The sequence below is a fragment of the Pseudophryne corroboree genome, chromosome 8, assembly GCF_028390025.1.
Source record: "Pseudophryne corroboree isolate aPseCor3 chromosome 8, aPseCor3.hap2, whole genome shotgun sequence".
In the NCBI taxonomy this organism is placed as follows: domain Eukaryota; kingdom Metazoa; phylum Chordata; class Amphibia; order Anura; family Myobatrachidae; genus Pseudophryne; species Pseudophryne corroboree.
The window spans coordinates 333,361,081-333,505,259 of record NC_086451.1 but is presented as its reverse complement, the minus strand read 5'-3'; the positions used below and the strand labels follow the sequence as shown (position 1 = coordinate 333,505,259).

The window sequence follows — 144,179 nt, the reverse complement described above, 5'->3', positions numbered from 1 at the left end:
GCCACTGCTGTACCTACCTCTGTGTCGTCACTCGTCGTCCATAAGTATACTATCCATCCATCTACATTGTATACCTGTGGTGTCTTTTTTTTTAATACTATAAATGCAGTCTGCTGACAGTGTCCACCAGGTCCATTATACTGTATATAGCAGTACGGTAGGCCACTGCTGTACCTACCTCTGTGTCGTCACTCATCGTCCATAAAAACTATACTATCCATCCATCTACATTGTATACCTGTGGTGTCTTTTTTTTATACTATAAACGCAGTCTGCTGACAGTGTCCACCAGGTCCATTATACTGTATATAGCAGTACGGTAGGCCACTGCTGTAAACTCCTCTGTGTCGTCACTCATCGTCCATAAAGTATACTATCCATCCATCTACATTGTATACCTGTAGTGTCTTTTTTTTATACTATAAACGCAGTCTGCTGACAGTGTCCACCAGGTCCATTATACTGTATATAGCAGTACGGTAGGCCACTGCTGTACCTACCTCTGTGTCGTCACTCGTCGTCCATAAGTATACTATCCATCCATCTACATTGTATACCTGTGGTGTCTTTTTTTTTATACTATAAATGAAGTCTGCTGATAGTGTCCACCAGGTCCATTATACTGTATATAGCAGTACGGTAGGCCACTGCTGTACCTACCTCTGTGTCGTCACTCGTCGTCCATAAGTATACTATCCATCCATCTACATTGTATACCTGTGGTGTCTTTTTTTTTATACTATAAACGCAGCCTGCTGACAGTGTCCACCAGGTCCATTATACTGTATATAGCAGTACGGTAGGCCACTGCTGTACCTACCTCTGTGTCGTCACTCGTCATCCATAGAGTATACTATCCGTCCATCTACATTGTATACCTGTGGTGTCTTTTTTATACACTATAAACGCAGTCTGCTGACAGTGTTCACCAGGTCCATTATACTGTATATAGCAGTATGGTAGGCCACTGCTGTACCTACCTCTGTGTCGTCACTCGTCGTCCATAAAGTATACTATCCATCCATCTACATTGTATACCTGTGGTGTCTTTTTTTTTATACTATAAATGCAGTCTGCTGACAGTGTCCACCAGGTCCATTATACTGTATAAAGCAGTACGGTAGGCCACTGCTGTACCTACCTCTGTGTCGTCACTCGTCGTCCATAAAAACTATACTATTCATCCATCTACATTGTATTCCTGTGGTGTCTTTTTTTTTATACTATAAATGCAGTCTGCTGACAGTGTCCACCAGGTCCATTATACTGTATATAGCAGTACGGTAGGCCACTGCTGTACCTACCTCTGTGTCGTCACTCATCGTCCATAAAGTATACTATCCATCCATCTACATTGTATACCTGTGGTGTCTTTTTTTTTATACTATAAATGCAGTCTGCTGACAGTTTCCACCAGGTCCATTATACTGTATATAGCAGTACGGTAGGCCACTGCTGTACCTACCTCTGTGTCGTCACTCGTCGTCCATAAAAACTATACTATCCATCCATCTACATTGTATACCTGTGGTGTCTTTTTTTTATACTATAAACGCAGTCTGCTGACAGTGTCCACCAGGTCCATTATACTGTATATAGCAGTACGGTAGGCCACTGCTGTACCTACCTCTGTGTCGTCACTCGTCGTCCATAAGTATACTATCCATCCATCTACATTGTATACCTGTGGTGTCTTTTTTTTTTATACTATAAATGAAGTCTGCTGATAGTGTCCACCAGGTCCATTATACTGTATATAGCAGTACGGTAGGCCACTGCTGTACCTACCTCTGTGTCGTCACTCGTCGTCCATAAAAACTATACTATCCATCCATCTACATTGTATTCCTGTGGTGTCTTTTTTTTTTATACTATAAATGCAGTCTGCTGACAGTGTCCACCAGGTCCATTATACTGTATATAGCAGTACGGTAGGCCACTGCTGTACCTACCTCTGTGTCGTCACTCGTCGTCCATAAAAACTATACTATCCATCCATCTACATTGTATACCTGTGGTGTCTTTTTTTTATACTATAAACGCAGTCTGCTGACAGTGTCCACCAGGTCCATTATACTGTATATAGCAGTACGGTAGGCCACTGCTGTACCTACCTCTGTGTCGTCACTCGTCGTCCATAAGTATACTATCCATCCATCTACATTGTATACCTGTGGTGTCTTTTTTTTTTATACTATAAATGCAGTCTGCTGATAGTGTCCACCAGGTCCATTATACTGTATATAGCAGTACGGTAGGCCACTGCTGTACCTACCTCTGTGTCGTCACTCGTCGTCCATAAGTATACTATCCATCCATCTACATTGTATACCTGTGGTGTCTTTTTTTTTATACTATAAACGCAGCCTGCTGACAGTGTCCACCAGGTCCATTATACTGTATATAGCAGTACGGTAGGCCACTGCTGTACCTACCTCTGTGTCGTCACTCGTCATCCATAAAGTATACTATCCGTCCATCTACATTGTATACCTGTGGTGTCTTTTTTATACACTATAAAAGCAGTCTGCTGACAGTGTCCACCAGGTCCATTATACTGTATATAGCAGTATGGTAGGCCACTGCTGTACCTACCTCTGTGTCGTCACTCGTCGTCCATAAAGTATACTATCCATCCATCTACATTGTATACCTGTGGTGTCTTTTTTTTTATACTATAAATGCAGTCTGCTGACAGTGTCCACCAGGTCCATTATACTGTATAAAGCAGTACGGTAGGCCACTGCTGTACCTACCTCTGTGTCGTCACTCGTCGTCCATAAAAACTATACTATCCATCCATCTACATTGTATTCCTGTGGTGTCTTTTTTTTTATACTATAAATGCAGTCTGCTGACAGTGTCCATCAGGTCCATTATACTGTATATAGCAGTACGGTAGGCCACTGCTGTACCTACCTCTGTGTCGTCACTCGTCGTCCATAAAGTATACTATCCATCCATCTACAGTGTATACCTGTGGTGTCTTTTTTTTATACTATAAATGCAGTCTGCTGACAGAGTCCACCAGGTCCATTATACTGTATATAGCAGTATGGTTGGCCACTGCTGTACCTACCTCTGTGTCGTCACTCGTCGTCCATAAAAAGTATACTATCCATCCATCTACATTGTATTCCTGTGGTGTCTTTTTTTTTATACTATAAATGCAGTCTGCTGACAGTGTCCACCAGGTCCATTATACTGTATATAGCAGTACGGTAGGCCACTGCTGTACCTACCTCTGTGTCGTCACTCGTCGTCCATAAAGTATACTATCCATCCATCTACATTGTATACCTGTGGTGTCTTTTTTTTATACTATAAACGCAGCCTGCTGACAGTGTCCACCAGGTCCATTATACTGTATATAGCAGTACGGTAGGCCACTGCTGTACCTACCTCTGTGTCGTCACTCGTCGTCCATAAAGTATACTATCCGTCCATCTACATTGTATACCTGTGGTGTCTTTTTTTTTATACTGTAAACGCAGTCTGCTGACAGTGTCCACCAGGTCCATTATACTGTATATAGCAGTACGGTAGGCCACTGCTGTACCTACCTCTGTGTCATCACTCGTCGTCCATAAAAACTATACTATCCATCCATCTACATTGTATACCTGTGGTGTCTTTTTTTTATACTATAAACGCAGTCTGCTGACAGTGTCCACCAGATCCATTATACTGTATATAGCAGTACGGTAGGCCACTGCTGTACCTACCTCTGTGTCGTCACTCGTCGTCCATAAAGTATACTATCCATCCATCTACATTGTATACCTGTGGTGTCTTTTTTTTTATACTATAAACGCAGTCTGCTGACAGTGTCCACCAGGTCCATTATACTGTATATAGCAGTACGGTAGGCCACTGCTGTACCTACCTCTGTGTCGTCACTCGTCGTCCATAAAAACTATACTATCCATCCATCTACATTGTATTCCTGTGGTGTCTTTTTTTTTTATACTATAAATGCAGTCTGCTGACAGTGTCCACCAGGTCCATTATACTGTATATAGCAGTACGGTAGGCCACTGCTGTACCTACCGCTGTGTCGTCACTCGTCGTCCATAAGTATACTATCCATCCATCTACATTGTATACCTGTGGTGTCTTTTTTTTAATACTATAAACGCAGTCTGCTGACAGTGTCCACCAGGTCCATTATACTGTATATAGCAGTACGGTAGGCCACTGCTGTACCTACCTCTGTGTCGTCACTCATCGTCCATAAAAACTATACTATCCATCCATCTACATTGTATACCTGTGGTGTCTTTTTTTTATACTATAAACGCAGTCTGCTGACAGTGTCCACCAGGTCCATTATACTGTATATAGCAGTACGGTAGGCCACTGCTGTACCTACCTCTGTGTCGTCACTCGTCGTCCATAAGTATACTATCCATCCATCTACATTGTATACCTGTGGTGTCTTTTTTTTTAATACTATAAACGCAGTCTGCTGACAGTGTCCACCAGGTCCATTATACTGTATATAGCAGTACGGTAGGCCACTGCTGTACCTACCTCTGTGTCGTCACTCATCGTCCATAAAAACTATACTATCCATCCATCTACATTGTATACCTGTGGTGTCTTTTTTTTATACTATAAACGCAGTCTGCTGACAGTGTCCACCAGGTCCATTATACTGTATATAGCAGTACGGTAGGCCACTGCTGTAAACTCCTCTGTGTCGTCACTCATCGTCCATAAAGTATACTATCCATCCATCTACATTGTATACCTGTAGTGTCTTTTTTTTATACTATAAACGCAGTCTGCTGATAGTGTCCACCAGGTCCATTATACTGTATATAGCAGTACGGTAGGCCACTGCTGTACCTACCTATGTGTCGTCACTCGTCGTCCATAAGTATACTATCCATCCATCTACATTGTATACCTGTGGTGTCTTTTTTTTTATACTATAAATGAAGTCTGCTGATAGTGTCCACCAGGTCCATTATACTGTATATAGCAGTACGGTAGGCCACTGCTGTACCTACCTCTGTGTCGTCACTCGTCGTCCATAAGTATACTATCCATCCATCTACATTGTATACCTGTGGTGTCTTTTTTTTTATACTATAAACGCAGCCTGCTGACAGTGTCCACCAGGTCCATTATACTGTATATAGCAGTACGGTAGGCCACTGCTGTACCTACCTCTGTGTCGTCACTCGTCGTCCATAGAGTATACTATCCGTCCATCTACATTGTATACCTGTGGTGTCTTTTTTTATACACTATAAACGCAGTCTGCTGACAGTGTTCACCAGGTCCATTATACTGTATATAGCAGTATGGTAGGCCACTGCTGTACCTACCTCTGTGTTGTCACTCGTCGTCCATAAAGTATACTATCCATCCATCTACATTGTATACCTGTGGTGTCTTTTTTTTTATACTATAAATGCAGTCTGCTGACAGTGTCCACCAGGTCCATTATACTGTATAAAGCAGTACGGTAGGCCACTGCTGTACCTACCTCTGTGTCGTCACTCGTCGTCCATAAAAACTATACTATCCATCCATCTACATTGTATTCCTGTGGTGTCTTTTTTTTATACTATAAATGCAGTCTGCTGACAGTGTCCACCAGGTCCATTATACTGTATATAGCAGTACGGTAGGCCACTGCTGTACCTACCTCTGTGTCGTCACTCGTCGTCCATAAAGTATACTATCCATCCATCTACATTGTATACCTGTGGTGTCTTTTTTTTATACTATAAACGCAGTCTGCTGACAGTGTCCACCAGGTCCATTATACTGTATATAGCAGTACGGTTGGCCACTGCTGTACCTACCTCTGTGTCGTCACTCGTCGTCCATAAAGTATACTATCCATCCATCTACATTGTATACCTGTGGTGTCTTTTTTTTATACTATAAACGCAGTCTGCTGACAGTGTCCACCAGGTCCATTATACTGTATATAGCAGTACGGTTGGCCACTGCTGTACCTACCTCTGTGTCGTCACTCGTCGTCCATAAAGTATACTATCCATCCATCTACATTGTATTCCTGTGGTGTCTTTTTTTTATACTATAAACGCAGCCTGCTGATAGTGTCCACCAGGTCCATTATACTGTATATAGCAGTACGGTAGGCCACTGCTGTACCTACCTCTGTGTCGTCACTCATCGTCCATAAAGTATACTATCCGTCCATCTACATTGTATACCTGTGGTGTCTTTTTTTTTATACTGTAAACGCAGTCTGTTGACAGTGTCCACCAGGTCCATTATACTGTATATAGCAGTACGGTAGGCCACTGCTGTACCTACCTCTGTGTCGTCACTCGTCATCCATAAAGTATACTATCCATCCATCTACATTGTATACCTGTGGTGTCTTTTTTTTTATACTATAAATGCAGTCTGCTGACAGTTTCCACCAGGTCCATTATACTGTATATAGCAGTACGGTAGGCCACTGCTGTACCTACCTCTGTGTCGTCACTCGTCGTCCATAAAAACTATACTATCCATCCATCTACATTGTATACCTGTGGTGTCTTTTTTTTATACTATAAACGCAGTCTGCTGACAGTGTCCACCAGGTCCATTATACTGTATATAGCAGTACGGTAGGCCACTGCTGTACCTACCTCTGTGTCGTCACTCGTCGTCCATAAAGTATACTATCCATCCATCTACATTGTATACCTGTGGTGTCTTTTTTTTATACTATAAACGCAGCCTGCTGACAGTGTCCACCAGGTCCATTATACTGTATATAGCAGTACGGTAGGCCACTGCTGTACCTACCTCTGTGTCGTCACTCGTCGTCCATAAAGTATACTATCCGTCCATCTACATTGTATACCTGTGGTGTCTTTTTTTTATACTGTAAACGCAGTCTGCTGACAGTGTCCACCAGGTCCATTATACTGTATATAGCAGTACGGTAGGCCACTGCTGTACCTACCTCTGTGTCATCACTCGTCGTCCATAAAAACTATACTATCCATCCATCTACATTGTATACCTGTGGTGTCTTTTTTTTATACTATAAACGCAGTCTGCTGACAGTGTCCACCAGGTCCATTAAACTGTATATAGCAGTACGGTAGGCCACTGCTGTACCTACCTCTGTGTCGTCACTCGTCGTCCATAAAGTATACTATCCATCCATCTACATTGTATACCTGTGGTGTCTTTTTTTTTATACTATAAACGCAGTCTGCTGACAGTGTCCACCAGGTCCATTATACTGTATATAGCAGTACGGTAGGCCACTGCTGTACCTACCTCTGTGTCGTCACTCGTCGTCCATAAAAACTATACTATCCATCCATCTACATTGCATTCCTGTGGTGTCTTTTTTTTTTATACTATAAATGCAGTCTGCTGACAGTGTCCACCAGGTCCATTATACTGTATATAGCAGTACGGTAGGCCACTGCTGTACCTACCGCTGTGTCGTCACTCGTCGTCCATAAGTATACTATCCATCCATCTACATTGTATACCTGTGGTGTCTTTTTTTTAATACTATAAACGCAGTCTGCTGACAGTGTCCACCAGGTCCATTATACTGTATATAGCAGTACGGTAGGCCACTGCTGTACCTACCTCTGTGTCGTCACTCATCGTCCATAAAAACTATACTATCCATCCATCTACATTGTATACCTGTGGTGTCTTTTTTTTTATACTATAAACGCAGTCTGCTGACAGTGTCCACCAGGTCCATTATACTGTATATAGCAGTACGGTAGGCCACTGCTGTACCTACCTCTGTGTCGTCACTCGTCGTCCATAAGTATACTATCCATCCATCTACATTGTATACCTGTGGTGTCTTTTTTTTAATACTATAAACGCAGTCTGCTGACAGTGTCCACCAGGTCCATTATACTGTATATAGCAGTACGGTAGGCCACTGCTGTACCTACCTCTGTGTCGTCACTCATCGTCCATAAAAACTATACTATCCATCCATCTACATTGTATACCTGTGGTGTCTTTTTTTTATACTATAAACGCAGTCTGCTGACAGGGTCCACCAGGTCCATTATACTGTATATAGCAGTACGGTAGGCCACTGCTGTAAACTCCTCTGTGTCGTCACTCATCGTCCATAAAGTATACTATCCATCCATCTACATTGTATACCTGTAGTGTCTTTTTTTATACTATAAACGCAGTCTGCTGACAGTGTCCACCAGGTCCATTATACTGTATATAGCAGTACGGTAGGCCACTGCTGTACCTACCTCTGTGTCGTCACTCGTCGTCCATAAGTATACTATCCATCCATCTACATTGTATACCTGTGGTGTCTTTTTTTTTATACTATAAACGCAGCCTGCAGACAGTGTCCACCAGGTCCATTATACTGTATATAGCAGTACGGTAGGCCACTGCTGTACCTACCTCTGTGTCGTCACTCATCGTCCATAGAGTATACTATCCGTCCATCTACATTGTATACCTGTGGTGTCTTTTTTTATACACTATAAACGCAGTCTGCTGACAGTGTTCACCAGGTCCATTATACTGTATATAGCAGTATGGTAGGCCACTGCTGTACCTACCTCTGTGTCGTCACTCGTCGTCCATAAAGTATACTATCCATCCATCTACATTGTATACCTGTGGTGTCTTTTTTTTTATACTATAAATGCAGTCTGCTGACAGTGTCCACCAGGTCCATTATACTGTATAAAGCAGTACGGTAGGCCACTGCTGTACCTACCTCTGTGTCGTCACTCGTCGTCCATAAAAACTATACTATTCATCCATCTACATTGTATTCCTGTGGTGTCTTTTTTTTTATACTATAAATGCAGTCTGCTGACAGTGTCCACCAGGTCCATTATACTGTATATAGCAGTACGGTAGGCCACTGCTGTACCTACCTCTGTGTCGTCACTCGTCGTCCATAAAGTATACTATCCATCCATCTACATTGTATACCTGTGGTGTCTTTTTTTTATACTATAAACGCAGTCTGCTGACAGTGTCCACCAGGTCCATTATACTGTATATAGCAGTACGGTTGGCCACTGCTGTACCTACCTCTGTGTCGTCACTCGTCGTCCATAAAAAGTATACTATCCATCCATCTACATTGTATTCCTGTGGTGTCTTTTTTTTTTTTTACTATAAATGCAGTCTGCTGACAGTGTCCACCAGGTCCATTATACTGTATATAGCAGTACGGTAGGCCACTGCTGTACCTACCTCTGTGTCGTCACTCGTCGTCCATAAAGTATACTATCCATCCATCTACATTGTATTCCTGTGGTGTCTTTTTTTTATACTATAAACGCAGCCTGCTGACAGTGTCCATCAGGTCCATTATACTGTATATAGCAGTACGGTAGGCCACTGCTGTACCTACCTCTGTGTCGTCACTCATCGTCCATAAAGTATACTATCCGTCCATCTACATTGTATACCTGTGGTGTCTTTTTTTTTATACTGTAAACGCAGTCTGTTGACAGTGTCCACCAGGTCCATTATACTGTATATAGCAGTACGGTAGGCCACTGCTGTACCTACCTCTGTGTCGTCACTCGTCATCCATAAAGTATACTATCCATCCATCTACATTGTATACCTGTGGTGTCTTTTTTTTATACTATAAATGCAGTCTGCTGACAGTTTCCACCAGGTCCATTATACTGTATATAGCAGTACGGTAGGCCACTGCTGTACCTACCTCTGTGTCGTCACTCGTCGTCCATAAAAACTATACTATCCATCCATCTACATTGTATACCTGTGGTGTCTTTTTTTTATACTATAAACGCAGTCTGCTGACAGTGTCCACCAGGTCCATTATACTGTATATAGCAGTACGGTAGGCCACTGCTGTACCTACCTCTGTGTCATCACTCGTCGTCCATAAAGTATACTATCCATCCATCTACATTGTATATCTGTGGTGTCTTTTTTTTTATACTATAAACGCAGTCTGCTGACAGTGTCCACCAGGTCCATTATACTGTATATAGCAGTACGGTAGGCCACTGCTGTACCTACCTCTGTGTCGTCACTCCTCGTCCATAAAAACTATACTATCCATCCATCTACATTGTATTCCTGTGGTGACTTTTTTTTTATACTATAAATGCAGTCTGCTGACAGTGTCCACCAGGTTCATTATACTGTATATAGCAGTACGGTAGGCCACTGCTGTACCTACCTCTGTGTCGTCACTCGTCGTCCATAAAAACTATACTATCCATCCATCTACATTGTATACCTGTGGTGTCTTTTTTTTATACTATAAACGCAGTCTGCTGACAGGGTCCACCAGGTCCATTATACTGTATATAGCAGTACGGTAGGCCACTGCTGTAAACTCCTCTGTGTCGTCACTCATCGTCCATAAAGTATACTATCCATCCATCTACATTGTATACCTGTAGTGTCTTTTTTTAAACTATAAACGCAGTCTGCTGACAGTGTCCACCAGGTCCATTATACTGTATATAGCAGTACGGTAGGCCACTGCTGTACCTACCGCTGTGTCGTCACTCGTCGTCCATAAGTATACTATCCATCCATCTACATTGTATACCTGTGGTGTCTTTTTTTTAATACTATAAACGCAGTCTGCTGACAGTGTCCACCAGGTCCATTATACTGTATATAGCAGTACGGTAGGCCACTGCTGTACCTACCTCTGTGTCGTCACTCATCGTCCATAAAAACTATACTATCCATCCATCTACATTGTATACCTGTGGTGTCTTTTTTTTTATACTATAAACGCAGTCTGCTGACAGTGTCCACCAGGTCCATTATACTGTATATAGCAGTACGGTAGGCCACTGCTGTACCTACCTCTGTGTCGTCACTCGTCGTCCATAAAAACTATACTATCCATCCATCTACATTGTATTCCTGTGGTGTCTTTTTTTTTTATACTATAAATGCAGTCTGCTGACAGTGTCCACCAGGTCCATTATACTGTATATAGCAGTACGGTAGGCCACTGCTGTACCTACCTCTGTGTCGTCACTCGTCGTCCATAAAAACTATACTATCCATCCATCTACATTGTATACCTGTGGTGTCTTTTTTTTATACTATAAACGCAGTCTGCTGACAGTGTCCACCAGGTCCATTATACTGTATATAGCAGTACGGTAGGCCACTGCTGTACCTACCTCTGTGTCGTCACTCGTCGTCCATAAGTATACTATCCATCCATCTACATTGTATACCTGTGGTGTCTTTTTTTTTTATACTATAAATGAAGTCTGCTGATAGTGTCCACCAGGTCCATTATACTGTATATAGCAGTACGGTAGGCCACTGCTGTACCTACCTCTGTGTCGTCACTCGTCGTCCATAAGTATACTATCCATCCATCTACATTGTATACCTGTGGTGTCTTTTTTTTTATACTATAAACGCAGCCTGCTGACAGTGTCCACCAGGTCCATTATACTGTATATAGCAGTACGGTAGGCCACTGCTGTACCTACCTCTGTGTCGTCACTCGTCGTCCATAAAGTATACTATCCGTCCATCTACATTGTATACCTGTGGTGTCTTTTTTATACACTATAAAAGCAGTCTGCTGACAGTGTCCACCAGGTCCATTATACTGTATATAGCAGTATGGTAGGCCACTGCTGTACCTACCTCTGTGTCGTCACTCGTCGTCCATAAAGTATACTATCCATCCATCTACATTGTATACCTGTGGTGTCTTTTTTTTTATACTATAAATGCAGTCTGCTGACAGTGTCCACCAGGTCCATTATACTGTATAAAGCAGTACGGTAGGCCACTGCTGTACCTACCTCTGTGTTGTCACTCGTCGTCCATAAAAACTATACTATCCATCCATCTACATTGTATTCCTGTGGTGTCTTTTTTTTTTATACTATAAATGCAGTCTGCTGACAGTGTCCACCAGGTCCATTATACTGTATATAGCAGTACGGTAGGCCACTGCTGTACCTACCTCTGTGTCGTCACTCGTCGTCCATAAAGTATACTATCCATCCATCTACAGTGTATACCTGTGGTGTCTTTTTTTTATACTATAAACGCAGTCTGCTGACAGAGTCCACCAGGTCCATTATACTGTATATAGCAGTATGGTTGGCCACTGCTGTACCTACCTCTGTGTCGTCACTCGTCGTCCATAAAAAGTATACTATCCATCCATCTACATTGTATTCCTGTGGTGTCTTTTTTTTTATACTATAAATGCAGTCTGCTGACAGTGTCCACCAGGTCCATTATACTGTATATAGCAGTACGGTAGGCCACTGCTGTGCCTACCTCTGTGTCGTCACTCGTCGTCCATAAAGTATACTATCCATCCATCCACATTGTATACCTGTGGTGTCTTTTTTTTATACTATAAACGCAGCCTGCTGACAGTGTCCACCAGGTCCATTATACTGTATATAGCAGTACGGTAGGCCACTGCTGTACCTACCTCTGTGTCGTCACTCGTCGTCCATAAAGTATACTATCCGTCCATCTACATTGTATACCTGTGGTGTCTTTTTTTTTATACTGTAAACGCAGTCTGCTGACAGTGTCCACCAGGTCCATTATACTGTATATAGCAGTACGGTAGGCCACTGCTGTACCTACCTCTGTGTCATCACTCGTCGTCCATAAAAACTATACTATCCATCCATCTACATTGTATACCTGTGGTGTCTTTTTTTATACTATAAACGCAGTCTGCTGACAGTGTCCACCAGGTCCATTATACTGTATATAGCAGTACGGTAGGCCACTGCTGTACCTACCTCTGTGTCGTCACTCGTCGTCCATAAAGTATACTATCCATCCATCTACATTGTATACCTGTGGTGTCTTTTTTTTTATACTATAAACGCAGTCTGCTGACAGTGTCCACCAGGTCCATTATACTGTATATAGCAGTACGGTAGGCCACTGCTGTACCTACCTCTGTGTCGTCACTCGTCGTCCATAAAAACTATACTATCCATCCATCTACATTGTATTCCTGTGGTGTCTTTTTTTTTTATACTATAAATGCAGTCTGCTGACAGTGTCCACCAGGTCCATTATACTGTATATAGCAGTACGGTAGGCCACTGCTGTACCTACCGCTGTGTCGTCACTCGTCGTCCATAAGTATACTATCCATCCATCTACATTGTATACCTGTGGTGTCTTTTTTTTAATACTATAAACGCAGTCTGCTGACAGTGTCCACCAGGTCCATTATACTGTATATAGCAGTACGGTAGGCCACTGCTGTACCTACCTCTGTGTCGTCACTCATCGTCCATAAAAACTATACTATCCATCCATCTACATTGTATACCTGTGGTGTCTTTTTTTTATACTATAAACGCAGTCTGCTGACAGTGTCCACCAGGTCCATTATACTGTATATAGCAGTACGGTAGGCCACTGCTGTACCTACCTCTGTGTCGTCACTCGTCGTCCATAAGTATACTATCCATCCATCTACATTGTATACCTGTGGTGTCTTTTTTTTTAATACTATAAATGCAGTCTGCTGACAGTGTCCACCAGGTCCATTATACTGTATATAGCAGTACGGTAGGCCACTGCTGTACCTACCTCTGTGTCGTCACTCATCGTCCATAAAAACTATACTATCCATCCATCTACATTGTATACCTGTGGTGTCTTTTTTTTATACTATAAACGCAGTCTGCTGACAGTGTCCACCAGGTCCATTATACTGTATATAGCAGTACGGTAGGCCACTGCTGTAAACTCCTCTGTGTCGTCACTCATCGTCCATAAAGTATACTATCCATCCATCTACATTGTATACCTGTAGTGTCTTTTTTTTATACTATAAACGCAGTCTGCTGACAGTGTCCACCAGGTCCATTATACTGTATATAGCAGTACGGTAGGCCACTGCTGTACCTACCTCTGTGTCGTCACTCGTCGTCCATAAGTATACTATCCATCCATCTACATTGTATACCTGTGGTGTCTTTTTTTTTATACTATAAATGAAGTCTGCTGATAGTGTCCACCAGGTCCATTATACTGTATATAGCAGTACGGTAGGCCACTGCTGTACCTACCTCTGTGTCGTCACTCGTCGTCCATAAGTATACTATCCATCCATCTACATTGTATACCTGTGGTGTCTTTTTTTTTATACTATAAACGCAGCCTGCTGACAGTGTCCACCAGGTCCATTATACTGTATATAGCAGTACGGTAGGCCACTGCTGTACCTACCTCTGTGTCGTCACTCGTCATCCATAGAGTATACTATCCGTCCATCTACATTGTATACCTGTGGTGTCTTTTTTATACACTATAAACGCAGTCTGCTGACAGTGTTCACCAGGTCCATTATACTGTATATAGCAGTATGGTAGGCCACTGCTGTACCTACCTCTGTGTCGTCACTCGTCGTCCATAAAGTATACTATCCATCCATCTACATTGTATACCTGTGGTGTCTTTTTTTTTATACTATAAATGCAGTCTGCTGACAGTGTCCACCAGGTCCATTATACTGTATAAAGCAGTACGGTAGGCCACTGCTGTACCTACCTCTGTGTCGTCACTCGTCGTCCATAAAAACTATACTATTCATCCATCTACATTGTATTCCTGTGGTGTCTTTTTTTTTATACTATAAATGCAGTCTGCTGACAGTGTCCACCAGGTCCATTATACTGTATATAGCAGTACGGTAGGCCACTGCTGTACCTACCTCTGTGTCGTCACTCATCGTCCATAAAGTATACTATCCATCCATCTACATTGTATACCTGTGGTGTCTTTTTTTTTATACTATAAATGCAGTCTGCTGACAGTTTCCACCAGGTCCATTATACTGTATATAGCAGTACGGTAGGCCACTGCTGTACCTACCTCTGTGTCGTCACTCGTCGTCCATAAAAACTATACTATCCATCCATCTACATTGTATACCTGTGGTGTCTTTTTTTTATACTATAAACGCAGTCTGCTGACAGTGTCCACCAGGTCCATTATACTGTATATAGCAGTACGGTAGGCCACTGCTGTACCTACCTCTGTGTCGTCACTCGTCGTCCATAAGTATACTATCCATCCATCTACATTGTATACCTGTGGTGTCTTTTTTTTTTATACTATAAATGAAGTCTGCTGATAGTGTCCACCAGGTCCATTATACTGTATATAGCAGTACGGTAGGCCACTGCTGTACCTACCTCTGTGTCGTCACTCGTCGTCCATAAAAACTATACTATCCATCCATCTACATTGTATTCCTGTGGTGTCTTTTTTTTTTATACTATAAATGCAGTCTGCTGACAGTGTCCACCAGGTCCATTATACTGTATATAGCAGTACGGTAGGCCACTGCTGTACCTACCTCTGTGTCGTCACTCGTCGTCCATAAAAACTATACTATCCATCCATCTACATTGTATACCTGTGGTGTCTTTTTTTTATACTATAAACGCAGTCTGCTGACAGTGTCCACCAGGTCCATTATACTGTATATAGCAGTACGGTAGGCCACTGCTGTACCTACCTCTGTGTCGTCACTCGTCGTCCATAAGTATACTATCCATCCATCTACATTGTATACCTGTGGTGTCTTTTTTTTTTATACTATAAATGCAGTCTGCTGATAGTGTCCACCAGGTCCATTATACTGTATATAGCAGTACGGTAGGCCACTGCTGTACCTACCTCTGTGTCGTCACTCGTCGTCCATAAGTATACTATCCATCCATCTACATTGTATACCTGTGGTGTCTTTTTTTTTATACTATAAACGCAGCCTGCTGACAGTGTCCACCAGGTCCATTATACTGTATATAGCAGTACGGTAGGCCACTGCTGTACCTACCTCTGTGTCGTCACTCGTCATCCATAAAGTATACTATCCGTCCATCTACATTGTATACCTGTGGTGTCTTTTTTATACACTATAAAAGCAGTCTGCTGACAGTGTCCACCAGGTCCATTATACTGTATATAGCAGTATGGTAGGCCACTGCTGTACCTACCTCTGTGTCGTCACTCGTCGTCCATAAAGTATACTATCCATCCATCTACATTGTATACCTGTGGTGTCTTTTTTTTTATACTATAAATGCAGTCTGCTGACAGTGTCCACCAGGTCCATTATACTGTATAAAGCAGTACGGTAGGCCACTGCTGTACCTACCTCTGTGTCGTCACTCGTCGTCCATAAAAACTATACTATCCATCCATCTACATTGTATTCCTGTGGTGTCTTTTTTTTTATACTATAAATGCAGTCTGCTGACAGTGTCCATCAGGTCCATTATACTGTATATAGCAGTACGGTAGGCCACTGCTGTACCTACCTCTGTGTCGTCACTCGTCGTCCATAAAGTATACTATCCATCCATCTACAGTGTATACCTGTGGTGTCTTTTTTTTATACTATAAATGCAGTCTGCTGACAGAGTCCACCAGGTCCATTATACTGTATATAGCAGTATGGTTGGCCACTGCTGTACCTACCTCTGTGTCGTCACTCGTCGTCCATAAAAAGTATACTATCCATCCATCTACATTGTATTCCTGTGGTGTCTTTTTTTTTATACTATAAATGCAGTCTGCTGACAGTGTCCACCAGGTCCATTATACTGTATATAGCAGTACGGTAGGCCACTGCTGTACCTACCTCTGTGTCGTCACTCGTCGTCCATAAAGTATACTATCCATCCATCTACATTGTATACCTGTGGTGTCTTTTTTTTATACTATAAACGCAGCCTGCTGACAGTGTCCACCAGGTCCATTATACTGTATATAGCAGTACGGTAGGCCACTGCTGTACCTACCTCTGTGTCGTCACTCGTCGTCCATAAAGTATACTATCCGTCCATCTACATTGTATACCTGTGGTGTCTTTTTTTTTATACTGTAAACGCAGTCTGCTGACAGTGTCCACCAGGTCCATTATACTGTATATAGCAGTACGGTAGGCCACTGCTGTACCTACCTCTGTGTCATCACTCGTCGTCCATAAAAACTATACTATCCATCCATCTACATTGTATACCTGTGGTGTCTTTTTTTTATACTATAAACGCAGTCTGCTGACAGTGTCCACCAGATCCATTATACTGTATATAGCAGTACGGTAGGCCACTGCTGTACCTACCTCTGTGTCGTCACTCGTCGTCCATAAAGTATACTATCCATCCATCTACATTGTATACCTGTGGTGTCTTTTTTTTTATACTATAAACGCAGTCTGCTGACAGTGTCCACCAGGTCCATTATACTGTATATAGCAGTACGGTAGGCCACTGCTGTACCTACCTCTGTGTCGTCACTCGTCGTCCATAAAAACTATACTATCCATCCATCTACATTGTATTCCTGTGGTGTCTTTTTTTTTTATACTATAAATGCAGTCTGCTGACAGTGTCCACCAGGTCCATTATACTGTATATAGCAGTACGGTAGGCCACTGCTGTACCTACCGCTGTGTCGTCACTCGTCGTCCATAAGTATACTATCCATCCATCTACATTGTATACCTGTGGTGTCTTTTTTTTAATACTATAAACGCAGTCTGCTGACAGTGTCCACCAGGTCCATTATACTGTATATAGCAGTACGGTAGGCCACTGCTGTACCTACCTCTGTGTCGTCACTCATCGTCCATAAAAACTATACTATCCATCCATCTACATTGTATACCTGTGGTGTCTTTTTTTTATACTATAAACGCAGTCTGCTGACAGTGTCCACCAGGTCCATTATACTGTATATAGCAGTACGGTAGGCCACTGCTGTACCTACCTCTGTGTCGTCACTCGTCGTCCATAAGTATACTATCCATCCATCTACATTGTATACCTGTGGTGTCTTTTTTTTTAATACTATAAACGCAGTCTGCTGACAGTGTCCACCAGGTCCATTATACTGTATATAGCAGTACGGTAGGCCACTGCTGTACCTACCTCTGTGTCGTCACTCGTCGTCCATAAAAACTATACTATCCATCCATCTACATTGTATACCTGTGGTGTCTTTTTTTTATACTATAAACGCAGTCTGCTGACAGTGTCCACCAGGTCCATTATACTGTATATAGCAGTACGGTAGGCCACTGCTGTAAACTCCTCTGTGTCGTCACTCATCGTCCATAAAGTATACTATCCATCCATCTACATTGTATACCTGTAGTGTCTTTTTTTTATACTATAAACGCAGTCTGCTGATAGTGTCCACCAGGTCCATTATACTGTATATAGCAGTACGGTAGGCCACTGCTGTACCTACCTATGTGTCGTCACTCGTCGTCCATAAGTATACTATCCATCCATCTACATTGTATACCTGTGGTGTCTTTTTTTTTATACTATAAATGAAGTCTGCTGATAGTGTCCACCAGGTCCATTATACTGTATATAGCAGTACGGTAGGCCACTGCTGTACCTACCTCTGTGTCGTCACTCGTCGTCCATAAGTATACTATCCATCCATCTACATTGTATACCTGTGGTGTCTTTTTTTTTATACTATAAACGCAGCCTGCTGACAGTGTCCACCAGGTCCATTATACTGTATATAGCAGTACGGTAGGCCACTGCTGTACCTACCTCTGTGTCGTCACTCGTCGTCCATAGAGTATACTATCCGTCCATCTACATTGTATACCTGTGGTGTCTTTTTTTATACACTATAAACGCAGTCTGCTGACAGTGTTCACCAGGTCCATTATACTGTATATAGCAGTATGGTAGGCCACTGCTGTACCTACCTCTGTGTTGTCACTCGTCGTCCATAAAGTATACTATCCATCCATCTACATTGTATACCTGTGGTGTCTTTTTTTTTATACTATAAATGCAGTCTGCTGACAGTGTCCACCAGGTCCATTATACTGTATAAAGCAGTACGGTAGGCCACTGCTGTACCTACCTCTGTGTCGTCACTCGTCGTCCATAAAAACTATACTATCCATCCATCTACATTGTATTCCTGTGGTGTCTTTTTTTTATACTATAAATGCAGTCTGCTGACAGTGTCCACCAGGTCCATTATACTGTATATAGCAGTACGGTAGGCCACTGCTGTACCTACCTCTGTGTCGTCACTCGTCGTCCATAAAGTATACTATCCATCCATCTACATTGTATACCTGTGGTGTCTTTTTTTTATACTATAAACGCAGTCTGCTGACAGTGTCCACCAGGTCCATTATACTGTATATAGCAGTACGGTTGGCCACTGCTGTACCTACCTCTGTGTCGTCACTCGTCGTCCATAAAGTATACTATCCATCCATCTACATTGTATACCTGTGGTGTCTTTTTTTTATACTATAAACGCAGTCTGCTGACAGTGTCCACCAGGTCCATTATACTGTATATAGCAGTACGGTTGGCCACTGCTGTACCTACCTCTGTGTCGTCACTCGTCGTCCATAAAGTATACTATCCATCCATCTACATTGTATTCCTGTGGTGTCTTTTTTTTATACTATAAACGCAGCCTGCTGATAGTGTCCACCAGGTCCATTATACTGTATATAGCAGTACGGTAGGCCACTGCTGTACCTACCTCTGTGTCGTCACTCATCGTCCATAAAGTATACTATCCGTCCATCTACATTGTATACCTGTGGTGTCTTTTTTTTTATACTGTAAACGCAGTCTGTTGACAGTGTCCACCAGGTCCATTATACTGTATATAGCAGTACGGTAGGCCACTGCTGTACCTACCTCTGTGTCGTCACTCGTCATCCATAAAGTATACTATCCATCCATCTACATTGTATACCTGTGGTGTCTTTTTTTTTATACTATAAATGCAGTCTGCTGACAGTTTCCACCAGGTCCATTATACTGTATATAGCAGTACGGTAGGCCACTGCTGTACCTACCTCTGTGTCGTCACTCGTCGTCCATAAAAACTATACTATCCATCCATCTACATTGTATACCTGTGGTGTCTTTTTTTTATACTATAAACGCAGTCTGCTGACAGTGTCCACCAGGTCCATTATACTGTATATAGCAGTACGGTAGGCCACTGCTGTACCTACCTCTGTGTCGTCACTCGTCGTCCATAAAGTATACTATCCATCCATCTACATTGTATACCTGTGGTGTCTTTTTTTTATACTATAAACGCAGCCTGCTGACAGTGTCCACCAGGTCCATTATACTGTATATAGCAGTACGGTAGGCCACTGCTGTACCTACCTCTGTGTCGTCACTCGTCGTCCATAAAGTATACTATCCGTCCATCTACATTGTATACCTGTGGTGTCTTTTTTTTATACTGTAAACGCAGTCTGCTGACAGTGTCCACCAGGTCCATTATACTGTATATAGCAGTACGGTAGGCCACTGCTGTACCTACCTCTGTGTCATCACTCGTCGTCCATAAAAACTATACTATCCATCCATCTACATTGTATACCTGTGGTGTCTTTTTTTTATACTATAAACGCAGTCTGCTGACAGTGTCCACCAGGTCCATTAAACTGTATATAGCAGTACGGTAGGCCACTGCTGTACCTACCTCTGTGTCGTCACTCGTCGTCCATAAAGTATACTATCCATCCATCTACATTGTATACCTGTGGTGTCTTTTTTTTTATACTATAAACGCAGTCTGCTGACAGTGTCCACCAGGTCCATTATACTGTATATAGCAGTACGGTAGGCCACTGCTGTACCTACCTCTGTGTCGTCACTCGTCGTCCATAAAAACTATACTATCCATCCATCTACATTGCATTCCTGTGGTGTCTTTTTTTTTATACTATAAATGCAGTCTGCTGACAGTGTCCACCAGGTCCATTATACTGTATATAGCAGTACGGTAGGCCACTGCTGTACCTACCGCTGTGTCGTCACTCGTCGTCCATAAGTATACTATCCATCCATCTACATTGTATACCTGTGGTGTCTTTTTTTTAATACTATAAACGCAGTCTGCTGACAGTGTCCACCAGGTCCATTATACTGTATATAGCAGTACGGTAGGCCACTGCTGTACCTACCTCTGTGTCGTCACTCATCGTCCATAAAAACTATACTATCCATCCATCTACATTGTATACCTGTGGTGTCTTTTTTTTTATACTATAAACGCCGTCTGCTGACAGTGTCCACCAGGTCCATTATACTGTATATAGCAGTACGGTAGGCCACTGCTGTACCTACCTCTGTGTCGTCACTCGTCGTCCATAAGTATACTATCCATCCATCTACATTGTATACCTGTGGTGTCTTTTTTTTAATACTATAAACGCAGTCTGCTGACAGTGTCCACCAGGTCCATTATACTGTATATAGCAGTACGGTAGGCCACTGCTGTACCTACCTCTGTGTCGTCACTCATCGTCCATAAAAACTATACTATCCATCCATCTACATTGTATACCTGTGGTGTCTTTTTTTTATACTATAAACGCAGTCTGCTGACAGGGTCCACCAGGTCCATTATACTGTATATAGCAGTACGGTAGGCCACTGCTGTAAACTCCTCTGTGTCGTCACTCATCGTCCATAAAGTATACTATCCATCCATCTACATTGTATACCTGTAGTGTCTTTTTTTATACTATAAACGCAGTCTGCTGACAGTGTCCACCAGGTCCATTATACTGTATATAGCAGTACGGTAGGCCACTGCTGTACCTACCTCTGTGTCGTCACTCGTCGTCCATAAGTATACTATCCATCCATCTACATTGTATACCTGTGGTGTCTTTTTTTTTATACTATAAACGCAGCCTGCAGACAGTGTCCACCAGGTCCATTATACTGTATATAGCAGTACGGTAGGCCACTGCTGTACCTACCTCTGTGTCGTCACTCATCGTCCATAGAGTATACTATCCGTCCATCTACATTGTATACCTGTGGTGTCTTTTTTTATACACTATAAACGCAGTCTGCTGACAGTGTTCACCAGGTCCATTATACTGTATATAGCAGTATGGTAGGCCACTGCTGTACCTACCTCTGTGTCGTCACTCGTCGTCCATAAAGTATACTATCCATCCATCTACATTGTATACCTGTGGTGTCTTTTTTTTTATACTATAAATGCAGTCTGCTGACAGTGTCCACCAGGTCCATTATACTGTATAAAGCAGTACGGTAGGCCACTGCTGTACCTACCTCTGTGTCGTCACTCGTCGTCCATAAAAACTATACTATTCATCCATCTACATTGTATTCCTGTGGTGTCTTTTTTTTTATACTATAAATGCAGTCTGCTGACAGTGTCCACCAGGTCCATTATACTGTATATAGCAGTACGGTAGGCCACTGCTGTACCTACCTCTGTGTCGTCACTCGTCGTCCATAAAGTATACTATCCATCCATCTACATTGTATACCTGTGGTGTCTTTTTTTTATACTATAAACGCAGTCTGCTGACAGTGTCCACCAGGTCCATTATACTGTATATAGCAGTACGGTTGGCCACTGCTGTACCTACCTCTGTGTCGTCACTCGTCGTCCATAAAAAGTATACTATCCATCCATCTACATTGTATTCCTGTGGTGTCCTTTTTTTTTTTTACTATAAATGCAGTCTGCTGACAGTGTCCACCAGGTCCATTATACTGTATATAGCAGTACGGTAGGCCACTGCTGTACCTACCTCTGTGTCGTCACTCGTCGTCCATAAAGTATACTATCCATCCATCTACATTGTATTCCTGTGGTGTCTTTTTTTTATACTATAAACGCAGCCTGCTGACAGTGTCCATCAGGTCCATTATACTGTATATAGCAGTACGGTAGGCCACTGCTGTACCTACCTCTGTGTCGTCACTCATCGTCCATAAAGTATACTATCCGTCCATCTACATTGTATACCTGTGGTGTCTTTTTTTTTATACTGTAAACGCAGTCTGTTGACAGTGTCCACCAGGTCCATTATACTGTATATAGCAGTACGGTAGGCCACTGCTGTACCTACCTCTGTGTCGTCACTCGTCATCCATAAAGTATACTATCCATCCATCTACATTGTATACCTGTGGTGTCTTTTTTTTATACTATAAATGCAGTCTGCTGACAGTTTCCACCAGGTCCATTATACTGTATATAGCAGTACGGTAGGCCACTGCTGTACCTACCTCTGTGTCGTCACTCGTCGTCCATAAAAACTATACTATCCATCCATCTACATTGTATACCTGTGGTGTCTTTTTTTTATACTATAAACGCAGTCTGCTGACAGTGTCCACCAGGTCCATTATACTGTATATAGCAGTACGGTAGGCCACTGCTGTACCTACCTCTGTGTCATCACTCGTCGTCCATAAAGTATACTATCCATCCATCTACATTGTATATCTGTGGTGTCTTTTTTTTTATACTATAAACGCAGTCTGCTGACAGTGTCCACCAGGTCCATTATACTGTATATAGCAGTACGGTAGGCCACTGCTGTACCTACCTCTGTGTCGTCACTCCTCGTCCATAAAAACTATACTATCCATCCATCTACATTGTATTCCTGTGGTGACTTTTTTTTTATACTATAAATGCAGTCTGCTGACAGTGTCCACCAGGTTCATTATACTGTATATAGCAGTACGGTAGGCCACTGCTGTACCTACCTCTGTGTCGTCACTCGTCGTCCATAAAAACTATACTATCCATCCATCTACATTGTATACCTGTGGTGTCTTTTTTTTATACTATAAACGCAGTCTGCTGACAGGGTCCACCAGGTCCATTATACTGTATATAGCAGTACGGTAGGCCACTGCTGTAAACTCCTCTGTGTCGTCACTCATCGTCCATAAAGTATACTATCCATCCATCTACATTGTATACCTGTAGTGTCTTTTTTTAAACTATAAACGCAGTCTGCTGACAGTGTCCACCAGGTCCATTATACTGTATATAGCAGTACGGTAGGCCACTGCTGTACCTACCTCTGTGTCGTCACTCGTCGTCCATAAGTATACTATCCATCCATCTACATTGTATACCTGTGGTGTCTTTTTTTTTATACTATAAACGCAGCCTGCAGACAGTGTCCACCAGGTCCATTATACTGTATATAGCAGTACGGTAGGCCACTGCTGTACCTACCTCTGTGTCGTCACTCATCGTCCATAGAGTATACTATCCGTCCATCTACATTGTATACCTGTGGTGTCTTTTTTTATACACTATAAACGCAGTCTGCTGACAGTGTTCACCAGGTCCATTATACTGTATATAGCAGTATGGTAGGCCACTGCTGTACCTACCTCTGTGTCGTCACTCGTCGTCCATAAAGTATACTATCCATCCATCTACATTGTATACCTGTGGTGTCTTTTTTTTTATACTATAAATGCAGTCTGCTGACAGTGTCCACCAGGTCCATTATACTGTATAAAGCAGTACGGTAGGCCACTGCTGTACCTACCTCTGTGTCGTCACTCGTCGTCCATAAAAACTATACTATTCATCCATCTACATTGTATTCCTGTGGTGTCTTTTTTTTTATACTATAAATGCAGTCTGCTGACAGTGTCCACCAGGTCCATTATACTGTATATAGCAGTACGGTAGGCCACTGCTGTACCTACCTCTGTGTCGTCACTCGTCGTCCATAAAGTATACTATCCATCCATCTACATTGTATACCTGTGGTGTCTTTTTTTTATACTATAAACGCAGTCTGCTGACAGTGTCCACCAGGTCCATTATACTGTATATAGCAGTACGGTTGGCCACTGCTGTACCTACCTCTGTGTCGTCACTCGTCGTCCATAAAAAGTATACTATCCATCCATCTACATTGTATTCCTGTGGTGTCTTTTTTTTTTTTTACTATAAATGCAGTCTGCTGACAGTGTCCACCAGGTCCATTATACTGTATATAGCAGTACGGTAGGCCACTGCTGTACCTACCTCTGTGTCGTCACTCGTCGTCCATAAAGTATACTATCCATCCATCTACATTGTATTCCTGTGGTGTCTTTTTTTTTATACTATAAACGCAGCCTGCTGACAGTGTCCATCAGGTCCATTATACTGTATATAGCAGTACGGTAGGCCACTGCTGTACCTACCTCTGTGTCGTCACTCATCGTCCATAAAGTATACTATCCGTCCATCTACATTGTATACCTGTGGTGTCTTTTTTTTATACTGTAAACGCAGTCTGTTGACAGTGTCCACCAGGTCCATTATACTGTATATAGCAGTACGGTAGGCACTGCTGTACCTACCTCTGTGTCGTCACTCGTCATCCATAAAGTATACTATCCATCCATCTACATTGTATACCTGTGGTGTCTTTTTTTTTATACTATAAATGCAGTCTGCTGACAGTTTCCACCAGGTCCATTATACTGTATATAGCAGTACGGTAGGCCACTGCTGTACCTACCTCTGTGTCGTCACTCGTCGTCCATAAAAACTATACTATCCATCCATCTACATTGTATACCTGTGGTGTCTTTTTTTTATACTATAAACGCAGTCTGCTGACAGTGTCCACCAGGTCCATTATACTGTATATAGCAGTACGGTAGGCCACTGCTGTACCTACCTCTGTGTCATCACTCGTCGTCCATAAAGTATACTATCCATCCATCTACATTGTATATCTGTGGTGTCTTTTTTTTTATACTATAAACGCAGTCTGCTGACAGTGTCCACCAGGTCCATTATACTGTATATAGCAGTACGGTAGGCCACTGCTGTACCTACCTCTGTGTCGTCACTCCTCGTCCATAAAAACTATACTATCCATCCATCTACATTGTATTCCTGTGGTGACTTTTTTTTTATACTATAAATGCAGTCTGCTGACAGTGTCCACCAGGTTCATTATACTGTATATAGCAGTACGGTAGGCCACTGCTGTACCTACCTCTGTGTCGTCACTCGTCGTCCATAAAAACTATACTATCCATCCATCTACATTGTATACCTGTGGTGTCTTTTTTTTATACTATAAACGCAGTCTGCTGACAGTGTCCACCAGGTCCATTATACTGTATATAGCAGTACGGTAGGCCACTGCTGTACCTACCTCTGTGTCGTCACTCGTCGTCCATAAGTATACTATCCATCCATCTACATTGTATACCTGTGGTTTTTTTTTTTTTAATACTATAAACGCAGTCTGCTGACAGTGTCCACCAGGTTCATTATACTGTATATAGCAGTACGGTAGGCCACTGCTGTACCTACCTCTGTGTCGTCACTCATCGTCCATAAAGTATACTATCCATCCATCTACATTGTATACCTGTGGTGTCTTTTTTTTTATACTATAAATGCAGTCTGCTGACAGTGTCCACCAGGTTCATTATACTGTATATAGCAGTACGGTAGGCCACTGCTGTACCTACCTCTGTGTCGTCACTCGTCGTCCATAAGTATACTATCCATCCATCTACATTGTATACCTGTGGTGTCTTTTTTTATACTATAAACGCAGTCTGCTGACAGTGTCCACCAGGTCCATTATACTGTAAATAGCAGTACGGTAGGCCACTGCTGTACCTACATCTGTGTCGTCACTCGTCGTCCATAAAGTATACTATCCATCCATCTACATTGTATACCTGTGGTGTCTTTTTTTTAATACTATAAACGCAGTCTGCTGACAGTGTCCACCAGGTCCATTATACTGTATATAGCAGTACGGTAGGCCACTGCTGTACCTACCTCTGTGTCGTCACTCGTCGTCCATAAAGTATACTATCCATCCATCTACATTGTATACCTGTGGTGCCTTTCAGTTGTGTGCATTAAAATATGGAGAACAAAAATGTGAAGGTTAAAAAATAGGGAAAGATCAAGATCCACTTCCACCTCGTGCTGAAGCTCCTGCCACTAGTCATGGCCGAGATGATGAAATGCCATCAACGTCGTCTGCCAAGGCCGATGCCCAATGTCATAGTACAGAGCATGTAAAATCCAAAACACAAAAGATCAGTAAAATGACCCAAAAATCAAAATGAAAAGCGTCTGAGGAGAAGCGTAAACTTGCCAATATGCCATTTACAACACGGAGTGGCAAGGAACGGCTGAGGCCCTGGCCTATGTTCATGGCTAGTGGTTCAGCTTCACATGAGGATGGAAGCACTCATCCTCTCGCTAGAAAAAAGAAAAGACTTAAGCTGGCAAAGCACAGCAAAGAACTGTGCATTCTTCGAAATCACAAATCCCCAAGGAGAGTCCATTGTGTCGGTTGCGATGCCTGACCTTCCCAACACTGGACGGGAAGAGCTTGCGCCTTCCACCATTTGCACGCCCCCTGCAAGTGCTGGAAGGAGCACCCGCAGTCCAGTTCCTGATAGTCAAATTGAAGATGTCAGTGTTGAAGTACACCAGGATGAGATATGGGTGTTGCTGGCGCTGGGAGGAAATTGACAAGGAGGATTCTGATGGTGAGGTGATTTGTTTAAGTCAGGCACCCGGGGAGACACCTGTTGTCCGTGGGAGGAATATGGCCATTGACATGCCTGGTCAAAATACAAAAAAATCAGCTCTTCGGTGTGGAATTATTTCAACACAAATGCGGACAACAGGTGTCAAGCCGTGTGTTGCCTTTGTCAAGCTGTAATAAGTAGGTGTAAGGACGTTAACCACCTCGGAACATCCTCCCTTATACGTCACCTGCAGCGCATTCATCATAAGTCAGTGACAAGTTCAAAAACTTTGGGCGACAGCGGAAGCAGTCCACTGACCAGTAAATCCCTTCCTCTTGTAACCAAGCTCCCGCAAACCACACCACCAACTCCCTCAGTGTCAATTTCCTCCTAACCCAGGAAAGCCAATAGTCCTGCAGGCCATGTCACTGGCAAGTCTGACGAGTCCTCTCCTGCCTGAGATTCCTCCGATGCATCCTTGAGTGTAACGCCTACTGCTGCTGGCGCTGCTGTTGTTGCTGCTGGGAGTCGATCGTCATCCCAGAGGGGAAGTCGGAAGACCACTTGTACTACTTCCAGTAAGCAATTGACTGTCCAACAGTCCTTTGCGAGGAAGATGAAATATCACAGCAGTCATCCTGCTGCAAAACGGATAACTGAGGCCTTGGCAGCCTGGGCGGTGAGAAACGTGGTTCCGGTATCCATCGTTACTTCAGAGCCAACTATAGACTTGATTGAGGTACTGTGTCCCCGGTACCAAATACCATCTACGTTCCATTTCTCTAGGCAGGCGATACCGAAAATGTACACAGACCTCAGAAAAAGACTCACCAGTGTCCTAAAAAATGCAGTTGTACCCTATGTCCACTTAACCACGGACAAGTGGAGCAGGGCAGACTCAGGACTATATGACTGTGACAGCCCACTGGGTAGATGTATTGCCTCCCGCTGCAAGAACAGCAGCGACGGCACCAGTAGCAGCATCTCGCAAACGCCAACTCGTTCCTAGGCAGGCTACGTTTTGTATCACCGCTTTCCAGAGTACGCACACAGCTGAAAACCTCTTACGGCAACTGAGGAAGATCATCGCAGAATGGCTTACCCCAATTGGACTCTCCTGGGGATTTGTGACATCGGACAACGCCAGCAATATTGTGCGTGCATTACATCTGGGCAAATTCCAGCACGTCCCATGTTTTGCACATACCTTGAATTTGGTGGTGCAGAATTATTTAAAAAACGACAGGGGCGTGCAGGAGATGCTGTCGGTGGCCCAAAGAATTGCGGGCCACTTTCGGCATTCAGGCACCGCGTACAGAAGACTGGAGCACCACCAAACACACCTGAACCTGCCCTGCCATCATCTGAAGCAAGAGGTGGTAGCGGGGTGGAATTCAACCCTCTATATGCTTCAGAGGATGGAGGAGCAGCAAAAGGCCATTCAAGCCTATACTGGCCACGATATAGGCAAAGGAGGTGGAATGCACCTGTCTCAAGCGCAGTGGAGAATGATTTCAACGTTGTGCAAGGTTCTGCAACCCTTTGAACTTGCCACACGTGAAGTCAGTTCAGACACTGCCAGCCTGAGTCAGGTCATTCCCCTCATCAGGCTTTTGCAGAAGAAGCTGGAGACATTGAAGGAGGAGCTAAAACAGAGCGATTCCGCTAGGCATGTGGGCAGAGCCGGCCTTAACCAATATGAAGCCCTATGCAAGATTTTGGCTGGTGCCCCCTAAAACCGCTGCTAGTTTTGCAGGAGATGCCTAGCATGAGTCAGCTGGCAGCTCTGCTAACATCGGGCGCCTTTTGTTTAAGAAAATGCATCTTATTTGCATTACTATGTGGCTAGGATGCACAAGCAAAATGATATGCAGCATTCCTATATTCTGTGTGCGACTGTGGCTGTATCTGCATACAAAATGCTACATTACAGTGATTTCCAGGAATACACTGCAATATATCATTGTGTATGCAGATACAGCCGCAGTCACACACACAATATAGGCATGACGCATATCATTTTAATCAGCAGAAGCTGCTGGTGCCCCTAAGCATACCAAATGCCCTAGGCATTTGCCTAGTTTGCCTATGCCTAAGGCCGGCTCTGCATGTGGGACTTGTGGATGGAGCCCTTCATTCGCTTAACCAGGATTCACGGGTGGTCAATCTGTTGAAATCAGAGCACTACATTTTGGCCACCGTGCTTGATCCTAGATTTAAAACCTACGTTGTATCTTTCTTTCCGGCAGACACAAGTCTGCAGGGGTTCAAAGACCTGCTGGTGAGAAAATTGTCAAGTCAAGCGGAACGTGACCCGTCAACAGCTCCTCCTTCACATTCTCCCGCAACTGGGGGTGCGAGGAAAAGGCTAAGAATTCCGAGCCCACCCGCTGGCGGTGATGCAGGGCAGTCTGGAGCGAGTGCTGACATCTGGTCCGGACTGAAGGACCTGCCAACGATTACTGACATGTCGTCTACTGTCACTGCATATGATTCTCTCACCATTGAAAGAATGGTGGAGGATTATATGAGTGACCGCATCCAAGTAGGCACGTCAGACAGTCCGTACGTATACTGGCAGGAAAAAGAGGCAATTTGGAGGCCCTTGCAGAAACTGGCTTTATTCTACCTAAGTTGCCCTCCCTCTAGTGTGTACTCCGAAAGAGTGTTTAGTGCCGCCGCTCACCTTGTCAGCAATCGGCGTACGAGGTTACTTCCAGAAAATGTGGAGAAGATGATGTTCATTAAAATGAATTATAATCAATTCCTCCATGGAGACATTCACCAGCAGCAATTGCCTCCAGAAAGTGCACGGGGACCTAAGATGGTGGATTTCAGTGGGGATGAATTAATAATCTGTGAGGAGGGGGATGTACACAGTGAAAGGGGTGATGAATCGGACAATGATGATGAGGTGGCCATCTTGCCTCTGTAGAGCCAGTTTGTGCAAGGAGAGATTGATTGCTTCTTTTTTGGTGGGGGCCCAAACCAACCAGTCATTTCAGTCACAGTCGTGTGGCAGACCCTGTCGCTGAAATGATGGGTTCGTTAAAGTGTGCATGTCCTGTTTATACAACATACGGGTGGGTGGGAGGGCCCAAGGACAATTCCATCTTGCACCTCTTTTTTCTTTAATTTTTCTTTGCGTCATGTGCTGTTTGGGGAGTATTTTTTTGAAGTGCCATCCTGCGTGACACTGCAGTGCCACTCCTAGATGGGCCAGGTGTTTGTGTCGGCCACTTGGGTCGCTTATCTTTGTCACACAGCTACCTCATTGCGCCTCTTTTTTTCTTTGCGTCATGTGCTGTTTGGGGAGTATTTTTTTGAAGGGCCATCCTGCGTGACACTGCAGTGCCACTCCTAGATGGGCCAGGTGTTTGTATCGGCCACTTGGGTCGCTTATCTTAGTCACACAGCTACCTCATTGCGCCTCTTTTTTTCTTTGCGTCATGTGCTGTTTGGGGAGTATTTTTTTGAAGGGCCATCCTGCGTGACACTGCAGTGCCACTCCTAGATGGGCCAGGTGTTTGTGTCGGCCACTTGGGTCGCTTATCTTAGTCACACAGCTACCTCATTGCGCCTCTTTTTTTCTTTGTGTCATGTGCTGTTTGGGGAGTATTTTTTTGAAGGGCCATCCTGCGTGACACTGCAGTGCCACTCCTAGATGGGCCAGGTGTTTGTGTCGGCCACTTGGGTCGCTTATCTTAGTCACACAGCTACCTCATTGTGCCTCTTTTTTTCTTTGCGTCATGTGCTGTTTGGGGAGTATTTTTTTGAAGGGCCATCCTGAGTGACACTGTAGTGCCACTCCTAGATGGGCCAAGTTTTTGTGTCGGCCACTTGGGTCGCTGAGCTTAGTCACACAGCTACCTCATTGCGCCTCTTTTTTTCTTTGCGTCATGTGCTGTTTGGGGAGTATTTTTTTGAAGGGCCATCCTGCGTGACACTGCAGTGCCACTCCTAGATGGGCCAGGTGTTTGTGTCGGCCACTTGGGTCGCTTATCTTAGTCACACAGCTACCTCATTGCGCCTCTTTTTTTCTTTGTGTCATGTGCTGTTTGGGGAGTATTTTTTTGAAGGGCCATCCTGCGTGACACTGCAGTGCCACTCCTAGATGGGCCAAGTTTTTGTGTCGGCCACTTGGGTCGCTTATCTTAATCACACAGCTACCTCATTGCGCCTCTTTTTTTCTTTGCGTCATGTGCTGTTTGGGGAGTGTTTTTTTGAAGGGCCATCCTGAGTGACACTGCAGTGCCACTCCTAGATGGGCCAGGTTTTTGTGTCAGCCACTTGGGTCGCTGAGCTTAGTCACACAGCTACCTCATTGCGCCTCTTTTTTTCTTTGCGTCATGTGCTGTTTGGGGAGTATTTTTTTGAAGGGCCATCCTGCGTGACACTGCAGTGCCACTCCTAGATGGGCCAGGTGTTTGTGTCGGCCACTTGGGTCGCTTATCTTAGTCACACAGCTACCTCATTGCGCCTCTTTTTTTCTTTGCGTCATGTGCTGATTGGGGAGTATTTTTTTGAAGGGCCATCCTGCGTGACACTGCAGTGCCACTCCTAGATGGGCCAGGTGTTTGTGTCGGCCATTAGGGTCGCTTAGCTTAGTCACACAGCTACCTCATTGCGCCTCTTTTTTTCTTTGCATCATGTGCTGTTTGGGGACAATTTTTTTGAAGTGCCATCCTGTCTGACACTGCAGTGCCACTCCTAGATGGGCCAGGTGTTTGTGTCGGCCACTTGGGTCGCTTAGCTTAGTCACACAGCTACCTCGGTGCAAATTTTAGGACTAAAAATAATATTGTGAGGTGTGAGGTGTTCAGAATAGACTGGAAATGAGTGGAAATTATGGTTATTGAGGTTAATAATACTATGGGATCAAAATGACCCCCAAATTCTATGATTTAAGCTGTTTTTTAGGGTTTTTTGAAAAAAACACCCGAATCCGACAAAAAATTTTCAGTGAGGTTTTGCCAAAATGCGTCCGAATCCAAAACACGGCCGCGGAACCGAACCCAAAACCAAAACACAAAACCTGAAAAATTTCCGGTGCACATCACTAGAATTAATGTTATTAAGGTCAATAATACTCTAGAAAAAAAAGGCACAAATTATGTGCTTTTAGCATTTTTTTTGTTAATTTATGGATAAAAAAATCCAAATCCAAATCCAAAACCAGTCACAGCAGTTTGGCAAATCTAAATCCAAAACTGGACAACAAATCAGAGCAAACTCTAAATCCATCAAAAATGGTCCGGTGCACATCTCTATTAAACATATATGCTCTAATGTATGTCATATGTGCCGACTGATTCCCCTGGGGATGGGCAGCGCTTCAGTCATCATGCTGCACCTGGGACTCAGCATAAGTCATCACACTCTTTCTAAGCCTCCAATTGACTAGGAATCTGGGGGCGGGTTTAGAAAAAGTTTTATGCCTTATGCAGAGTCAAGGGTGCCGCATGGCGCCTGAAGCACACAGTGCTGCCGATCCCTAAGGGAACCAGGCAGCACATATATTACATACATCAGAATATGTATGTATATACGGTATGTGCTAACCATTTCCCCCGCACTATATAGTTGGCGCTGCAGTCGGGGGCTGCAGCTGCTGCTGCTAGTGCCTAACAGCAGTCAGTGCAGCAGATGAGAACAATTGCGCATACTGTCGAATCCAGTGGAGTATATATTGGTGAGCTCTTGTACTGGGTGGGACTTTAGTTCATTATTTGATCTACACAGGCTGTCTCCTACAACCACACACCCTTTACTTTGAACTGTGATATATTTATTACCATCCGAGTACACATTTGTGAGTCCAGCTTTGGAAGTTACAATTTGTCTATTAACTAATTGTGTGACAAATTTTATTATTAATACCGGTTTGATACTTTATTAAAGTGTTTTCTTTATTTTATGCTAAAAGTTCGGGTTGGGTGCTAGGTGTGATGGAGTCAGTTGGGTGGCTCTGAGCACTTGGCCTATGAGCTGCATCCCCACAATGCTAGTTGAATTCCCCTGCAAGGGTCCTATTGGAAGAAAAGGCACCAAGAAGTTAGGATTAAATGGGGGTGAGATTAGCAAAAGGTTAAAAAAAAGGGGCAGACGGGGGCATGGCCTAGCACCGGAGGAGAGCAGTCGCATCTTATTAGAGCTCCTGCTTCCACTTCATCTAATCTGCCCTCCGGGACTGCTTTGACCCGCTCTTCTGCTGTGTCCTACCCCCTATGCCTTACTATCACCCCCCTGCTGCTATCTGACCAGTGCCACGGAATTGGGAAGCGCAGTGCAGGCTCCCGCGGATTGCAACCTGGTCCCCACACTGGAGCCGGGGCCTCAATTTTGCCGCTGACTCGCTGGACCGTGTTGCGGCATGCGGGCCTCTTATGCCCCTGATGTGTCCCTGGACGATCCTACTCAGTCCGCTGCACTGCCCTGCCCTTCATCTCCTGCAGCTGTGTCACTGGAGGATGCCGTAGAAGCGGCCTCGGCCTCTCCCTGCCCCCAGAGCTGAGACACTGGCGCCTGCATGCTGAGCCGCGGACGGGACAGTGACGGCAGTGAGTGAAATCCCCTTGCCTCCCCCAGATGGTCAGCCCTGCTCCATCTCCGGCCGTCTCTCTGCTGCTGATACCGGAGGGGGCACCCCTGGCTCGCCTGCTACCCAGACCGGTGGCCATTTTACCATTGCTGCCCACAGCTGGGAGGCTCAAGAAAAAGGCTCCATTGTTCCTGCTGCATGGTTGGCTGAAGGGGCGCTGTGCTGTCACTGCTCAGCTGGCCATCTTGCCACTACTGCCTTACTGCTGGGACGGAGGGCCCCGCTTACCCTGCACCCACTGACCCTATGGACGGGACCCAGGTGCCGCTGCGGGGATACTTCTTTTAGCCTCCTCATAGACCGGACCGGCGGCTATCTTCCGCCTCTCCTCTCCCACAGTTGCCAGCCTTGTATATTAAGCGACAGAGACACCATTGCTAAACGCCAAACAGTTTGCTAAAGCTTTGGCAAGGTGTTCTCTACTGGCTTCAAGTGCATTATCTACTGACCCCCTTCCAGCATAATTATTGGGACCCAGTCCTACTTCCACTCGCCTTTGCCGGCTCTCAGAACTCATTTCTGCCGTGAGGCCCTCACGCCTCCCTCACTCTCTGTGTGACGTGACCAAAATGAGAGTACATTAGGAGTTATTGTTAAATATGTGAGACCCGCTACACCCTTTACTATTCAGATTCTCTGCATGGAAAAGTTTCTGATTCCTTTGCCCGTGATGTTTGCAGGCACTACTCTGCACCCTCCGTGGCGATTCATCCGACTCCGATCACTCGACTACACGCTCGCTGTCCCAACACTCCCGCAAATCACGACTGCCTATTAAACAGCCAAAAATTAAACATAAAGACTTGCTGGCGGTATTGGGGCCGCTCTTAGATGAGAAGTTGGCAGGCATTAAAGAAGCTATCGAGTCCTCCTTGGCCTTGCTGAATCAACACTCTACCCGCCTTGACAAAGCGGAACAAAGGATATCGACTCTAAAAGATAATCTAGAGGAAGCTCAACCTTCTTTGCATGCCAAAGAGCTGGAGGTTTCTGACTTTTTGGAGAAGCTTGATGACCTCGAAAATAGCAGTAAGTGTAACAATCTAAGAGTCATAGGCATCCCAGACTCGATAAAAGGCTGCAAGCTCTTGGATCTCCTCTCGTTGGGCATTCCGGAACAACTGTCTATGGATCTGAAGGGAGTTCCTCTCGTCATCGAGAGAGCCCATAGGATGGGGCCTGAACGAAAAAATTCTTCTGGGCGCCCTCGCCCGGTTATCATGCGAATCCTGAACTATGCGGACAAAACAAGACTTCTTGACCACTACCGCAAGACTGCCAGTCTCTCTATCAATGGAGACTGCCTCCTCATTTTTCAGGACTTTTCTGCATTGGCAGCCACAAAGCGCAGAGAGTTTGCTCCCATCTGCAAACACCTTTTTGATGCGAAGATCAAGTTCTCATTGCTCTATCCCGCTCGCATCAGAGTTTTAAGTTACATTTCGCCATACCTGACACTTGATTGCTGCTTGAATCTGCCTGTTAGTAGCTTCCCGCAGACTATCCCGCTCGCATCAGAGTTTTAAGTTACATTTCGCCATACCTGACACTTGATTGCTGCTTGAATCTGCCTGTTAGTAGCTTCCCGCTACCCGAGTCTGCGCTCGGGCCTCACATAAAGTTTCTAAGAAGTGTGATTAGTAAACACTCTTGATCTGTTGTCTAATCTTTTTATTGTTTATTGATGTTTTTGTTAGTTTTATCTGCCTTGGCTGGAACCCCTTCCCCCCATTGGGGGATTTCCCCCCCAACCCCCCCCCTCGCTGGGATGGGGTGGGACCCTATTTCATCTTCCACACTTCCTTCTTAGTCTTTCTCCCGGTAGGGGTGGGTTAATATGTCTACTGACACCCACCCACACTCTCATGTAGACGGAGATCCAAGTAGTACGTTACTCCGTATCGTCTCATGGAATGTTGAGGGTCTTAATCACCCGGTTAAGAGGAAAAAGGTGGTCTCTCACATGAAACGCATGTCTCTCCACATCATACTTTATACCTTTCTCAATCTCTATGCACCCAACATTTCACCTGAATCTTTCTTTGCAGATCTCTTAACGACTCTCTTTCCCTGGGGTTGCCAGAATTTGATTGTCGGCGGGGACTTCAATTTGGTGGTCGACCCATCCAGGGACAGCTCTAGGGTAAGTACCACCACTACCACGACTATTGCACTCCTTTCTTCCTTCTGCTCCCAGTTGGACCTTTTTGGTCCCTGGCGTGTATTCCATCCCACTCAGAAGGACTTTTCTTTCTACTCCCATCCTCATTCCTCTCACTCTCGAATTGACTATATCTTTACTGTCGCTGACCTCCTTTCCAAAGTCACCCACACCTCCATTGACAATATCATCATATCTGACCATGCCCCTATATCTCTCCACTTTCAAGTACAACACTTACCACTGCATATAGGAGGTATACCCAACATGATACCCCCGCCCACAAAGAGGCTTATCTTTCAGCCAAACTTATCTATGATACATTCCACATGGAACAAGCCCAATTGTCCTATGACTATCAATGTAACAGACTCCACAGGTGGGGCACTAAATCGGGCAAATTGTTGGCCAATCTAATTAAAGGTCCTAAATCCCGCACATGGGTAAGTGCAATCAATAGCTCGGGCACACTGAGTACTGACCCCGAAATTATCTGCACTGAATTTAGAAACTTTGATCAATCTCTGAACGCCAAGGGCCCTGACGACTCGACTACCAACCACTGTTTTCTGGAGGAAACTGCTCTCCCCGTTTTGACTCAGGGGGAGAGAGATTCTCTAGAAAGCCCGATCACGGTTGAGGAGGTTGTTGACGTCATTAAGACTCTCCCGAATAATAAAAGCCTGGTCCTGATGGCTTTGGCGCAGAGTTTTATAAAATGCTTCACGATGAGCTGGCTCCCACCCTCACATCTCTTTACAATGATATCCTTAACAAACTCCAATTAGATTTAATGAGGCCACGATCATAGTCATAGTGAAACCTGGCAAGGATCCTTACCTACCAGGCTCTTACAGGCCGATTTCCCTTCTCAATCAGGATTTTAAAATTCTTACGAAATTGATGGCCAATAGATTGCAGCTCTGTCTTTCTCGTGTTATATCGCCTGCGCAGATGGGCTTCATTAAACATAGACAATCTGGCAGGGTATCAGAACCACCTTAGCGGCCATCACGTACTCACGTACTCACAATTTCACGGATAATATCCTAATAAACCTTGATGAGGAAAAGGCTTTCGATAAGATTGCCTGGACCCACCTCGCTAGAGTTTTATCATATCAGCAATTTGGTGAGAACTTCCGAGGCCTTGTCGACTCTCTCTATGACAGCCCTACTGCGCAGGTGATAGTCAATAACATTTCCTCATCCTCCTTTATCCTTGAAAGAGGAACCAGACAGGGGTGCCCTCTCTCCCCCCTTCTTTTTAACCTGGCTCGAGCCCTTTATACGTTATGTCCTCAACCTCTCTGCTTTTCGAGGTATTAGAATTGGCAACAGAGAGGTAAAACTGATGGCGTTCGCAGATGACATCCTTCTTTTTACCTCCAATCTGAGACAATCCATTATGGCGTTACAGAACGCCATTTCCCGCTTTTCCTCCTTTGCAGGGTTCTCGATCAATTTTGACAAATCAGAGGCTTTAGCCGTCTTTCCCCAAATTATTGCAGGTTGGGACACTCCTTTCCCATTTCGGTGGGACCCCGCCCATATCACATATCTTGGAAGTCCATCTTCCTTCTGACCCTACTCATCTTTACTCTGACAACGTTCACCCTATCCTCACTGAAATCCAACCTGAATTGGCGCTGTGGCAAAAACTACCCCTTAATCTTATGGGTCGCTGTAATCTTGTGAAGATGGCTAGTTTCCCCAAATTGCTCTATGTCCTTCAGATGGTACATATCATGTTCTCCAAGTCTGACCTATCTCTCCTTAACTCATCTATTTCTAAATTCATCTGGGCCAATAAAAGACCCAGAATAAGCTTCTTTAAATTATCCCAGACGGTACAGAATGGGGGGCAGAATCTGTCAGATATAGAGCAATACAATAGAGCATGCCTTCTTCGTTTCGCTGTGGATTGGCTCAACAGTACATCGGTCTTCACCGATTCGTTGATTGACTCCCAACTTTGTGCCCTTCTGTCTCTTAGTTTTATTCTACATGCGACTAAATCTGATTTGTCGTCTCCTTTTCTAGACAATATGCTCGTAACCTCTACTAATGTGGCGTGGAGATTGTCTAGGAAATCTCTAAAGTTACAGTACACATATTCACTATTTCTCCCCCTAGCTGGTAACCCACATTTTCAAAAGGGACAGGCCTCATATCCTTTCACTGCTTGGCACGCTGCAGGGATTACACGAGTCGGCGATCTTCTCAACTCTAGGAGAAAAACCACTCACTTTTGCTGAAGTACTAACCAAATATGACATTAACCCTAACCAGGGATTCTACTTCTTCCAGGCCTCACATTCCGTACATTCGGTCCTTTCCCATCTCTGTATATCGGACTTTGTTAACACCCTGGATACGCTCCTGCGCTCCGAGACATGCTCCATCTCATCTATATATGCCGCATAGAACATGTCCCCGCTACCAATCTGACTCAAGTACAGATGTGGTCCTCTCAAATTCCCTCCATGTCCCCAGAGGCCGTAATGGATAGTCTTACAGCCTCTCTTAAACTTATCCCGGCCAGCTTATATCAGGAAATGTCCTATAAAATTTTACAAAGAGCCTATATCTCTCCAAAGAGGAGTCATTTAGTGGGTTTATCTGACTCAGCGAAATGCTTGAAATGCTCTGCGCCAGTAGCTGATCTTATGCATTGCTTTTGGCATTGCCCCCTCATTCAAATGTTTTGGGCTGAGCTACAAGTTTATGGTGCCTTTGAGTTGGTTTTGCACTTTCAATGTACTGCCTCATGGGCTCTCTTTGGTCATATTTTTGATCAACCTGACCTTCCCTCTCAGGATGCAAAATTGGTAGTGATTCTCTCAGCGGTAGGCAGGAAAGCCATACTCCAGCAATGGATCTCTGACACCCCCCCCCCCCCCCCCCCCACACACACACACACACACACACTGCCACTAGCTACCTCCAGACTACTCTTCCTATTCACGATGGACTGGCTGGAAACGGTCTCTAAATAAAGAAATACTAACATCTGCATTGTTTCAATGCTGGGGACGGTTTATTAATAGATTGCCCATTCTGACAAAACTAGCTATTAAGCAGAGTTTTCAATGCACCACATGGTACGGCTGTCAACTTCTGACTGTCTCTCTCCCGTACTACATAATACTCTCCATCTCTCTGCCTTTTCTATTTTCCTTTCTCTACTGTCGCCCTAATTGCTAATGCCTACCATAGCTTTTTTTCGTCTTCCTCCTCTATGCCCTTTCTGTGAATCTCCGTTGTCTAAATATTCTCTCTTGCTCTGATGATGTCACCATGGATGGGTAGGCGGTCCCCTTGCCTTGGCAGGTACTGTTTTTTCTATGTTTGTTTCTTTGTTTTTAGTTTTCCGTTCTCCATTGGGGAGAACGCATTAGTATGTTATATTGTTTATACTGTTTGTATTCTTGTTTCTGTATCAGATTGGCGATATCTTTGCGGAATGGCTTTTCCATGGTTTATGTAACTACTGTATATTGTCTAAAATTCTGATGTTTTCTACAAGAAAATGAATGAAAAAGTGAGGTTTTATATTAGGCCCCGATATCCCCAATACTAGAAGGTTTTTGATGCACTGTATCTCTGTACTAGGATGGGTGCTAAGTTTACTTCTGATATTGATAGTTGTATTTTCTGAACCTCAATAAAATATATATTGAAAAAAAAGTGGCAGAATAGATGGCCAAGTGCGTCTCATGTGCCATCAAAGTCTATGTTTATATGTTTGTAAATTCCTTACAAGGTTTTTCCATTTTATCTACTATTGTTTTGTTTTGTTTTGTTTTTTTATGCAGCCAAATTTTTCTTTTCTATGTATAAAATATCAGACAATTAACATATTTGGTACAGTAGCTGCATATTTAAAGCGCCACTGGTACCTGTTTTTTTCTCTGTTATGGGGTATTAAGCGCAGGACTCTGTGGTGGCACCAGTGGGATCACTTCAAATCTAACCTTGCTTAAAAGAGTAGGAAAAAGCAGATTAAAGTTAAGATGGGCTCGGTATTTAATACCAGCAGTCGGGATGCCGGCGGTCACATGACCAAAACTGGCATCCTAACAATATAGAATGCAACTGCAGATGGGGTAAGTATTTCTACCCTTCCCTCCCCTAATCTTCCGGGGGTGGTAGCTATGGCTAACCCTCCGGTGGTGTCGACTATAGCTAACCCTCAGGGGTTGTCGGCTATAGCTAACCCTCAGGGGGTGGCTGCTACAGATTACCACCCCCCTGGTGCCTAAACCTCCCCTCTCCCAGTGCCTAACCCTTACCCTCTCTCCCTGGGCCGTAACCCTTACCCGCACCCCGATACTCACCATACTGTCCTATGTTTAAATCCATCTTTTTCAGTTAGGAAGGCCCACCCTCTCGTCCAAAGCAATAATCTTATTTGTACTGTATGTCCGATGCTTCTTTGCAATTTTTTCTCACACGTGAGGTGTATCTTGGCAAAAAGTCACTGCAGTAGCCATATGTGACACAAGAGGTCGCTGTGTGACATTTACCACTTTGAAGGATGGAGAGGAGTCCTACCTATGTGGGGGGGGGGGGGCCTGGCAGGGGCTGGCTGACAACTTTCAGCCTGTGGTGCATACTCAAGCAAGCGGCCCAGTTTTTCTCAGGGAATCTGCAGTCATGTAGCCCTGGAACACCTAAATTGCACTGGTCCGGGGGGTAGATGGCACCCTGACCCCCTGCCCAGCCAGCCCCTGGGGCCTGGGCACTTCTTTGCGGAGGTACTCGGTATGTGGATGAGTAAGGGGAGGTGAGTCATTCACAGGACAGGTTGCATTTTCAAGAGGGGCGTGTTAATCATCCCTCCATTTTGTCTACAGCCTATTTGGCTAGAGCTGGTTTTAGTACAGTAGCATCTTCTTGTCCACTCCTTTACAGATTCTAATTAGGTCATAAATTATTACTAGAGATGAGCGGGTTCAGTTCCTCGGGATCCGAACCTCCCCGAACTTCACCCATTTTACACGGTTCCGAGGCAGCCTCGGATCTTCCCGCCTTGCTCGGTTAACCAGAACGCGCCCGAGCGTCATCATCCCGCTGTTGGATACTCGCGATATTCGTATTCTATATAAGGAGCCGCGCATCGTGGCAGCGTTCTCTCCCTGAAAAGCTCCGTAATCTGTGCACAGTATGCTGAAAACATCTGTGCTCAGTGTGCTGCAAATAATCTGTGCTCAGTGTGCTGAAAATATCTACGTTCTCTGCCTGAAAACGCTCCATATCTGTGCTCAGTGTGCTGCAAATATCTGATCAGTATATAATATATACTTTTCTATAGCTTCTATACTGCTTGTCAGGACACACATGGGTCACAGTTACACAGCTCTGTACTGATATATACAATAGTGATGAGCGGGTTCGGTTCCTCGGAATCCGAACCCCCTCCAACTTCACCCATTTTACACGGTTCCGAGACAGCCGCGGATCTTCCCGCCTTGCTCGGTTAACTCGAGCGCGCTCGAACATCATCATCCCGCTGTCGTATTCTCGTGAGATTCGTATTCTATATAAGGAGCCGCGCATCGCTGCCATTTTCACTCGTGCATTGGAGATGATAGGGAGAGGAAGTGCAGCATTCTCCCAGTTGTGTTCAGTGTGCTGCAAATATCTGTGCTCAGTGTGCTGCAAATTTCTGTGCTCAGTGTGCTTGCAAAATATCTGTGCTCAGTGTGCTGCAAATAGCTACGTTCTCTGCCTGAAAAACGCTCCATATCTGTGCTCAGTGTGCTGCAAATATCTGTGCTCAGTGTGCTTTATTGTGTGGACTGGGGACCACCAGTATTATATAGTAGGAGGACAGTGCAGAGTTTTGCTGACCAGTGACCACCAGTATTATACGTTCTCTACCTGAAAAACGCTCCATTTCTGTGCTGCATTGTAGTATATAGTAGGAGAACAGTGCAGAATTTTGCTGACCAGTGACCACCAGTATTATATCAGTACGGTACAGTAGTCCACTGCTCTACCTACCTCTGTGTCATCAAGTATACTTTCCATCCATGCCTGTGGTGCATTTTAGTTGTTGTGCGCAGTATATATAGTAGGAGGACAGTGCATAATTTTGTGTCATCAAGTATACTATCCATCCATACCTGTGGTGCATTTTAGTTGTTGTGCGCAGTATATATAGTAGGAGGACAGTGCATAATTTTGCTGACCACCAGTATATAATATATAGCAGTACGGTACAGTAGGCCACTGCTCTACCTACCTCTGTGTCGTGAAGTATACTATCCATCCATACCTGTGGTGCATTTTAGTTGTTGTGCGCAGTATATATAGTAGGAGGACAGTGCATAATTTTGCTGACCACCAGTATATAATATATAGCAGTACGGTACAGTAGGCCATTGCTACTGATATATTACTGGCATATAATTCCACACATTAAAAAATGGAGAACAAAAATGTGGAGGGTAAAATAGGGAAAGATCAAGATCCACTTCCACCTCGTGCTGAAGCTGCTGCCACTAGTCATGGCCGAGACGATAAAATGCCATCAATGTCGTCTGCCAAGGCCGATGCCCAATGTCATAGTAGAGAGCATGTAAAATCCAAAACACAAAAGTTCAGTAAAATGACCCAAAAATCTAAATTAAAAGCGTCTGAGCAGAAGTGTAAACTTGCCAATATGCCATTTACGACACAGAGTGGCAAGGAACGGCTGAGGCCATCTCCTATGTTCCTCATGACCAGTGGGTCAGCTTCACATGAGGATGGAAGCACTCATCCTCCCACTAGAAAAATGAAAAGACTTTAGCTGGCAAACGTACAGCAAAGAACTGTGCGTTCTTCTAAATCACAAATCCCCAAGGAGAGTCCAATTGTGTCGGTTACGATGCCTGACCTTCCCAACACTGGACGGGAAGAGGTGGCGCCTTCCACCATTTGCACGCCCCCTGCAAGTGCTGGAAGGAGCACCCGCAGTCCAGTTCCTGATAGTCAAATTGAAGATGTCACTGTTAAAGTACACCAGGATGAGGATATGGGTGTTGCTAGCGCTGAGGAGGAAATTGACGAGGAGGATTCTGATGGTGAGGTGTTTTGTTTAAGTCAGGCACCCGGGGAGACACCTGTTGTCCATGGGACGAATATGGCCATTGACATGCCTGGTCAAATTACAAAAAAATCACCTCGTCAGTGTGGAATTATTTAAACAGAAATGCGGACAACATTTGTCAAGCCGTGTGTTGCCTTTGTCAAGCTGTAATAAGTAGGGGTAAGGACGTTAACCACCTAGGAACATCCTCCCTTATACGTCACTTGGAGCGCATTCATCAGAAGTCATTGACAAGTTCAAAAACTTTGGGTGACAGCGGAAGCAGTCCACTGACAACTAAATCCCTTCCTCTTGTAACCAAGCTCCTGCAAACCACACCACCAACTCCCTCAGTGTCAATTTCCTCCTTAGATAGGAACGCCAATAGTCCTGCAGGCCATGTCACTGTCAAGTCTGACGAGTCCTCTCCTGCCTGGGATTCCTCCGATGCATCCTTGAGTGTAACGCCTACTGCTGCTGGTGCTGCTGTTGTTGTAGCTGGGAGTCGATCGTCATCCCAGAGGGGAAGTCGGAAGACCACTTGTACTACTTCCAGTAAGCAATTGACTGTCCAACAGTCCTTTGCGAGGAAGATGAAATATCACAGCAGTCATCCTGCTGCAAAGCGGATAACTCAGGCCTTGGCAGCCTGGGCGGTGTTAAACGTGTTTCCGGTATCCACCGTTAATTCACAGGGAACTAGAGTATTGCTTGAGGTACTGTGTCCCCGATACCAAATACCATCTAGGTTCCACTTCTCTAGGCAGGCGATACCGAGAATGTACACAGACGTCAGAAAAAGAGTCACCAGTGTCCTAAAAAATGCAGTCGTACCCAATGTCCACTTAACCACGGACATGTGGACAAGTGGACCAGGGCAGACTCAAAACTATATGACTGTGACAGCCCACTGGGTATTGCCTCCAGCAAGAACAGCAGCAAGTAGCAGCATCTCACAAACGCCAACTCGTTCCTAGGCAGGCTACGCTATGTATCACCGCTTTTCAGAAGAGTCACAGAGCTGACAACCTCTTACGGAAACTGAGGAACATCATCGCAGAATGGCTTACCCCAATTGGACTCTCCTGGGGATTTGTGACATCGGACAATGCCAGCAATATTGTGCGTGCATTACATCTGGGCAAATTCCAGCACGTCCCATGTTTTGCACATACATTGAATTTGGTGGTGCAGAATTATTTAAAAAACGACAGGGGCGTGCAAGAGATGCTGTTGGTGGCTCCTAGAATTGCGGGCCACTTTCGGCATTCAGCCACCGCGTGCTGAAGATTGGAGCACCAGCAAACACTCCTGAACCTGCCCCGCCATCATCTGAAGCAAGAGGTGGTAACGAGGTGGAATTCAACCCTCTATATGCTTCAGAGGATGGAGGAGCAGCAAAAGCCTATACAGCTACCTACGATATAAGCAAAGGAGGGGGAATGCACCTGACTCAAGTGCAGTGGAGATTGATTTCAACGTTGTGCAAGGTTCCGCAACCCTTTGAACTTGCCACACGTGAAGTCAGTTCAGACACTGCCAGCCTGAGTCAGGTCATTCCCCTCATCAGGCTTTTGCAGAAGAAGCTGGAGACATTGAAGGAGGAGCTAAAACAGAGCGATTCCGCTAGGCATGTGGGACTTGTGGATGGAGCCCTTCATTCGCTTAACCAGGATTCACGGGTGGTCAATCTTTTAAAATCAGAGCACTACATTTTGGCCACCGTGCTCGATCCTAGACTTAAAACCTACGTTGGATCTCTCTTTCCGGCAGACACAAGTCTGCAGAGGTTCAAAGACCTGCTGGTGAGAAAAATGTCAAGTCAAGCGGAACGTGACCCGTCAACAGCTCCTTCTTCACATTCTCCCGCAACTGGGGATGCGGGGAAAAGGCTAAGAATTCCGAGCCCATACGCTGGCGGTGATGCAGGGCAGTCTGGAGCGAGTGCTGACATCTGGTCCGGACTGAAGGACCTGCCAACGATTACTGACATGTCGTCTACTGTCACTGCATATGATTCTCTCACCATTGAAAGAATGGTGGAGGATTATATGAGTGACCGCATCCAAGTAGGCACGTCAGACAGTCCGTACGTATACTGGCAGGAAAAAGAGGCAATTTGGGGGCCCTTGTAGAAACTGGCTTTATTCTACCTAAGTTGCCCCCCCTCCAGTGTGTACTCCGAAAGAGTGTTTAGTGCAGCTGCTCACCTTGTCAGCAATCGGTGTACGAGGTTACTTCCAGAAAATGTGGAGAAGATGATGTTCATCAAAATGAATTCTAATCAATTCCTCCGTGGAGACATTCACCAGCAATTGCCTCCAGAAAGTACACAGGGACCTGAGATGGTGGATTCCAGTGGGGACGAATTAATAATCTGTGAGGAGGGGGATGTACACAGTGAAAGGGGTGAGAATTCGGAGGATGAGGAGGAGGTGGACATCTTGCCTCTGTAGAGCCAGTTTGTGCAAGGAGAGATTGATTGCTTCTGTTTTGGTGGGGGCCCAAACCAACCAGTCATTTCAGTCACAGTCGTGTGGCAGACCCTGTCGCTGAAATGATGGGTTTGTTAAAGTGTGCATGTCCTGTTTATACAACATAAGGTGGGTGGGAGGGCCCAAGGACAATTCCATCTTGCACGTCTTTTTTCTTTCATTTTTCTTTGCATCATGTGCTGTTTGGGGACTATATTTTGAAATGCCATCCTGTCTGACACTGCAGTGCCACTCCTAGATGGGCCAGGTGTTTGTGTCAGTCACTTGGGTCGCTTATCTTAGCCATCCAGCAACCTTGGTGCACCTCTTTTTTTCTTTGCATCATGTGCTGTTTGGGGATTATTTTTTGAAGTGCCATCCTGTCTGACACTGCAGTGCCACTCCTAGATAGGCCAGGTGTTTGTGTTGGCCACTTGGGTTGCGACCTTGGTGCACCTCTTTGTTTTTGCTTCATGTGCTGTTTGGGGACTATTTTTTGAAGTGCCATCCTGTCTGACACTGCAGTGCCACTCCTAGATGGGCCAGGTGTTTGTGTCGGCCACTTGGGTCGCTTAGCTTAGTCATCCAACGACCTTGGTGCAAATTTTAGGACTAAAAATAATATTGTGAGGTGTGAGGTGTTCAGAATAGACTGGAAATGAGTGGAGATTATGGTTATTGAGGTTAATAATACTATGGGATCAAAATGACCCCCAAATTCTATGATTTAAGCTGTTTGTGAGGGTTTTTTGTAAAAAAAAATACCCGAATCCAAAACACACCCGAATCCGACAAAACATTTTTAGGGAGGTTTTGCTAAAACGCGTCCGAATACAAAACACGGCTGCGGAACCGCATCCAAAACCAAAACACAAAACTCGAAAAATGCACATCACTAATATACAATAATATATATACTTTTCGATAGCTTCTATACTGCTTGTCAGGACACATGTGTCACAGTTACACCGCTCTGTACTGATATACAGTAATATTATATATAATTTTCTATAGCTTCTATACTGCTTGTCAGGACACATGTGTCACAGTTACACCGCTCTGTACTACTACTGATATACAGTAATATATATACTTTTCTATAGCTTCTATACTGCTTGTCAGGACACATGTGTCACAGTTACACTGCTCTGTACTGATATACAGTAATATTATATATACTTTTCTATAGCTTCTATACTGCTTGTCAGGACACATGTGTCACAGTTACACTGCTCTGTACTGATATACAGTAATATTATATATAATTTTCTATAGCTTCTATACTGCTTGTCAGGACACACATGTGTCACAGTTACACCATTCTGTACTACTACTGATATACAGTAATATTATATATACTTTTCTATAGCTTCTATACTGCTTGTCAGGACACATGTGTCACAGTTCCACCACTCTGTACTGATATACAGTAATATTATATATACTTTTCTATAGCTTCTATACTGCTTGTCAGGACACACATGTGTCACAGTTCCACCACTCTGTACTGATATACAGTAATATTATATATACTTTTCTATAGCTTCTATACTGCTTGTCAGGACACACATGTGTCACAGTTACACCGTCCTGTACTACTACTGATATACAGTAATATATATACTTTTCTATAGCTTCTATACTGCTTGTCAGGACACATGTGTCACAGTTACACCGCTCTGTACTGATATACAGTAATATTATATATACTTTTCTATAGCTTCTATACTGCTTGTCAGGACACATGTGTCACAGTTACACCGCTCTGTACTACTACTGATATACAGTAATATATATACTTTTCTATAGCTTCTATACTGCTTGTCAGGACACATGTGTCACAGTTACACCGCTCTGTCTGTACTGATATATACAATAATATATATACTTTTCTATAGCTTCTAATATTACAGTGCAGCATTTTGGTGACTAACAGTATATAGTTGTACAGTAGGCCATTGCTGTATCTTGCAGCTCTGTGTCACTGCAAGTATCCATCCATTCCATTTTCTTCCAGTGATTTGGACCAATAATACCATTGATTAGAACAAATAATTCCAGTGATTTTGTAATTTTCTTCCAGTGATTTGGACCAATAATACCATTGATTAGAACGAATAATTCCAGTGATTTTGTCATTTTCTTCCAGTGATTTGGACCAATAATACCATTGATTAGAACGAATAATTCCAGTGATTTTGTCATTTTCTTCCAGTGATTTGGACCAATAATACCATTGATTAGAACGAATAATTCCAGTGATTTTGTCATTTTCTTCCAGTGATTTGTACCAATAATACCATTAATTAGAACTAATAATTCCTGTGATATTGAGGTGTTTGTGTCGCTTAGCTTAGCCGTCCAGCGACCAAAGTGCACCTCTTTTTCTCTTTTGTTTGCATCATGTGCTATTTGGGGCCAATTTTTTGAAGTGCCATCCTGTCTGACACTGCAGTGCCACTCCTAGATGGGCCAGGTGTTTGTGCCGCCCTCTTGGGTCGCTTTGCTTAGTCATCCAGCGACCTCGGTGCAAATTTTAGGACTAAAAATAATATTGTGAGGTGTGAGGTGTTCAGAATAGACTGAAAAAGAGTGGAAATTGTGGTTATTGGGATTAATAATACTATAGGAACAAAATTACCCCCAAATTCTATGATTTAAGCTTTTTTTGAGGGGTTTTTGAAAAAAAACACCCGAATCTAAAACACACCCGAATCCAAAACCAAAACACAAAACCCGAAAAATTTCCGGTGCACATCTCTAATTATTACATGTTGGGTCCTTTAACCAAACACTTGTTGTCTGTGTTGTTATTTCAATTAGAATTTTAAGAGTTTTCATTATTAGGGTTAATTACAATAAAGTAATAGATGCCTTACAAGCTTGGCTAATTAAACAAATATTGCAGTATTTATGACATTTAACATATGGCAAGCCAATAACCCTATACAGTACATAGCGTTGATGCAAATGTCAGAATTTTCTTTTAAAACAAAGTTGCCATAGTTCAAGCTTTTATGTCTTTTCTAATGGTACAGTATAAACAGTATACAGATTGTTGATGCAGCAAGAATTGGAGTGCATTGTAGAATCATTTACAATTACAACCTGAAATAGCAATAAAAAAAAAGGAGTTCACTGGCTAGAACATTTTGAATGTCACATTAGGGTGTGTACACACGGTGAGATCCTTGCTATGCCCGATTTTCACTTGCGATTTCCCTTGAACATCCCGGAGCCCAGATAGCACAAATTTTGACTAACTTTTCTTGAGATATGGACTATTGCCTGTCACGATCCGGGTATCTGGACGCCATTATTTACCTTTCAGGTGTCTCCTGAGGCTGGCTCAGCGTCCTAGGCCCGGTTCCAAGCTGTTTTGCTAGCATTCACATGTCATGTCTCATCTCTGCTGGTCCGTGGATATTGTCCTTCCAGTGCCCGGGCGACTGGCATGGCGTCACCAGCCGGCGGGGCCTCGGGCATCGTCTGTGTATTCTCAATGCATTACAGGTTATGTGGCACTCCTCATCTACTGCGGCCGTGGCCGCCGCGCTGGAGGTCTGAGACGCAAGTCGGCGTTCTCTGTGTTCACCGCCGCCATTACAGAGGAATCTCCATGTGGTGTTACAAACAAGGTTTCCCTCCACTGGCCGGTATGGGCGCAGCCATCTTAGTTCTAGTCACATGATCCTGTCCTCCAATCCATAGCTCCGCTGAAGTCTGCCTAATTGCTCATCCAATCCCTGCATACCTAAGGGTATAAAGGGATTGAGCCTGAACCAGGAAATCGTCAGTGCTTTGGTTGTCAAACCTTGTTTCCAGTCTCTCTCTCCTGTGGTTGTTTCCATTTCAGGTTTCCAGCTCCTGTTTCCAGATTCCACTAAGAGACCCGCACCAGCCTACCATCTTGCGGTGCCGCCTGACTCTTTAGTCTCCTGTGTTTGCTCCAGTCTCCAACTTCAGTCTCATCTGCTTCCAGCGGTCAGCTTCCAGCAGTGATCAGCTTTCTTAAAGAGCTGGTGCTTTTCCAGCGGTTACCTGCATACCATTGGTTACCTGCATACCATCGGTTACCTGCATACCATCAGTTCCTGCAAACCATCGGTTTCTATATCTTCGCTCCCTAGCTTCATTCTACTATCTGGCTGGTTCCATCCAGCATCTACTCCATGTCTTAAACACCTGGCTGGTTCCATCCAGCGTCCTCAGCAGCTACCTCAACTACAGTGCTACCAGCTTCCAGTGAAACATCTGCTGGTGTGTTCCTTGGTTATACCTCATACTACGGACGGGTCTGGTAAGGACATTCCATCTATGGGACATTAAGAACTGTACCTACTGCTACCAGTACCCTGTGGCCGTTGCCAACCCGTAGTTCTCCAGGAACTGTTTTTATCAAATCTACTGTATATCTTCATTGACTTATTTCTGCTGTGATTACATGGAGTTCTGTTAATAAATATTTATTGACTTTTAATCCTGGTTGTCATGGTCACGCCTTCAGGCAACCTTCTTACATCCTACTCGTATGTCCAGTGGTCTGATAAAACCTCCGAAGTTTAGTTTCACCCCAGCCCCTACAACTGAGGCTTCCTTCTGTCAGCTCAGGCCCTCAGTTGTGACATGGCCCTCATTCCGAGTTGATCGCTTGCTGCCGTTGTTTGCAGCACAGCGATCAGGCTAAAAATCGGCACTTCTGCGCATGCGTACGGGCCGCAGTACGCATGTGCGAAGTACTTTCACACAAAACTATGCAGTTTTACACAAGGTCGAGCGACGCTTTTCTATCGCTCTGCTGATCGGTGAGCGATTGACAGGATGTGGGTGTTTCTGGGAGGTAACTGACCGTTTTCCAGGAGTGTGCTAAAAAAACGCAGTCGTGTCAGGGAAAAACGCAGGTGTGCCTGGGGAAACGGGTGAGTAGCTGGCCGAACGCAGGGCGTGTTTGTGACATCAAAGCAGGAACTTAACTGACTGAAGTGATCACAAGGTAGGAGTAGGTCTGGAGCTGCTCAGAAACTGCATAAACATTTTTACGAGCAGTTCTGCTAACCTTTCGTTCGCACTTCTGCTAAGCTAAGATACACTCCCAGAGGACAGCGGCCTAGCGTTTGCACTGCTGCTAAAAGCAGCTAGCGAGCGATCAACTCAGAATGACCCCCTATGTGTGCTTACGATGTGGCTTATGTGAGATGTCATTGACATGTGAGATGAACTAGATAGTACACCGATCTAGCAAGGATTGACTTGCCTGCACAGTCTATCTTTTCTTGCGATGTCGACTTGGCGGGACCGCGCATCCGGATCGAATCGGGATCGCAAGGGGACTTTCACCTTGTGATCTGCACTAACATTTCTTGCGATTTTTACTATATAGTCAAAATCGAAAGAAAATATCTCACCGTGTGTACACACCCTAATGTTAAGACCTTTGCAAAAAAAAAAATTTCATCAGATATTTCTTATTTACCTTATTTATCACATATTTTGCAATTATTATTTTTTTCATTTAAGACTCTTTAATGCCGCCACAGCAGACCTTGTTTACTGTTTTTATCCAACTTATGGGCCTAATTCAGATCTGATCGCAGCAGCAAAATTGTTCTCTAATAGGCAAAACCATGCGCAGTGCAGGTGGGGCAGATATAACAAGTGCAGAGAGAGTTAGATTTGGGTGGGGTGTGTTCAAACTGAAATATAAATTGCCATGTAAAAATAAAGCAGCCAGTATTTACCCTGCACAGAAACAATATAACCCACCCAAATCAAAATCTCTCTGCACATGTTACATCTGCCCCCCTGCAGTGCACATGGTTTTGCCCATTAGAGAACAATGTTGCTGCTGCAATCAGGTCTGAATTAGGCCCTATATACTGTATATTAGCAACTTTATAGAGATTCCTAATGCAGTATAATCAATATTTTTTAAAGTAAAGTCAAAGTAATATTATTACAGTCAATGTGTATTTAGTGAACATACGTCCCTTCCAGAATAGAAGCCCCCTCTGCAATGTTACGTTAGCTGTAAAAACAAAAGTAAACAAAGACTGTGGACTTCGGAATCATCGCTCTCGCCCCAGCTCCAGCCTAATGTCCAGTTTCCAGGCTTCAGTGGGAGAAGAAGATGGCATCTATTTCGAGCATTCTCTTTATTTTTCTCCTGGATTATTTATGCAGAGCAGAAAAAGCAGGTTTGTGGCTTCTAATTATGTCCTAATATATCCTCTTATATGTTAGCAAAACAATACACTGAAATGATGATGCCTGGACAAAATTATATTACTGGTCTGCAGGAATAGTCTAGAATACTACTGAGCCTGAAATTGGCGTGACATAATTGGAACATATTAAATATTTCATTTCAGGAACATTTTCACATAATGTTCTGTACTAAGATAAGCAGCACTCATCATTTTACCCATATGATTATTAGTAGGACCGAAACAAACAAAAACAGTACAATATAAATGTATTGTAAAGGAATATAAAGCATGCATATATATAGATAGATAGATAGATAGATAGATAGATAGATAGATAGATAGATAGATAGATAGATAGATAGATAGATAGATAGATAGATAGATATTTGGGTGTCGTATGGCTGACCGGCGGTCAGCTTACCGACGCCGGGATCCCGGCAGCATACCGACGCAGGGATCCCGGCGGGTAGGGGCGAGTGCAGCAAGCCCCTTGCGGGCTCGGTGGTGACCTACGGTCGCCACGGGTTCTATTCCCACTCCATGGGTGTCGTGGACACCCACGAGTGGAAATAGTCCCTGTTGGTCGGCATGCTGGAGGAGGTCATGTGACTGTCGGTCCCCCCGACCGCTGGTCACATGAATACCATCCTATATATATTAGATACTATAAAAGATGGATACTGTACTTGTAATTGCTATTTTACAACTTTGGGTGTAGATTTACTATAGTTTCTAAAACAGACAAGTGGTGTTGTTCATAGCAACCAATCAGATTCTGTCTATCATTTTCTAGACTGCAATAAAGAAATTATAGCAGGAATCTGATTGGTTGCTATAGGCAACACCTCCAAATTTAATTTTAAGAAACTTTGAAAAATCTACTCATTGTTTATCTACAGCTATTGACATTTTCTTTTGTTATATATTGACTAATTTCATTATATTATCTATGTGTAAGTAAATCACATAGAATTTAATGGCAGATAAGAACCATTTGGCCCATCTAGTCTGCCCTTTTAGGGTGTAGTGTTAGTAGGGTTAGGTGTTGGAAATGGAATAGGAGTTTGATTTAGGGGATTGGTTAGGTATTAGTGTTTGAGTATTAGGGTCAGTGTTCAGTTAAATTACGGTAAGGGTTGGGTTGTTAGTGTTAGGGTAGTAGGATTAATTGTGAGGGTTCTGGATATTAGTGTTAGATTTTAAGATTAAGGGTGAGGGTTAGGGTATTAGGGTCAGAGTATTAGTGCTTGAGGTTAAGATTAATAATAATCATTTTATTTGTTTATTTAGCGCACTTTCTCCAATAGGAGTCAAGGCACTTAAGGGTGAGGGTTAAGATATTAGTGTTGGGGTATTAGTGTTAAGATTAAAAGTTAGGGTATTTGGGTGAGAGTTAGGGTATGTGGAGATATACTTATAGTCAGGTCACAGAGGTCCAGCCTGGGAGAGTGTCAAGGGTGGAGAGCAGAAGCTGTATATAAAACAATCAGAGGAAGGAGCAGTACTGCGCATGTGTGAATGGGTCCAGCGACACTGGACGTAGTATAGCATGAGACTGTCAGTGATTGACAGTCTGATGCCATTTGCAGGTGGGGAAGGGGTGGCATCGGCCTCTGTTTGTGAAAACAGAGGGGTGTCAAAGACATTTAGGGGGAGGGAAGAGGCCAGGATCTCCATCGTTGATCAGAGATTTCATGGCCTCTTATGAGGATCTGCGATGGCCGGCTTGCGCGACCCCATAGGTTCCCCAAGCCACTTGATGGTGTCATAATGATCTGATGCCTGTGTCCTAGGACGTCTACTTACATTTACATACAGAGCTACTCCCACCACATCTGTATCAGCCCCAAAATGTGCCCAAAGCAGATGCATTTTGCTCAGCTTGCCAATGTTTCCAGCTTTCCCAGGATAGAATACTGTATGTGCCAGTTTTTTGGCAGGAGAGAACAGTGGTATATGCAGGGTGCCACCAATAGAAAACAGTAGTGGTGGCAGTAAATTACAGTACACAATTTGTACACAATACAGTAATATAATGAATGTAATATACATAAGACAGTACGGCTGTGTCTGTAAAGTGTTATAATCAAGAATAAGCGGCATTTACTGTTTTAAATATAGATGTAAATAAAACAGCAAAGTGCTAATTAAATGCAACTACATACAAACATCCATTGTCTTCCCCTTTAAAGAAAAATTAGAATTTGCTTTCCTGGCGTGGACTGATTGCAATGATCCAATAATCATGAATATAATAAGATTGCAGCGGCTGCATTAATAATGATAATAATATCAGTGGGAGGGAATTACTCAGCCAATAAGAAGCTACTGATCGACATCATCATCAATGTGTTTTTTGCACCAAGGAGCGAGAACCCCTAATGGGGTCTATTCATGAAGCAGAAAAAAAGTGTGGAGAAGTGAGCCAATGGAGAAGTTGCCCATGGCAACCCATCAGCATTGTAGGAACATTTATAATTTGCATACTATACAACTGTATGGAGCAGCTGATTGGTTGCCATGGGCAACTTCTCCACAGGCTCACTCTTCTACCCTTTTCACTGCTTCATGAATAGACTCCAATATCAGCAACTCAGGCTTGTGCTCTGATATCATAATGTGGCTGTATATTTCTCTACAGAGGAGATGTGCATCTCCCCCATTGGGAGACAATGATGACGATGAATAGGCCCCTGAAAAATATGATGTTGCCCCCCATTGTTTAAAACCTCTCTCACACATTAAAAAGCTTTTATAATGACATAACTTGATTACAGCCCTATATATATATTATTTTGCAGACAGTAGTGATATTCCCTAGGATCCAAAATCCTTTGAATTACTTTGCATTGATCTTTAGGTATATTAGGAAATGGGTAGCTCACATGGCAGAGTATGTTTCTCTTAAACATACATTTAATATATAAAGCTAATAGAATGAGAGATGTCTTATTCTACAGGAAGCACTTACTCAGACACTTACGCCAAACTTCACCTCTCCGTAATGATCTATTCCTTCTATTTTTAATTTCAGCGCTATGGTACCACTTGAGCTGAGATCTCTGATTGGACAGCTGAGTCATCTCCCAACACAAGAGCGCTCTAAGGTTTAGGGAAATGGAAATGATCTTGGGAGAAGTGTACCATATTTCCAAGAGAGATAAAGTGGAGAAAATCAGCTTCTATCTGGGATTTTATAGCCTGTGCTAGAAAAATGATAGCTACTGTCAAAGCTGATTGGTTACTATAGACAACTTTTCCATTTATCTCTCTTGAAGGCTTGATATATCTACTATGTTGTCTTCTCAGTATTTGCTGTTGCAGAGACACCAGTGGGGTGAGAGTCTGAGGAATGGACATTGCAGAGGAAATAATCTGATGGTGTACCAGATACAGTCAGGAACACCCCTGCTAGCTGGGGTGAAAGGAGAGTTATCATTTAGGGTCACAAAAAAGTTATTTATTAATATTATAGGTTCATACTGTAGTTTTTATAAGCAACATTTAAAAAAAAGATCCATTAAACACTGTTATTTATCTTTAGTATTTATATTCTATTTTAAATGCAGCTGATGTGCAAAGGGCTATGTTGCAGTCATTTTGCTAACATTAAAATGTTTGCTTCACACTGGACTCAGTTTCCTTAGAACATTAAGGTCACCTATTTCAGCTAGTAAAGTCAAATATTGACAAGCCTATTTTTTTTGTCCACAGTGTTTCTGACTGAGAAATCTGCAAGCAGTATTCTTGGAAGACAAAAGAGATATAACACAGGTCGTTTGGAAGAAATTGTTGCTGGCAATCTAGAACGAGAATGTATAGAGGAAAAGTGCAATTACGAGGAAGCAAGAGAAGTCTTTGAAAATGATGAAAAAACCGTAAGCAACCTATTAAACTTCATTAGACTTTCAATGAACACTCTCTAACTACAGCTAAGTACAAAATGAGCACAACAGTGAACCTTTAACCTGCAGGGATTGGCAATAAATGAAGCTGCCAATCTTAAGGATGGTGTGCCTTGGGAGTTGGCATGTGTCTGTGGCACCCAACTCCACCATCCCTAACATAATCCCTGCTGCCAACATGCCTAGCTAGGCCTACATTCTTACATGCCTAGCTTAATTTACTGACACATTTTTAAACTCCCAATAATTTATATATATTTTCATTTCATGATGTACAGGGCATTTCCTTGGAAATATTATACATGCACACACATCATTTCCTCATATGAATGGGGTTTCTCAGCATCATGGGAGCTGGTGGAGTGGCATTTCCAGGCCTCCACAAATCTGCCATAGGGCTCACCAGGAAGATTCCCGTTAGGGTAACGTGTCTGTGGGGCCTGTTTTGTGTGTTGTCATGTGGTCCCACCCCCCACATAACAGGCAGCCCACTGCACTCAGGGGGTCATTCTGAGTTGATCGCATGTAGCAACTTTTTGCTGCCCGTGCGATCAACTAGAAGGCGCCTATGGGGTAGTGTATTTCTGTATAGCTGGGCTGCGAACGCTTAGAGTTACTTACCCTGTGCGATCGATCCAGCGATGCAGGTCCCGGAATTGACGTCAGACATCCGTCCTCCAAACACTTGGACACGCCTGCGTTGTACTCACCACTCCCCGAAAACGGTAACTTGCCGCCCGGATCCGCCTTCCTCCTGTCAATCTTCTCGCTGTGACCGCTTTCTTCGCTAGCAGGCGCATGCACAGTTCCGAAGAAACGCAGCGTGCGATCGGGACGGAATGACCCCCCCAGTACACTGCATTGTCCCCATTCATTCTGTTACTTCATCCCTGCAGTACAGCAACTCTGCATCCAGTGATGCTGCCATGGCTACACGGTATGTTATACTTCTTGTGCTGCCCATGTCCGGCCACTTCTACAACATTTTACAGGGCCACTTTTAGTTCCCAATCCGCCCCTAGTGGCAGACACCACTGCAGCAAAAGACGCAAGGAATGCAGCTTGCATACAATCAGGCGCTATGAGGAGGGATCCTATCCCCCTCAACAGACTCCATCCCCATTAGGGCTGCTTCCATAACTTTCCCGGGCTGGTTTTCCATCCCAATCCTCCCCTGTATCCGTCACATCTGTAAAACTCGATATGCACATCCAAAACGGTTCCACAGGCGTCCAACACATTGGAAAATATGTGTTCTTCCTCATTTGCTGTCATCTTTATATACTAAACCCAAGGAATACAGTATGTGTAATTAAGGGTTCAGTCATTGTAAATGAAGGGAATTTTGCCACTCTTTATCTTTTATCCTCTCTGTGTCATGATGTCACTTAATTTTTTCTATTGCAAAATAGCTGATCTGAATATACTTCCAGCTATTCTGAGTTTACATTACACTTGCTAACATTATATGGATACCCAAGCAACAGGAAAGGAGAAAAGAAGACTCTTTTGTGGGCGCACTCTTGTATATGTATGTATAGACGTCTCAGAAGAAACAATAATATTAAAAATGTATAATTTTTATTGGCAAAATCAATAAAATAGAATAGTAGTAGGATATATTGTCAAAAATGGAAACAGAAAAAAAGGGGGGTAGGGGAACACAGAACAAATGTTAACAGTGTAAATACTAAATAACAGTTCTGGACTGCCTGGGTTAGAAAATACAGAATAGTCACAACTGGATACCTGAAAAAAACTATATGAGTCCTGAATAGGTATATGGATCAAATAGCACCTAAATTAGGTTAAATATTTTGTCAGCTACGTCTCTTGTGAGTAGTATTGAGAGAAAAATAGAACAGGCTGAATAAGCAAGATGAATCTGCTGTCAGTGTTAGACGCTGAGCATGACCGTCCAAGAATTTCTACTGAACTGAGTATTCCTCAAGAGTCTCCCACTTGAGTACTAACCCAGCCCAACACTGCTTAGCTTCCAAGATCGGAAGGATTCGGGCGTTGCCAGTGTGGTATGAAAGTAGAAGGAATATTCAATATCGAGGGCTCGGGAATCACTGATGAGAGTTCACGAATTAGGAAGAAGGAAAGAATAGATAGAGATTAAAGAGGAAAATAGGGGATCTGCTGCCAATGTTAGACAGGGATAAATACCCCTGAATCAATGGCGAGACTCCTGAAAAATAGAAAAAGCCGGAAAAAGCAGAAATGAGGAAAAATCAATGCTAGTCTATGGTTGTTCACTGAAGAGGTTTAAGGTCGATAAGCTCTAAGTACAATAGATAGTAGTCCAAAAAATGACTTATTTAAGATATGCCTTCAAATTACAGGGTACTTTAAGTACCTGTGGTGTTTATAATACCAAATGTCGGTAGAAGCTGATTGTACACGAATTGTAAGAAAGTGAATGAGATTTAAACCATAAAAGAATATCTAGTTCATACTGACAGATTGATATCATGTGTCTCCAAAGAATGTCATGTAGAGAAATTGCGTCCACCAATTACAATGAAATAGGACACCACTTCACATAACTCCTTAAATGTTGCCACTAATTATACTTATTTAGCAGTTACAGTTCTTATTCATCCTTAGGTGTCAAAAAAATTCATCTAGAGGGCAAAAAGACATACAATAATAGTGCAGATGGTTTTAAGAGTGGAATGATGGTTTTATTGCACGATGCACACTTACAAACAAGTGATTTTTTTGAGGCGTATAAAATCATCCACATAGGCACTACAGCAAAGGAATCTCTTTTAGGACGTCCACCGAATCATATCATGTTCCATAGAAAACAAGAAAAATGCAAAATAGTGCAGATTGATAAAAACAATGGCAGCTTTAATAAATGGTTCCACTTACAAACATATGTTAATATAGGGCATTAACAAAAATCCGCAAAGCAGAACAGTTGGTCCCCACTCCTGATATTCCCCAGAAAGATGTCCACGGGTACACTGCAACTCACTTCCGGATAGTGGGTTCAGTAAATCAGTTCGAGCACCAAAGTTCAGCGTGAGCGGATCCCCATAAACATACCGTCGCAAAACACGTTTCAGACTAGATGTCCTTCCTCAGTAGCGTGGTATGTAACACTCAGTCCTTGCTTATAAGGATAGTTAATTGGCCTGACAGCTATTTAGAATAAGGAAATCGCCGCGTTCGCGTCCACTTCCGTATACGTCATCTCTAATCCGTAAGTGACGCGCCTATGCGTTCCGGATGTCGTCATTCTGCGTTCCACCAGACGATCTCCGTTACTGTAGGCTCCAGTGGGCTCTACTTTCCAATACCAGTATTAATACGACTGGATTCAGCATTCTTTGTCAGGCCAACAGACATGGTTCATCGATTAAACATAAAAAAAACATAAAAAATACAATTAGATTGCTACATATATTCATAAAAGTATCTGGTACATTCACATATATGTACATATTAAAATCAATACATGCATATATATATATATTTAGATGAGCACACCACTCAGTGAAATACCATGTGATAAAATAGGGAAAATACACAAATCAAGAGAGTGAATTAAAAAGCTCTTCAATTCGAAATCGATATTAAGACCCTTGGGTACAAGGGTCCCTAATTGGTAGATCCATCGCATCTCTGATTGGGAGAGGCGTTTCTCAATATCATGACTTCTCCATTTCGGTAAAATTTGTTGTATTCCCCAGAAGTTCTTTATACAACACTCTCTTGATTTGTGTGCAATTTTAAAATGTGCACAAACATTATGTGTAATTAAGGATTTACGAATGTTGTAAATGTGTTCTGCAGCTCTTACTTTTAGTTGTCTAATAGTTTTCCCCTACATAAAATAACTCGCATTCACACTGTAGTAGGTACACTACATTTTTGGAGTGACAAGTAATAAACTCATTTATTGAGTGGGTTCTATCCCCTACTGTAGAAGTCACAATCTTTCTGTCCTTCATCTTTACGGTCCTGCACATGAGGCAGTCCCAGCATCGATGAAAGCCTTTAGTTCTAATACTAGTTCTTAATTCACTCTCTAAACTACTTTTAACTAGATGGTCCTACAGAGAGGGGGGCCTTTCTGTATACAAATACCGTTTTTTTGTGGGATTACATTACCTATAATGGGGTCTTGTTTTAATAATTTCCTGTTTTTTTGAAAAACATGTTCAACCTCCTGGTAACAATTATTATATTGACTGATAAACGCCCATTGGTATTTGGTATCTGATTTTTCCTCTTTAATCTTTACACTTGTAAGTTCTTTTCTATCTATCTTATTAATCCTCTCTCTCGCCTCATTTAATAGATTGTCTGAGTGACCTCGAACACTCAGTCTTTGAGAGACTTCTCTTAGTTGCATTTCACAGATAGGTTCGTCCGTGCAATTGCGTTTTATTCTGGAGAATTGGCCGAAGGGAATCGCATCAAGCCAATTATGATGATGTTGGCTTGATTTATCAATATAACTGTTTGAATCCGTATTTTCCTATGTGTTTTGGTCTTTAAAAGACCATTGTCAATATAGATACTCAAATCCCAAAATACCACTTCTTTAAGACTATAGGAAAATACCAAATTAATGGAAAAGGTGTTGGAATTCAAATCAGTACACCAACGATTAAGGGAGTCTTCCGTGCCCCTCCACACAAAAAGTATATCGTCTATAAAGCGCTGCCAGGACACCAGGTTCGCCACCAGATTATCTTCTGGCCAGATGACGGTATCCTCCCAGTATGCCATATACAAGTTAGCATAACTGGGGGCAAACCTGGTGCCCATGGCAGTGCCGACACATTGTAGATAAAAAATTCCCTCAAAGCAAAAATAGTTGTTGGTCAGAATGAAATCTATACCATCCAATATGAACTTTTTAAATTTTGCCTCTAAAGTGCTTTTATCAAGGAAATAAGATACCGCTGCTAATCCTTTATTTTTATTGATGATAGTATATAGCGTACTCACATCCGCACTACATAATATATCTCCTTCTTGCCAATTATAAACAATTATCTCTGGGTGCAACAGCATCACGAGTAATTTGTCTGCCATGATAGAGTTCCACCTTCAGCCATTATTTGCACAAACTAAGGCATATTTAAAAGACACAAGTGATGTATTACAAAAATTATCTGTTTATAATTGGCAAGAAGGAGATATATTATGTAGTGCGGATGTGAGTATGCTATATACTATCATCAATAAAAATAAAGGATTAGCAGGGGTATCTTATTTCCTTGATAAAAGCACTTTAGAGGCAAAATTTAAAAAGTTCATATTGGATGGTATAGATTTCATTCTGACCAACAACTATTTTTGCTTTGAGGGAATTTTTTATCTACAATGTGTCGGCACTGCCATGGGCACCAGGTTCGCCCCCAGTTATGCTAACTTGTATATGGCATACTGGGAGGATACCGTCATCTGGCCAGAAGATAATCTGGTGGCGAACCTGGTGTCCTGGCAGCGCTTTATAGACGATATACTTTTTGTGTGGAGCGGCACGGAAGACTCCCTTAATCATTGGTGTACTGATTTGAATTCCAACACCTTTTCCATTAATTTGGTATTTTCCTATAGTCTTAAAGAAGTGGTATTTTGGGATTGAGTATCTATATTGACAATGGTCTTTTAAAGACCAAAACACATAGGAAAAATACGGATTCAAATAGTTATATTGATAAATCAAGCCAACATCATCATAATTGGCTTGATGCGATTCCCTTCGGCCAATTCTCCAGAATAAAATGCAATTGCACAGATGAACCTATCTGTGAAATGCAACTAAGAGAAGTCTCTCAAAGACTGAGTGTTCGAGGTTACTCAGACAATCTATTAAATGAGGTGAGAGAGAGGATTAATAAGATAGATAGAAAAGAACTTACAAGTGTAAAGACTAAAGAGGAAAAATCAGATACCAAATACCAATGGGCGTTTATCAGTCAATATAATAATTGTTACCGGGAGGTTGAACATGTTTTTCAAAAAAACTGGAATTTATTAAAACAAGACCCCATTATAGGTAATGTAATCCCACAAAAATGGTATTTGTATACAGAAAGGCCCCCCTCTCTGAAGGACCATCTAGTTAAAAGTAGTTTAGAGAGTGAATTAAGAACTAGTATTAGAACTAAAGGCTTTCATCGATGCGGGGACTGCCTCATGTGCAGGACCGTAAAGATGAAGGACAGAAAGATTGTGACTTTTACAGTAGGGGATAGAACCCACTCAATAAATGAGTTTATCACTTGTCACTCCAAAAATGTAGTGTACCTACTACAGTATGAATGCGAGTTATTTTATGTAGGGAAAACTATTAGACAACTAAAAGTAAGAGCTGCAGAACACATTTACAACATTCGTAAATCCTTAATTACACATAATGTTTCTGCACATTTTAAAATTGCACACGAATCAAGAGAGTGTTGTATAAAGAACTTCTGGGGAATACAACAAATTTTACCGAAATGGAGAAGTCATGATATTGAGAAATGCCTCTCCCAATCAGAGATGCGATGGATCTACCAATTAGGGACCCTTGTACCCAAGGGTCTTAATATCGATTTCGAATTGAAGAGCTTTTTAATTTAATCTGTTCACTCTCTTGATTTGTGTATTTTCCCTATTTTATCACATGGTATTTCACTGAGTGGTGTGCTCATCTATATATATATATATATATATGCATGTATTGATTTTAATATGTACATATATGTGAATGTACCAGATACTTTTATGAATATATGTAGCAATCTAATTGTATTTTTTATGTTTATTTTATGTTTAATCGATGAACCATGTCTGTTGGCCTGACAAAGAATGCTGAATCCAGTCGTATTGATACTGGTATTGGAAAGTAGAGCCCACTGGAGCCTACAGTAACGGAGATCGTCTGGTGTAACGCAGAATGACGACATCCGGAACGCATAGGTGCGTCATTTCCGGATTCGAGATGACGTATACGGAAGTGGACGCGAACGCGGCGATTTCCTTATTTTAAATAGCTGTCAGGCCAATTAACTATCCTTATAAGCAAGGACTGAGTGTTACATACCACGCTACTGAGGAAGGACATCTAGTCTGAAACGCGTTTTGCGACGGTATGTTTATGTGGATCCGCTCACGCTGAACTTTGGTGCTCGAACTGATTTACTGAACCCACTATCCGGAAGTGAGTTGCAGTGTACCCGTGGACATCTTTCTGGGGAATATCAGGAGTGGGGACCAACTGTTCTGCTTTGCGGATTTTTGTTAATGCCCTTAACATATGTTTGTAAGTGGAACCATTTATTAAAGCTGCCATTGTTTTTATCAAGCTGCACTATTTTGCATTTTTTTTATTTTCTATGGAACATGATATGATTCGGTGGACGTCCTGAAAGAGGTTCCTTTGCTGTAGTGCCTATGTGGATGATTTTATACGCCTCAAAAAAATCACTTGTTTGTAAGTGTGCATCGTGCAATAAAACCATCATTCCACTGTTAAAACCATCTGCACTATTATTGTATGTCTTTTTGCCCTCTAGATTTATTTTTTTGACACCTAAGGATGAATAAGAACTGTAACTGCTAAATAAGTATAATTAGTGGCAACATTTAAGGAGTTATCTGACGTGGTGTCCTATTTCATTATAATTGGTGGACGTGGTTTTCTCTTTAGCGCTAATTAGTTGCTGTGTATTTTTCTTCACATTTCGCAATTTTGAGTAATTTGGTGCTTACTCACACACAGGAATTATAGCTGCATTGTGGGGGAAATTTATTGCGCACTTTGGTTGTAACCTTTTATTATGTAGAGAAATTGGCCAAATAGTCGCTAATTTGTGGCAACAGTTCTATAATAAGGAGAAAGATAAATAGTAGCTGTTATGTCTCAATGATATCAGAGCTGCAGAAATAGGTTAAATAAGCATAATAGACAATGCTACTGTGAACATGCTCTCCAAATAGATTTAGAGAAGAACAGAAAGAAAAGAGTAGAGAAATTCTTGAGAAATACTGAACCAGTAATATGTAGTTGATACAGTATGTCAGATTTATAACTGACCAAAGCTCTAATACCCCAGTATAGCTCAATAATATTAGATATCATGAGATAGAAAGCCGCTGTACGCCGGCTGCCTATAAAGACAGATCTTTTTGGAATCAAAAGACTAGTGGCTATCATAAGCCTGATATAAATCAATTTTATGAGGCAGTATGTGTAGCGAGCATCGGAATGGATATAAGAGAAATAGAATATAATTGTGCAGATGTTACCCGGGATGGAGGGAGCGGTCAGTCACTGGCAAGAGGCAGGGTACAGTGTACACAGGAGATGTCCGTATCAAGATCCAGGCATGTCGCGAATGCGGGATACAGTGCGTGCTGCGGTTACAGAGTGCGATGTGACCGCAGGGCTGAACAGTCTATATGGTCTGTATCAGAGATGAAGTCTGTTAAAGTCTGTATCTGACAGAGGACACAATGTCCGGTACTCGTAATGAGGCGTGCTGCGGTTGCGGGATGTTACGTGACTGCAGAGCTGGACAGTCTGTCTGGGCCTGAGTCAGAGGTGGAGCGCAATGCCGGATGTCACGTCGCGGCAGTGCATGGCGGACCGAGGATGCCCCGATACATGATTATATGGATACCCACCTGGACAGCAACCTTTACTGGGACAATAAGTGGGATCATGGTCTCCTGGACATTCTGGGAGAGTGGGCAGGTGTTTCATATACACACTGGACATAGCTATGAGCTTACTTACATGCAACATTACACAAGGCTGAACTTATATTTAAACAAACGTAAAAATTTAATGACATTTATCACTAAAGTAATAACAATATAGGCTGAACTGAGAAGGCTGCATATTTATCCCCTAAGCATTATTTTGGCATGAGATTAATTCATAGTGCTTGATTTAGTGATGTAGGCTGAAATGTAAGCAGTCACTGTGAGAAAATATGCTGCAGCCGCCTAGATTTGTATTGAGATGCCCACATGCAGATTTGCGAGTCCCAGCGGCTGCATACAAAGGTACAGTGTCGGTTGCAGATCAATCGATTATGTAAGTTCTCAGTAGCCATATTGTTGGACAGTATGGGCAGAGAATATAAGATGCCAGAGCCATTGCAGCTACGTATGCGATTGCAGTCGCAGGTTGAGACACACCCCAAATACGGTCGCTACATGCCTACATTTTTGCAGCCACTCCCTATAACCAACCCCAGCTGTCAATCACTTTTGAATAAATCTCTTTGACTCTGCCACCGTAAGACTATCACGACACAAAAACGTAGTGCGACTTAGACACATGTGTAGCTAGATGATAATCACTCAGCTGTGTAAAAATCAGGTTTTCGTTCAACTCTGAACCAAGCCTTAATGTACTACAATGCCTACAAGATGGTTGTCGTCACTGGTCTATGTGACCAGAGTGTCTGCACAGTAAGAAACCTTTTTATTTCTTTATAAATTTGCAGGATTGAATATATAGTAAACATATATTTCTTTGTTCGCTATATAACATTTGACACAATAATATTCATAAAATGAATAAAGCAACAATAATTACTACACTTGGTGTTCTTTCTTAACATAAAATATATAAATGTAAATGTAACACCAAGCGCAGTCATTTTTTTGTTTTGTACATTTTGTGATTTTTTAGGTCCAAACCAGACCTTAATTACTTGCAGCCACGGTGAATCAATTTCTCTCTAAGTCTCTATATACAGTATTTATCTCTTAGCGCCAGGAATTGTAGTGCTTGATCACTATATCATCCTTTACAATAATATTCATGCATTAGTTTAACAGGCACCTAACCGCCTCCCACTGTGCTATTGGGGATCCTGCTTGTTCCACTGTAATGCATACAGTAGTTTCTTGCTTACCTTTCTCCACCTCCTCACATACCAACAATGGCCCTGTCACATGGAACTAGAGATGTGTGGGTTCAGATTTACCCACATCTCAAAGCAGCATCTTATTGGCTCTCGGATGTCACGTGTTTTAGATAGCCAATAGGAAAAATCCAGATAAATTCGAACTTGCGTTAATTTTGGTGTTATGAACCAAGTAAATCCGAATCCGCACATCTCTACATGGAACCCTGTCTTCACTAATACCCCTTTTCCACTAGCTAGCACGGGTCACAGCCGGGAGCCTGACACGGCTGCGACCCGTGCTACAGCCCTCTTCTACACTGCGCTCACCAACCCGGGTTGGTAACGCTGCTGCTGACGAGGCAGGGGCGGTGCTGGGAGATCACATCGTCTCCCAGCACCGCCCTTCCATACACTGTGAATGGGAGCCATCTCGCATCGACACGGCTTCTGTTTACACTACACAACTTACCGGGTTGAAGACGTGTTCAACCCGGTAATCTACCCGGGTAGGATTCCCGGATCACTTGATCCGGGAATTTGCAGGAGGGGGCGTTTCCACTAGAAAAAATCACAGGTAAATGCGCGCCCCCGCGCATTTACCCATGTTTTTTGCGCTAGTGGAAAAGGGGTATTACATAATCACAAATGGAAAAGGACTGATCACTACCTTCCATGAGATCAGCTAAGTAATCTTCTGCTGTGAAGAGCCTGATAAATTGATTGGCTAATAAGTGGATACACAAGGACAAGCAGAAGATGAAGATTGAATACAATAAGGCTTATTCGCTAGGTAAACACAGCTTTATAAGATGGCATGTGAACAAACATGTTTAGACAGTTGAGAAATAGTGGGAACTGTAGGTTCACATTTTAAATGCTCCTTCAGTTCTAATTGTTGTACTTTTTCTTAATTTCTGTGCCCAATTAAGCCTTAGGTCTAATCCGCTGTAATGTATATCTAATTAAGACTGCTGTGTCAAACCTAATGAAAATGTCTCTTAATATCTAACACAAAAGCAACAGAAGAAAACAGGAATACATTCGTCAGTGGTTTAAATAGTTTATTTATGCAGCGCCATTATACGCTGACGTAATTCGTAAGTTAATGTTGGGTGCAATTTTCTACCAGAATCTGATAATTCACTTATTACATGATGAACAATGTTCTCTAGCTCTACAGAGAAAGGAGACGCAGAAAAGGGAAGTGTCAGTCTTGACAATATAAGGTTTTTAATGCACATTGAAGAATTTCAATATCTGAGGGAGAGACTGTAAATCTACAAGTGGAACAAGCCTAATTTAGGCACATTGGGGGTCATTCCGAGTTGTTCGCTCGCTATTTTTAGCAGAATTGTTAATAGGCTAAAATCCGGCAGTTCTGCGCATGCGTATGCACCGCAGGGCGCACGCGCTAAGCAATTTTACACAAAGCTATGCTATTTTACTCACGGGCGAACAAAGCTTTTCAGTCTCTCTGTTGATCGGAGAATGATTGACAGGAAGTGGGTGTTTCTGGGTGGTAACTGAGCGTTTTCCGGTAGTATGCTAAAAAAAACGCAGGCGTGCCAGCAGAAAACGCAGGAGTTGCTGGAGAAACGAGGGAGTGGCTGGCCGGACGCTGGGCGTATTTGTGACGTCAAACCAGAAACTAAACGGACTGAGGTGATCGCAATCTAGGAGTAGGTCTGGAGCTACTCAGAAACTGCAAGGAAATACTAAATAGCAGAATTGCTAAACTTTCGTTGGCAATTCTGCTATGCCAAAATACACTCCCAGAGGGCGGCGGCTTTGCGTTTGCATTGCTGCTAAAAGTAGCTAGTGAGCGAACAACTCGGAATGACCACCATTGAGAAGTCCATCTTAGTTATGGGAATTTCTCCATTGCATCTAACCATGTCAGACTCCCATAATAACATGAGATATGCTAGCCACAAAAAAGAGCCGTTGTGCAGCGACAGTGCCGTCGAAAGAGCCCTGCAGAACCTCTTGCACACCAACTAGTTCCGGTCTTGATCATACCAAATGGTTGTGGGTTTCAATTGTTATAAAAAAACATACATTATTTTACACAGAGCAATCAGAGATCAGCAAACCCATTTTGGATAAAATTTCCGACTGACATTGAACATATTATTTCCTGTTACATCATCATATTACAGAAAGTCACACCCCATAGCTTGATACATTTGGCAATATTGTGTCGCCATAGACACCTATGCAGACTGCTCTGCTGAACCCAGTGCTTACATACTGGAGACCTTTAATTGATGCAGGAAAACCCCTGATAGCTGAAGTACAGTAGGCTTTAAACCTAGGATGGAGCACGGTGGCCAAAATGTAGTGCTCTGATTTCAACAGATTGACCACCCATGAATCCTGGTTAAGTGAATAAAGGGCTCCATCCACATGTCCCACATGCCTAGCGGAATCGCTCTGTTTTAGCGCCTCCTTCAATCTCTCCAGCTGTTTCTGCAAAAACCTGATGAGGGGAATGATCTGACTTAGGCTGGCAGTGTCTGAACTGATTTCACGTGTGGCAAGTTCAAAGGGTTGGAGAACCATTGCACAACATGGAAATCATTCTCCACTGCGCTTGAGTCAGGTGCATTCCCCCTACTTTGCCTATATCGTAGGCAGATGTATAGGCTTGAATGCAATGGTGTAAGTTCGTCAAAGTTGCCCGGAGGCAAGATAAATATTGGTGCCCCCCTATTTCCTATATTAAGATAAATATATGTATGTATGTGTGCGTGTGTATATGTGTGTGTGTGTGTGTGTGTGTGTGTGTGTGTGTGTGTGTGTGTGTGTGTGTGTGTGTGTGTGTGTGTAGTGTTCTGAAAAAAAAATTATATACTGTATTTATACATTTGATTGTCTTTTATTTTAAATCACACATTTCTTAGCAGTCATACCCAGGATTAGAACCGATGACCTGTTACACCGACTGCAGACACTTTACTGATGGAGTTATTTGCTCCTGTAGAGGAAGCATGAGAATTCTAACTATATGAAATTACGTGTAATTGTCAGAGAAGTATTTTCATATAGTTAAAATTCTCATATTTCCTATACAGGAGCAAACAGCTTCATCAGTAAGGTATCAGCTTCCAGTGTAATAGGATGTGGTTTCTAATCCTGGGTGTGACACTTGTAAAGTATGTATCTACAGTATAATAAAGAGGGTGTGATTTGTAAGGTGCAGGGACCAGTGAGGAAGTTGGCCACTGAAAAGACAGCGACAGCTATCAATTAACTTAATTCAATGGTGTCACAGAATGGGAGGAGAGGTACCCCCTTCAGAGCAGGAGCCCGGCGGCAGATGACTCCGTTGCCTCCCAGAGTTCTGCCTCTGCTTGAATGGCCTTCTGCTGCTCCTTCATTCTCTGAAGCATATAGAGGGTTGAATTCCACCTCGTTACCACCTCTTGCTTCAGCTGATGGCAGGGCATGTTCAGGATTTTTTGCTGGCGCTCCAATCTTCGGCACGCGGTGGCTGAATGCCGAAAGTGGCCCGCATTTTTTGGGCCACCGACAGCATCTTGTCAGATCTGTGGTTTTGTCTGTTCCCGGAGGGGGCACTAGTGGGTCAGTGGTGCTGCGATGGAGAAACCTGGGAGGCTGTAAATGATTCCTGCGCATGTGCGCAATGATGCTTATTAAATGCTCACGGATGATAACAGATGAATTGATTTAAATTTAAAGTTCTTCAGTTAACAATGAGCTGGATGTAACTGTCAACATTTTAAAATCAATTAGCAGCTTAGCAGCTCTTCCAACACACCCATGAGGTGGCTGCCCAGTGTCGTTTTTTTTTTTTCTTGGGGTGTCGCCAGAAGCCCTAATCCCCAGCTCTCCAATTCATATCACTAGAGCCACCGGCACATCAGCTAAAACAAGAAAATCAGGAAACAATTTTAGTCATTTTTATCCCATGTCTAACATGTACTATATAAAAGTGAATATATCACAGTGGTAGTCATTGATAAATAGGCAGAAGCACTATCTAAAACATATCCACTAATTTTTTTTTCTCTTTAGTAATTTGACCAAATAGTATAATGTAAGTCCTATATTTAATTATTATTACCATCGCCAAAAGCAGCTGCCCATTCGATATCAATCTGTTTCTGTTTCTCACTGTCAGTTAGCCAACTGCAAAAATAATAAGAAAGGGTCAGTTAGAGCTCATACACAACTAACAGGAAACATTAGCAGAAATGACAGTAAGTCACAGGTCATGTATGATGCAAGATAGAAGTATAACATGATACAAAGTATCACGTGGCAGAATGTATCACATCACAGCAACACAGGCGCTATATATATATATATATATATAATTTGGAGCAGAGTACAGAAAGTGTTGGTGGGAGCTTTTTACAGCATTTATAACTCTATTCCTGGGAAAGGAATCCTTCGGTTCCACTACCAATGCCAGTTTCCATAGATCCCACCTAAATATATCAATACACTGTCCACCATGTACAAGGTACAACCAAGATATTCCCATTCCTCAGCCACAACACAGGCTGTGACAAATAGCAATACTGACTAGAAAATGTCTACTGCGCATGTCTCCGGAAACATGGCCCAGGGGCCTGTGTGCACCGCACATATTGCACCCATGGTAGAAACGCCAATGTCTCTTACCTTCTCTAACATTTTCCAGGCTATTTAATGAACATTCCCCCCACAGTATATTTAGTATAGGGTAGTAGTCATAAGGACACAGGATAAGAGATGGGGTTCGTATTAGTAGGGATGCATTAAAGCTGGGGATGATAGTTGCAGAAATAAGGGCACAACTGGGTTGGAACATGATAGCTGGGTGGTGGCAGTAGTAGGATCACATGACAAGGGTTCGGACCAAGCTTAGTTTTTTTGGTAAGCAAATATAGAGTTTGGTGCCCCTTGATGTAACTGTATAAATGGATAGCGCGTGCTTGTGCCTGCAGCAGGTACCTGCTGCAGCCTGCCCTGTCCTGTACTGCAGAAGTAACTGCAAATTACTGTGTGTCTGTGCTGCTGCTGTTCTTCTGAGAGGAGGGTGAGTCAACAAGTGTGACACACATACTCACACCAGGTCAAACACAGGTTCTTCTCAGTGTGGGCTGGGGGTAAAGGCTGGTCTGGCAGGGTCCATGAAAGCTTTTTTTCCCTGTGGGGCTGGGGGCCTATTTTCATTGATCAACTAAATCCCAAGAATAGCGGGAATCCTGGGATTAAGATTTTTTTCAATCCCAAATCCCGCGATTGAAAAGATGAGGTGGGATTGGCTTTCTTAATTAGATCTAAGAAGAATGCATTCTTCCAATACTGTGCATTAGTCTGGGAAGTCCACACTGTTCTTAAAGATAGAAAAACTCTGTTTCTGTGATTTCACTAAAAGGTTTAATGATGAAAATAGGGGTATATGTCTTTGGTGGGTATAGCTTGAAAGAAAAAGATCTTGGGCATACAGAGGTGAGACCCTTTAGTAAGTGGAGATAAAGTGAACAGGATCGGTGCACACAGAAGGCGGAGTCCCACACCTCTTCTTTGTATCATCATAACAGAGTCTGTATGTTGATGGTGGAATTCTGTGCAGCTGTCTGAAAAATTGGGTGCAGTGCCTGATGGAAGTTGTCCAACGGCTAGTGTCACAGGTCATCAGTGATCTGAGGCTCTTTCTGCACTTTCTATATACTGGTGGATGTCACAGTGAGCCACCAGGACTGCACGAGACTTCCGGGTTGGAGTTCCCGCAAGATCTCGGCAAATGGAGAAAGCATCGGCGGTGCCCTCCACAGTGTAGCGCTTTATGTGGCTGCGTACCCGGCGTAATAGTCAGGCCAGCCCTGAACATGACAGATGGGTGGAAGTACCAGTAATAAGGACAGTAGGACTAGTTTGGCAGTTGTGAGGTGGTCATTAGAAAATGTACTTTAAATGGTTTTTAGTGACTTTAAATGAATATTACAGATAGAAATACTAATGTAGGAATTAAGAGTTCCAAAATACACGCTTCATATTTCTAACCATTTGTACTGAAATCCAAATACAAAGTGGCTTGCCAAAACAAAAAATCACAAATGGTTTTAGAAGTAAAACACGTCTAGTAATAACATCTAGACAAATAAACCATAATAGTCTGCAAATGATGTTAGTAACTTACCCCCACAGTGTGTGCAAAAACAGGCACAGCATGCAAAAGGCACATAATGCCAGGGCCACAAAGAGAGCCACATGAAAAGTCTCCATCGCTCCGATGAGATCTGTGCAAGAAAGAAACACATAGGTGAATTATCCATCTCACAGCAATGTACACATATTCATTCATTATTTAAACCTTTTCATAAACAGCAGAGAGGCTTCCTTAACATGAGGAGTATTGGTAATATAAGTAATTAGTAAAATACCTGGGCTGGCTATCATAATTTAGGAGAGATCTGCAGTGTGGGGTCTCACCTTTTCATCATAACCAGATTTGGGTCCCTCTACTAGACACAGGCCAGGGCCATCTTAATGTGTGGGCTTACTCGGCAGCTGCCCAGGGCACCACAATTCTAGGGGCTATCGAGCAGGGTTGGGCTGCATAGGCAAACACAGGGGGTTTCCAGTTGCCCAGAAACCCCCTTCCCACAGCCTGGCCAGAGGCCACTACATGCAGTATAAATGGCAGAATGGAGCTGCTGCAAATGCCCAGTAACAGCAGATTTTCCTACAAAGGCTGGTGTGTGTGTCTGTGGATCTGAGTGCTCACTCATCGCACCAGGGAGAAAATCTGGTACTTCAGTTGGCTTACTGTGATCACTGGGCCTACATATGTCTGAATAACTATATTACATAAGCTGCACTTTGGGAATATAGCTTGTTACATGCTAATTATGTATCCTTCATGGGCTGGCAACAATCACTATAAAATCAAGCATTTGGAACCCCCCCTCCAGAAATACTGCTGTTGCTCCTGGGCTGGTGCCTCTGGAGCTTCTTGGCAGTAAGAGAATGCAGCCTGGCCGCTCTGTGAATTACACACAATCAGAGCAGCCAGTCAGAATTCTCTACCTGCCTCCCAGCCTTCAGCCAGACAGTTCATGGCTCTAATTATGTGGAGAGATGGTGCAGAAATGCACGAGGGGTACAGTTTTCTTGTATTTATTCCTGTTATTGGGTGTGTATGGCCCCAGTGCTTTGCTTTGCTTAGGGCCTACAATGCTGTTAAATCATTCCTCAGCATGGCCAATCCAAATGCAGAGTTGCCAAATGGCCCTAACTTGCACTGACTGTCCCAGTCTACGCCCCTAGAAACATATACGTATTACTGAATATTGATCAACTGTACTGTAACAATCCTTATTGTCTGCACTGCAGATGTGATTCTTATTACTATTACTAGCCATATGTGTTGGCTATAGAAGTCAATATTTAGTAAAAAGCAATAACAGCTACATTATGTTTCACTTCAGTTTATGATGGGAGTTGTAGTACTCCAAGGTGCTGCGAGACAGTATTGCACATGGCACAGCAGCACTGGTTATATAATGCTGGTGACTATGTATTTGCCATAAGGCAAAAGGGCATTTCCGAGCTCTCATGGTGTCAGGCTTCCTCAGTAATAACCCTTTGTCTTGTTATTGGATTGGATTGTCAGAGGTGGAGGCTACATCAACATTGCCATTATTCTCTAAAGATTGATTATTCCATCCTTGCTTATGTCATAGATAACTCCTCAGAGCAAGTGGACGATAGGTACCAAAGAACCACTTAACATGAAATGCACTTGGAAGATGTAATAGATGTGTAAAAGTCAATTACATTTTGGGGTAAAGTTCTGATCTCCCTCTGTCCTGTGAATGCCCCTAAAATAATTTACACCTGAAGATCTTTTATCATCTCCTCCTGCAATTGAAAATGTGTTTTTGGACTTTTGGACATGGACTCCACAAAGGGACATTGCAAATGTGATAGCGAATGTCGGTGGTTGGGGTGCCGGTGGTCACATGACTGATAGCGGCATCCCGACCTTTAGTATGCCAGCAGGGGACGGGGTAATTACAATAAAACATATGTCTAATGGTTCCTGAATATGCAGATTTTGAGGATAACATTACATGGACTCAAAACACCTAGGGCTCTATGTACTAAGCCTTGGAGAGAGAAAAAGTGGACAGAGATAAAGTACCAGCCAATCAGCTCCTAACTGCTATGTTACAGACTGTGTTTGAAAAATGACAGTTAGGAGCTGGTTGGTTGGTCTTTATCTTTGTCCACTTTATCTCTCTCCGAGGCTTAGTACATAGACCCCCTAATGCTGGCAACACTTTGCTTCATGGTTATGATATATTGCTCCCAATATCTGTTGTAATGTTTTAACATTATATAACTAACTTGTAGCCACAGGCAAATCAGCAGCTGACACCCAAATACTTCATCCTCAATATATATTCTTCCATATATAACATTAAAATATTGTTGTAATATTCTTATGTTGAGTCCATGTGACAAAATCCAGAAAATCTCTATGTATTACAGTAGATGCAGGTGTAACTACATATAGTACAGTAAGCTGCGTATATTCTGCTGAAGTATAAATGTGTCTATGTCACTAATTAGCCATATAAAATGTGGTGTTTTTTTTGTCTGCTTAGTAAAAATAATAGAATTATCTGAGGAGTCCACTTACCTTCTGTCTCTTATATAAGACCTTCTTATCCAGATGTTTTTTGGATACAGTATATCTAGATGTTATTCAGATATATCCAGATGTTGTTCAGATATGTATCAATGATACTAAAATATGTTAAAGCAAATACTGAGTCAGCACAAGTAATCACTTGTCTTTCTCCTCCAACAACTACCTATCAAAGGAGACTGTTACAACCTGTCAGCAGTATAAGCCTGAGCCCCATTATGATGCGTTCTGCGCCTCATTATGATGTCACAATGGCAACTAGGACCTGGCTGGGACTATTACAGTAAGGTTATGAAGCAAAAGAAATAACGGGTTACTTCAATATTGCTATTTCAGACATATAATTAGCAACAGGGCCACATTTTATATATTTTATTTCAATATACTTTTTCCAATGTACATTTAATTAGTAGTTACTATTATAATTATAATAATTATCGTCTGGTTTAGGAATGCTATTTTAAGAAAATATTATTAACATATTAATATCAACTGAAAAGTAAACGTAACATTTTCATTATTATTATCATTATTATTATTAATAATTATATATATATACACACACACACACACACACACACACACACACACACACACAGGTTGAGTATCCCATAACCAAATATTCAGAGAAACTGATTGTTTTGAATGAGACTGAGATAGTGAAACCTTCGTTTTCTGATGGCTCAATGTACACAAACTTTGTTTAATATACAAAGTTATTAAAAATATTGTATTAAATGACCTTCAGGCTGTGTGTACAAGGTGTATATGAAACATGATATCTCATTATGGTATGTAATTATTCCAAAATACGGAAAAATCCAATATCCAAAATACTTCTGGTCCGAAGCCTTTTGTATTTGGGATACTCAACCTTTATACCAGGGATGGAGAACCTTCGTCCCTCCAGCTGTTGTTGAACTACACATCCCAGCATGCCCTGCAACAGTTTCAGCATGGCCAAATAGCAAAACTGTAGCAAGGCATGCTGGTATGTGTAGTTCAAAAACAGATGGAGGGCCAAAGGTTCCTCATTCCTGCTTTATACATATACGCGAAAGCCCTCACTCACTCACTCATCAATAATTCTCTTACTTCCCGATATGTTAGGAAGCTGAAATTACACATACAGTAGGTATTCTTCAGGTGGGAAATAGGAAAACTACGTAAATAGAAAATTAGAATTTTAATATCCATCCCCTAAGGGAATGAACAGGGGGTTGACATATTGACATTATTACAGATGCATGGCTTGTGTTGTGTGAACGATAACACCCAAACGGACAATCGGATCAAAATTTGGATTGCACCTCCAGTGTGTAGAACTTAATAAACTACAAAAATGGTCCTGTCACTTTTTACCGTATCTGCTATGGGTGCTCCTCGGATAACGCAAAGAACCATGGATTAATATTTACTTACATTAAAACGTCTCTAATTTACTTCTCTATAGATTTACCAAATTTATAGCACTCATTTATATTTACAACCATGAAAATTAGAAACTGCCACGCGAAGATATATATAATATATATATATATATATATATATATATCAATGTCGTTCTAATGGAGAGGGGTATGCATCCATCCACTCCTCCTATGTATAGAACAGGCGGCACTCCCAGGTCTTGGTAATCAAAAATGAAGTGTATTCAAAAAATCAATAAAGTGATTGGCACATTACGCCAACGTTTCAGCGCCGCGCAGGGCGCTTTTGTCAAGGCAGTGTGCAGAAGGCTACAAACAAAACAAACCCAAACAGTGTGTGTTCTTACCTTATATAAGTAAAGGACCGTCGTACGGAGCTGCGGGGACTGGCGTTCTGCGGGGCTTCCGGTGAGTGTTCCCCTCGCGTAACCAGGAAGTGACATCACTGGTTGCTAGGATACCGCGGGCGTCCCCGCCGACGTTGTCAACCCACTGCTCCTGGCGGAAAATAATACAGTGCAGTGAAAGGTCGTGTCCCTGAGTGCTTTAGTGTGTGTGCACGACCACGAATATTTTTAAAAAGGTGAACATGATAGAGGTTTGTGTTTCCCAGTACGGAGAACAGAACCTCGAGTGATGATGGTGAACCATGTATAAAAACAAAAGCAACAATGACATACAATTAATTAAAATTTCCGAACCAGCAATCTAATGCCTAATGCCGCCCTGCGCGGCGCTGAAACGTTGGCGTAATGTGCCAATCACTTTATTGATTTTTTGAATACACTTCATTTTTGATTACCAAGACCTGGGAGTGCCGCCTGTTCTATACATAGGAGGAGTGGATGGATGCATACCCCTCTCCATTAGAACGACATTGATATCCATTGGACTTTAGGATGGCACCAAGGCAGCTGTCGACATAAGTGAGTGCCGACCTTACCAGCTTTGTATATATATATATATATATATATATATATATATATACATATATTCATTATACATAAAAAATCTGAGGGGGCCCCAGAGATATCACTGAACCGGGCCCCAAGATTTCTGTTGCCGGCCCTGAGTACAATGGGTAATGCCTGGCTCCTCTAATGCCAGCATTTTTTCTCCAATTATTTGCATTCATAAAAATTCACTTGAGCGTTTTTATATGCACACTTTCCTATCCAAGTGTTAATGCGATCACTGCACTGAAACCTGCCTATAGAACAATTGCCCACTAGCAAAATACATGTAGGAGTTGGATGTAGGTAACGGGGGCTAGAATGATCACTCATTATTATGAGGACTTATGAGGTGGTATTCAATTGATTATCGAGCCCGATCACCTGTCTAAAGTGACACTTTAGAGTGCTGATTGCGCCCATAGACGGCGTAAAGCGGTCAAACTTGACCATAGTGCTGGGCGTGATCCCGGAAAGTGCCCAAACAGGTCACTCTTCGCGCATTTCAGCTCGCCACCCTGGAGGGTGCGAGCTGCAATGCAGACACCGGCAGCCATCGTGCCTGCACGGAGCTACAATTGACTAGCTCTGTTTAGGCGCCATCTAGTGGATGCCGGTGGAAAACATTTGAATTCTGCCCAACTTGTCTTGGCCTTGTTTGTTTTATGTACTTTTTAATATCCAGATGCATGGGTTGATGCACTAGTGTAGGGGCAAGGTGGGGATGTTAGCAAAGGGAAGGAGGTGACAGAGAAGAAGGGACAAGCTTGGTTGAACAGGAAACCTACTGAGGGGATTTTACAGGATAGCAACCCACGGATACTAGATATATTGCATATGGAAGGGCGCTCATAGATAAAGCTAGTGACTGATTTCATACAAAGGAGAGCAAACTCACTAACGGTGTATTTCTTGTGTTGTCACAATGAGTAACCTCACAATTCTTAATGACTTAACGTATATAAATAAAACACAGACAATAGCGCTTGCGTTATAATTATTTCACATTTTATTGACAATTAATTCAAATTGGTGGCAGCAGTAAAGGACGGACAGAACAACAAGCATGCATACAAAGCCAAACATTAGTATTTAATTCCCACTTGCCATAAAACTCACCTATTCAGATTTTGTAGCCATTACCCGGACAATAAAATTGACCTACCATGTATTCTCATGAGAGCGTGCCCTCCATCCCTAATGCTTAACTTTCAGAACCAAATTACCATTCTGTAGTTCCATAGCAAGGCCTAAGATAAAACACTACCACCATAGCTATGATGCACCAACTATACTAAGGAGGTGATTCAGACCTGATTACTGGTGTGCATTTTCGCACAGCGGGCGATCAGGTACTAAATGCAAATGCGTATGCACTGCAAAGCGCATGCGCACCTGACAACAACAAAGGGCATCGCCGGTCAGTGGCGAGATGGTGCGAAAAATCCGACTGCCGGTATACACTAATCTCAAAGCATGCTTTTGAGCGGGAAGAATTCCCTTTGTTTGAATCTGGATAAAAGAGCATCTCAGTCACTGCCCGCTACCCACTTTGCAAAGCTGTTTCCTCGTAATCAGACTTGCAGTGTGGATCGTCTCAGACCTTTGAGAAATCTCCTGATAATTTGCTCTCTGTTTCTGCATTTGAAAACTTCTGCTAGCCTCACGTGTTCCAGCTCATTTACACAGTTTCTTCATACAGTATTTGATCGGTAATTCTTTCATTTACTGTTTATAATTATTTATATATTTACATGAACAGCCTTACTGTAATGTCCCTGTGTATTTTGGCTAGGGGATTGTGACGCTCCTTTAGCATTGCCCCATTACCCGCAAAACTTATGCCATCTCTTACTCCATATGGGAGGCGTGGCCCTGCACAGTTAGAAAACACTACATAAAAAATAGTACTTTAAGCTCCTCCCCGGAAGCAAGATTTTAAAATGCGCCCCCCAATTGACATTAAAAAAATGTGCACCCCACCCACCCACACACACACTATTTTGTACGCATGCTTCCCATGAGGGGGTGTGAGCTCGCTAAAACAGGTGTGGTCTCTCTAAAATGGGTGTGGTCTTGCAGGAAAAGACGACCTTACACCCCAGTTTTTGACCCTGCACCAACAGACCTCGGCCACCACCCAGGGAAAAAAATAAATTCCACCATAATAAGCCCCACACAGTAATGCCCCTTGCACCATATTATGCCCCCTGCACCATATTATGCCACACAACGCAATGCCCATGATACATTATGCCACCCCAAATTCATATATTCCACTTTCAAGGCAGGAGACAACTTGAGCCATCAGTATATGTTAGGAGGCCACATTCTCAAATTAGAGATTGTGGAGTTGCATCTCCATTGCAGGTTCTGTTAAACCAAAACCCCTGGTAGATATGTAAGATGCTATAGAGGAAACTTTTAAAAGCAATTAAAGCTGCCAATCCATCAATCAGGCAAATCCCTGATTCCCCGATAGACGATACGATTCACCTTTAAATTTCACCAATTAGTGAAGTCGGATAATTGGTGATTGTCAGGTAATTGGCGAAAATACAACACCTAAAAAAATCCCAGACTCACTCCTGATCATTATGTAGATTGACAATTTTTAAAGAGAATCATTTCAGGATTGTGCCAGTTGAGTGTTGGTGTATGGGCTACATAAAGCTATAGTAACTTTGAAAGTTACTTTCCAGGGACATACTGTATGCAGAATATGAACTTTTACTTTGTGGGTTTTATTTACATGAAAACACTTACAGAATACAAGATCCAAAATAAGACTGGATTAGTAACATACTGTATAAATGTATTGTCATACACAAGTTCAATTATTCATTGTCTCTTCTTCTCCTTAGATGGAATTTTGGAAGCAGTATGTCGGTAAGATACATTTTTATAAAAAGTAAAACACATTATGACAGTTTATTGTATGAAACTGTTATTTACAATAATCTAGTTAAAATGGGGATCGATATGGTATCCCAGAGTACAGGATGCTGAGTGTCACTATACCGACATTGGCATCCCGGGTGCCAGAGTGCCCGCAGTGGGGCAAGTGCATTGAGGCCCCTTGCGGACTTGCTGTGCTGGGGGCACGGTGGCTCGCGCCGCTCACCACAGGTTCTATTCTTTTTCTATGGGTGTCATGGAAACCCACAGAGGGAGAATCACCTACCTCGGCGGTATTCCAGCAGCGGGATTGTACACCTGTCGGGATTGCGGCATTGGTATTGCCACCGTCGGGATCCCTACAGGCTATTTTTTAACCGCATACCTTAAAATGTATATATTCCTCACAGTGGCAAACAGTGACATTTCTGGCAATATTGTGCCCTGTATTGAGCTTGGTAAAGGACACTGTTGCCTCAAATGTTGTTGCTGTCCTGTTTTATTCCTTAATAAACATCGGGGTGTTTAACTTTCATGTACTTGAGTGCAATGTCTACTAGTTTGTACGGCACTGACAAACAAAATGGTGCCTAGAACGTCTGTGTTATGTAAAGTTGGCCTAATGTTTTACTGATCTGGTCATCTAATAAATGACCTTTCAAGAAATTGTTTAAAAAAAAAAAAAATGTTTTGTGTGTATGACACAGTTGCTACTAATCTAATATGGATGAACAAATTCAGGAAATATACAGCATACATTAGGTTAAATAAAAAGGGTAAACTATCAGATTAGATCGCTATGGGCCTGACCCACAGCCGCATGCAATGCCAATGTCCATGGAGTGGAGAACCTTTTTGTTCTACTGCGTTTGTGCAAATTTTTATTTTACGTATGCATTAATGAGGTGTGGCTATTAAATAACGAGACTGATGCTATTATTTATAGTTAATTATATGAAGTACATTTTAACTCAATCCCCCTTCTATGTACTCCCCTTCTGCATCCATACACTGCTATATTCTTATGTTCCATTGGTCAAAGCCGTGCTGTAGCTCATTATCTGTCAGCTGTCTCACCAGCTCCATCGTTCTCTTTTTTACCTCAAAAACTGATGCAAAATGGGTTCCCTTGAGTACAGATTTGCTTTAGGAAAAAGAAAGAAGTCACATAGGGCTAGGTCTGGTGAGTATGAAAGATGGTCTAGCGCTGCAATCTGCTTCTCTGACAAAAATTGCTTCACAGAGAAAGAGCTGTGTGGGCTGGAGCATTGTCCTGATGGAGGATTAAACCATTTTTCCACAACTCTTTCTTCTGATTCTTTCCCACAAAGTTGCACAAAATTTTGCCTAACGGTTTCTTTGTTGATGTTTACTATTTCTGTTATCATTTGGATGCTGAGTGGATGGTCAGTTCAAACAATTTTCTAAATGTTTTCCTTTGTTTTTGATGTACAAGGCTTTCCATGACGTTTATCATCTTGAACATTCCCACAACTATCATAGGGGTTGATGTATTAATGGTCGTTATGGTGGAGAAGTGGTATCAGCACACGTTATGTACACTGATACCACTTCTCCCCCAAATATGAAGGAGGAGATGTGCGCTACATGACAGTGGCGCTATTTGCTTCTGTCATTATCGGTGCTGCTATCTTTAAGACAGCACACCGATATGCCAGGCAATTTATGGACGGTCAGTAGCACTGACTGTTCCGACAGCTGCAGCTATTGATTTTGACAGCTGTAGCTGTCGTTGCCTGGCGCACATCACTATCCCCAGCTGTCAGCTCCGAAAGCCTGGGACTGTGCATACACAAAACAATAAAGGTTTTGTTTTTTTCACTAATGCCGCTGGGGTCGCTGGTGGATTTCTGACCGGCTCCTGCGCAGACAGTATGCAATGCCGGTCAGTGGGAGCAGAAACCGCTTCAGCAAACGTATTTTTAATACATGCTGGCGTTATGTGGACCCACTTCACCGCAATCCGAAGGTGAAATAGGTTCTTACACATAACGGCTGAAGCATATATATTAATACATCTACCCCTAAATCTTTTGTGCTACTCACACGTGCACACACGTGTAATCTGCCCTGTAAGCCTCGGATAGCATACAGAGGAATTCGGTGTGCATTTTTTTCAATTTCACTAAAAACTTTAAGTTTACACGTTGATCTGTTTTTGTACTAAGAATTTTTACGACTCACAGGAAAAACACAACTACTTTGAACGCTGTGCGACAGCTTTCTATTTGTGCGTGAGGGGTGAAACGTGCAAAACCGTTTTGGGATAGTCCAAGGTCATTGTTCCCCCCTTTCACTTTAACTAACACAGTATGGTTTATATTTGACAAGTGCAGTCTCATTTATTTAATAGCCACGTCTCCTCCTATCACACCTTACGTTTTTCTAAAATATGTAATTAGAAATGTTTTTTTGCATGTACAGAGGATTTGAATACTGTTTTTAACATATACGGGCACATAAATATACTTTCAAGTGAGAACCTGGTAAAATATTCTTATATTACAAAGGGTCGCTGTTATTGTTTTGCTCATAAAAAGAACTCTAAGCAATAAATCATTCTGATAGAAACATGAATGCTTGAAATAAGTACTTTACATGCAAAGCGGTTTCTAGAATAATTGAATTGTGAGAGATAAAAAGTTCTTGATTGAATTATCACTCTAGAAATATGAGTTTTGATATTATAATTAACTGCAATTTAGCAAAGTCGGTATCCATTCCTATCAACAAGTTCGGCTACAGTGACTGACATCCTGCCACTTGAAGACCTACTGTATATAATGTTTGAATTATGTACTAGAAGATGAATGTATTAAACAGTATGTGGCCATTTCAATTGAGATTTTTAAAACAACATCTAACATTATGGGGTTTTTGGTACTAAAATACGTTTTTCCTATCGGATTTAAAGGATTAAAATGGGTTCAGTATGAAAAGCCAGCTGTCGGGATGCCGGCGGTCAGTATACCGATGCTGGCATCCCGTTCAAGGCAATGCTGACAAGGGTGCGCAGGGCATCCTAACCATTCTCCCCTACCCCTCCCTGTCCGCAGTCTAACTCTAACCTACCCTATTGGTGCCTAACCCTAACCTACCCCCGGTGGTGCCTAAACCTAACCCCCGCCCCCCCTTTCCCGCAGCCTTAACCTAATCCTCTCCCCTTAGTGCCTAACCCTGACCCCCCCTCTCTGCACCCTAACCCTAACCTCCTCCACCCCGCAGCATAACCCTAACCCCCCCGGAGTATGCCTAAACCTAACCACCCCTCCTTCACGATAAACCTAACCCAGCAGTTCATACTCATCTTCGGGATCCTGACTGTCGGGATATCGTCGTCGGGATCCTGATGTCTTTGGGATTCCTGCATCGGTATTCTGGCGGCTGGCAGAATTCCGGTGTCGGTATTACGGCTGCCAGGATCCCGACAGCCGGGAACCTGAACACCAGCCGCACCCTAGTTACCATCCTGATTATCTGTCCAGAATATAATTTTCATGCTGGATTATGCAAATAAATTTTTGCTATAATGATTCTGAACAGAACGCAGTTGAGAACCTTGCACATGCGTGTACCAGCGCATGCGGAGATCTGCAGAAATCGGTTCATAGCGATTTTGGCACATCTGCGACAGGGTCTGAATCGGCCACGTTATCCTTAACCAGGGCCAGCTCCAGGCACGTTCCAATAGAGCGGACGAACAGGGCGCTGCACTTTGTGGGCGTCGCTAGCTCTGGCCGCCATATTGGAGCCTGGAGCTGTCCCTACAACAGCAGCACTGCAGTGTCAGTCTCCTAGCAGAGATGTGCACTGCATGCACAGCCCTGTGTAAACCCCCCTCCCCGCTAACCGGCACCAGCCCGTGAGCCAATCAGAGCTCGCGGTCCGGCAGCTGAGGCTCCTGATTGGCTGCCGGACCACAAGCTTTGATTGGCATGCGGACCGGCGCCTAGTTAAAGCTACACACTGCCGCCGGAGACTGAGGGCTAGGAGAGGTACACGCTGCGCTCTCCTCCCTGCCCTCACATACAGGAGCAGCAGCCTCCCCGCCCTTCACAACAACAGACGCTCAGTAAACAGCGCGGGGGTTGGGGGGATATCTGGCACTGTGTAATGATATGTGTATCTGGCACTGGGACATATCTGGCACTATGGGGACACGTGTATCTGGCACTGGGGGCATATCTGGCACTATGGGGACATGTGTATCTGGCACTGGGGACATGTCTGGCACTGGCGACATATCTGGCACTATGGGGACATGTGTATCTGGCACTGGGGGCATATCTTGCACTGTGGGGACATGTGTATCTGGCATTGGGGGCATATCTGGCACTATGGGGACATGTGTATCTGGCACTGGGGGCATATCTTGCACTGTGGGGACATGTGTATCTGGCATTGGGGGCATATCTGGCACTATGGGGACATGTGTATCTGGCACTGGGGGCATATCTTGCACTGTGGGGACATGTGTATCTGGCATTGGGGGCATATCTGGCACTATGGGGACATGTGTATCTGGCACTGGGGGCATATCTTGCACTGTGGGGACATGTGTATCTGGCATTGGGGGCTTATCTGGCACTATGGGGACATGTGTATCTGGCATTGGGGGCATATCTGGCACTGGGGGGACATGTGTATCTGGCACTCTGGGGGCATATCTGGCCCTATGGGGACATGTGTATCTGGCACTGGGGACATATCTAGCAATATGGGGACATGTGTATCTGGCACTGGGAGCATATCTGGCACTGGGGGGACATGTGTATCTGGCATTAGGGGCATATCTGACACTGTGGGGACATGTGTATCTGGCATTGGGGGCATATCATGTGTATCTGGTACTGCTGCGGGGCATATCATGTGTATCTGGCAGTGCTGGGGGGCATGTTATGTCTATCTGGCAGTGCTGGGGGGCATGTCATGTGTAGCTGGCAGTGCTGGGGGGGCATATCATGTGTATCTGGCACTGCTGGGGGCATGTCATGTCTATCTGGCAGTGCTGGGGGGCATGCCATGTCTATCTGACACTGCACTACTGGGTCATTATGTGTATCTGGCACTATACTGGAGACATTATGTGTAATGAACACTACTGTGGCTGTTATGTGTAAGGCTGCTAATTGTGAGTGTAGAGGGGGTGTGAAAAGATATTTATTTATAGCTTGATAATATGAAGTTGCGAGGCCCCGCCCACTTTTCCAGGAGCGCACACGACTTCGGCGCTCGCATGGGGGGGGGTGCTTCGACATTTTCTCACTCGGGGTGCTAGTAGGCCTGGAGCCGGCCCTTTCCTTAACACCTGCAGAGGATAGTCTACAGATACGGGCAATAAGCATGGACTTAGGGGGTAATTCCAAGTTGATTGCAGCAGGATTTTTGTTAGCAATTGGGCAAAACCATGTGCACTGCAGGGGAGGCAGATATAACATGTGCAGAGAGAGTTAGATTTGGGTGGGGTGTGTTCAATCTGCAATCTAATTTGCAGTATAAAAATAAAGCAGCCAGTATTTACCCTGCACAGAAATAAAATAACCCACCCAAATCTAACTCTTTCTGCACATGTTATATCTGCATCCCCTGCAGTGCACATGGTTTTGCCCAATTGCTATTAAAAATCCTGCTGCGATCAACTTGGAATTACCCCCTTAGTACAGATGAGAATTTTATACCCTAATATTTTATATTTTCCTCTTTCTCTTAGTAAATAAGCACCAGCTAACAGTAAATTAAGTGCAATTTATTGGAAAACCTGTTTAGAGGCAGAGCAGAACAATACGAAGTGTGGCTATTAAATTAATAGCGAGACTGTTTTTGTAAAAAAAAAAAGCATACAGCAGGAAATAAAAGGGAGCGGGGGAACACTGACCTTGAACTATCCCAAAACGGTTTTGCAAGTTGTACCCCACTTGCACATATAGTTTACGTCGTAAAAATGCTTTGTTCAAAAGCAGAACAACATGTTAAATTCTATTGATCACTAAAGGGAAATATTCTATAATTACCTTCAGCCAAGCAGCCAGAATGGCAGTGCTAACTCTGATTTACAGAAATATATAATTAACTTGTAGATTAGATTTTTTTTTTCCTCTTTAAAAAGGCAATCGTGGCTATAATGGGAATATGTGCACCAGAAGAGGCAATGCAGACCAGCTCTCTGGGTTTTGTAGAACTACTAGCCTCATCATACCATGCCTGTCTACAACTGAATAGATACAATAGTGAATGTTTTGTAAAGTGCAAATACCTCTGCAATTTAATGTTTCCTTTTTTTTGTAAAAAAAAACATTTTTGCTATGTTTTGTAGATGGTGATCAATGTTTATCAAGTCCTTGTTTAAATGGTGGAATGTGTAAAGATGATGTGAGTGCCTATGAATGCTGGTGCAGCGAAGGGTACGGGGGGAAGAACTGTGAACTTGGTACGTATAACCCATCTATACTGTATTTACCTGCAAATGATGACTCATTGTAATAATTTAAATATATCCAGTACATGGGATGTACTCATAATGTCCTCATTTAAAATATTGACATTCTTAATATCAACAATGTTGACAGTTGTGATGTTGACATTGAACATGTCGGCATGTGCATACAGTTGTCATGGTTACAATGTCGATCTAAAATGACGACATTCGCATAGAACGGAAGGTTAGGGTTAGGCTACAGGAGGGGAAGGTAAGGTTTGGGCACTGGGAGGGGAGTTAGGGTTAGTCTTCAGAAGGCGAGGTTAGGGTTGGGCACTGTGGAGGAGTGTTAGACTACAGGAGGGGAAGGCTAGGATTGGGGACTGGGAGGAGAGTTTGGGTTAGTAGTCTTCGGGAGGCAAGGTTAGGGTTAGGCACTAGGGGAGGGTTAGGGATTAGTCTTTGGGAGGCAAGGTTAGGGTTAGGTACTGGGAGGAGGGCTATGGATAGGCTACGGGAGGCGAGGTTGGGGTTAGGCTACAGAAGGGGAAGGTTAGGATTGGGCACTGGGAGGAGGGTTAGTCTTCATGTGGCATGGTTAGGGTTAGGCACTAGGGGGAGGGTTAGGGATTAGTCTTTGGGAGACAAGGTTAGGATTTGGAACTTGGAGGAGGGTTAGGGTTAGGCTACGGAAGGCGATCTTAGGGTTAGGCTATGGGAGGCGAGGTTAGGGTTGGTCACTGGGAGGCGAGGTTAGGAATAGGCTACAGGAGGGGAGGGGTAGAGTTTGACACTAAGAGAAGGGTTTGGGGTAGGCTACAGGAGGGGAAGTTTAGGATTGGGCACTGGGAGGGGAGGGTTAGGGTTATTCTTCGGGAGGCGAGGTTAGGGTTAGGCACTAGGGGAAGGATTAGGGGTTAGGATTAATCATACTTATTTCTGAAAGCCACACAGGATCCGTTGGAATTCATCCTTACATCACTGCCATACCTGGAACACTTCATTTGACCACCACGTTTTGTTGACTATAATCATGACTAGAAAATAAAAACAAACAAATTCCGCCAGCACACCATATTGGTCCAGCAAATGAGACATCCAGCCTACAAGATATTAGTAATGCGGCGGCGTCTCTGCTCTAGAGGTCCTACACTACATGATGATAGCACCTACTTTGGATCATACATTTATGTATTTCTGAACTGAATGCCAACTCACCTGGAGGCACCCCAGAAATCCTCCAATTTACCTGTGGGGGGCCCAACCAATAAAACTGTCATTATGGCACATAACTGCTAGCACCACAAATGTGTTGAACACACTGTAGCCCAATCAGTTCACATTATACCATGCAGAAACCCCAGTTTAGATTATGCCACAGTGCTCCCATGCTGGTGATGTACTGTAGCTAAATGTGGGTTCGACTGCCTGGGCAGCCCTATTTTTAATCCAGCCGGCTGGATAAACCATTCTGGCTTTTAACCATTGTACCAAAAGAGTAAAAAGATATTAATACACACACATCATTTTCAAATAAAGTATATTTAAATAAATGAGTCACCAAAACCCTCGTTCACCACTCAGTTTATGTGGAATAATAAATCTGCTTTTCATAATTGAAAAGAGAAACTGATAAACGACAAAACATAAAAACAACCAACCCACACACTAGCACTGCCTGACAATAAATTATGAAAGTGTGTATTCTTTAGAATTCCCCTGTGCCCAGCTTTGTTCACGTGACAGGGAATTCTGGGAGGGAAAGAATGATTGGCAGGATTCGCACTGAACATTTCTTAGTGAATACCACTGGTGTAATGAGCAAAATACTGAACAAGGTGAATTTTTCACAGAATAGTTTCCACTATTTTGTGCAGCTAAAGTAACCAAATTTATTATAGTATAGAACTGTTTGCAGAATCTCACATCATTGAATCAGTAGTTGTTGTCTTTTACGGGCTGAGCAGCTGTGGTTACACTACATGAGTTTACATAGTCTGGTAATTACTGTTTGATGAAATGCTTGTAAGTAACAAGTTTGAGTAAGCAGCAGAATGCAGGGTGGTTGTACATTTATATTTCAGTTTCTCCTTCAGTTGCCACATATATGTTGGGTACATGTATGACGCTATACTTCCATTTCAGAGGGTGAAACAATGACATTTAAATTATTTACATAGAAGATGCATTAGCTTTTTTTTATTTCCATTAATTACATTATTCTAAAGCATAGCTCTCTATATAAAGGCTATAACTCACAGAAAGTTAAGATAAATACTAATATACAAGATTGATGTCATTATATCAAAGTGTTTAGCAGACAGGAAACGGAACCATCGATGGATAATAATAATAATAATAATAATAATAATAATTTTATTTATATAGCGCTCTTTCTCCAATAGGACTCAAGGCGCTTAACAGATACATAGCATAATATAGTACAAAAAATAATGAAGTACAGAACAGCATTTCATAAAATACAAAAGCATGTAGATACTAAAGGGACATTATGGAAATGCTTGAGTAAACAGGAAAGTCTTGAGTCTACTTTTGAAGGATTCTATAGTTGGGGCCTCTCGCACTGTGTGGGGAAGTGAATTCCATAGAGTCGGAGCCGCATGACTAAAAGCTCGACCACCAGATGAATTACTGGAGATTCTAGGTACTGATAAATGTCCTTCATCTATAGATTGCAGTAATCGAGTGGGGCGGTATGGGATCAGAAGCTGCTTCAGGTACCTTGGGCCCTGGTCATGTAGTGCTTTGAAACTCAGTAAGCCAATCTTGAAGATGATTCGCCATCTTACAGGCAGCCAGTGAAGGGAGTAGAGGATGGGTGTTATGTGGCTAGAGCTGGGCTGGTTGGTTAACAGCCTGTCAGCTGTGTTTTGCACAAGCTGTAAGCGGTGCAATTCTTTTGCTGGGAGACCAAGGTAGAGGGCATTACGGTAGTCTAATCGAGATGATACAAATGCATGTATGACTTTTGGCAGATCATCTGAGGGAATTAAGTACTTGATTCTGGCTATGTTCCTCAGGTGAAAGAATGAGGATTTGATTGTGGCTGATATCTGATGTAAGTGTCAAGCCACCATCCAGGACAACGCCAAGATTCTGCACACGATCAGTGGTTTGTAATTTTGAATCCCCGAGTGTACGTCCAGTTGGTTGGCTATGCTGCAATCTTGTCCTTTGATGTTGCGGCCCTATCATAAGGACCTCTGTTTTATCCGGGTTCAGTCGCAGCCAACTGGCACTCATCTACTCCTGGAGCTCAGCTAGACAGCCACTTAGGGTTGCTATTGGTTTATCAGTGCCCAGAGTTAAAGACAAGTACAGTTGTGTATCATCTGCATAGCAGTGGTAGACCACGCCATGGCGCCTGATTATTTCACCCAGCGGGAGTATGTATACTGCAAAAAGCATGGGGGATAGTATAGAATCTTGTGGGACACCACATGGCAATGGCACTGATGGCGATGAGTATACTCCAGACGATACTCTATGTGACCTGCCTGTGAGAAATTATTTGAACCAGCTTAGGACTGTGCCATCCAGTCCACAAAAATGTATCAGTCGCTCAATCAGAAGCCCATGGTCCATGGTATCAAATGCTGCAGAGAGATCCAGAAGTATTAATATTGAATAGTCACCTCTGTCTCTTGCCATCAGAAGATCATTTAACACACACACCAGGGCTGTTTCAGTGCTATGTCTTCTCCAGAATCCTGACTGGAATATCATGGGTTGTCAGACAGGTTTCCAGTTGATTTGCAACCACTTTCTCAATAACCTTTCCTAGAAAAGGAAGGTTTGATACTGGTCTGTAGTTGGTCATGCAGTTGGGATCTAAATTAGGTTTTTTAAGAAGAGGTCATTGCTTCCTTTAGGGCTCCAGGAAAAATGCCTGTCTGCAAAGAGCATTGAACAATTTTTGCAAAGACAGGACCAATTATATCCATACAACCTATTAGAAGCTTGGTTGTGACAGGGTCCAAATCACAGGAGGTGGGACGCAAAATCCGAGAAATTTCAGCAATATCCTTTACATTCACTGGGTCAAAGCTGGTCCATGAAGGCAGGTCGCTAATACTGGCAGGCTTTGTTGTTTGGCACTCCTTTGATGGCACTGTGGAGATTCCAGCACGGATGGTGGATATTTTATCTGCAAAGAAGTTTGCAAACTCGTTGCATCTTGCCTGGGAGAGGGTTTCATCAGTCTGCAGGCATGCTGGCTTGCAAAGCATCGCCACTGTGCGGAAAAGTTAAGCTGGCCTATTGTTTGCTGCCGTGATCTAATTTCACATGAACTGTGATTTCTAACGGGTGATTGTCGATATTGTTGATATTCTTTGTTATGCTTTATTAGTTTTATTTTCTTGATGGCTTACAACCTCTACCCTAAAGCCCTCTACAGATTGAGACGATATCGGACCAATATGTAGTGTCTGGTGGAATCGGAACGACATATCGGGCATATTGTATGTGTGTGTATGGAACGTTGCTCGGTCGGCGACTTGGTGTACGTTAATGAAGAACGGAATAGGGATCTTTCTGTCCTTCATTAGATTGTTATGATGTGTACCCATGATCCGGTATGTTGACTGGATACACATTGCGTAGTGTGTACCCAGCTTAAGGCTCGGTACACACTTGCCGATGCTGGGTCCGATAGGGGGAAGCCAAGTGACCTGCTGCATTCTGCAGATTGTCATTGCTAGCGACATGGCCTACGGAGTATGTCGTTAGCGACCCGCATGAGCGCGCATATCATGGGTACACACTAGATGAAGTACAAGATTTGCACAGGATCGGGCAACATATAGTCTAGTGTGTACTTGGTTAAGGTTAAGTAAACATAGACCCATGCTTTAATTAAAATAAACATGGCTACATCTGTATATCTGAAAAGTATGACTGGGACCATGTTTCTAACTGATATGAATATACAACTTTTGTTTGTACAGTCTTCACGTAAAAGGCATGAAAGATAGTTTTCTTTTGTATTAAACTTATTTTTAGTACTATTATTATTTACTTTACATTCTTTTCTTTTAGATAGTCTGTAATACACTCATTACCGTTATTACTAATGTGTTATGACTACTAGATAGTCTTTGAGTTTATATTTGTCCTAATATTGCTGATGTATAAAGGAATTCCCCAGTATAGTTGTTATGAACTCTATACAAAAGCATTGAAAATTGATAGAATAAGCTTTGTCTTTGTGCATCAATTGTTTTCCAGCTTTGCCTATCACCTGTACCATTAATAACGGGGGATGTCAACAAATGTGCAAGGAAGAGTCAAGTAAAAAAGTTGTTTGTTCCTGTGCGTCTGGATACAGGTTAGGAGAAGATGGAAAAACGTGCAAGGAGATAGGTAATTAATACAGTTTTATGCACCATTATTTCGTACTATAATGAAGTCATATTTTGTACATGTGGTTGACCCAGATTTGGTATAACAAAGACTGGATACTACAGTGATGTCACCCAAGGATTAAAGATTTACTGAATACTGAATGTCCATTCTGCAATACTGAATTTTGTAACTCATTGGAGCAGATTCAATGACAGTAGCTGGAAACACACAAGGTAATACTATGTGCAAGGGCGTAACTACCATAGGTGCGGGGAGTGCAGCTGCTATGGGGCAAGAGCTGAAAGAGGCACATGTGTTATATACATTTTTGCCATTGGGTAATACATAGCGGCTCTTACAAACTTTTACTTTACTTTACTTTACACTATATCTAGTTAAGCCCCTGAACCTGCTTATTGTAGTAATAATAATGTTACATAATATGAACTGAATACAAAAAAAGAGAAACCCAGTGGCGCAAAAGTGAATTACAAACAACGATAAACAAACGTCTTTCCTGTATAATGTCCTCAATGAATTTCTTCAACCTTTGTAGTTTTCTATTTTGAAGATCCACTCCGGTAGGAATTATACCTCGGACAGAAAAGTAATATCCTTAGTGCAACACTATTTTTACATAAAAGAATGGCACTCCTTAGAAACGTATACTGTTGCACTCACATTTAATCAATATTATAAATGCTCATCATCCTCCACAATTGAATGGTACTCCTTTACACTTCCTTCATCCAATATGTGACTCAAAAGGCAAAGGGAGAAAGGGATTTAGTGCAACACCGTTTTTTTAAAAAACAATCTGATTTATTCAAGGTTACACTCACAAGATTAAAAATCCACAAAAGCATATAATAAACTCCTCAGGGAAAGGTTGATTCTCACGGTAGATGAAATCCGAGCCAGCCAGTCCACATCGCCGAAGGGAAGCAGTTCTTTCACCGTCATAATGAATGGAAATGTCCAAAAACGTCCACCTGCTTAACGCGTATCGGACTATGAAAAGTCCTTCATCAGAAGATGCGGAGGATGATGAGCATTTATAATATTGATTAAATGCAACAGTATACGTTTCTAAGGAGTGCCATTCTTTTATGTAAAAATAGTGTTGCACTAAGGATATTACTTTTCTGTCCGAGGTATAATTCCTACCGGAGTGGATCTTCAAAATAGAAAACTACAAAGGTTGAAGAAATTCATTGAGGACATTATACAGGAAAGACATTTGTTTATCGTTGTTTGTAATTCACTTTTGCGCCACTGGGTTTCTCTCTTTTTGTATTCTATAAGCTGTATGGTTTTTTGGTGAGCCATTTGAGTCACTCGGGCTGCATTATAAGTGTATGTGCGCAATCATTTTCTGGTGATTTTCCTTCTATAATATGAACTGAGGCACTGTAATGTGGCACAATATGAACTAGGGGCACTATAGTGTGGCACAATACGAAGTGGGGGGACTGTGTCACAAGGCGGGATGTACTAAGCATTGCATTCATGATGCGGTACACCCCGCCACTTATGGCAGACATACTAATCACATATGCAGAGACATCACTGGTTGTGGTGACACCCTATGAGCTCCCCTGTGCCAGAGGTGAGGTCATTGAAAAAGGGGTGTGGCTTAATGCACCACTGGGGAGGGTTAGGGTTATGCTGCAGGGGTGGGGGCATTATTGCTAGGAGGCGTGATGGCAGGATTAGGGGGTATTGGGGGGGTAAGTATTCTTACCTAGCCCCTGTGGGCATTGTCTCCATCAGGATGCCGCGGTCGCTCTTTTGAATGCTGGGATATCACAGTTTCAAATTGTGCATTGTTCTGATGGAATGTCACAGCTAATTGAATCTGCCCCACTCTACCTTATTTGCCCTTCATTCAGTACAATTTTGAAGAACTTGCATTGCAGTATTCTCCTTTAATCACATCTAGCCACCAACAAACATACAGTTTAATGTGGTGAGTGATAAAATACTTATTCAGGAGATGTTAAGGGATTCTGAGCAAGTAATACCAATGTAACGGTGTGCATTGGAGGCCTTTTATTCCTTTGGTATGATTAATCTCAGGAAAAATCGCATAAAGTTGTATTATTTGTAAACAATCCTAATTAACTACAGAGACTAAAAGTTTAATTTGTCCCTTAGCCATGGATATCTTGTTACATTAAGATAAATATATGTCATGGTCCAAAGCTGCTTTAGTGACATGCCATTGGCTTATTGGTCTGTAGCGTCAGCCACTAGAGGAATTCTGGAGGCACCTGCTTCACCAGCCTTGACTGTCCTTGTGATATGAGTATTGTAGACACATGAGAGAAGCACCATTACAAATGTTTGTACAGGGCTAATACTACTGCCATTCACCTGTTTGCCTGTATTTCTTTGCACAGTACAATATCCATGTGGGAGGGTCAGTGCCCCAGAAGCTTTACCCAAAGATGTCACACGTTCATTGATGGACCCTGAAGACCTTATTCCAACCACCGTAGAGTACCACAATTCCACTGAACTTATACCATCGGAAACAACTCAAGATGATATTGTTCCTGTAACTGTTGATCCAAATGTCAGGATTGTTGGTGGAACCGACAGTCTAAAGGGTGAATTCCCATGGCAGGTATAGTAATACGTGATTTATCTCATTAAGATAATTTTTCAGTTTTCACATCCGTTGCTTATCTTTTCTTGGTGAACCATAATTCCCAGTGCATTCTGTCTCTTAAGGATGGAGTGAAAAGTGTCATTTGAATATTAGCATTATTCCAGTTAGATAAGCACTAGGGTACATAGTTATCAATCACTTCATTGATGACAGGTTAAAGTGAACGGTAAAATGCTTCACCCCGTCACATGGTAGTGATTAAACTGTCAAGACGCTGCATGTGGTAGCTTTCAAAGTGCTCATGAAACACCATCCTATGAGAGACAGCTATTACATGGCACGGGCTGAGTTATACTAAAGGATAACTGCTAAAGAGCTTTTGTTTTTAACATTAGAGACCCTATGACTTCACTTCAAACCTGTCACATTGATATTCTGTTTTATTTTAAATAGAACTTGCTAATATGTTGGAGAATGACATGTTATGTATTATACAGTGTCTTGATTTTGATTCCCTGTCAGCATATTGGGACACACACTGAATTTTTTTGATGTGGGCTGTATCAAAAGAAATCATGTGTAAGGAGGAGACTATGGGGGTCATTCTGACCCGTTCGCTCGCTGCGTTTTAACGCAGCAGAGCGAATGGGTCACTACTGCGCATGCACTGGCGCCGTAGTGCGCCGGCGCATGCCAGACGGCCGAAGGCTGTAGCAGGGATATGATCGCCTCTGCCTGATTGACAGGCAGAGGTGATCGTTGGGCGGGAGGAGTTGGAATGGCAGCGTTTGGTCGCCGTTTCGTGGGTTTGGTTCGTGGCCGGACCGAACGGGGGGTGGGCCGCAGCGGCTACGTGATGTCACACGCAGCCGCTGCGGGCCGGGGAGCGATGAGTAGCTTCCGGCCAGCACGCTAAAGCTGCGCTGGCCGGGAGCTACTCTTGAAGTGCAAAGGCATTGAAATACCACAGTCTGCAAACACTGGCTAAGACACAGATGTAAGAAATAATGGGGCAAATGTATTTTCTGCTGCGGGGTACACTGGGCTCCACAAGGATTGGACAATGGGGTGTAGAGTAGGATCTTGCTCCGAGGCACCAACAGGCTCAAAGCTTTGACTGTTCACAGAATGCACAGCGCCGCCTCCTATATCACCCCGCCTCCCAGCACAGGAGCTCAGTTTTGTAAGTTGGTGCTGCAGTAAGCAGGCACTTAACAGAGGGGCTGCTCCAAGCAGCCCTAAGAAAAGCTTTTTATGAGGTAAAAAGTGAAGACTACAAGGGCAGCAGCGGTGGTAAATGTCAGGAGACATTCACTGCTGCAGCTCCAGCTCTCCCCAGCGGCGCTCTACACTCCCGAGCCCTGGTTGCCGGGTACCTACAGCGGAGGCTCTGGTTTTCTTCATGTTAGACACACACGGCTGGGGCTCTCCAGGATCGCGTGGCCGCGCTTTGGGAGTTGGTAAGTGGGTCCCGCTTGCGGGACCCGGTCTTTATCGTGATCCGGCGCGGTCAGTGGGAGGCGGGCCGCACACGGTGGCGGTGGACACTGTGGCAGTACAGGCGATCCCATTAGATCACCAGGGCATGGGCGCAGGTCAGGTTTTCTCTCTAAAACAATTCTTATATCGCCCACAGTACCCGGTGGTTTTGCCAGCAGAGGGGATAAGGCTTAGACCTGAAGCCCCTCCCCCAGCCCTAGGGCGCCATTTCCTGGACGTGTTCCCGCCCTGGAGCTGCATATCTGTCTTTTCCTCACTCCCTGTCAGTGTCTGAGCCGCCATTACTCCTCAGCTCACTGTTCCTGGGACTGCTTGGGCAAATCCTCCTATGTAAAGCCGCCTGGTTGTCAGCGCTGTGCCTTTACATGACACTTAAGTATTCTACCTGCCTTTTTAGACAGTGATAGTTAAGAAAGAGTGCATTTAGTCAGGGTTTTATAGTACAATTACCCTGTGATATACATCCAGTTCTTACTGTGTACTGTTATATCTATTGTTATATAGCTGTGTAAGCTAGTCCAGTGCAGTATTATTGTCAGTAATAACCTCTGCATTGTACAAACTGTGACTTTCTGTGTGTGCATTTGATAGCTGAGTGGTGTCCATTTCGTGTCCTTCACTCAACCTGCTATCCCTATATTCCATAACCTGAGGGGGCTTGGTGCGTCAGGTGTTATCTAATATAGGATTTTCACAAAGATATACTGCATTACGCATTTTTCTCTGTGATTTAGTCACCATATCTCTCCTTTATCTCTGCTAGTGCTGACTACACTGCGCAGGGGTTTGGGTTTAGAGGTATAGTGCTGCTGATAATTGTACTGTGTTACCTGATACTGCAAGTTATATCATGTCTGCTTCTGAGGGTGACGGTTCTGGGGCTGAACACACTGCTGGTGTTGCTGAAGCCGCAGATAACTATGAGGAGAATATAGCAGCTTTGGGCTCTGGTTCTGGGGGCTCCTTGTCCCCCAGTGGGACGGTGGCAACGGTGGCAAATAATGACCCGCTGTGGACCGATTTTTCCACGCTTCTGCATACGCTAGTTCATAAACTGACACCCCCTATGGGACCCCCAATGCCGGTACAACCGTATGTGGTCCCTGCAGCTAACCCACCGTGGGCGGATGATTTATCTGCTCAATTAAAGAAGTTGAACCAGTCCTTGACTACTAAAAAGTCTGACCAACGCTCGCCTAAATCCAAGAGGTCCTCTAAGCGAGCGCTTATCTCCTCACAATCTACTGCTGTCACTGACACCTCGTCTGATGAAGACGGCACATATACTGACCCCTCAGGTTCTGACTCAGATACGGCTGATGGGGAGGGTAGTTCACATGTGGATGTTCCTGATCTTCTGGAGGCTATTAAATTAATTCTGCAGATTACAGATGATCCCGAGCCATCCGTCCCTCCTAAGAAACCAGATAGGTTCAAGCGTCAGAAGGTGGTTAAACAAGTTTTACCTCACTCTGACCACCTAGTGGATATACGTCAGGAACCCTGGGAAAACCCGGGTACGAAGTTTGTGCCTCAAAAGAAGATGCTGGCTTGCGCCAGAGTAGTCTAAAAATTGGGAAACGCCTCCTCCAGTGGACTCACATGTGTCTAGGATGGTGGTTTCCTCAGCTCTACCTGTCACTACCATCACGTCTCTAAAAGAGCCTACGGATAAACGTGTGGAGGGTTGTCTGCACAAAGGCTCACTATCGCAGCTACATGGGCTGCAGAGGCTATTGAAGCATGGGCCTTGGAGTTAGAAGCTGAAATCTCTTCTGACCATGCTAGACAATGCTTGTCATATATTGTCACAGCTTCTCGATATATTAAAGAGGCAGCTTCTGATGCCAGTATCCTAGCAGCCAAGGCCTCTACTATGTCAGTCCTGGCTCGCCGGATATTGTGGCTGAAATCCTGGTCTGTGGATCTGGACTTAGAAAAACCCTGGAGGTACTCCCTTTCAAGGGAGATATTCTGTTTGGGGAGGACTTAAATAAGATAGTGGCTGACTTGGTTACTGCCAAAACTGCCTGTCTGCCTAATACCGCTCCTTCTGTGTTACATTGCAGTAAAAGACTACCTTTTGCAACCTGCACGCCCAGACGTTGGCCACCACAGGAAAAAAAATAATCCTGATTCATGCCCTCTACATTATTTGTCATTTTTCCTCCTTATAGTAATGCCCAGTAGACATTATGCCACACAAAACAATGCCCATTACACATGGGGGGTAATTCCAAGTTGATTGCAGCAGGGATTTTGTTAGCAGTTGTGCAAAACCATGGGGGTTATTCCGAGTTGTTTGCTCGTTGCCGATTTTCGCTATACTGCGATTAGTCACTTACTGCGCATGCGCAAGGTTCGCAGAGCGCATGCGCTTAGTTATTTTACACAAAAGTTAGGAATTTTACTCACGGCATAACGAGGATTTTTCATCGTTCTGGTGATCGTAGTGTGAATGACAGGAAGTGGGTGTTTCTGGGCGGAAACTGGCCGTTTTCTGGGAGTGTGCGAAAAAACGCTGGCGTTTCTGGGAAAAACGCGGGAGTGTCTGAAGAAACGGGGGAGTGTCTGGGCGAATGCTGGGTGTGTTTGAGACGTCAAACCAGGAACGAAACTGACTGAACTGATCGCAATGGCTGAGTAAGTCTGGAGCTACTCAGAAACTGCTAAGAAATTTCTATTCGCAATTCTGCTAATCTTTCGTTCGCAATTCTGCTAATTTAAGATACACTCCCAGAGAGCGGCGGCTTAGCGTGTGCAATGCTGCTAAAAGCAGCTAGCGAGCGAACAACTGGGAATGAGGGCCAATGTGCATTGCAGGGGAGGCAGATTTAACATGTGCAGAGAGAGTTAGATTTGGGTGTGGTGTGTTCAATCTGCAATCTAATTTACAGTGTAAAAATAAAGCAGCCAGTATTTACCGCTCCCGAAAAGGGGCGTGGCCTATGAAAAGGGGCGTGACTTCGCGGGAGGACCAGCGATCGCGAGCCACGCCCCTGATTTTGTCACTGAGGGGGGCATGCCCAGCACTCTGTGAGCCTCTGGCATGCCCCCTCTCCCTCTGTCTCCACAGCGTCTATTCACTGCTGCTCTGCTAAGCAGGGCAGCGAGAGACAGAGACTCCCAACTGCCCCCCCCCCACCCCACCGCGGGACACTGCGGCCCGCGGGTGGGACAGCGGGACAGTCCCCAAAAAACGGGACTGTCCCACGAAAATCGGGACAGTTGGGAGGTATGCAATGCCCCTGAGACATTATACCACATACCACAATGCCCGTGATATAGTATACCACACACCGTAATGCCTGTGACACATTATGACACACACTGCAAGGTCCGTGATACATTACTCCACACACCGCAATGTCTGTGATACATTATGCCACACACCGCAATGCCCATTACACATTAAGCCCTACAGTAAGGCTTCTAATTTCTTTTAAATTACCTGCTCGTTGCCAGGGGTTTCATGCTCTTGGTTCCATGCATGGTGCCAGGGGTTTTCATGCTCATGGTGTCATGCTCGTTGCCAGGGGATTCATGCACTAAGTGTTATGCTTGTTGCCAGGGGTATCATGTGCTGGGTGTCAAGCTCGTTGCCAGGGGGTAATATTTGTTGCCAGTGGTTCCATACACAGGGGGTAATGCTTGTTGCTAGGGATGTGCTCCCAGTGCCAGATGTTCTCCCACAGTGCCAGATAAAAATATACCCCCATAGTGCCAGAAACACATATGCCCCCAGTGACACATATGCCCTCACAGTACCAGATACACATATGCCCCCAGTGCCAAATATGCCTCCACAGTGCCAGATACACATATACCCCCAGTGCCCCATATGCCCCCCCCCCCCGAGCCAGCTATACATATGCCCCCAGTTCCAAATCTGCCCCCCCCCCCCAGTGCCAGGTACCACCCCTCCCTCCCCCGCTGCTGTGCGGGAAGGAGGGTACAATCTGTGAGTCCGGGAAGGAGCCGGAGGGCACAGCGTGCGCCTCTACTCTGTCTGTCCTGTGTCTCCAGCGGCGTGTCTGTCAAATTAAGTGTCGGTACGTGGGCCAATCAGAGCTCGTGGACCGGCAGCTGCGGCTCCTGATTGGCTGCCAGTCCGCGAGCTCTGATTGGCTCATGAACTAGCACTTCATTTGACAGACACGCCGCCGCCGCTGGAGACCCAGAAGGGACACAGGAGAGGCGCGCGCTGTGCACTCCGGCTCCTTCCCAAACTCACAGCAGCAATCAGTAGCTGCGCCCCAGCAGCCCTGCGTCTCCACAGTGGCTGCGGGGGTGGGAGTTACGCCACTGCACACATATGCCCCTCATCCTGTTCCACTTCCACACTAGTATCCTCAATTACTATTAAGTCCTCATCACCATCTTTACTTGTACTGATCCCCACATGTACAGATGGTGCAAAAATGGTGGAAGGAGGCAAAAGAGGCTTCTCTATGAATACAGTATGAGAAATGTCAGCCTCACACTTCACTAATGTGGACATCCTGAGTACGGCCTGCGTTGTCACAGAACTTGTATGTTATGGGTACACAGTGGGGTACAGCACAAAAGAAAAACTTTTCACTTTTTGTAGTTTCTTTACTTTTTAGTAAACTATGTTCCCAAATAACACTGTGGAGACACACCACTTATGTGACAGCAGTAGGGTACGGCCTGTGTTGTCACAGTACAGTACTTGTATGTTATGGATACACAGTGGGGTATGGATTGTGCCGTCACAGAACTTGTACAGTATGTTATGGATACAGCACAAAAACAACAACTTTTTTAACAATGTTTCTCTAACGTCCTAGAGGATGCTGGGACTCCGTAAGGACCATGGGGATAGACGGGCTCCGCAGGAGACATGGGCACTTTAAGAAAGACTTTGGATCTGGGTGTGCACTGGCTCCTCCCTCTATGCCCCTCCTCCAGACCTCAGTTTGATGCTGTGCCCAGAGGAGATGGGTGCACTTCAGGGAGCTCTCCTGAGCTTCCTGACAGAAAGTATATTTGTTAGGTTTTTTATTTTCAGGGAGCCTGCTGGCAACAGACTCCCTGCATCGAGGGACTGAGGGGAGAGAAGCAGACCTACTTCTGTGAGTTTCAAGGCTCTGCTTCTTAGGCTACTGGACACCATTAGCTCCAGAGGGAGTCAGAACACAGGTCTCACCCTGGAGTTCGTCCCGGAGCCGCGCCGCCGTCCTCCTCACAGAGCCGGAAGATAGAAGCCGGGTGAGTATGAGAAGAAAAGAAGACTTCAGAGGCGGCAGAAGACTTCATGATCTTCACTGAGGTAACGCACAGCAGTGCAGCTGTGCGCCATTGCTCCCACACACCTCACACACGGCAGTCACTGTAAGGGTGCAGGGCGCAGGGGGGGGCGCCCTGGGCAGCAATATAAACCTAATTTCTGGCAAAAGAGATATATATATAGCTAGGCACTGTATATATAAAGAGCCCCCGCCAGTTTTTATTATATTTAAGCGGGACAGAAGCCCGCAGCCGAGGGGGCGGGGCTTCTCCCTCAGCACTCACCAGTGCCATTTTCTCCACAGCATAGCTGAGAGGAAGCTTCCCGGATTCTCCCCTGCTTATCCACGGTGAAAGGGGGTTTCAGAGAAGAGGGGGGGGGGGGGGGGGCAAATAATAGTATTACAGAGCTACTGGGTAAACACATTGTGTGTTTTTCCTGGGGTATTAGCGCTGGGTGTGTGCTGGCATACTCTCTCTCTGTCTCTCCAAAGGGCCTTGTGGGGGAACTGTCTTCAGATAAGAGGATTCCCTGAGTGTGTGGTGTGTCGGTACGTGTGTGTCGACATGTCTGAGGTAAAAGGCTCTTCTAAGGAGGAGATGGAGCAAATGTGTGTGTGTGGTGTCTCCGTCGACAACGCCGACACCTGACTGAATATGTGGAATTAAGTGCTGAGATAAATTTATTGCACAAAAGATTAGAGAACAGACAGGGAATCTACCCATGTCTGTCCCTATTCGCAGGGACCTTCAGAGTCTCAAAACGCCCAATATCCAAAATAATAGACACTGCTATCGACACAGAGTCTGACTCCAGTGTCGACTACGATGATGCAAAGTTACAGCCAAAACTGGCAGAAGAGTATTCAATATATGATTACTGTAATAAAAGATGTTTTGCATTTCACTAATGACCCATCTGTCCCTGACACGAGGGTACACATGTTTAAGGGAAAGAAAGCTGAGATAACATTTCCCCCCTCTCATGAACCAAATGAATTGTGTGAAAAAGAGCGGGAATCTCCAGACAAGAAACTGCAGTTTCCCAAAAGAATTCTCATGGCGTATCCTTTCCCTGCTAGGGCCAGGATACGATGGGAATCCTTCCCTAAGGTGGACAAGGCGTTGACACGTTTACCCAAAAGGTAGCGCTGACATACCAAGATACAGCTACCCTCAGGGATCCTGCAGATAGCATGCAGAAAAGTACTTTGAAGTCCATTTACACACATTCTGGTACACTACTCAGACCGGCGATTGTGTCGGCAGGGGTTTATAGCGCTGTAGCAGCGTGGACAGATACCTTATCAGCGGAGATTGAAACCTTAGATAAGGATACCATGTTATTGACCCTAGGATATATAAAAGATGCTGTCTTATATATAAGACATGCTCAAAGAGACATTGGTCTACTGGGTTCTAGAGTCAACGCTAAGTCGATTTCTGCTAGACGTGTCCTGTGGAACATGCAATGGACAGGTGATGCCGACTAAAAGAGGCATATGGAGGTTTTACCTTACAAGGGTGAGGAATTGGGTGGAGAAGGGCTCTCGGACCTCATCTCCACAGCTATAGCTGGTAAATCTGATCTTTTGCCTTATATTCCCCCACAGCCTAAGAAAGCACGACATTATCAAATGCAGTCCTTTCGGTCGCAGAAAAACAAGAAAGTACGAGGAGGAGCGTCCTTTCTTACCAGAGGTAAGGGCGCAGGGCACAGCTAGTTCCCAGGAACAGAAGTCCTCCCTGGCCTCTACTAAATCCACCGCATGACGCTGGGGCTCCGCTAAGGGAGTCCGCCCCAGTGGGAGCACGTCTTCAACTCTTCAGCCACATCTGAGTTCACTCACAGGTGGATCCCTGGGCAATAGAAATTGTTTCTCAGGGTTACAAGCTGGAATTCGAAGAGGTGCCTCCTCGCCGGTTTTTCCTTATCGGCCCTACCGGCTTCTCCCCCAGAAAGGGATATAATATTAAATACAATTCACACATTGTATCTCCAACAGGTGGTGCTCAAGGTTCCCCTCCTTCAACAAGGAAGGGGATATTACTCAACCTTGGCTGCAGTCCCGAAACCGTACGGTTCGGTCAGACCTATTTTAAAATTAAAATCTCTGAACCTATACTTGAAAAGGTTCAAATTCAAGGTGGCATCGCTCAGAGCGATCATCGCCAGCCTGGAAGGGAGGGATTTTATGGTGTATCTAGACATAAAGGCTGCATACCTTCATGTTCCCATTTATCCACCCCATCAGGCGTACCTGAGAATTACGGTACAGCATTGTCATTACCAATTTCAGGGTGATTGGTGGAAATTATGGTGCTCCTACGCAAGCAAGGAGTCACAATTATCCCATACTTGAACGATCTCCTAATAAGGGCGAGATCAAAAGTGCAGTTGTTGAACAGCGTGTCACTTTCACTGAAGGTGTTACAGAAACACGGCTGGATTCTCAATATCCCGAAGTCACAGTTGGTTCCTACAACTCGTCTGACCTTCTTGGGCATGATTCTGGATACAGACCAGAAAAGGGTTTTTCTTCCGATAGAAAAAGCTCAGGAACTCATGACTCTAGTCAAGAACCTGTTGAAGCCAAAACAAGTGTCAGTGCATCATTGCACTCGAGTCCTGGGAAAAATGGTGGCGACGTACGAAGACATTCCCTTTCGGCAGGTTCCATGCAAGGACTTTCCAATGGGACCTATTGGACAAATGGTCCGGGTCACATCTGCAAATGCATCAGCGGATCACACTGTCCCCAAGGGCCAGGGTGTCTCTCCTGTGGTGGCTGCAGAGTGCTCACCTTCTAGAGGGCCGCAGGTTCGGCATTCAGGATCGGATCCTGGTGACCACGGACGCGAGCCTCCGAGGTTGGGGAGCAGTCACACAGGGAAGAAATATCCAAGGCCTTTGGTCAAGTCAAGAGACTTGTCTTCACATCAACATCCTGGAACTAAGGGCCATATACAACGCCCTACGTCAAGCGGAGACCTTACTTCGCGACCGACCAGTTCTGATCCAGTCAGACAACGTCACCGCAGTAGCTCATGTAAACCGCCAGGGCGGCACAAGGAGCTGAGTGGCGATGGCGGAAGCCACCAGAATTCTTCGCTGGGTGGAGAATCATGTAAGCGCACTGTCAGCAGTGTTCATTCCGGGAGTGGACAACTGGGAAGCAGACTTCCTCAGCAGACACGACCTGCATCCGGGAGAGTGGGGACTTCATCAGGAAGTCTTCGCACAGATTGCAAGTTGGTGGGGACTGCCCCAAATAGACATGATGGCGTCCCGTCTCAACAAAAATCTACAAAGGTATTGCGCCAGGTCAAGAGATCCTCAGGTGGTAGTTGTGGACGCCCTAGTGACACCGTGGGTGTTCCAGTCGGTCTATGTATTCCCTCCTCTTCCTCTCATACCCAAGGTGTTGAGAATAATAAGAAAAAGAGGAGTGAGAACAATAATCATTGTTCCGGATTGGCCACGAAGGGCCTGGTATCCGGATCTGCAGGAAATGCTCACAGAAAATCCGTGGCCTCTTCCTCTAAGACAGGACCTGTTGCAACAGGGTCCCTGTCTGTTCCAAGACTTACCGCGGCTCCGTTTGACGGCATGGCGGTTGAACGCCGGATCCTAGCGGAAAAAGGTATTCCGGATGAGGTCATTCCTACGCTAATAATGGCTAGGAAGGACGTGACATCTAAACATTATCACCGAATATGGTGAAAATATGTTCTTGGTGTGAGGCCAGGAATGCTCCTACGGAAGAATTCCATCTAGGCCGTTTTCTTCACTTCCTACAAACTGGAGTGAATTTGGGCCTAACATTAGGCTCCATTAAAGTTCAGATTTCGGCCTTATCCATTTTCTTTCAAAAAGAATTGGCCTCTCTACCTGAAGTACAGACTTTTGTGAAGGGAGTACTGCATATTCAGCCTCCTTTTATACCTCCGGTGGTGCCTTGGGACCTTAACGTGGTGTTAAGTTTCCTTAAGTCACATTGGTTTGAACCACTTAGAACAGTGGAGTTGAAATATCTCACTTGGAAGGTGGTCATGTTGTTAGCCTTGGCTTCGGCTAGGCGAGTTTCGGAATTAACGGCTTTATCACATAAAAGCCCCTATCTGGTTTTCCATATGGATAGAGCGGAATTGCGGACCCGTCCTCAATTCCTACCTAAGGTGGTCTCATCCTTTCATATGAACCAAACTATTGTCGTGCCTGTGGCTACACGTGACTTGGAGGATTCCGAGTCCCTTGATGTGGTCAGGGCTTTGAAAATAGACGTGGCCAGAACGGCTAGGATCAGAAAAACAGAAGCACTGTTTGTCCTGTATGCAGCCAACAAGGTCGGCGGCCCTGCTTCAAAGCAAACTATTGCTCGCTGGATCTGTAACACGATTCAGCAGGCGCATTCTACGGCAGGATTGCCGTTACCAAAATCGGTTAAGGCCCATTCCACTAGGAAGGTGGGCTCTTCTTGGGCGGCTGCCCGAGGGGTCTCGGTACTACAGCTGTGCTGAGCTGCTACTTGGTCGGGGTCAAACACCTTTGCAAAGTTCTATAAGTTTGATACCCTGGCTGAGAAGGACCTCCTGTTTGCTCAATCGGTGCTGCAGAGTCATCCGCACTCTCCCGCCCGTTTGGGAGCTTTGGTATAATCCCCATGGTCCTTACGGAGTCCCAACATCCTTTAGGACGTTAGAGAAAATAAGATTTTAAACCTACTGGTAAATCTTTTTCTCGTAGTCCGTAGAGGATGCTGGTCGCCCGTCCCAAGTGCGGACTTCTTCTGCAAGACTTGTATATAGTTTTGCTTACATAAGGGTTATGTTATAGTTTTCATCGGTCTTGGACTGATGCTATGTTGTTTTCATACTGTTAACTGGTTAGTATATCACAAGTTATACGGTGTGATTGGTGTGGCTGGTATGAATCTTGCCCTTGGATTAACAAAAATCCTTTCCTCGTACTGTCCGTCTCCTCTGGGCACAGTTTCTCTAACTGAGGTCTGGAGGATTGGCATAGAGGGAGGAGCCAGTGCACACCCAGATCCAAAGTCTTTCTTAGAGTGCCCATGTCTCCTGCGGAGCCCGTCTATCCCCATGGTCCTTACGGAGTCCCAGCATCCTCTACAGACTACGAGAAAAAGATTTACCGGTAGGTTTAAAATCTTATTTTTACCCTTTAACTGTTTTCTACTTTTTACTTATTTTTTACCGTTCTTGAATTTTTTACATCTTTTTAACTTTTTTAAACTTTATACCTTTGTTTTAAACTTTTTTTTACTTTTCTTAACTTTTTTAACACTGGAGCAGATGGACACTGGACAGGTGCATCATTAGCACTGGAGCAGATGGACACTGAACAGGTGCATCGCTAGCACTGGAGCAGATGGACACTGGACAGGTGCGTCATCAGCACTGGAGCAGATGGGCACTAGACAGGTGCATCGGCAGTACTGGAGTGGATGGACACTGCTCATGTTCATCGGCAGCACTGGTGCACAAGGACACCGGACAGGTGCATCAGCAGCAATGGAGCAGATGGACACTGGACAGTTGTCAGCAGCACTGCAACGGATGGACTCTGAACAGATGCGTCGGCAGAACTGAAGAGGATAGACACTGGACAGTTGCGTTGCCAGCACTGGAGCAGATGGACACTGGACAGCCATTTAATGGGCACAGCACAGCCACATTAGGTGGATACACCACAGCCACTGGTATATGAAGTCTGGACACATCACAGCCACCGGTATGGATGAACACAGCACAGCCACTTGTCTGGACACAGCACAGCCACATGTATGGAGTCTGAACACAGTCTACACACAGCACAACCACTTGAACCAGCAGAGTACAGTGCAGAACACAGCAGCGTACCTGAGAACAGAGCAGTAGCGGATCTTGGTACGGGCACACAGGATCTTTGCCCGGGGCGCCACCTTCCGGAGGCAAGATCCGCTACTGGTGGTGCCTCTCCCAGTGCCGGTACTGCTGTGCGGTATGCGATGAAGTCATCGCGCACCGCACTGCATTGTGGGAGCGGCACTTAGACACTAGGGGTCATGATTGACCTCTAGTGTCTATGCGGTTCTATGGGAGAGACGTCATGACGTCTCTCCCATAGATCAGAGGAGCAGCGCCAGCGGCCAGAGACGGAGGGCAGCAGCGGTCGGGCATCAGGTGCGGGGTTGGTAAGTATTAATTTTTTTTTATTTTTTTTTAAAAAGCGGCACAAACGGGGGCAGTACTACTGGGGCCAGAAACGGGGTCAATACTACTGGGGCCAGAAATGGGGGCAATACTACTGGGGCCACAAACAGGGGCAATACTACTGGGGCCACAAATGGGGGCAATACTACTGGGGGCACAAACGGGGGCAATATTACTGAGGGCACATTGACCACACCCCTTTATGAAGCCACGCCCCTATTTTCACCCAGGGCGCCACAAGGGCTAGAACCGGCCCTGGAACAGAGGGGGTCATTCCGAGTTTTAGCAGCACTGCAAATGCTATGCCGCAGCCCACTGGGGAGTGTATTTTAGCTTAGCAGAAGTGCGAACGTATGTGCAGCCGAGCTCTGCAAAAACAGTTTGTGCAGTTTCTAAGTAGCTCTGAACCTACTCAGCGCTTGCGATCACTTCAGCCTATTCGTGTCCAGGTTTGATGTCATACATCCGCCCAGCAAACACCCAGCTATGCCTGCTTTTTTTCAGACATGCCTGTGTTTTTGCAAACACCCCCTGAAAACGGTCAGTTGACACCCAGTAACGCCCCCTTCCTGTCAATCTTCTTGCGGCCGCCAGTGCGAAGGAAAACTTTGCTAGAACCTGAGCACAACCACAAAGAGCTTTGTACCCGTGCGTCGCGTGTGCGCATTGCGGGGCATATGCATGAGCAGAAATGCTGTTTTTTCACCTGATCGCTGCGCAGCGAAAATCGGCAGCGAACGATCAACTCGGAATGACCCCCAGAGTGTAATGTCAGCAAGTCACTGCCACTGATCCCTTATATAGGATACAAAACCATTGAAAATCTGACACTGGGATGATGGTGTTTTCTTTCGATTTGGAATCCAAGTCTTGGGAAAACCCGAGCTGTGGCTTGGATTGATTCAGATTGCAGAAGTTCGGATGGTCTCGGATTCCAAAGAATCCAAACCGCTTATCTCTAATACACACATACTGTACAGTATATGTTTAATGAAAAACATGCATATGCAATGAGGATACATTTAAAAAAAGTGGAGTAAGTAAACCTGACCTAAATATTTTTTTAAATTATTTGTTCTTACCACATTATTTTAACGTGTGTCAGGCAAAAATTGATTAGAAGCTTAGGTATATTGATGATTTGCCAACAATGGTCGATGGTTTTGCCATTGATGGCGGCGATCCGGTGGTTTGTTGCGACTGAGTGCAGAAGCAAGGTTTTTTAACTGATGCAGAGTGCACAGAGCTTAGCCCATCCCCCGATACCTCATCAAGCCCAACCCCTTCCATGATTGGCCCACTGTGTAGCTAAAATATAGATGTTTATTGATGGGTTGATTATTACCACCGATTGTTTCATGCTATTGATGCTAAGCATCCAAGGGCATTGCTACCATAGGTGCAGGCAGTGCAGCTGCTATGGGGCCCAGAGCTGATAGGGGATCACTTTCCCTGTCACAGTCACATGTGATACAGGGGCCCTTACAAACTTTTGACTTGGGACCTACAATTTATCTAGTTATACCTCTGGACCTGCTCATTGTAATGTGGTATAAAATGAACTGGTGGGCATTATAATGTTACCTAATATGAACTGGGCACTGTAATGTGGCACAATATGACTTGGAGGTACTATAGTGTGGCGTAATATGAACGGGGGGGGGGAGCACTGTAACATGACATAATATGAACTGGGGACATTATGTCATAATGTGAATTGGGGGTACTGTGTGGCATATTGCGTACTGGGACAACCCTACAATGTGACATAATGTGAAATAGGGCACTTTTATGGTTCAAAAATAAACTAGGCATTACTATGGTTTATAAAAAAAAAACTAGGGCACTATTATGGAGCATAAAATTAATAATTGCTGCAGGGAGGTGTCTCTCTAGAATCATTGGGACAGGGGGTCCTTTAAAATGTTGCTATGGGGCCCACTAAGTTCTGGCTACGCCCCTGTAAGCACGGATAGCACCATGGGGGTCATTCCGACCCGTTCGCATGCAGCAGTTCTTTGCTGCAGTGTGAATGGGTTGGAACTGCGCATGCGTGGTGTACGCATTGCGCACGTGCGTCGTTGCGTCGCTGGGCAACGACATGCACAGCGAAAAAAGATGCAGCACCGATCGCATGAAGATTGACAGCGGAGAGGCGTGTCGGGGCGGATACTCACCGTTGGATGCCGCTTTCGGGGAGTGGTCGTCCAAACACAGGCGGATGTCTGACGTCAAAGCCGGGAGGAACGTCGCTGGATCCGTCGTACAGGGTAAGTAGCTCCAGCCTTACTCCTAGGTTGCTTAAAACTTTTTTTGCTTAGCAGGGCTGCACAAGCGAATGCAGCCCTGCTAAGCTAAAATACACTCCCCCATAAGCGGGGATTAGTTGAGCGCACCAGCAGCAAAAAGTTGCTGGCTGCGATCAACTCGGAATCCACCCCCACATACAGATGTGTCCACATTCACCTTTCCTTTATCCTGCCATGTATGGCACAGCTTGGAATGCCATAGACTGAGATTTTTTAATATACTACTTTTATACATATTCTATTACGGTAAACAAAAATTATAGAAAAACCTTTAACCGTACTAGGCATGGCATGCCAAATTGAGCAACATAGAAAACAGTATGTGGACACATCTGTATGGGGACCATTGATGCTTAGTATTCCAATGGGCATCACCAGATATATTACAAAAAAAAGTTAGGGAAACACTACATTTTTAAAACATACAGTCACGTTAGGTAGAATACTGAGTGATATTTTGTGGGCATGTACATACATTGCCATTTCCCACCTGTCCCAATTCCATCTATTCACAAATCTGGAAAGGAGTAAGCTTGTAGCTGGAGTGGATAGGCTTTTCAAAGGCATGCTGCTGCCATGTAAGAGGGGCTATTAGTACCCGCTCCCTGCCTCCGCCCTTGGCGCCACTGCAGTCTTGCTTAGCATTTAATTCTATTGCTGCTTTAAATCTATCAGTCGTTTAGCAGGAGGCATCTAGTGAAACTGGGAACACCTTTTAGGAGAGGAAACTAAAAGGGGCAAAAGCACTAAAGCCTTTGAGAGCGATAAACTGGAGAGAAATAAACTACCAATCAATCGGCTCCTAACAGTCATTTTTCAAACACAGCCTATAACATGACATATAGGAGCTGATTGGCTGGTACTTTATCTCCACTTCATTTCTCATCAAGGCTTTGTACATCTGCCCCATACGTTGTAAATGAGGGGTTGTATTGCCATATAGGTATACAGAAAGGACTATAGTAAAGGACAGGACTAAAGAAGACTGCACTGATTTGCACATTCAGATAAATATTTCTCCCTTGAGTGGATACCACAATGCTCTTTTGGGAACACATGAAAAATCTTTTGTTCAAAGCAATAAGGCATGGGGAAGAATGATCAGCTTGTCCTGAGGAGACATAATCATCCATTTTGCTCAGAACATTGAATAGCTGTACAAATTGTTTTGTCTTTCTATATGCAAAACAGACTGAGCATGAGAGCATGCAAAACATAGAACGTTGGCCCTCATTCCGAGTTGTTCGCTCGCAAGGCGAATGTAGCAGAGTTACACACGCTAAGCCGCCGCCTACTGGGAGTGAATCTTAGCTTCTTAAAATTGCGACCGACGTACGCGCAATATTGCGATTACAAACGAGTTAGCAGTTTCAGAGTAGCTCCAGACTTACTCTGCCTGTGCGATCATTTCAGTGCTTGTCGTTCCTGGTTGACGTCACAAACACACCCAGCGTTCGCCCAGGCACTCCCACCGTTTCCCCGGCCACTCCTGCGTTTTTTCCGGAAACGGTAGCGTTTTCAGCCACACGCCCCTGAAACGCCGTGTATCCGCCCAGTAACACCCATTTCCTGTCAATCACATTACGATCGCCGGAGCGAAGAAAAAGCCGTGAGTAAAAATACTTTCTTCATAGTAAAGTTACTTGGCGCAGTCGCAGTGCGAACATTGCGCATGCGTACTAAGCGGATTTTCACTGCGATGCGATGAAAAATACCGAGCGAACAACTCGGAATGAGGGCCCTTATCTTCTACAGATTGCATATGCAGCAACCTACACTGCCCTCTGGTGGATGAATGCCCATATTCTCCTTTCTTCATGTATCCATTCATCGGGTGTGGATCATAGCATAGGCCATGCATGTCCAAACTGCGGCCCTCCAGCTGTTGAGAAATTACACATCCCAGCATGCCCTGACACAGCTTTAGCTTTCACTGACAGCAAAACTGTGTTAGGGCATGCTGGGATATGTAGTTTCACAGCAGCTGGAGGGACGCAGTTTGGACATGCCTGGCATAGGCAGTAACTAGGTCGGCAGTGACTAGTTCGACCACTATTGGTCGACAGTGACTAGGTCGACACCTGGAATAGGTCAACATGGTCACCAGGTCGACGTCGACATGGAAAAAGGTCGGCATTAGTTTTTAAAGTTTATATGTGTTGTTTTCTTCGTAAAGTAAACGGGAACCCCAATTAGTGCACCGTGTCCCCTCGCATGGCTCACTTCACTTGCCATGCTTCGGGCAAGGTGCTTCCGCTGCGCTTGGCACAGGTTACCGTTCCCAATTGTAGTCCATGTAGATCATAAAGTATGAAAAAGTAAAAAAAATAAGGTGAAAAACTCATGTCAACCCTTTTCCATGTCAACCTATAGACCATGTTGACCTAAGCCATGTCGACCAATAGTGGTCGACCTAATGAGTGTCGACCTAAGTACTGTGGCCCTAAGGACCAGATACCCAATTCACCGGCAGAGCAGTAAGATTGTATTTTGGCTTACAGGTTTTACTTAATGTTCACTTAAAGTTATCATTGTGGACGTGATGCATCAAGCTGTAAAATGTGGCCAAAAATGCCTTTTCCGGAGGTATGTTTGCATACCGCATATGTACCAAGCCCCAGAATGCGATAGATTCCAGGGTTTGGGTGCGGTGGGCAATGGCATCTTAGAAGCCTATGTGCTTCTTTCGCATTTCCCCACCGAGAGGGAGGGATCCAATCGGATCTCTCCCAGCAGCCCCCGTGGCACATGCATCACTAGACGCATGCGCAGATCGTACTCCGGGTCATAAACTCGGAAGTCCTATTATCACAAAGTACAGCTCTTACCCCAAGATATTATTCAAGCATACAGCGTTAGTAAATGGCTCCTAATAGCCGTTTACGGAAAGAAAAACAAAACATTTGACTGATAGTCAAATGCTTTGTGTACTTTGGGGGTAATTCCAAGTTCATCGCAGCAGGAATTTTGTTAGCAGTTGGGTAAAACCATGTGCACTGCAGGGGAGGCAGATATAACATGTGCAGAGAGAGTTAGATTTATTTGGGTGTGGTGTGTTCAATCTGCAATCTAATTTGCAGTGTAAAAATAAAGCAGCCGGTATTTACCCTGCACAGAAATAAAATAACCCACCCAAATCTAACTCTTTCTGCACATGTTATATCTGCCTCCCCTGCAGTGCACATGGTTTTGCCCAACTGCTAACAAAGGGGCAGATGTATTAACCTGGAGAAGGCATAAGGAAGTGATAAACCAGTGATAAAGCAGTGTTAAGTGCAAGGTGATAATGCACCAGCCAATCAGATCCTTACTGTTCATTTACATATTGGATCTGATTGGCTGCTGCATTTATCACCTAGCACATATCACTGGTTTATCACTTCCTTATGCCTTCTCCAGGTTTATACATCTGCCCCATAATTCCTGCTGCGATCAACTTGGAATTACCCCCAATGTTCCCTATAGTGCAGTGAGAGGGCAGGGCCTAAGGTCCTAATTCAGGGTTGATCGCAAAAGCAAAATCTTTCACTAATGGGCAAAACCATGTGCACTGCAGGGGGGAGGGGGCAGATATAACATGTGCAGAGAGAGTTGGATTTGGGTGGGTTATATTGTTTCTATGCAGGACAAATATTGGCTGCTTTATTTTTACTCGCCAACTTTGTTAGCAGTTGGGCAAAACCATGTGCACTGCAGGGGGGCATATATAACATTTGCAGAGAGAGTGAGATTTGGGTGGGTTGTATTGTTTCTGTGCAGAGTAAATACTGGCTGCTTTATTTTTACACTGCAATTTAGATTTCAGTTTGAACACACCCCACCCAAATCTAACTCTCTCTGCAGATGTTATATCTGCACCCCCTGCAGTGCACATGGTTTTGCGAGCCCTTCCAGCTGGATCTGTTGGACAAATGGTCCGGATTGCATCTTTACATGCACCAGAGGATTCGTCTGTCTCCGAAATCCAGGATCTCCCTCTTGTGGTGGTTACAGACTTCTCACCTAGTCGAGGGTCGGAGGTTCGGGATTTAGAATTGGATTCTGCTAACCACAGACGCAAGCCTCACAGGTTGGGGAGCAGTCACCCAGGGGGTTCAGTTTCAGGGAAGATGGTCAAGGCAGGAAGTTGTCCTTCCAATAAACATACTGGAACTCAGGGCTATCTGCAACGCCCTTCTGCAGGCCTCATTTCTTCTACAGAATCAGGCCATTTAGGTCCAGTCGGACAATGTAATGGCGGTGACGTACATAAACTGACAGAGCGGAACTAAAAGCAGAGACGCAATGTCAGAGGTGTCAAGAATTCTCCTCTGGGGGGAAAAACATGCTGTGGCGTTGATGGCAGTCTTCATTCCAGGAGTAGAGAACTGGGAAGCAGACTTCCTCAGCAGACACGACCAGCATCCGGGGGAGTGGGGCCTTCACCCGGAGGTGTTCCGGTGGTTGACACGTCGGTGGGGATATCCACAAATCGACATGATGGCCTCTCAACTCAACAAGAAGCTCTAGCGGTATTGTTCCAGGTCGAGAGACCCACAAGTAGTGGCAGCAGACGCTCTGACAACTCCGTGGGTATACCAGCTGGTGTATGTGTTCCCTCCACTTCCTCTGATCCCAAGAATTCTAAAAAGAATAAAAAGGGAAAAGGTTCAAGCAATCCTCATTGCTCCGGACTGGCCATGAAGGGCCTGGTATGCGGATTTTCTCGAGATGCTGCTCAAAGATCCGTGGCCTCCACCTCTTCACAAGGATCTTCTGCAACAGGGCCCATTCGTTTATCAAGACTTACCGTGGCTATGTTTAATGGCATGGAAGTTAAACGGCTGATTCTAGCCAGGAGTGGGATTCCTGACTATGATTCAAGCCAGGAAGGGGGTGTCGTCTAAACATTACCACCATATCTGGAAGAAATATGTCTCTTGGTGTGAGAGTAGACATTATTCTGTGGTAGAATTCCATCTGGGACGTTTCCTGCTTTTTCTGCAGTCGGGAGTGGATGTGGGCCTACGTCTAGGCTCCATAAAAGTTCAGATTTCGGCCTTGTCTATTTTTTTTTCAGAAACAATAGGCTTCTCTCCCTGAGGTTCAGACGTTCTTGAAAGGTGTTCTACACATCCAACCTCCCTTTGTGCCTCCCACGGCACCTTGGGATCTCAACTTGGTGCTGCAGTTCCTCTAATCAGACTGGTTTGAACCATTACAGGAGGTAGGCGTAAAGTACCTTACGTGGAAGACCGTCACACTGTTGGCCTTGGCTTCAGCAAGATGTGCGTCGGAGTTGGGGTCGTTGTCTTGCAGAAGCCCCTACCTAACTTTCCATGAGGACAGAGCTGAACTCAGGACTCGTCAGCAATTTCTTCCCAAGGTGGTGTCCGCAATTCACATCAACCAACCTATTGTGGTTTCGGCTATTACGGACGCCTCTGCTACTTCAAAGTCTTTGGATGTCGTAAGGGTTTTGAAGGTGTATGTAAAGAGTACAGCTCGTCACAGGAAATCAGACTCGCTATTAGTTCTCTATAATCCCAAGAAAATTGTGTATCCTGCTTCAAAGCAGTCCATTGCACGCTGGATCAGGCTCACTATCCAGCATGCTTATTCCCCGGCAGGCTTGCCGGTTCCAAAATCTGTACAGGCCCACTCTACTAGGTCGGTGGGTTCTTCTTGGGTGGCTGCCCGGGGTGTCTCGGCTGTACAGCTGTGCAGAGCAGCTACTTGGTCAGGTTCGAACACATTTGCTAAGTTTTACAAGTTCGATACTTTGGCCTCTGAGGGCCTTCAGTTTGGTCAATCAGTTCTGCAGGAACCTCAGCACTCTCCAACCCGGTTTGGGAGCTTTGGTACTTCCCCATGGTACTAAATGGATTCCCAGTATCCCCTAGGACATAAGAGATAATAGGATTTTAATTACCTACCGGTAAATCCTTTTCTCATAGACCGTAGGGGATAATGGAAGCCCGCCCGATGCTTCGTTCTTCCTGCACTGTTACTTAGTTAATAAATGTTGTTTGGTTCAGCTGTTGCTGTTCCTGTTTACAAGTTTTGGTTAGCATGGCTTTCCTCTTGTTATGGTTGCGCTGGTTCGAAATCTCACCATTTTTCTTTTTCTATATCCTTCTCTCAAAGTATGTCCGTCTCCTCGGGCACAGTTTCCAAGACTGAGTGTGGTAGGAGGGGCATAGAGGGAGGAGCCAGCACACTTAATCAAACTTCTATAGTGCCCATGGCTCCTAGTGGACCCGTCTATACCCCATGGCACTAAATGGATTCCCAGTATCCCCTACGGACCACGAGAAAAGGATTTACCGGTTGGTAATTAAAATCCTATTTTTTTCTGGTGCATTTTTTTAATCCTTCTGCTTAATGTGAGTACACATTGGGCCTAATTTATGTTTGCAGGGCCAGGTCATGGCTTGTGGGGGCATCGGGACAACAAAGTTGTAGGGGCCCCTTCTGATAAAATGGCACCTTAACTTGTCACCCCCACCCCCCATATAGCTCCACCCATGTTTACACTACAGGGTGCAGCCCTGGTAACCCCTCCCCCGTATTCCCGAGAACTCAGCTCCCGTGGTGATGGCATGCTTCCGGCTCTGTTCTGCATGCACAGCCAGCCTACAGAGAGCATACAGAGTCCTCTCATCAGACGCTCATGGGTGGACTCAAGATCCGCTCTGCGCTGTATACAGTCTGTCTGTGCATGCAGAATGCAGAGCCGCGGCAGCCCCCGTCTGGGAACAGGTACCGCTGTGCACCTGTTCTTGGCAAATGCAGGGTCAGAGTCACCCTGTGTGTGGGGGCCCAAGGGTAACCGCTACCCTCCCCACGTAATCTGGCCCTGCATGCTTGTATGGAATTGCACACCCGCAAGTAGCTGCTGTGTGGTTCTGTGTAAATAAAAATCAAATGCAGCGGGATGTGTATGTTTGAGATAGATGCTTCCTGTCAGCATTTGTGAGATCTGAGTGCTCCGTCTGAGGATGAAGTGTTTAGACACCAGTCAGCCTATGTAAGCTGAAGCTTAATCAGGCTGGCTGTCAGATCTGGACACCCGCATCCAGTAAGTTTGCATCCGACGACGAAGACCCTGGACCCAATATGCTTACAAAACGGGTGCAACGCTTTGTAGAATGGTGCCAAGTGCCGCCCCTGCTCCACCCCCAAATGCTGCAGCATGTCAATCATCTGCAACTGACAGTGGGCAGTGATATTGCGAGACCTCTTATGCACATGTGCAGACCCACAACCATTGGGTTTACGTACAAATCTGAATTAGGCCTATTGTGCATAGACAGAGCTTTTTCTGATAGGGATTAATGATGTCTAGACTAGAGCACAGGCACCCCCTTTCTGTATGGCAGAAGAAAGACAGGATGTACAGTACTGTGAGTATATTAAAACCTCCTGTACAGTGCTGTAGCGGGGTGCCTCTATGGTGCACATGACGTGGTGACATCACACAACAAGCACTTCTGAAAAACATTCTATGTGCACGTGTACTGAACTTCTCCATCCGAGAGGCATGGCATAACATTTATCATGTATCCATATGTGTGCTGGAGTGCAGAGGTCATTATCTTGTAGCACACATACCCAAGTGATTACTTCAGTGGTGAGCAAAATCGTTACTGTATTGCAGATACTCAGCCTGGGCTCAGGCAGATTGCTAAACTCTTCAGGGACTTAGAGATCACAACTGTTTCAGAGAGCCCTTGTTACAGCCCGGCACCTGTATGTACTTTTAGCAACAGTTCATGCCCTGAGTATGGTCACTCTCACTCAGCAACATCTTCCTGAGCAGTTCTCCTGATTGGCTGGTATCAGTTCAATTGCTATAAGCTCAAATAAACCCAAGGCCCTAACACAAGACACAGGGTGACAGTAGCCATGCGTGCTCAGGCACTATCATTATGCTCAAGATCCCTGGCCTCACATTTCAGTCATTAATGGACTGGCTCGGCAGTATCAGACTTGGTAATGCATTGTCATCATCCATGATGTACCCGGAAAGCTCTTTAGTCTCCCATTAGGGTTTCTGTCCTACCTAACTCTCAAATGCCTCAACTATGGCTTAGCATATTTCCAGTCGACTTCTTGTCTATGTCAAGGCTGTCTTGATGGGTATAAACTTGGACCTGACTTGAACTTTATAAATATTCAAATCCTAGTAACACAGTGGTCATGAAAGAGCAACCCTCATCATCACCAACAGCAGCGGCCTTGTCCAACCTGGACCTTACAGTATAAACTTGGGGACTCATCAGTTCCCACACCAAACACTCCATCGCTCTTGGTGGTGATAGCCACTTGTGTCTAATATGGGGCTCAGTTTACTAAAGGTCCTTGACTTAAGAGAACATTACATGGCCTAAGAGACTGTTATAAAGTCCAAGAGAATGTCTGAAAAAATGTATCAGTCCCTGCTTGTGCTGCTTCTGTAAGGAGAAAGTATTGTCCCTAAGTTGTTGATGTAAAAAAATGCCACTGGAGATCACTATCAACATAATAAAACCAAATGGTGATAAAAATGATGTCACCACCTAGGCATGTGACTCCCACTGAATTTCATAACAATACTTTGCAAACTGCATTTGTATAATAAAATAAGTTCAGAAATGTGATCATTAGGACACATAAGGACTGCACTGATACCACAGAAAGTATTACCCACTAAATCTCTCCCAAACAACTGAAGGGTATCCGGATGATAGATAGATAGTGTCTAGTTAGACATTCAATAGATAGACACCATATGTTAGACATTAGGTCGACAGGGTCAAAAGGTCGACATGAAAAAAGTAGACAGTACAAAAGGTCAACAGGGTCAAAAGGTAGACAGGGTCAAAATGTCGACAAGAAAATGAATGACATAAAAAAGGTAGACACAGGGTTTTTTTTTATATTTTACATGTTTTTGGACTTTTTCATACCTTCTCTATCCATGTTGCATAGAGTTGGTTATAAACCTTGTGGCGAGCCCGAAGTGTGGCGAGCCCTGCGAGGGGATGCCTTTCTACAATTGGGGGTCCAGATGACAAAACTATCCACACAAACCCAAAAAAATCCCCTCTGTGGCAGCTTGCTGGCACAATGGTTAGCATTGTTATCTCAGAGTGATAGGATAATGAGTTTGATAACAACCAGGGTCCTATCTTTGTGGAGATTGTATGTTCTCCCATAATGTTACAAGTGTACTGTTCTGCATACTTACTTTTTTACCGCTTGGTAAATAAGATTCTTATAAAAAACAAAAGTCACATCTGAAATTCAGAAAAACACGTCACGGTAATAAGGTAGCCCAGATGGCTAAATAATGAATTACATTAATAAACCTTAATCCCTAGGCAGTCATATATATGTGTGTGTGTGTGTGTGTGTGTGTGTGTGTGTGTGTGTGTGTGTGTGTGTGTGTGTGTGTGTGTGTTTTTTGTAATTAGCACCTGCAGTGCTTCCTGCTCCTATCAGTGTGGCCCGCTCTCAACATCCACCTCCACACTGTCGCTATTACCAATGCCTCTTAGCACATCTACGATCAGTTTCTCTGATATGCGGGGGGACTCCCAGCACAGGGCTAGCATGTCAGGCTCCGCCCCTCGCTTTCGCATCCGCCAAGTGTGACCTCACGCAGCTGCCGCAGCCAGCACCCACAACAGTCCGGACACGCATGCGTTGTCCGTACTGCGCCCCACCAGCGGCATTCTTCTGCCCCGCAACCGCCTCTGCCTGTCAATCAGGCAGAGGCAATCGCACCAGTGAAATGCTTTTAGCATCTCACTGGGACTTACTGGGTGCAGGGCCGGATTAACAATGGGGCGGATGGAGCTGCAGCTCCAGGCCTCCCATTGAAAATAGGCCCACAACACCCCAAACCAGCTGGCCAAAGTTCCGACCACAGAGGTCTGAAACTCTGCCGGCCCGAGTCAGTCCTGAATACCTCTGAGGCTCTGCCCCCGAATCCGTCCATAGCCCCGCCCACTGGCCTATCCTCACAATCAGAGTCGGCCTGGGCTGTTGGTTAATCCCAGGTGTGCCCCCTGCTCTGTAACTCCTCCCACTATCATCGGGGGCGTGGCCAAGGCAGGGTCGGGCTGGTGACAAGCTGTATACAGTAGGAACTCACTATCAGCTGCTGAAGCTGTGGTGCGCCCTGCTGTAACGCTGAGGAGAATCCTGATCAGTGCAGGAACTCCTCAGCAGCATCTGCTGTGCTCCGATTGGCTGAGTGACACATCACACACAGTCACTCAGCCAATCAGAGCACAGACACCCCCCACCCACACACAGACCAGCAACTACCCGGGCAGCAGGCTGAAGAATGAATGATATTGCAGCCAGGAACTCAACACAGGAGAGATGGTTAGTCATCTGTCAGTGTGTCACACACACATACATGTGTATAGTACTGTACAGGATAATTACTTTTATAAGCTTCATTTCCCCTCACCAAAACCTACAAGTTCCATCTCTATCCAGCACCTCCTGTAACACCCTCCCTGCTCTTTTGCAGTATGTATAGTTATCTATACTATGTATACAACATGTACTCTGCATATATATGTATATTTTGTACGTGTATTGTATGTGTGTGCTTTATGCATGTGTATTGTATGTGTGTGCTTTATATATATATATAATATACTATACGCTATGTATGCATGTGTATTGTATGTGTGTGCTTTATATATATATATATATATATATATATATATATACTATACGCTATATATGCATGCAGGTATGGTATCAGGATCTTTGTGATGGCAGCGGTCAGAATACAGACATCACCCTTACATGCCAAATCCTGACACCTGGAAGGTAAGTATACTAACCCTCATCTACTGCCCCACCTAACCCTCCCTTCCCGCAGCCTGACCCTAACTTTACTCGGTGATGCCTAAACCTAACCCCCCCCCACACACACACACACACACCTGTAGCCTAAAGCTAACCTTTCCACCCCCGCAGCCTAACCCTTCCCGGTGGTGCCTAATCCCCCCTCCCCAGAACTAACCCTCTTCCCGCAGCCTAATACTAACCCTCCCACAGCCTAAACCTTTCCCCTCCATCTCCTACCACAGCACACTTACGTTCGGGAGCCAGCAGTCGGGATTCCAGTGCCGGCATTTTTATCCATGTGGGGATCCCGCACCAGCATTCTGACCAATGTTGGTATTCCGGCATCAGCATCCCAAATGCCGATATCCTGAACGCCGGTATGTATAGTGTGTGTGTGTATATATATATATATATATATATATATATACACACACAGTATATGTATGTATGTGTGTATATATATATATATATATATACATTTCTCTAACGTCCTAGTGGATGCTGGGGACTCCGAAAGGACCATGGGGAATAGCGGCTCCGCAGGAGACTGGGCACAAAAGTAAAAAGCTTTAGGACTACCTGGTGTGCACTGGCTCCTCCCCCTATGACCCTCCTCCAAGCCTCAGTTAGATTTTTGTGCCCGAACGAGACGGGTGCAGGCTAAGGGGCTCTCCTGAGCTGCTTAGTGTAAAAGTTTAAAGTAGGTTTTTTATTTTCAGTGAGACCTGCTGGCAACAGGCTCACTGCACCGAGGGACTAAGGGGAGAAGAAGCGAACTCACCTGCGTGCAGAGTGGATTGGGCTTCTTAGGCTACTGGACATTAGCTCCAGAGGGACGATCACAGGCCCAGCCATGGATGGGTCCCGGAGCCGCGCCGCCGGCCCCCTTACAGAGCCAGAAGAGTGAAGAGGTCCGGAAAATCGGCGGCAGAAGACGTCCTGTCTTCAATAAGGTAGCGCACAGCACCGCAGCTTTGCGCCATTGCTCTCAGCACACTTCACACTCCGGTCACTGAGGGTGCAGGGCGCTGGGGGGGGGGGGGCGCCCTGAGACGCAATAAAAAACCTTTTTTTGGCAAAAAATACATCACATATAGCTCCTGGGCTATATGGATGCATTTAACCCCTGCCAATTTTTCCATTAAAAAGCGGGAGAAAGGCCGCCGTGAAGGGGGCGGAGCCTATCTCCTCAGCACACTGGCGCCATTTTTTCCTCACAGCTCCGTTGGAGGAAGGCTCCCTGACTCTCCCCTGCAGTCCTGCACTACAGAAACAGGGTAAAACAAGAGAGGGGGGGCACTAAATTGGCATATTAATATATACAGCAGCTATATTAGGGAAAAATACTTATATAAGGTTATCCCTGTATATATATAGCGCTCTGGTGTGTGCTGGCAAACTCTCCCTCTGTCTCCCCAAAGGGCTAGTGGGGTCCTGTCCTCTATCAGAGCATTCCCTGTGTGTGTGCTGTGTGTCGGTACGCTGTGTCGACATGTATGAGGAGGAAAAGTGGAGGCGGAGCAATTGCCTGTGTTAGTGATGTCACCCCCTAGGGAGTCGACACCTGACTGGATGGTCTTATGGAAAGAATTACGTGATAGTGTCGGCACTTTACAAAAGACTGTTGACGACATGAGACAGCCGGCAAATCAGTTAATACCTGTACAGGCGTCTCAAACACCGTCAGGGGCTATAAAACGCCCGTTACCTCAGGTCGATACAGACACTGACACGGACACTGACTCCAGTGTCGACGGTGAGGAAACAAACGTATTTTCCAGTAGGGCCACACGTTACATGATCACGGCAATGAAGGAGGTTTTGAACATTTCTGATACTACAAGTACCACAAAAAAGGGTATTATGTGGGGTGTGAAAAAACTACCCGTAGTTTTTCCTGAATCAGATGAATTAAATGAGGTGTGTGATGAAGCGTGGGTTTCCCCCGATAAAAAACTGCTAATTTCTAAAAAATTATTGGCATTATACCCTTTCCCGCCAGAGGTTAGGGCGCGTTGGGAAACACCCCCTAGGGTAGACAAGGCGCTCACACGCTTATCAAAACAAGTGGCGTTACCGTCTCCTGATACGGCCGCCCTCAAGGAACCAGCTGATAGGAAGCTGGAAAATATCCTAAAAAGTATATACACACATACTGGTATTATACTGCGACCAGCAATCGCCTCAGCCTGGATGTGCAGTGCTGGGGTGGCTTGGTCGGATTCCCTGACTGAAAATATTGATACCCTGGACAGGGACAATATATTATTGACTATAGAGCATTTAAAGGATGCATTTCTATATATGCGTGATGCACAGAGGGATATTTGCACTCTGGCATCAAGAGTAAGTGCGATGTCCATTTCTGCCAGAAGAGGGTTATGGACGCGACAGTGGTCAGGTGATGCGGATTCCAAACGGCATATGGAAGTATTGCCGTATAAAGGGGAGGAGTTATTTGGGGTCGGTCTATCGGACCTGGTGGCCACGGCAACGGCTGGGAAATCCACCTTTTTACCCCAAGTCACCTCACAGCAGAAAAAGATACCGTCTTTTCAGGCTCAGTCCTTTCGTCCCCATAAGGGCAAGCGGGCAAAAGGCCACTCATATCTGCCCCGGGGCAGAGGAAGGGGAAAAAGACTGCAGCAGACAGCCTCTTCCCACGAACAGAAGCCCTTCCCCGCTTCTGCCAAGTCCTCAGCATGACGCTGGGGCCTTACAAGCGGACTAAGGCAAGACGGTGGGGGCCCGTCTCAAGAATTTCAGCGCGCAGTGGGCTCACTCGCAAGTGGACCCCTGGATCCTGCAGGTAGTATCTCAGGGGTACAAATTGGAATTCGAGACGTCTCCCCCTCGCCGGTTCCTGAAGTCTGCTTTACCAACGTCTCCCCCCGACAGGGAGGCGGTATTGGAAGCCATTCACAAGCTGTATTCCCAGCAAGTGATAATCAAGGTACCCCTCCTACAACAGGGAAAGGGGTATTATTCCACGCTGTTTGTGGTACCGAAGCCGGACGGCTCGGTGAGACCCATTTTAAATCTGAAATCCTTGAACACTTACATAAAAAGGTTCAAGTTCAAGATGGAGTCACTCAGAGCAGTGATAGCGAACCTGGAAGAAGGGGACTATATGGTGTCTCTGGACATCAAGGATGCTTACCTCCATGTCCCAATTTGCCCTTCTCACCAAGGGTACCTCAGGTTTGTGGTACAGAACTGTCACTATCAGTTTCAGACGCTGCCGTTTGGATTGTCCACGGCACCCCGGGTCTTTACCAAGGTAATGGCCGAAATGATGATTCTTCTTCGAAGAAAAGGCGTCTTAATTATCCCTTACTTGGACGATCTCCTGATAAGGGCAAGGTCCAGAGAACAGTTAGAGGTCGGAGTAGCACTATCTCAAGTAGTACTACGACAGCACGGATGGATTCTAAATATTCCAAAATCGCAGCTGATTCCGACGACACGTCTGCTGTTCCTAGGAATGATTCTGGACACAGTACAGAAAAAGGTGTTTCTCCCGGAAGAGAAAGCCAGGGAGTTATCCGACCTAGTCAGGAACCTCCTAAGACCAGGCCAAGTGTCAGTACATCAATGCACAAGGGTCCAGGGAAAGATGGTGGCTTCTTACGAAGCGATTCCATTCGGCAGATTCCACGCAAGAACTTTTCAGTGGGATCTGCTGGACAAATGGTCCGGATCGCATCTTCAAATGCATCAGCGGATAACCCTGTCTCCAAGGACAAGGGTGTCTCTCCTGTGGTGGTTACAGAGTGCTCATCTCCTAGAGGGCCGCAGATTCGGCATTCAGGATTGGGTCCTGGTGACCACGGATGCCAGCCTGAGGGGCTGGGGAGCAGTCACACAGGGAAGAAATTTCCAGGGCTTGTGGTCAAGCATGGAAACGTCACTTCACATAAATATCCTGGAACTCAGGGCCATTTACAATGCCCTAAGTCAGGCAAGACCTCTGCTTCAGGGTCAGCCGGTGTTGATCCAGTCGGACAACATCACGGCAGTCGCCCACGTAAACAGACAGGGCGGCACAAGAAGCAGGAGGGCAATGACGGAAGTGGCAAGGATTCTTCGCTGGGCGGAAAATCATGTGATAGCACTGTCAGCAGTGTTCATTCCGGGAGTGGACAACTGGGAAGCAGACTTCCTCAGCAGACACGATCTTCACCCGGGGGAGTGGGGACTTCACCCAGAAGTCTTCCACATGATTGTGAACCGTTGGGAAAAACCAAAGGTGGACATGATGGCGTCCCGCCTCAACAAAAAACTGGACAGATATTGCGCCAGGTCAAGGGACCCTCAGGCAATAGCTGTGGACGCTCTGGTAACACCGTGGGTGTACCAGTCAGTGTATGTGTTCCCTCCTCTTCCTCTCATACCAAAAGTACTGAGAATCATAAGAAGGAGAGGAGTAAAGATTATACTCGTGGCTCCGGATTGGCCAAGAAGGACTTGGTACCCGGAAATTCAAGAGATGCTCACGGAAGACCCGTGGCCTCTACCTCTAAGAAAGGACCTGCTCCAGCAGGGACCATGTCTGTTCCAAGACTTACCGCGGCTGCGTTTGACGGCATGGCGGTTGAACGCCGGATCCTGAAGGAAAAAGGCATTCCGGATGAAGTCATCCCTACCCTGATCAAAGCCAGGAAGGATGTGACCGTACAACATTATCACCGTATTTGGCGAAAATATGTTGCGTGGTGCGAGGCCAGGAAGGCCCCTACAGAGGAATTTCAACTGGGTCGATTATTGCATTTCCTGCAAACAGGACTGTCTATGGGCCTAAAATTAGGGTCCATTAAGGTTCAAATTTCGGCCCTGTCAATATTCTTCCAAAAAGAACTAGCTTCTGTTCCTGAAGTTCAGACGTTTGTCAAGGGAGTACTGCATATACAGCCTCCTTTTGTGCCTCCAGTGGCACCTTGGGATCTCAATGTAGTTTTGGGGTTCCTAAAATCACATTGGTTTAAACCACTCACCACTGTGGACTTAAAATATCTCACATGGAAAGTGGTAATGCTGTTAGCCCTGGCTTCAGCCAGGCGTGTTTCAGAATTGGCGGCTTTATCCTAAATAAAAGCCCTTACCTAATTTTTCATACGGACAGGGCAGAATTGAGGACTCGTCCTCAATTTCTCCCTAAGGTGGTTTCAGCATTTCACTTAAACCAGCCTATTGTGGTGCCTGCGGCTACTAGGGACTTGGAGGATTCCAAGTTACTGGACGTAGTCAGGGCCCTGAAAATATATGTTTCCAGGACGGCTGGAGTCAGAAAATCTGACTCGCTGTTTATCCTGTATGCACCCAACAAGCTGGGTGCTCCTGCTTCTAAGCAGACTATTGCTCGTTGGATTTGTAGTAGAATTCAGCTTGCACATTCTGTGGCAGGCCTGCCACAGCCAAAATCTGTAAAAGCCCATTCCACAAGGAAAGTGGGCTCATCTTGGGCGGCTGCCCGAGGGGTCTCGGCTTTACAACTTTGCCAAGCAGCTACTTGGTCAGGGGCAAACACGTTTGCAAAATTCTACAAATTTGATACCCTGGCTGAGGAGGACCTGGAGTTCTCTCATTCGGTGCTGCAGAGTCATCCGCACTCTCCCGCCCGTTTGGGAGCTTTGGTATAATCCCCATGGTCCTTTCGGAGTCCCCAGCATCCACTAGGACGTTAGAGAAAATAAGAATTTACTTACCGATAATTCTATTTCTCATAGTCCGTAGTGGATGCTGGGCGCCCATCCCAAGTGCGGATTGTCTGCATTACTTGTACATAGTTATTGTTACAAAAATCGGGTTATTGTTGTTGTGAGCCATCTTTTCAGAGGCTCCTTCTGTTATCATGCTGTTAACTGGGTTCAGATCACAAGTTGTACGGTGTGATTGGTGTGGCTGGTAAGAGTCTTACCCGGGATTCAAAATCCTTCCTTATTGTGTACGCTCGTCCGGGCACAGTATCCTAACTGAGGCTTGGAGGAGGGTCATAGGGGGAGGAGCCAGTGCACACCAGGTAGTCCTAAAGCTTTTTACTTTTGTGCCCAGTCTCCTGCGGAGCCGCTATTCCCCATGGTCCTTTCGGAGTCCCCAGCATCCACTACGGACTATGAGAAATAGAATTATCGGTAAGTAAATTCTTATTTTTTTCTATGTATACTATGTGTATGCATTACTGTTCTATGGCCCTCATTCCGAGTTGATCGCTCGCTAGCTACTTTTTGCAGCCGTGCAAACGCATAGTCGCCGCCCACTGGGGAGTGTATTTTCGCTTTGCAAGTATGCGATCGCATGTGCAGCCGAGCAGTACAAAAACATTTTTTGCCGTTTCAGAGTAGGTCTGAACTTACTCAGCCCTTGCGATCACTTCAGCCTGTCCAGTCCCGGAATTCACGTCAGACGCCCGCCCTGCAAACGCCGGGACACGCCTGCGTTTTCCCTACCACTCCCAGAAAACGGTCAGTTTACACCCATAAACGCCCTCTTTCTGTCAATCTCCTTGCAATCACCCGTGCGAATGGATTCGTCGCTAGAAGCATTGCCCAGCAACGATGCTGTTTGTACCCGTACGACGCACATGCGCATTGCGGTGCATATGCATGCGCAGTAGTACCCTGATCAGCAGCGTGCGATCAACTCGGAATGACCCCATACATACAGATGCGTCCGTCTACACTGATGCTCGCAGCACAGCTACAGTGTGTACAGGGTGCCAGCCAGTGTTGAATTAATAATGGGGCAGATGTAGCTTCAACCCCTGCTGGAGACAGGAGAAAAAAAAATCCAGCTGCCAGCGGGCACTTGAGGTCCCGCTCACTCGCACCGCAACTAATCTCTCCCCATACCATCCAGCAAAAATTAACCTCGCACGGGGTTCTTCAAATGCCGGCAACACTGTTAAAATTGGTGGTTGCAGTAGAAGGCTTCATACGCCCTCCATGCGCCTCACAGCCACCTGGCTTCTCCTCATGAAGTGTGATTCCACACCAAGCACTGCCAAACCACCAGTGCACCAGGGGCAGTTGAGCTGTGCTTACCCTCAGCTCTGTGAAGGCGGCCCGCGTGATTGTGACAGGGCTGCTTGTTATCAGGCGAGAGCCTGAGCTATGCAGTCAAACTAAAAGTCTCAGCCCTGGTGCAGTGGGAAGGAGCGCTGACGTCTCAGGCCCCAAAGAGTTTTGGGAGAGCACAGAGCCACTGCTTTGGCCCCTGTCTCAACTACCTGCCCCTCCCAGGTGAGAAGGCAATCTCTGCGCTTGCAAGCTCTGTGGGCAAGGAACCTGCACACTTAAATCTGAATTTTGAATCATATTATTTGATTTTGGGGATGTGTGATACGTACTAGGTGGCAAGTTGTAGGTGAGGTCTCTCTGATGGTACCTGTGTAGTGGAATAACAAGCTCTAGTTGGGGAGAGAGCAACATATGATTGTCAGCTCTTAAAACAAGATACAAATATCGGTGAGACCTTGGATTATGCTGCTGTTAGATGAGATTGTAAACCGATGGACAAAAGTTTAGAAGGTTTATGGCACACGTGTTAGATTGTAAATACTGGGTAATATTACTAGGTATGTGTGATGTATTTGTACAGTATGTACAGTATTTGATTGTAAGCTCTGGGGATGTTGAAGGCTCAGTATATGTGAGATATGTGTGTAAGATTGTGAGATCTGCGGACAAGCGCCTAGTATCTGTGTGATACATGTGTTAGGTAGTGAGCTCTGTAGGTGGAGAGGTATCTGTGTATAATATGTGGGAATGAAAGCTTAGTATAATGCATGCCGCCTCACCTACTTGCTGGTTACTTCCTCCCACTCCTACCTCCAAGATTTCTCACATGCTGCTCCCTTTCTTTGGAATTCCCTACCTCTCCCCCTCAGACTCTCCACCTCTCTACAAAACTTCAAACGGGCTCTCAAGACCCACTTCTTCACCAAACCCAGCCAAATCTCATCCTAACCCTCTGTTTAACGCTCACTGTTTACTCCATCTGTGACACCCCTGTCTGTCTACCCTTCCCCTTAGGGCTGTAACACACTAACCGGTTTTCCCCGGATGGCAAAAAGCTGGACAAACTTTGTCCGGCTTTTTGCTATCCGTGAGAAACCGGCAGAGGGCTGTAACACACTGGCCGGTTTCTCCCGGATGGCAAAAAGCCGGACAAACTTTGTCCGGCTTTTTGCCATCCGGGAGAAACCGGCAGAGTCTCGCACACAGGACGGCTTTGAGCCGTGTGTAATGCTGTGCGCATGCGCAGCATCAGACACGGCTTGGAAAAAAACCGTTGTGTGTGAAAGCTCCCCTTCACACACACGGTTTACTGGCTGCAAAGACGGCCCGGCGGCCGCCCGGCCGCCGGACCTTCCAGTGGTGAGACCCGGCTGCAACCCGGCAGCCGGGGCCGTGCAGTGTGAAGGGACCCTAGCCCTCACACTGTTAACTACAATGCCAGCACGGGAAAAATCCGTCCGGCTTTTTCCCGGCCGGCAAAAGCCGGGTAGTGTGTTTTAGCCCAGAGTCTGTCACACAGGACGGCTTTGAGCCGTGGGTGATGCTGTGCGCATGCGCAGCATTAGACACGGCTTGGGAAAAAACCGTTGTGTGTGAAAGATCCCCTTCACACACACGGTTTACTGGCTTCAAAGTCGGCCCGGCGCCGGCCCTGCAGCCGGACCTTCCAGTGAATAGTTCCGGCTGCAACCCGGCAGCCGTGCCGGGACTGTGCCGTGTTTAAGGACACATTGTGCTCAATGTGTCTTTGCATCACGGCAGCGGTTAAAAGCCGGCCGGGTTTTTGCCGGGCGGCGCCAGCCGGCTAGTGTGTTACAACCCTTAGAATGTAAGCTCTCACGAGCAGGGCCCTCTTCCCTCATGTGCTTTTTCCTCTCTAACTTAAACCACCTTCTACTTCATACTCCCTTCGACGGCACTAAATCCCCCAGTTCTCTGCCACCCTGATATTTATTTCAGTGTCGTCTGCTGATGAAGCTATGTTTATATACCCTGTACTTGTCCTACAGTATATTGTCTTCAGCTGTAAGTTGCTGTTTTTCTGTTTTGATTATTTGTTTATGTACTCTGTAATTGGGCGCTGCGGAACCCTTGTGGCGCCATATAAATAAAGGATAATAATAATAATCAGGGACGACCTGCTGGCTGCTGCTATTCAGTGATAGGCAGTCTGTGTCTTGTAGCCAGAGAAATGAGACTGAGGTTTTCGAGGTAGGCGCTAGTCACACTCCATGGCCACCCCCCCTCCCCCCCACATAACTAGTCACACCCCCATGGCAATAGTCACATCATCTGCTGCGGCACACAATAGGCCCTTTACAAATGTCAGCTCCAGGCCCATGTGGACCTTAATCTGGCACTGACTGGGTGCACACGCGCAGTGTGTCCGCTGCGCGAGCGCACTCCACAAAAGCCTTCAGAATGCGATCGCTTCTAAATCACCCCCTATGTTCCTTGCTCCACCCCCAACAGCCTGTTATCCTGCAAACTGCCTGGCAGTACACGATTAAGAGGTTCCCGCTGGGTCCTAGTGCCTCCCATATTCCTCCATGCATCTCAAGCCAGTGACCGCAGGTTCCTAACCCCTAACCATTAACCCCTCATTCTTCAGGGTATTATATCTGAAAACTGTAACAAAAAAAGGGCAGGATGTAATGAAGTCCGAGTTCAGTGGCCATGTGGGATGTCGGCCAAACTCTGACATTTTTTTTTAAAGAGGCTTTATCATGCACAAGATTGCCCCTTTAGAGAAATGTCCGAGTTCGGCCGACATCCCGCACAGTCGCCGAACTCGGACTTTGGGGGAGATGTACTAAGCAGTGAATAGAGTGGAGAAGTAAGCCAGTGGAGAAGTTGCCCATGGCAACCAATCAGCATTGAAGTGCCATTAGTAATTTACATACTATACAAGAATACAGAGCAGCTGATTGGTTGCCATGGGCAACTCACTCTTCCACTCTTTTCACTGCTTAGTACATCTCCCTCACAGTATTACATCCCACCCAAAACCTGTAATCACCACACTGCGACAGACTGTGTTAGTACATACCAGCAAAGTGAGCCCCGCTCTCTGTGTGTCTCTAGCCACTGTGTCAAAAATATTTCCCCCGATACATTTTGTATGAGATTGTACTGTAAGCTTTGAGTATGGGGTGGGTGCAGAAAGACTGTAGACAGATGTTAGAGTAACTGAGTTACTCTAATAATAATGTGTTTTGTACAATGATATAAATGAGTCTTTCATCACTAATCTCAAGCAATTAATGAATTTATAATTATGTAGGTTTTTGCTAAAAGTTGATTCCCAAAGTGACTAATGAATGAATAAACCGAGGGATATTAGTTATTGCATTATACTTATCCACTGGGTTTTCCATCTAAATGACTTTAGGGAAATGCTCCAATTCTATCATATATATTTCTACTTTCTTATATTGTAGAGGCATTGGCGTTTCTATCATGGGTGCTATGTGTGCGGTGCACACGGGCTCCTGGGTCCACGGGGGCTCCACACCGTACGCACTGCACCCATGTTGTTTTAATACTTCAATTTCCGTGATGGGCACTGCAGCCGCTGCAGCCACAGCAGCTGTGGCAAAAATAACACCCAAAATGGCCACCGCGCCTGCGCAGTACGAAATTTGTCTCCGGACCATGGCGGGTGCCATGTTTCCGGAGACCTGCGCATGTGCAGTAGACTCCATCACAATGCCACAGCCTACGGCGCCAGGGAGAGGAGGGGGCCCACCCGGAGTCTGCAAACCTCCCACCAAACTTGGGATGGTTGGGCGGTATGGCACAGGCAAACATGGAGAGGTATGAAACAATGCTAAAATCGTTGTATATGATACCTAATCCAAAACTCTTTCCTGTAACATCCTATAATGCCCCATTTTTCATAAGTCGCAATTCCACACCACACTGCAGACCGACAAAAACAGAAAGAAGCGTGAAAGTCGCTGATCACTGATAGTTTTAATAGGCTCAAAGGACAACAAACTTGTTAATGGCATCACATTATTAGTGATATTTTTACAAATATAAACAACGTTAGTATTTTTACAATTAATACATTTTATTTTGTAAATTCAAACAGTGAAGGTTCACAATTAAAATCTGTTAAGATGTACCAGTATAAATATATATATATAAAGCTGAACCTGTAGATACAGGGGTGTAGTATGGTATGCCGGCTCCCGGCGACCAGCATACCGGCGCTGGGAGCCCGACCGCCGGCATACCGACAGCGTGCCGAGTGCAAAGGAGCCCCTTGCGGGCTCGCTGCGCTCACCACGCTGAGGGCACGGTGGCGCGCTACGCGTGCCACGCTATTTATTCTCCCTCCAGGGGGGTCGTGGACCCCCACGAGGGAGAATATCTGTCGGTATGCCGGGTGTCGGGATTCCGGCGGCGGTATACTGTGCGCCGGGATCCCGACATTCAGCATACTGAAGACCACCCAGATACAGATGCGGCCTTGCTGTGTCTGTTGGTGGTCGCCCATCTATGGCTTTATGCAGGGCCGGTGCTAGGGTGTTCGGCGCCCCCCTGCAAACTATACATTTGCACCCTCCCATACTTTACAAAGGTATGCCCCAAATGGGTGTGCTCTCACAAAGAAGGGGTGTGGCCACTCAATAGTACTCCCATCCCACACAGTAGCACAATCTTATTTACATTACACCGCACGTACTAGTGCTGCTTATACACATAATGACCCCAGTAGTAGCACCGCTTATACACATAGTACCCCCAGTAGTAGCAGTGCTTATACACATAATGTCCCCAGTAGTAGCGCTGCTTATACACATAGTACCCCCAGTAGTAGCAGTGCTTATACACATAATGTCCCCAGTAGTAGCGCTGCTTATACACATAGTACCCCCAGTAGTAGCGGTGCTTATGCATAATGCCACCAGTAGTAGTGCGCTTATGTATAATGCCCCCAGTAGTAGCATGCTTATGTATAATGCCCGCAGAAGTGGCACTTGTACACATAATAGCTAAACACACACACACATATATATACTCACTCACATCCTTCCCATCCACTACTTACTTGATAGTATACACCACACATTGCTTACGGTACACTGCATATCATTCACACTACACATCGCATATCAGTACCATACAATTCACACTGCATATCACTATGGTTACACATTGCACCACTAGAGCCGCCATTCACAGTGTGTATACCATTACATTTATTATACTACTAATGTCATTATTGCACTGATCTAGATGGACACGTTTGTGATGGCATAAGTCCCACTTACAGGTTGGTTCATGTAATTGGAATGAAATACAACAGGGGGAAAACTAAGGATACACTGACATAGGGAAAATCGGGACATGCAAGGCTGCCACATTATAGGGACAATCAGGAGCTCTCAGTTATCTTTTTTCAGTATGTATAGTCGTGAATATGGATTGGGGCCGCAGCATAGCAAACCGTGGAGAAACACACACACTGTTACCACAACTACAGTGCCTCCTATGCCGATAAGTAATGTGCTGGAGATTTGGGAACTTTCTCAGTCTTCCTTACCTATTACAGTATTCTGGCTGGCAGGATCTGCAGCAGCCTGGACCCGTTTAGCTCTGCCCCCTTTGCCCGGTTTTGCTCCGCCCCTTTTCTCCCTGGACGGGCACTGAAGATTAAGCTGTTGGGGGGGTAAGTGGAGCTTCAAGCTGCCGGCACTGCTGCTTGTCAAACTATGACAGGCACAGCAGCAGCAGCAGTGGGGACAGGGCGGTGCAGCAGCGGGTATGCAGAGCAGGTAGAGCGCCTCTCCTGCCTGGCGCCTACCTGCACTGCATCCCTTTGCTGAGCGGGTAGCGCTGGGCCTGGCTTTATGCAAATGCCACTAAAATAGTCCTCCCATGGTGTACATACATGTGTATAAATGTGCAAAGATAGAGATGCCCACATTCATCGTCCGTACACGTGACAATACCACCTGATGCATCTTTAGATACCACCTTTAGTTGTTCCATTGAAGCTTACTCCACCCAAGTACAGGTGCCAGGGGCTGGCTGGCAGGAAACGCCAAACCTGGGGGTAGAAATAAGCAAGTCGCCCACATTTCTACCAGCCTGTTAAAAGTTGTTGTTTCTCTAATGGGGGTGTGGTTTAATTGGAAAGGGAAATGTATGGAAAACTGGATCAACAGTGCTGAAAGTAGGGTGGTACGGGGTGGTACGGACTACCATTAAGGAATTTGGTAGCTGGGGCATAATTTATAAGGGGCATTTTTGTGTGTGGGACATAAAATGGTGTCAGTGGCATAACTGTGTGTCATAATATGTAATAGGCATTATGGTGTGTGGCAGTGGCGGATCCAGGGGGGGTGGCACTTGGGCCCGTGCCCCCACTGTCATTTGTGGCCTCCGTCCTCCGTCCCCCATCCCCACCCCCGGCGCCGCACAGGGAGATGACGGGCGCCCGCTGAGATTGTGTTACCAGCGGGCGCCCGTCTCTCCTCACCGAAAGCCGGAGGCAGGAGCTCAGTACTGAGCTCCTGCCTCTGGCGCTGTCACTGTGCGGCGTGTGCTATGGGAGAGACGTCAGTCATGACGTCTCTCTCATAGTGCTGAGGAGCGGACGCCAAGAGGAGGATTACTGCAGCAGTCTGGAAGCGGGAACGGGGCTCGGTAAGTATGTTGTGTTTTCTCTTCCTCAGTGCAGCGGGGGCATCTACTGGGGGCAAACTACGGGGGGAGGACATTACTACTGGGGTGCATCAACAAGGGACATTACTACTTGGTGGGGGGGCATTACTACTGGGGGCATTATTACTGGGGTATCATCTACTGGGGGCATTACTACTGGGGGGCATCAACAAGGGACATTACTACTGGGTGGGGGGGCATTACTACTGGGGCATTACTACTGGGAGAGTATCTACTGGGGGCATTACTACTGGGGGGCATCAACAAGGGGCATTACTACTGGGGGTTATTACTACTGAGGGCATTATTACTGGGGGGCATCTACTGGGGGCATTACTGGGGGTCATCTATTGAGGGCATTACTACTGGGGGCAGCTACTGGGGGACATTTTTACTGGGGGGCATCTACTGGGGCAAAATACTGGGGAACATTATTACTGGTGGCATCTATTGGGTGTATTACAACTGGGGGCATTATTACTGGGGGGGGCATTACTACTGGGGGTCATCTATTGGGGGCAAACTCCTAGGGGGCATTACTACTGGGGGACATTATTACTGGGGGGCATTTACTGGGGGCACACTACTGGGGGACATTATTACGGGGGGCCAACTACAAAGGGGCTAACTACTGGGGGCAAACTACAGGAGGGCATTTCTACTGGTGGCGTAACTACAGGGACATTACTACTTGGGGGTTAAACTACAGGGGGGCATAACTACAGGGGCCAAACTACTGGGGGATAACTACAGGAGCCAAACTACTGGGGGCATTACTACTGGGGGCTAAACTACAAGGGGGGCATAACTACAGGGGCTAAACTACAATGGGGCAAACTACAGGAGGGCATTACTACTGGTGGCTAAACTACAAGCAGGCAAACTACTGGGGGCATTACCACTGGGAGGCTAAACTAAAGGGGGGGAGGGTAAACTAATGGGGTCATAACTGCAGGGGCATTACCACTGGGGGCATAACTACTAGGGCGCTAAATAACTGGGGGCATTACTACAGGCAACATTACTGCTGGGGGCAATAGGGGCATTGCATAAGGGGCACCACTACTATGGGGTCTATATAAGGGGCACTACCAGTACAGTGGACATTGCATAATGAGCGCTACAACTGTGGGCATTGTATAAGAAGCGCCACCTCACATGCACCGAAGCCGCATGCAAATGTACTTGCCCCTTCCATGGTACCCCCCACCCTATCATTTTCTTCTGGATCCGCCCCTGGTGTGTGGTATAATATGTAAGGCATTACAGTATGTGGTATAATATGTAATGGGCATTATGGTGTGTGGCATAATGTGTAATGGGTGTTACGGTGTTTGGCATAATGTTTAATGGGCATTATGGTGTGTGGCATAATGTGTAATAAGCATGACAGTGTGTGGCATAATGTGTAATAAGCATGACAGTGTGTGGCATAATGTGTAAGGGGCATCACGGTGTGTGGCATAATGTGGCCATGCCCCTATTGTCATGTAGCCACTCCCCTAGTTTTGTGTGACCATGCCCCCTCATGACACGTGACCACGCTCACTTTTATCATCAGTACCACTAAGAAAAATTTTCTACTTGCACCACTGTATAGCAAAGACCTATAAACAATTATAACACCTACAAACACCATCTGACAGACTATTTTTGTGACATCTATGAAATACAGAGACCTCTACACAATACACAGAGAATTACAGTGACAGATATACAACAGGCACCATTCTAGTTACCTTTATACAATGCAGGGAACATTCTAGTCGAGATTTGTGCTTGATCATTTTTGCTGGTTTTGAATTTGGTTTTAATTTGTCAACCAGTTTTGGTTTTGTCAAAACCACCCTCACTGGTTTTGGATGTTTTTTTTTTTTTTTAATTCAAAAATGGAAAAAATAAATACAAATTAAAATCACATAATTTGGGTCTTTTTTTTGTTCCTACAGTATTTTTACCGCAGTGACATTCATTTCCATCCATTTCCAGTCAATTTTGACCACCTCAAAGCTCACAATATTGTTTTCACCATTATTGGCCAAAGGCTGGCTGGCTGAACAAAGTGACAGAGCATTGGCACAAACACATGGCAGTTTAAAAGAATATAGCACATCTACAGTAGTATCCGTTATTCACATTACACCGCACAGTAGTGCCCATTATTCACATTACACCACGCAGCAGAGCCCCTTCCTTATACACGCTACGCCACACAACAGAGACCCTTATACACATTCCGCCAGACAGCAGAGTCCCTCATACACATTATGCCAGAAAGCAGAGCCCCTTATACAAGTTACACCAGACAGCAGAGCCCATTATACACGTTACACCAGACAGCAGAGCACCTTATACACATTACGCCAGACAACAAAGCCCCTTATACATGTTACACCAGACAGCAGAGCCCCTTATACACGTTATGCCAGACAACAGAGCCCCTTATACACATTATGCCAGACAGCAGAGCCCCTTATACCTGTTACACCAGAAAGCAGGGCACCATATACAGGGTACGCCAGATCGCAGAGCTCCTTATACATATGTTAAGAATATCCAAAGGGATTAGAGTGGGGCCACAGAGGGGAGAGTAGGGGAGAGTGAGGCCACATGGGGAAGAGTGAGACCACAGGGGGAGAGTAGGGGACACAGAGAGAGTGGGGCCACAGAGGGAAGATTGGGGCCACAGAGGGGAGAGTGGGCCACAGAGGAGATAGTAGGGGACACAGGGGGGAGATAAAGGGACAAAGGGGGGAGAGTAGTAGACAGCGGGGCTCATGGCACCACACAGGGGCAACACTATGGAAGCAGCGCAGGCACTCACCTGCAACACTGGCCATGCACAAGGGGGAGCAGCAGCACCATCCCCACAGACAAATCCACTGTGGCAGCTCTGGAGCTGGGAGGATCACACAGAGGACCCAGTAGCCAGAGCTGCTTGAGCACCATGGAGAGCCAGGAAGCTGATCTCAAGCAGCGGGGGACATAGAGAGCATGCCAGGCAGCAGAGGACAGACAGAGAAGGGGACAACACTGCTTCCCAACCTTGTGGTTCTGTTTAATCCAATCAGCAGCCATTACCATGGCTACAGGCCTCTGGTTTGCTGAGAGACAGCCATTCTCAGCCAACCAGCAGCCTGTTATGCTGTGGTTGTCCCTAGTCCTATCAGCTCCGCCTCTGCTCCTATTAGTCAATGATGCTCCTGATTGGTCTCAGACTCTCATGGTGGCCAATGGCATGATCACAATTACTATTTGGGCCGATTAGACACCTGGCCAAAAGCGTTCAAAGCAGCTGCAGCCTGGGGGGCTCATGGCACCTTGCCCCCCAGCCCAGACCACCACTGGCAGGTGCAGATTTTGCATGTATGGCCTCCAAACTGAACGACTGTGCGCCTGTATATGTAAACACTTCAGCTGCACACCCGTGACATTCCCATAACATGCTTATAAAATGGACCATCTCTGTGCATTCGTTTAGCCACCTCCCAGTCACCACCCAGGAACACCAGAGGAGACATCTTTGTTACAGCGCCTCTGTGCGTTCACACACGCACAGCAGCAAAACAATCGTTGTACTCATTGCGTGTGCCTCAAAATCAAGCCCTAAATAAGGGGTGTGGTCCTACCTAACCCCCATTCACAATATCAGATTTGTAAAACCAGACACTGCTCATATACAGTATGTGCCTATAATGGGGCCTTGTTCATACCAAATCATTAGTAGTATGTTAATGCAGGAAACCACTCCAGTGTCTTTGGAGCTTGAGATCACTTATACCAAACAATATATGAAAAAAAAAGTACTGTAGTAATCAAACAAGATCATATATATATTTCTCCAGTTTTATGCCAGCTGAGACCAGTGACGGATCTATAATGGGTGCACACAGGTCCTTGGGTCCAGGACGGCCCACAACACACACCCATGTTCTTTAATACCACTCTGGACATTGGCAGCGCTGCATAAATCATGTAGAAAATTATTGCAATAACAACTTTCCTGGCAATTAGCATTTTCCCGAGACCTGTGTATGTGCAGTAGACTCTGGCCTCCGGATAGAGAGGAGGGAGCTCGAATGGAGGCTGCACACGGGCTTCTCTCCTCTCTTACTATGCCTCTGGCTGAGATTGAGAACTTGACTGTTCTGTGGCAGCTGCTGTAAAATCTCAAATGTATAATTTTTGGACACAATATTATGGGACAAGGTACGGGGAGCAACATTTCAGGGGAAAGGATCATCACATAGCCACCCAACACCTGTGATACCTATCTCAACCATTTAGATATACCCTTCCAACCCTGGGGGTGTTACACCTCTATGGGTACATCAATCAGTATTACAGTATGTACAGACACTGAAACTTGCACAATGTATCGGCATATGCATAAAGTCGTAGACTGGTGACATACAGATGTGTCCATATACATCTTTGCTATATCCCACCATGTATTGCACAGTTTTGCATGCCATAGACTCAGAGATTTAACCATGCCTTGTGATTTTTCTTAATTTGCTTCTTTAATATGTTACTTTATACATATTCTTCTATTATGGCAAACAAAAATTTTAAAATTCATCCACTCGCTACTCGTGTAAAACAGCTTAGCCGTGTTTTGCATGTTGTGCCAAATTTGTAAAAAAGCAAAGATGTAAGTGGACACATCTGTACAGTAGGCTCTGTGTGCGCTTCTTCTTGCCACCCAGAGTCAGGCCCTTTATATCTTCCATAAGGCGTAACTTAAGGCCAGTACTCACGGCCCGATGCTGGAGAGATGTGTGCTGAGCGAACCGCTCAGCACACATCTCTCCCGGCGCTCAGCACAGCGCAATCTGTGCTGAGCGTGCGGGGGGAGACGGGGGGGCCGCTCACTTCACCCAGCGGGTGAAGTGAGCGACCCGCTAGATTGGCCTGCATGCAGGCCAATCTAGCAGCAGCTATAGCGATGCGCGGGGCTGCGCATCGCTATCGCTGTTACACACGGAGCGATCTTGCTGAAAATCTAAGCAATCTAGTCAGATTGCTTAGATTATCGCTCCGTGTGTACCCCCCTTAAAGGCCAGTACTGACGGGAGAGATGTATGCTGAGCGATCTTAACACAGACCACTCAGCACAAATCTCTCGCCCCGCTCAGCACAGCGCGATGTGCTGAGCGAGGGGGGGGCACGGACGGGGGGGGGCGCTCACTTCACACAGCGCTGAAGTGAGCGACCCGCTAGATTGTGCCTGCATGCAGGCTCAATCTAGCACCGGCGATAGCGATGTGCGGTGCCGCGCATCGCTATCGCTGGGGGGCATAAACACGACAGATCCGTGCTTAAAATCTAAGCAATCTAGTCAGATTGCTTAGATTTTAAGCACGGATCTCTCCGTGTGTACCCCCCTTAAATCACTTGTTTTTGTTGCAGATAAAATCAGATGAGGAAAAAGCAAAATGGGATATAATTATGACGGAAGTCATCTCTTGGTTCTAATTACAATCTAATTAAGCACAATAACATACTTCTTGGTGTTGAGTATAACAGCAATAAAAAAATTCTAGCACAGGAAATGTTAATTTACTTCTGAAGTAATGTGACATAACTTCTTCCTGCTGCATTTCTAGGTTCATCTCGTCAACCAGAATAAAGAGGGCTTCTGTGGTGGGTCCATAGTCAATGAGAAATGGATAGTAACTGCTGCCCACTGCTTTCTTGTACCTGTCCAGTTCAGCATAGTCGCAGGTAAAGTCTCATTTCCCTGAAATTAATACATTTACTGATGATTTCTCAGCATCACAGTGTTTTCCTGACAAAACACTCTTCATAGAAATACTGTAAATGGTTTACAGGACAATTCCCACTCTTAATAAACAGAAGGTATACAAACCATTCCATGTATTATTATGTTTTTGAAAAACCACTACCTATTAATTATAATAATACATTCAATTTATAACAGACGGGACAGCTGAGTGTTACCCTGGTAGTACCGACCGTCCTTGGATAGCAGGAGGGGCCCAGTGCTTCTCAGCACCTGGCCTGTATGCTGTAGGTGCAGGGACCCCATTCAGAACCAGAATACAGTGTGTGATTCTGAGTAGCAGCACTATGGGGGTTACAATTGTGTCCACCTCTGAATACCCCCTATGTGTCTTATTTATCAAAGACTGTTAAAACTTGTTGTGAATGATAAAACCTGTTGCGTATGATAGATGGTGCTCCAGCTGCTGTAATTTTTCAAACACATGGCAGTTAGGAGCTGAACACATGACAGTAGCTGATTGGCTGGCGCACACAGCTGAACACATGACAGTAGCTGATTGGCTGGCGCACCATTTATCATTCACAACGAGTTTTATCACTCGTTGATAAGTGAGCCCCCAAATATATTACCACACAGTGTTGTCTCAACCCTAATACTGTAAGCTCGGGTTTACAGGTTCGCCAACTGCAACACATTGGATGTAGTTTTAGCTTTCAGCCACCAAACAGCAGGTTCTGAAAACCACATGCAATGTGTGGCAGTTTGCAAACCAAACACAAAATAGTGAAAAATGAAACATGGGTGTACTGTATAAGCTGCCAACCTCTGGTCATTCAGTTGTCATGGAACAAGATTCTCTGTCAGGCCCACCTGCCACTCTTTGAGCTGTGGCATGTGGGGTTTGTACACCCATATCTACGGATGACTATCATGGGTTAACCATCGATGGTATTGCTTATGTTTAACCTCGATGGTGTGAAACCATCTGCAAGGGAACCATCAATGGTCACCCCTGCTTTACCATTCAATGGGCTGCGGGCCAATCAACACCAGGGGGAGGGGATTTGCGGGTGATTCAGGGGGCGGAGCTAGGCTCCATGTCCTGCAACCTTTAAGGAAAAAAAAACATTTTTGATGCTTCTTTATCATTGATGGCGGGAAACCATCTGGTTCCCCCCATCGATGGTAAGAGTATTTTACATCGGCCATTGATGATTTTAAATCATCGATGGTTGATGGCCATTCCTACCCATTTCATCTGGTGGAAAACAAGTTTCCTAAGTCCTCTGCCTATTCTAGTGCATTAGCTCTCAGCTCTTTACTTGATCAAAGGGTAAAACTAAATTTACCAATCCTGTAAAACAACAAATCCATTATATATCACCTCGTTAGAATTTCAGTATCATCTGTATGTAGATAATACTCAAATCTACCTATCGTATGATTTGTCACCATCTGTATAGGTCCACGTTACTGAATGTTTTTCTGCCATTTCATCTTAGGTGTTATCTCGCCACCTCAAACATAGGGGGTGATTTAGAGTTGATCGTAGATGTGCTAAATTTAGCACACCTACGATCAGTCACACTGACATGCAGGGGGACGCCCAGCACAGGGCTTGTCCACCCCCCGTATGTCAGTCCCTGCCCTGTCGCAGAAGTACAAAAGCATCGCGCTTTTGTACTTGAAGAGTAGCTCCCAGCCAGCACAGCTCCTGGAGCTACTTGTCACTGCACGGGTCACAGCGGCTGCGTGTGATGTGACGCAGCCGCTGCGGCCCACCCCCCAATGGTCTGGGCATGCCTGCGTTGCCCGGACCGCGCCACCTAAACGGCGGCCAAATGCCGCCGGCCCTCCCCCCCAACAACCGCCTCTGCCTGTCAATCAGGCAGAGGCGATCATCGCTAGTTAAAAACAGCCGTCGGCTGTCTGGCATGCGCCAGCGCATGCGCAGTTCAGACCCAATTGCTGCTGTGCGTACACGCACAGCAGCGATCAGGTCTGAATGACCCCCATAATCTTTCCAAAACAGAATGAATCATTTTTCACCAGCCAAGAATAATTACTAACCTGATATCTCTATTACTGTTGATAACTCAACAATCAAACCCCCCCTTGACCATCCCCAAAACTTGCTGCCTAAGTGTCATTCTTGATTTGACTGTGGAATGCCTATTAAAATGCTGTTTTTTTTTAAACGCTGTTTTCCATCCAATAGGTGAACACAATACTAAAATTCAAGAGGGGACAGAGCAATATCTGAAGGTGGCAAAAGTGATCATCCACCCATCATACAACTTCAGCAAGAGCTCATACGATAATGACATAGCACTTGTAGAGCTGGAAAAGCCAATGATACTAAATGACTATGCAAGGCCTATCTGCATTGGCAGCAGAGATTTCACAGACAAACTGCTAAAGATTAAATCACATAGCTGGGTGACTGGTTGGGGTCGCATCATTTTCCAAGGAATATCGGGTCTCACACTGCAGAAGCTAGCTATTCCGTACGTTGACCGAGCCATCTGCAAAAGGTCGCACAGATTTTCTGTCTCTACGAACATGTTCTGTGCTGGGTATTCTGACCAGGGGAAGGATTCATGTCAGGGAGATAGCGGTGGCCCCCATTCCTCCGAATTTAAAAATACTTGGTTCCTGACTGGAATTACAAGCTGGGGAGACAAATGCGCACAGAAAAATAAATATGGAGTATACACCAGAGTCTCTAGATACACCGAATGGATACTGAGAACTACAAAGCATATTTAACCCATTTTGGGATTACACATATAACTGCTATACCTTTCATGGCATCAGAACAAGGAAATTTGTGAAATTGAAAATTGCGATTTATCCTGAAAATTTTTATTTTAAGAAATAAAAATGTTTAAAAAAAAAACTAGTCGCTTGGATTACTAGCCAGTCTTTATTTTTTATTTTTTTGCATGGTGCATGGTGGTGGTAATCCAAGATATCTGGAGTAACAAGGTAGCCTGCCTCCCGGTAGCCCGGACAAAGCCGAGGTAAAAATACACAAAACCCTAAGAGGGAAAAAGTGCGTCATCCAAAAGGATCGACGGAGAGTATATGTGTGGGAGGAGGGAGGGGGGAGGAGGGAAAGAGAGGAGGGGGAATGAAGCCAGAGGGGAAGGGGAATGGGAAAAAGTGGAGGAAGGTGGAGCAGAACAAGGGACAGTAGGGGGAAGTGAAGTATTATATTAAGCAGGGTTTGCATGACTAAAATATGAATCTATGAGACTGGAGAACAATAAAAAAAAAGGTGAGAAACAACATATCAGAAATAAACAATCAGCATAGCAGCTTACAAAGGATACAGAGGAGAAATCCACTGAAACTTAGAGGTCCATGAGATCATTGTGTCAGGTAATCTACAGGACATACTGTATGTCCAAATTTGAAAAAAAAAAAAAAAAGACCAATTATAACAGGGAAGCATCATCAAGAGTCAGAGTCATTGTTGTTATGGTGGGTCACTCATGACCATTCCGGCTGAGGAGGCTTTATACATTGAGGTTTTGGCGGACCACAACAGGAAGATGAAGAAGTTGGCAGAATATCTAGTTTGGATAGCAGATACTGACCTTGAATCTGGATTTTCACATGGTTTGTCACGTTGTTAGGAAAGACTTGCAGTAGGAAGGGAAATATACATCTGTAGCACATATGACGCTTTGTAATTGCTCTGTGTTTCTAGGTAATTGATGGGGATAAATCTTGGAAGATTTTAAGCTACATATCTTGGAAGGAGGTGATCAAATTATTTTGAGTAACCATGAGAATTTTTTCTTTCATTCTATAAATATGCAGATGGACTAAAATGTCCTGGGTAAGAGATGATGTTGGTTTGGCCTTGAGGGCTCTGTGGTCTCTAAAAGGCAGTCCCCAGTAGAGAGATCTGGAGCGATGTGTAGGAAAAGATACTTTAAGAAGGAGGGGAGTGAAGAAATGAGGACTGATTCAGGAAAATCACGGATTCAAAGATTATTACCATGGGAAAAATTATCTGGATCCTCTTGCTTTTCTTGAGGGATTCATTTCATCATGGAGTTGAGCTATTTCTTTATCAAAATGGCCTTAGATTGGCAAAGATCATCTGTTTATAAAGCATCTGTTCTGGCGCCTGTAGTATCTATGGGGGTCATTCCGAGTTGTTCGCTCGTTATTTTTTTTCGCAACGGAGCGATTAGTCGCTAATGCGCATGCGCAATGTCCGCAGTGCGACTGCGCCAAGTAAATTTGCAATGCAGTTAGGTATTTTACTCACGGCATTACGAGGTTTTTTCTTCGTTCTGGTGATCGTAATGTGATTGACAGGAAGTGGGTGTTTGTGGGCGGAAACTGGCCGTTTTATGGGTGTGTGTGAAAAAACACTACCGTTTCTGGGAAAAACGCGGGAGTGGCTGGAGAAACGGAGGAGTGTCTGGGCGAACGCTGGGTGTGTTTGTGACGTCAAACCAGGAACGACAAGCACTGAACTGATCGCACTGGCAGAGTAAGTCTCGAGCTACTCAGAAACTGCACAGAGAAGTCTTTTCGCAATATTGCGAATCTTTCGTTCGCAATTTTACTATGCTAAGATTCACTCCCAGTAGGCGGCGGCTTAGCGT

General features: G+C 44.7%; 1 protein-coding gene, 1 long non-coding RNA gene and 1 pseudogene across 2 annotated transcripts; 1 reads left to right on the top strand and 2 right to left on the bottom strand.

Annotated features, from left to right (window-relative positions):
- The first annotated feature begins 51,718 nt into the window (after nt 1-51,718).
- Nucleotides 51,719-142,426, top strand: F9 (coagulation factor IX). Its single transcript, XM_063937420.1, has 8 exons — nt 51,719-51,827; nt 55,554-55,717; nt 79,547-79,571; nt 85,915-86,028; nt 91,267-91,401; nt 93,786-94,012; nt 139,412-139,529; nt 141,770-142,426. Exons 1-8 carry the CDS (start codon nt 51,761-51,763, stop codon nt 142,318-142,320), a joined length of 1,401 nt encoding a protein of 466 aa, XP_063793490.1. The 5' UTR covers nt 51,719-51,760; the 3' UTR covers nt 142,321-142,426.
- LOC134950017 (5S ribosomal RNA) lies at nt 57,670-57,788 on the bottom strand (annotated as a pseudogene).
- On the bottom strand, nt 69,435-74,467 carry LOC134949069 (uncharacterized). The gene is made up of 4 exons (XR_010183095.1): nt 74,291-74,467; nt 71,783-71,882; nt 69,716-69,780; nt 69,435-69,515 (listed from the first exon to the last, which is right to left on the bottom strand). It is a non-coding gene; the product is annotated as an uncharacterized LOC134949069 (long non-coding RNA).
- Nucleotides 142,427-144,179: the final 1,753 nt, after the last annotated feature.

Bases quoted from the DNA above. Each gene is read 5' to 3' on its own strand.
- F9 (XM_063937420.1), top strand. From the start codon at position 51,761: ATGGCATCTATTTCGAGCATTCTCTTTATTTTTCTCCTGGATTATTTA. The intron at 86,029-91,266 runs GTACGTATAACC...ATTGTTTTCCAG, and splicing joins GGGGAAGAACTGTGAACTTG to CTTTGCCTATCACCTGTACC. The intron at 91,402-93,785 runs GTAATTAATACA...TTCTTTGCACAG, and splicing joins AAAAACGTGCAAGGAGATAG to TACAATATCCATGTGGGAGG.